This window comes from Rhinolophus ferrumequinum, chromosome 2 (assembly GCF_004115265.2).
Source record: "Rhinolophus ferrumequinum isolate MPI-CBG mRhiFer1 chromosome 2, mRhiFer1_v1.p, whole genome shotgun sequence".
Classification (NCBI taxonomy): Eukaryota; Metazoa; Chordata; class Mammalia; order Chiroptera; family Rhinolophidae; genus Rhinolophus; species Rhinolophus ferrumequinum.
This window is the reverse complement of record NC_046285.1, coordinates 30,595,904-30,713,268: the sequence shown is the minus strand read 5'-3', so window position 1 is coordinate 30,713,268 and position 117,365 is coordinate 30,595,904. Positions and strand designations below refer to the sequence as shown.

The 117,365-nt window shown below is 37.9% G+C and overlaps 5 protein-coding genes across 8 annotated transcripts in view; 2 read left to right on the top strand and 3 right to left on the bottom strand.

The window, feature by feature from the left end:
• Positions 1–7,664: 7,664 nt before the first annotated feature.
• CEP97 (centrosomal protein 97) lies at positions 7,665–44,494 on the bottom strand. Of its 3 annotated transcripts, none has more exons than XM_033090298.1 (14): positions 44,311–44,494; positions 41,878–42,058; positions 32,019–32,190; positions 30,013–30,155; positions 29,182–29,340; positions 27,660–27,761; positions 26,165–26,278; positions 25,404–25,570; positions 20,289–20,453; positions 19,104–19,237; positions 17,616–18,390; positions 14,216–14,291; positions 12,078–12,755; positions 7,665–11,206 (listed from the first exon to the last, which is right to left on the bottom strand). In XM_033090298.1, exons 3-14 carry the CDS (start codon positions 32,059–32,061, stop codon positions 11,174–11,176), a joined length of 2,589 nt encoding a protein of 862 aa, XP_032946189.1. In that variant the 5' UTR covers positions 32,062–32,190; positions 41,878–42,058; positions 44,311–44,494; the 3' UTR covers positions 7,665–11,173. The 3 variants fall into 3 exon arrangements, with proteins under 3 accessions (XP_032946189.1, XP_032946200.1, XP_032946209.1); XM_033090309.1 differs by having other exon boundaries at positions 7,665–11,203; XM_033090318.1 differs by having other exon boundaries at positions 7,665–12,755.
• Positions 44,495–44,578: 84 nt separating this feature from the next.
• RPL24 (ribosomal protein L24) lies at positions 44,579–49,401 on the top strand. Its single transcript, XM_033091644.1, has 6 exons — positions 44,579–44,684; positions 44,807–44,882; positions 45,461–45,571; positions 47,708–47,844; positions 48,130–48,193; positions 48,607–49,401. The coding sequence occupies exons 1-6, from the start codon at positions 44,680–44,682 to the stop codon at positions 48,685–48,687; spliced, it is 474 nt and encodes a 157-aa protein (XP_032947535.1). The 5' UTR covers positions 44,579–44,679; the 3' UTR covers positions 48,688–49,401.
• Positions 49,402–57,702: 8,301 nt separating this feature from the next.
• ZBTB11 (zinc finger and BTB domain containing 11) lies at positions 57,703–84,759 on the top strand. The gene is given in 13 exon segments (XM_033130678.1): positions 57,703–59,419; positions 59,421–59,562; positions 64,188–64,382; positions 64,385–64,421; positions 65,148–65,368; positions 73,398–74,239; positions 74,480–74,659; positions 77,429–77,674; positions 79,052–79,196; positions 79,906–80,023; positions 83,163–83,321; positions 83,425–83,600; positions 84,131–84,759. Coding segments are annotated over 13 exon segments (3,147 nt in total). The 5' UTR covers positions 57,703–59,251; the 3' UTR covers positions 84,649–84,759.
• Positions 84,760–96,279: 11,520 nt separating this feature from the next.
• Positions 96,280–111,809, bottom strand: PCNP (PEST proteolytic signal containing nuclear protein). 2 transcript variants are annotated; one of them, XR_004424735.1, is made up of 5 exons: positions 111,631–111,809; positions 105,993–106,155; positions 102,793–102,867; positions 99,481–99,536; positions 96,280–98,133 (listed from the first exon to the last, which is right to left on the bottom strand). XR_004424735.1 is itself a non-coding variant. In XM_033124020.1 (5 exons), the coding sequence occupies exons 1-5, from the start codon at positions 111,692–111,694 to the stop codon at positions 98,007–98,009; spliced, it is 537 nt and encodes a 178-aa protein (XP_032979911.1). In that variant the 5' UTR covers positions 111,695–111,809; the 3' UTR covers positions 96,280–98,006. The 2 variants fall into 2 exon arrangements, 1 of the variants encoding a protein (XP_032979911.1); XM_033124020.1 differs by having other exon boundaries at positions 105,993–106,207.
• Positions 111,810–116,964: 5,155 nt separating this feature from the next.
• The window catches only part of TRMT10C (tRNA methyltransferase 10C, mitochondrial RNase P subunit), a 6,619-nt gene continuing 6,218 nt past the window's right edge, over positions 116,965–117,365 (bottom strand). The window contains exon 2 of the mRNA XM_033124001.1: positions 116,965–117,365. This exon is cut by the window's right edge and continues 3,932 nt beyond it. The gene's annotated coding sequence lies outside the window, so the exon portion shown is untranslated.

Below are 117,365 nucleotides of genomic sequence, written 5' to 3'. Positions count from 1 at the left end.
CTGTAGTAAATCTTATACTCTTTGAAGCTATGTAAGTCCTGTAAGTTTATCTAGTACTCTCTGAAGCTATGGAAAGCCTTGAAAATGCTATATAACCCCTTGGCTTTAAGTGTTTGGGGTCCTTGTTAAGTGTTTGGAGTCTCTGCGTCGGGCAGAGACTCGGACACCAGCTGGCTGGAAATAAACCTCGCTGTGTGACTTGCATTATTGTGCGGGTTCTCTGTCTGTCTGAGGGGGACAATTCCGGACCTTAACATTACATATATTTTGCAGTTATTATAGCCACAAACAAGAGAGGCTGGGACCAGAGAGGCATGTCCATCACTACTAGATTCTTAAAAGATCTCTGACTAAACGTCACCACACTCCCAATGCAGAATTACTATAGTACAAAGAATATGCACTTTTGGTTCCTAGCATGCCCAAACATGATCCCTATCTTTGCCTCTTACTAGCAGTGCCATCTTAGGCAAATTAGTTCTCTGAGTTCATTTCCTCAACTGTAAATTAGGGGCAACACTGCCTACCCTTAGGAATAAATGAGATGACAAATGAAAAGTGCCTAGCACGGTGTTCCAGATCTCTTTCTCTTCAATTTCCTATCTCAGGTTGTGACACAGGATAACAAATTTCTAAACATTGCATATATGACAATCTAACTTTGAGAGCTGGGGAAAAAAATGAGAACATAATGTTTGTATGTTATGATATAAAACCAAAGGAACTGGTCATTTCTGACCTGTCTGAAAAAAATGATTTAGAGGATAATGTTACTAAACTTTGTTTCTCTAAGCAAAACAAAACATGGATCTTAAGGTCAGATAAGCAAAAGCAAATTAAACCTATTTCTGATGCAGCTAATTGGGGGATATTCACCAGCAAATCTAGCTCCATCTCTGGTGGCAGAAGCTTAGGGTATTAGCACTCCTGAGCCCATGTTGGTTCCCAATTTAGTTCCTTTGCTTCCTCTGTTGAAACAAGTGACTAAAATTTAGGCCCCAAGAGCCATCAAACCATTGGTCAAAAAAAATGACTGCTGTCACATTAGGTACCAACCACCCTATCCCCAAAACACAATGAAACGTGAGAGGATTTTGCCCTACGGTAGGAGACTAAAAGGAAGAAGTATTTGGTGCCTCTATTATTCTGCTTAGGCTGCCATAATAAAATACCATAGACTAGGTGGCTTAAACAACAGGAATTTATTTTCCTCACAGTTCTGGGTGCTGGAAGCCACTGATAAAGATGCCAGCTGATTTGGTTCCTGGTGAGAGCTTTCTTCCTGGCTTGTAGACAAACACCTTCTCACTGTGTTCTCACATGACAAGAGAGAATAACTCTCTGGTGTCTCTTCCTCCTTTTAAAAGGACACCAATCCCAATCAGATTAGGGCCCCACCCTTATGACCTCATTTAACTTTGCCTCTTGCTGGGAAAAGCAGTCTCCCGAATGCAGTCTTGGCCTGGAGCACTTCCCTACCGAGAGATTAAAGAGTCCTCACAGTTGGTCCTGGGCTTACTGCCTTGGGTGGGAAAATCTTTCCCTGTTTCAGACAGGAAAATCTTTTCCTGTATTCCTTTCTCTGCTTAAGAGACACCAGAGAGCTCTCTCACCACTTCCACCATGTGAGTACACAGTAAGAAGACAGCCATCAGTAAATCAGGAAGCGAACCCTCACCAGACTACTGAATCTGCTGGTGTCTTGATCTTGGATTTCCCAGCTTCCAGAACTATGAGAAATACATTTTTGTTGTGTATAAGCCACCCAGTCTATGGTATTCTGTTACAGCAGTGCAAATGGACTAAGACACACTATAGAGTTAGAACAGTTTTCCAAAGTTACTTTAGGTCATCTCTCTTTTCCGACCCCCTTCAGTGAGTCTATGCCCTACACGTGTAATACAGTTAGATTCATGCATCATAGTCTACATTCCATCCTTAGATCCCCTGACATCCTAGTTGAGATTCTAAAGGTTAAATTTACATAGAGTAAAGCTTCAGTCTTTGTGTACTGTTGTATGGGTTTTGACAAATACATAGGATTGTGTATCCACAACCACAGTACCGCACAGAACAGTTTCACTGCCCTAAAAATTCCCACATGCAGCCCATTCCTCAACTCCTGGCAATTGCTAATCTGTTTTCTCTCTGTTAAGGTCCGGAATTGTCCCCCTCAGACAGACAGAGAACCCGCACAAAAATGCAAGTCACACAGCGAGGTTTATTTCCAGCCAGCTGGGGTCCGAGTCTCTGCCCGACGCAGCGGGTTTTAACAAGGACCCCAAACACTTAAAGCCAAGGGGTTATATAGCATTTTCAAGGCTTCTGAGAGTACTAGATAAACTTACAGGACTTGCATAGCTTCAAAGAGTATAAGATTTACTACAGGACAAGGAGACCAGGAGTATAAGATAAGCTACAGAACTTGCATAACTATAAGGAGTATAAGATAAGCTACAGAACTTCTAGTCTCCATGCTGCAACTGCCCACATCCTGGAATTTTATAATTATGTTGTTTCAGGCTAGGGGCTGTTAACCCTGACCTAAAGATAGCAGTTCTCATGCTAACAGTCTCTTACATCTCCCTATGGTGTGACCTTCTCCAGAATGTCATATAAATGTAATCATACAATGTATACTCCCAAGATTTTGATTATCAGAAAATATGGAAACCATTACTCTTGCTAATTCAGATACTAAGTGAAACAAGCACCAACATCTACTTGATCACCAAATTAGGAGTCAGCTACAATTTAGTACATTTTAAAAGAATATATCCTCTCTGTATGTTAGATTATCTCAGTTTGGAAGACTCTTATTTGAGGTGCAAAGAGATTTTCTTTACCTTCAAAGACAAATAAAAGGGTAAAAGAAATGTTTTTTTATTCTGCTGACTTGCTTTTGTTCCCTTTCCGGAGCATGCGCTTCTATTCCCACTAGTTTGAGTTCTGTTTGTTTCCAACCAGTTTATGACACTTATGTTATTGTAATTATATAATCTAATTATTTGTTATATGAACCTTTGAAATCAAGTGTAGAAAGAGAAAATATTCTTAGAAAACAAAGTTGAGTGCTTTGGAAAGACTCAAAAGTGAACTGCTTAAAAGAGTAAAACAAAAAACGGCTTTTGAGTTAGGTATAGACAAGAAAGTTATCAAGACCACAGAGAGAAATTATAAAAATCTAGAAGTATTCTTCATTCAAATGGTTTTACAGGGCCTTTAAGTTCTCACTCTATTTTAGAGAAACTAAAAATTGAAATGGTGCATTTTTAGGTAGAATTTACACACAAAAGCCACAGAACTCTAGAGCATCTATACTCAAAGAAAACATTGGGGGAAAAAACCACAGTTTTTTTAGGACTTACATTACCTAATTTCAAGACTGAATGTAAAGCTATAGTAATCAAGATAGTGTCGTATTGAGATATGAACAAATAAATCAATAGAACAGAAGAGAATCCAGAAATGGACACATACATATTTGATCAACTGATCTTTGACAAAAGAGTCAGTACAGTTAAGTGGGGAAAGGCCAATCTTTTCAACAACTGGTAATGGACAACTGTACAGTCATATGCAAAAATATACCTCAAACCATATGCAAAAATTAACTCAAAATGGATCGTAATCTTCAATGTAAGAGCTAAAACTATAAAACTTGTAGAAGAAAACATAGGAGAAAATCTTAGTGGCCTTACGTATGGCAAAGATTTCTTAAGTACAACATGAAAAAGCATGAACTATTAAAAAAATATCAATACATTGGACTTCATCAAAATTTAAAACTGTTCCTTTTCAAAAAACATAATTATGAACGTGAAACGGCAACCCACAGACTGGAAAAAATATTTGATACTAGTTAAAGGATTTTATCTAGACAATGTAAAGAACTCTTAGAGCCCAAAATGAGACAAATAGCCCAATTTTTTAAATGGGCAAGTTTTTGAAAAACCTCACCAAACTTAGAGACACTCATTCAAAGAAGATATACAGATGGCAAATAAAGTAAAAATGCTCAAAATAATTAGTCATTAGGGAAATGTAGAGTAAAACCACAATGAAATACTACTACACACCCATCTGAATGGCTGAAAGTAAAAAGATTGACCATACCAAATATTTGGTTAGGCTGTAGAAAAAAATGGAACCATCCTATACTGCTGGTTGGAATGCAAAATGGTACTACCAATTTGGAAAATAAAATTGTTTTGATATATTCTTAAAAAGTTAGACATATCCCTACTCTATGACCCAGCCATTCTACTCCAGGGTATTTACCAAAGAGAAATTAAGTATATGTCTATATAAACTTACACACAAATGTTCATAGCAGGTAATTTCTAATAGCCAAAAACTGGAAACAACACATATATCCAACAACAGATGAATGGATAAATAATTTGAAAGGTAATATCATCAAGATAGCAACATAGGTCATTCCCAACCTCAGTCTGTCTCTAAAGAATACTAACAACTATCCATAGACAAGATAGTATTGTAAAATCCCAGAACCTGGGGGTTATGAGGCTGAAGCAACCTCCTGGACCACAAAGATCAAGAACCACATTAGAAAGGTAAGGGCAGCAGATACACTCTGACAACATCATCCCAACCCCAGGCCCACATAGCACTCCACTGGGAGGGGCTCCCTAGCCTACATTTCTCCAATGGGAAAAGAGAGCCCAAGGTGCATATACAGCTCCCCCAGGAATGCAGGAAGCTTTCTGGGAGGCCAACTCAGGTCTCGCTTCATGGGGATCACCCGAGAATCTTCAGAGCTTGGCCACTGGGAATCAAATGGAGATAGAGTAGAGAGGCACAGCTTAAAATAAGTAGCTCTCAAATGTTGGTAGACTATATTCCTGCCTGTAGTGGCACACAAGGAGAGATCCCAGCCCATAGATCTGCCCATTTGCAGATCTGAGCCAGTGGCCCCATCTGGACAGGGAGCTCAGTTGGCAGTTCTGTCTGATTTGAGTCCCCAGTCTACAGTACTGACTTTGGAGCCCATTTTACCACCCCACCAGAGCAGGGAAGCAAATTCACAGCCCTGCCCAACTACTAAGCATAGCCTCAGGTCCCAACAGTTCAGGAAGCCAGATGAGAGAACCCATGCAGCTCTGGAGCCCAGCCTCCAGTATCTACAAGATTCCAATGGTATTTTTTTATAGAAACAGAAAAAAATATCCAAAAATTCACATGGAACCACAAAAGAACCTGAATATCCAAAACTAAGAAAGAAGAAAAAAGTGGGAGGCATCACACTTCCTGATTTCAGACTGTATTACAAAGCTACAGTAATCAGAACAGCGTGGCACTGACACAATAGACACATAGACCAATGAAACAGAATCAAGAGCCCAGAAATGAATTCATATATATATGGTCAACTAATATTTGATGAAAGCCAAGAATACTCAATAGGGAAAGGACAGTCTCTTCAATGAATGGTGTTGAGAAATTCACACGGCAAAGAATGAACATGGACCCCTAAATTACACCACTCACAAAAATTAACTTGAAATGGATTAGAGACTTCAACATAAGACCTGATACCATAAAATTCCTTGAGAGTTGCTAAGAGAATAGGTCTTATGAGTTTTTAACACACATATAAATTTTTAACTATGTGAGGTGATGAATAATTTTTAACTAACTTTATTGTGGTAAACATTTCACAATACATACAATGTACAAAACCATCACATTGTATCCCTTAAATTTACAAAATGTTTTATGTCAATTACTTCTCAATAAAGCTGGAAAAAAATTAATTAAATTGAAAAAAACAAAAATAAATTTTAGCAAATACATACAAGGAAATACTACTCAGCAGTAAAAAATAATGAACTATCAGATGAATTTCTAAATAATCATGCTAAGTAAAAGAAACCAGACAAAATAGAAGGAGTTATGAAGGAGATGAGGAATTTTTGGGGGATGATAAATATATTCATTATCTTAATTGTTGTGATAGTTTTATGGACAAGTAGAGTCATGTACTGCTTAATGATGGAGATACATTGTGAGAAATGTGTTAGGCAATTGCGTCATTGTGCAAACATAGAGAGCACTTATACAAACCTCGATGGTACAGCCTACTACACACTTAGGCTATATAGTATAACCTATTGCTCCTGGTTTACTAGCCTGTACAGCATGTTACTGTACTGAATACTGTAGGCAATTATAACACAATGGTAATGATTTGTGTATCTAAACAAATCAAAACATAGAAAAGGTATAGTAAAAATATGGCATAAAAGATAAAAAAATGGTACAGCTCTATAGGGCACTTACCATAAATGAGCTTGCCGGCCCGGAAGTTGCTCTGGGTGAGTCAGTAAGTGGTGAGTGAATGTGAAGGCCTAGGACTTGCAGTGCATTACTTATAAACACTGTACACTTAGGCGGCACTAAATTTATAAAACAACACAAGATTAAATCAAACACAAGAGAAAATGATGCAATCAAGAGACACGAAACACGAGATGTATGAGGCTGCTACCAGCATAACATGGCATACTGTTTTATAGCAAACATTTTTTGTAAGTAAAAGAGTATACTCTAAAATAACAATAAAAAGTATAGTAAACACATAAACCAGTAAGAGTCGTTTATTATCAAATAACATGAACTGTACATAACAGTATATGCTATGCTTTTATATGACTGGTAACACAGTAGGTTTACACAAGCATCACCACAAACACGTGAATAATGCCTTTACAACAGTTATGTCACCAGGCAATAAGTTTTCAGCTCTGTTATAACCTTATGGGACCCCTGTTGTATATGCAGTCCATCGTTGACCGAAATGTCATTATGCAGCACATTACTGTGTCAGAATTTATCAAATTGTCCACTTTAAATAAGAGCAGTTAACAGTATGTCAATTATATCTCAACAGTTTTTTTTAAGTTTAAGGTATAGATAGATAGATAGATAGATAGATAGATAGATAGATAGGTAGATAGATAGATAGAATTTTTGTGATTCCCTACTCTAACCAATTTTATTTTTTAACGAACTATATTAGTCTGTTCAGGCTGCCATAACAAAATACCAGGTTGAGTAGCTTAAAGAACAGAAATTTATTTTCTCGTATTTCTGGAAGCTGGAAGTGCAATATCAAAGTGCCAGCATGGTTTCCATGAGAACTCTTCCTGGCTTGCAGATGGCTGCCTTCTCACTGTGTCATCAAATGGCCTGTTCTCTGGATGTGCATGGAGAAAAAAATCTCTTATATCTCTTCCTCATATAGGAACACCAGACATATTGGTTTAGGGCCTTATGACCTCATTTAACCTTAATTATCTCCTTAAAAACCTTATCTCCAAATACAGTCACATTGGGGGTTAGGCCTTCAACATATGAATTTGGCAGGGAATACAATTCCGTCCATAACACCAACCAACTACAGGTCCTAATTGTGCCAAATCCTAGGGCTTTTACTCTACTTACCCACCCCTAACGCTTTCATCACCCACTGTTTCAACAGCATCCAATAGTGTCTTGTCACCTGTGCTCTTTTTGTGGGATAATACCATGTTTCCTTGAAAATAAGACCAAACCGGAAAACAAGCCCTAGCATGATTTTTCAGGATGATCGTAATATAAAATAAGCCCTACTATGTTTCCCTGAAAATAAGACCGGGTCTTATATTAATTTTTGCTGCAAAAGACGCATTAGGGCTTATTTTATATTACGAGCATCCTGAAAAATCATGCTACAGCTTATTTTCCGGTTAGGTATTATTTTCAGGGAAACACGGTATCTGCTCTTTTCTACCCAGAGAATTCCAGTGAGTATCTTGAAAGTAATTAAAATCCAAACCAAATAAAACTAAATTAGCATTCCTTCCACTTCATATCCATTTTCATAAGGCTAGGACTGTTTCATTGTAAATTAATTTATATAACGATACTCAGGACCTTCTCTGGTAGACTTCCATTGGCAGTTTGTTCTGAATTTTAATCACCCTTTAATTACAAGCACAAAGCACAATGAATAACAACCATTACTATTAATCATTATAATAAACAGATAATCACTCAAAGAAAGGTACAAACTTTTTATTTAGAATTAGAGACTCAAATACAAATTAAATAAGTAGAATATAAAATATGAAGCCTTCATAAAACAGACCATAACCAGTAGATTGAATCATCTACTATTTCTACAATAAAATTAAAGGGGAAAAAATCTAAAAATAGCTCAAAATCAAATTACTTTAAACTCTTGTTCTCAACATTAAAATTATTACAAAACACTCAAATTTAATTAGAAAATGAACAAAACTACTGCAGAATGATCCCTGCTAGCTAGTCAGTAAAATCAATTAAGGAATTAAAATTTAGTATGATTTCTATTCATTCATAAATAAAAAGCACCTCATTTTAAAACGACAACTGTTCGTTTCTCTCTAAGCTGTGAGGACTACTTCATTTACTTGACTTTTAATTTTATTAATCTTAACACGTTTGATCAACAAAAGCAGTATCACTAAAAATGTTTAGAATATTCCCTACAGAACCCTTCTGCTTTACTTAATGAATAAGGGGGGGTCATATATTTAAAAGTTAAAACATTACAATGTAAAAAATATCCCTCTAAGGTACCTGGCAAAGTAAAAAATATACATTAAGCAATTAAGTCTCTTTTTTAATTTCTTTTATGAATAGAAAATTGATCAGACTTATTTTATATTTTTCCCTTTTTTACTATGTCTTAATTCTCCAGAAAAAAAAAAGATTTTAAATTATTGTTATAAATTCAATTCTAAGAATTGCAAAAAAAAGTACCAAGGGAGATAGTATAATTTCTTAAGCCAATATTGTTTTTGAAAATACTTATTAAAAAGTGGAACTAGACTTGTCTTAAGCAGATAACAGAAAAATGCACTATTATGGTATTTGTACATTTAAAATAACCCAAAACAAGAGAAAAATCCACACTCAAGAATGGTGCCCATATTATTCAATAATAAAATTATTTGCACGTATACAAACACTTGCTGTGGTTAAACAAACGTTTTCTTAAAACATGCATATTCTGAGGCCTTTTATAATTAAACTTATAAAACCAAGTACATGTATCAACTGTCATGATTGCAGCCTTCTGCACACCAGGAGAGTTTAAAACTATAACATGTGGTGTTCTGTAAAACTGAAGATGAAATATAATCAAATTCAGCATTTCACTAGAAAAATTTATATCTCAGTAACTTGTTATACTTGTCATCAAATAAATGGACTCTAAGATGCAGTTATGCTATTAAATGTTTAGTTTCTACTATTGCTCTTTAAAACCATTTTAATCAAATCACATTTCTTAGAGAACATTCACTCAGGGTTCTGAATGAATTAGTTGTTTTTTACAAGCACTTTTTCCTTGAGTGGTAGAGTTCTAGCTCTTTCTGAAGCTTCTCTTCTCTTTCAAAAACAATGAAAAATCTGCGAGATTTTCTTAATGTCACACTAAATATAAAGAATAATAACTTAAGTTTTCACAGTTTATTTACTACTATCTAAAACAGCAGACAAGATATTTAACTTCACTGTGCCTTAGTTTCATCTTCAAAACAAAGATACTAGAATCTCTAAGGTTCCTTCTAATTCTCACATAGTATGATTCTGTGCTTCTGCAGGAATTCTAATTAATACATTGAGTGATCCATAAATAAAGAGAACTGACAGAAACTAAAATAGCAGAGCTGAACTAAATCTCTCCTGTTAGATGAAACACAAAGACCTTGTTAAAGCTCAACTTCCCAAACCTTACTAGACCCATTCCGTCTTTAGCCACACCAATGAATAGCCCATAGAGTTAAAACCAAGTATCTTAGTTACATAAATTATTTTTAATTACGTTGTAAACCTATTAAAATATATGAAGTCTATGACAGTTTTCCTGCATTCTAATTTACATTATTTTCACTCTATCTACATTCAAGATAATCTATACAGTTAAGGTAAGGAGCTACTTAATATTCTTGCACTTCAAAATACTAGTCAAGTTAAATAGAATGAAGAGTAGAATAGTAATCATTATCATATTCGGCCAATTTTAAAATAAAAGTACTCTGGATACTACTTATAGGCTAGAAAAACAAATCAAAAGTAAAAAAGGAAATCTTACTGACAAATACTTATGTTCAAATGAATTTAGCTGTGTTTTGTTATATCTCAAAAAAAGAGAGGAAGGAAAAGATGTCAGCAGAAACCTAGTTAGGAAATACTGAACCATGACATTTCTGGAGCTTTTATGAGAAATTAATGTACCATGAAGCAGCACTTTTGGTAATAGTGCTGTGCAAGTTGGTTTTTCTTTAACTATGGGTAGCAAATGAGGCACTTAACTGTAAAATAGAAAAATAGGGCATATTTAACAAGAAATTCAAAACCATTCATAAAAGATAATCAGTATTATTCAAAAAGTTAAAAATTCTATTTTTATTTAACATGCATTCAACATTACACATGCGTCACTAGGGAAAATACTTTTGAACAAAAGACTGTTATTCAGTTTATAAGAGACAAAAAATATTTCCTTTTAAGAGGTTCCGGATTTCTGAGAATGAAATCCAAGTCTTCTCAACCTGAATACTACATATTTATAAACCAAGAAAGATATATCTTACCCATACTGGAGAGAAATGTTTCTAATTATCAACAAAGTATTAACATGTGACCCTTGACTTTATTCTTGAAGGATCAGAAGTTTTACAACTTCAAAGAAGGGGACCTACTGACTGTAACTGAATAATAATGGGCATTTAGCACCAAAATTTAGAGAATACTTAAGTATTGCCATAGTTTTAAATAGTAGAACATCCATAAATTTGGGGAAATCAGATATGTGTTGTTCAGTGATATCAGAACATTTTCAAAGATGAAAATATCAAGCTTCCAAAAATTATCCTTCATTTGCAAATACATCTATTTATAACATTCAAACACAATATTATCATTTCTTCCTGGAGTTACAGATATATATTCTTTTTAACAAGATAAGTGAGGTTTATTTGTTCTTAACCACCATTGAATTGTCTTCCAAATGTGGCACTTTTTTCAGAGATTTAGACAGAAAATAGTTCTTTCAAAAAAAAAGGTCATTCATATTCTACCACTCGTATTATTTTAAATGTTCTTCATTATGAGGCTGAGGTCAAAAGTGAAGTAAATGATCATGGACCTTCTGCTGAAATACATAAACAAATATAAAGCAAGAACAGAGAATATGAACATACATTAATTTCTGGCAATATATTGGCACACAAAATGCTTATCTGTGGGGTAAAAAAGAACTAAATGAAAAGATAATAAATGTTTGCTATGACAACACAATATTCTTGTGTTGTCTCTAAATAAGCTTGATTTTAATTATGCATGGAACACTTCGCTTCTTTTTTTAAAACTGATACCTAAACTACACTTTTCCATAAGACAATTTAATCAGCCCTACTGAAAAATCCTATAATCTCACTTTCTCTCCTGATTTGCTTATAAGGTCTTCCTTTATAAGGGAGGAAAAAAGGCTTAAAAATGCATGTCCTTCCTCCAAGGAGGCCAGCAAATTTCAATTCCTCATATTTGCCATTTATATTCACTTAAACAAATTGCATTCCTCACTACACAATTAATTTCCTCACACAGAGAAGAGTCAAAATTCTCGTATTTATATCTTTAAGGTAAATTTTTCTATTTTCTTTAAGATATTCTAGTTTATTTTTGAAAAGCAATGAATACAAAAAAAAAAAGGAACACTGTTGATGCAATTCAGTTGTTAAGAAATAAAGTGCATATAGGTTTCAAAATAAATATAATTTGATACATTACAGCTAAGAAAAAAGCTAACAAAATCAAAAGGAAGATTCGGTTCACTACTTAGAATATGGAAAATATGAGACAGGAATACAAATTCTATATAAATAGTAACAAAACTGGGGGAAATATTCCCATTCCCCTTCAAAAAAAAAAAAGGCAATTGAACATAGTCTTATGAAAAGTTAAGTGGATTTCTGCTTCCCAAGCAACCAGACATGCTACACAGTAATACCAACATGTAATACCTGAAATGTAGAATCACATTCTGACTGCTGCCCTTGAACTTCTACATTTAAGTTACAATTCTCTGGTGTCTGGCAGATTTCATCTTGCAAAGTAGGAGCTATGCCGTGAGCATCATCTATGGAAGCACTGTCAGACAAGGCATCTAACTTCTCAGGGGAACGAGCTATGGGAAGCATACTATCTTCTGTCCCTTCAGCAAAATTTGTCATCTCATCTGCATCTTCTAGCTGTTGAACTGAAGTTAAATACTGTTCAAGCAGACTATTATCCTGCTCATTGTTTGAGGTTTCCTTATTCCATTCATCATGTTCTTTGCTAATATCCCCTCCAGCTGACTTTTGGCCACATTTGACTGTGTCAATGGAATTCCCCATTAAGGAACTTTCACTGCCTTCTGTGGAACTTTTTCCAAAATCCAGAGAGCCCTGCAAACAGTGAACCTGTTCTGTTAGGGAGGAATGAAAACCAGAGTCTGGAAATTCTGGTAAGGATTTTTCCTGAGGAGCTTCATCGGGAGCAATGAACCAATCAGAATCTTGATCAGAAGAGGGCTCCTGACTTTGGGTGAATAATGGCGGCTCAGGTGGCACCAGCGTGCTTGATACAGGAGGAACATGAGAATGCCAGGAACTTAGACGCTGGTCCACTGTCTGTTGCCAAGCTTGGAGAGATCTTACCTATAAACCAAAAGATAGAGTTTTATTATAAAATAAAAATCATGCCTGTTTTACTATTGTCCTTTGAGCTTTTCCTCCAACACACGTCAAGTGGATAAATGGCAGACGGCAGAACTGGAGTTAGAAACAGCCTGACTTCCCTTACCCTTTCCATAGCACCCCCAGCCTAAACCAGGCTGGCACAAGTGGTACACGTCCTTGGTAATAAAAGGCCCTCACCAGAAGAATAGGGAAGGGCCAAAGCAATTCTGCTTCTACTGGAAAAACCACCAGGAGTACAACGGTACCCATCTAGCTGACCAAGATGTCAATGTTCTCGATATACACTGATATCCATGAGTGTATAAGACAGATTAGAGCCTACTCATACAAGTAGATTCTCTAAAATAAAAGTCTCATCTTAGATATCTATTTGGGATAAGAGTTTTAAATATTATCTAACAATATAGTATATACAACTCTAAAATACCTGAAAATAATCCTGAGTTCTTAGTAACATAATCTTTACATTTTTAAAGTACAATTAAAATCATAAAATGTTACTGTAAAATCTGCAACAAGAAAGCAATATAGAGAATTTTTCAGTTTCCCTTTGACAACCCTCCAAAGTAATCACTGATAGAAGTTTGCTATGTATCCTTCCAGACCTTTTATTATGTAGCTTCAAATACACAGGGAGTTTTTAAAATCAAGTGCAACCTTAAGTTCTGCAATATGCTGTTTTTCACTGAACAGTGTTATTGTGGAGATCTTTCCATGTCAGTCCATACTTACTATTCCCTTATTCTTTTTAACTGTTCCATAATATTCCATAGTACTGATATTCTATAATTTATTTAAATACTCCCCCACTATTAGTAATTTTAAAACCTTAAAAATTTTTAAACCTTTAAAACCTTTACTTATTTTTAAATTTTGTAGGAAAATCCTAGTAGAACAAATTCTTTTATAAAAATATTTCCAAGAATTATCAAGAAATATTTCATGGGATACAACAGTAAAACCAGTTGTCTGAACTGTCCCTAAAGTATGTTATTACAAGATTCAAACTCTCTCTCCCAGAAGCCATACATACTTTTTAGGACGTGCATATTATAGCCATCATATACCATTTTAGTCACCCTTCACTCAAATATTCCCAAAAGATAAAACAAGATAAATTGTTTTTTTTATATCTACATATGGGAAAGTAATAACATCCTTCAACTTAGTCACTTTCCTTCCTACTTCTTTATACTTATTTATCTTTCTGATCAAAATTATGAAACTATTTTTCTTCAGATTACATAAAATGTAATAAAGTTCACCGGCGTAGTTCAGAGTTAGTGGCAAAGAGCACAAACTACATCCCTAACCTTGAGAAAGGGCGTTTAGTATGCCTGAGTCCTCTATGATACTCTCAATAAATCTGAAATTGCTCTTTGTTTACACATTAGGTAAATCAGCAGCAGGGGGTTTACCTGGTTCCAGAGGAATCTGACAGCCTCTTCTTGTACAACATTTTTAATACGTTCATCATCTCTTTCTTTTCTTAACCTACAATAATTCAGAATCCATTACTGACACAAGGAAGGGTGCTTTGACTTGCACTTCTTGTTACAACTAATAAACACATGCACTGTAAAAAGATTAATAAACTAATAACAGTCCTTTCTATTTTTAGAATATCTAAGCTGAAACTTTAGTTTTAAACTATCACTCAACAAAGAAGAAGCCAAATGACATGTTACTGAAATTCAGATTATATTGGTTCTACAAAGTATTGCCAGTAGTAATGAAAAATAAAATACTAAATGGCTCTTTATCTAGCCTCAGTTTCCCAGCCAAACACACTAAAGGGGCAGGAGCTGCAGAAAAAAGTGGTTACTGAAAGCCTCCAAAACAGTTAAGGAATAGGATCACAGCTAGAAACACCCTCTTGTGAGACATTAGTAGAACTAATCCCATCAAACTTCATCCCTGTTTGCCCAGCTCCATGACTTACTTCTCCCTGTCAACAGACACACCCCCCAACCAATCCATCACTTCCCTTCGTTCACTAAAGTCCTGCTCTAGGCTCACTGCCGCTCTCTCCATACTTATCACAAACCTCAGGTTCCCTTTACTTGATCATTATCTCCCAGACCATCACCACCACTTTGTTCTGAACCTCAGACCCAATTCCCCACTTTCTCTCGCCCCCCAAGCCCTTCTCCTGTGCCATCTGGGACTCCTGACTTGTAATAAGCAAACTCCCTTATGTATTTAGCCTCTTATGTGAACTTTTCCTTGACCGACTCAGACCTATTTCTGAGGGCACTACTGCCCTCAAGTGGAAGCTATTTGTTTTTGTTTTGTTTTTTTACTCATCCATCAGGGTCAAAAGATTGCCTCTCACTGCTATGTACAAACTATTCTTCACCTTCCTCCTGGAAGAACTCCTGCTATCCTGCTAAATTTCCCCAAACTCTTTTCAAGTACTGACCTCCCATTATCCACCCCCATTCACTGAAGTCTCAGCACCAGTCTTTCTTGCTGCCCCATTCCTGTCGTCATTACTGGAGACCTCAGCATTCACATGGATGCTTTATCTAATAATAATCCACCCATATCACTCAGTCTCATTGTCTCACTCTAGACCCAGTCATATTGACTATACCACTTTCAAAAATGATTTCCAGCACCCACACAAACCCTACCTATCCTCCCAGTTCACCTGCTCTTGCAATAACTTTGCAATCTGGTCTTCATCTAGACCTCCAAACTAATGATCCCTTCCTCCTGTCTTTCCTTTTACCTCGTTTAAATTGCAAGATCCGTCATTATAATCACTGCCTCCCAAATATCTTTGGCTCCCTTGCCCTTCCCTCTATCCCCTACTGGAATATTCACCTGGGAAAAAAAAACATTCCTGGCTGAACCAAATGAACCAAGCCCAAATCAGAAAAGAACAGCTGAGAAATGCTGATGAAAATCATACAACCTGAGCTGTTGTTTTGCACTTTAAGTTTTCCTCACACTGTGCAGCCATCCTCCTCCATTTCCTTATACTCACACATTCACTTTTAAGATGAATACATCTCACCTCACATTTCTTCTTAAACCTCCTTCACCCTCACCCCTCTCTGCATTTTCAAACGTTGATTACACCTTATATATATATTATTGAAGAAGAAGCATCCATCAGACAGAACTTCTCTATCCCCCACCACCACACCCATCACCTAACCTGCTCCTGCTCCAACCTCAGGCCACTCCCTCTACTTGTGCCCTGGATTCTTTCTTCTCTTATCTTCTCAAGAACTTCAACCTGCACCTCTTTGTTTCCTCTCCACCATGTTTTTCCCTCTTTACTAAATCATTTCCATCAACATATAAACATGCTCTACATCTCCCATCTTTAAAAAAGAATTTTCCTTAACTCCAGATTCTCCTCCAGCAACCACCTACTCTCTTCCCTTCCTTACAGCAACACGTCCCAAAAGAGTTGGCTACATTCCATCTTCATTCACTGCTCAACCCATTCCAAACTGCCTTCGTGCCACTCTGCCACTGAAGCTGCTCTCAGGAAGCTCACTGGGCAGGAAAGGGTTAACTCAGCGGGTTGGGGTGTTCAAACCCTATGTGTTCCAAAGACAGAATTGGCCTTGATCAGCTCCTGGGAGATAATCCTTGGAATATCCTGCCTGTGCATGTGGGGCCTTGGGCTGAACCACAGTTTAACTAACGTGATTTCTGGTGAACGACTGTTTTGTTCACCTGGGACCCTGGGCCACACTGTGTCAGTCTGACCTCAGGTGGGGGCTGAGGTCTGAGTGGTGAAGGTCAGTCATACAGGCACTCAATGCCCATGTGACTGACCCCCAATAAACACCTGGATGTCAAGGCTCGAGTGAGCTTCCCCAGCTGGCAGTACTTCACGTGTTGTCACACATGGTGGTTGACATAATCCACCCGTCTGAACCTCTCCACCAGGAGAGGACAACTAGAAGCTTGTGCCTGGTCTCTCCTGGACTCTGCCTGATGCACCTTTTTCTACACTGATTTTAATGTGTATCCTTTCACCATATTAAAACGTAATCATGAACAGAATAGCTTTCCTGAGTTCTCTGAGTCCTTTTAGCAAATCACCAAACCTGAGGATAATCTTGGGGCCCCCAGCATAGCCACCAATAATCTCCAGCTTTTAAATCTAATGTATAGTTCTCTGTTCTCCCTATGGCACCTCTTCTTTCCTGCAACATATCCCTGTTGGAACTGGGACACACCACACTCTCCCAGTTTTCCTACCATTCTGGTTGTCACTTCTCAGTCTCTTTTATTGCCTCCTCCTCTTCCACTTGATAATATTAATAAATATTTCTAGTTGCAGTACTAATACTTGAAATGAATTTTTAAATCCTAATTTTCCTGGGTTCGCAGTCAGTGAAACATGTGAGCCATGGAATTAAGGACTAATTCCTACCATTGCCCCAGAATTTTAGCTCCTTTTAAATCCCTATTTTCTTTAATTCTTATGTCACCTACCGCGTTCTATGTAGACTTTCTCATCTTCTCACTTTTAAATTTATTCAGTTCTCCTACATTTTCTGTACTTTTCTGTGTTGAGGTTTATAGATCCCTATAAGACATGCATTCATTCAATATTTATTGCTACGCTATATCTATGCACCAACTGTTGTGCTACAGCTGGAGGTGCATATGACAGTCTGCCCTCAAGACGCTTTCAGTATACTGTAGGAAACAAGTTAGCCAAGAGTGGCAACATGGTATGAAAAGTGTCCTGGCCACAACAGCAGTGATTCAGTGTTCTGAATAAACTCTTGGAAGCTGACACCCCCAAAGCAACGAAACAGCACCTACACAGGACCTGAGACCCACCTCCTTATTTCCTCAGTCAGGCAGACAACGTGCTCCTGCATTCTGCGCAGCCGGATCTCGGAACGAACGTCTTTAGCTTGAGGGTTGTAGTTCCTGGCATAGAAGCCTCGCCAACAGGCCTGAAGCTTGGTGGCTGCTTCATTCAATTTCTGAAGGGCAACGTTATCTTGTCCCAAAGCAACAGATTTCTGGGTTAAAACCCTGCAGGGAAGTTTCTCTGAAGCCGCTTGAGACATAGATTCTTCACTGTCTGGTGGTGTATGGAAGACGGTGTGTCCAACTGACTCAGGAAAAGATGTAAGACTGTGGGTGTCACCTTTCAAGACAGCACTGGTTACTGCTGGCTCAGGACAAGGGCATAGCCCATCTTTCTCATTTACCTCTGTTCTGACTGCACTTTTTGTCATTGGATCAGAGTTCTCATTGGCAGCCCAGAAAGCTTTCTCCTCTTCCTTACCCAAGTCCTGGTTTTCCTGCCCTTTCACAGATTCATGTGCACCACTGTCATCTTCCAGGCCCAAGTTAATGCCCTGTAGCCTCAACTCAACTGTAGGTGACACTGGAGAGAGTCCTGATACAACTGGCATAAACGTAGACTCTGAAGAGAGAAGACTACAGTTTAACTTGTCCTCATCGGTCTGTATGTCCTCCAGATGCAGGTCATTTCGAGAATATCTTGTCGTATGTACAGAGGCTGGAAGGTTATTCTTAACAGTACATAACTGGTCATCATTCCTGCTTAGCCCAACCCAAGAATTGACTTGGATGACTGGTTCTAGAAGAATCAACAGAGTACCATTTAAAGCACTAAATATCTAAAGAGGTTGTGTTTTTTTCAATTTCAGCTTTATCAAGGTGTAATTGACATATAAGATTGTAAGATATTTAAAGTGTACATTGTTGTGATTTAATATACGTACACATTGTGAAAGGGTTCCCACCATCTAGTAAATTAACAACCCATCACCTCACATGTTTATTTTTAGTGAGTAAAGAGATATTTTTCAGTTATATCTTTTTAATGAAATCTACTCCTTCAAATATAGGAAAATGCAATAAAATGCCTTCAGTGACGCCTCCCACCTAAAACATCAAACCAAAGCATTTGAAAAATAATAAGTTCTGGGGGTGACCGGTTAGGTCAGTTAATTAGAGTGTGGTGCTAATAACACCAAGGTTGCTGGTTCAAATCCCGCATGGGCCACTGTGAGCTGCGCCCTCCTTAAAACAAAAAAACAAAACAAAAGTTCTTCCAATAATCATAAGAATAATTAAAGTATCAGACTAGTAAAGTAGCAATCCTCTGAATTTTTAAAAATTAGAAATAGTTATACACACATACATACATGTATGTATATATATACATACATAAAATATAAGATTCAAATGATCATTTAAGTTAACTAATAAAAAATTATAAAAATATGCACTTTTTCTGTTTTACAATACCCAAAAGATCCAACAACTTGGAGAAAAACAATTTCTTACTGCTTTCCTGGACTATCTGGCAATCCTGAGCAGGGCTTGAATGCTCAGGTGCCAGGGGTGTCCTTGCTTCAGGAAGAGGAAGAGAAGGCAACTCTTCATTTTGGCTTTGGTTCATCAACTGCCTCTGGTGAAACCTAAAATCAGTAACATCTGATGTGATTTAACACAAACCAAAAAAAAGAAAAGCTTTTCTGCTTCCTAGGTTACACTGTCAGAAAGGTAGAAGTATACAAGTTTTCAAAGTAGACACCTTTAATCACCACCAAATTACAAAGTCTCATTTGAATGCACTGGATAGAAAAGGTTAAGAAATTTATTTTTAAGTCATGTAGACACCTTATATGTATCCACTTGCACAAACATTCAAAGGTAGGGTCTCTGATAAAAGAATCAACTACTAAATGCTTCCAGCTATACTTTTTTTTTTTTTAACTCTACTTCATAATATTAGTGTTTAAAAACCCCTAACAAACACCTGCATTAGAAGGACAAATACATTTTTTTTTTATCCCATTCTCCCATACTGTTTGGCTCTCCCCACTCAAGAAATAATTAGCGGGTCGGCCCGGTGGGTCAGACGGTTGGAGCTTCGTGCTCCCAACTCCAAAGGCTGCTGGTTCGATTCCCACATGGGCCAGGGGGCTCTCCACCACAAGGTTGCCAGTTCAATTCCTCGACTCCCGGAAGGGATGGTGGGCAGTGCCCCCTGCAACTAAGATTGAACACGGCACCTTGAGCTGAGTTGCCACTGAGCTCCCAGATGGCTCAGTTGGTTGGAGCACGGGCTCTCAACCACAAGGTTGCCGGTTCAACTCCCACAAGGGATGGTGGGCTGTGCCCCCTGCAACTAACAATGGCAACTGGACCTGGACCTGAGCTGCGCCCTCCACAAAGGACAACAACTTGACATGGAAAAAAGTTCTGGAAGTACACACTGTTCCACAATAAAGTCCTGTTCCCCTTCCAAAAAGAAAAAGAAATGATTAGCGATGCTGCTGCTGTGGAGCACACGGGGCTGCACTGCATGGTGGGTAAGTTCCCCTGCAGGCCTGCTGCAGTGACAAGGGGCCCAAATGCACAGAAAAGTGGGCTGCGGCACTTGCCTCAGCCCTACTAACCCCGAAGGCAAGACTCAGAGGTGTTTCCACTGTGAATTCATCAACTGCTAGAAATAAACGGGCTTACCTCTGCTTGCTCAGAATCTTCTCCAGTTTGGCATCTTCTGCAGTTTGAAGACCCAGTGTGGAAGTGAGAGGACAGACTGTAGCCAGATACTGGACAAGCTGGATGTGCTGTCCAGGCCGGTACGTCCTCCCCTTGCCTTGACTATAGAGCCATTCAGCTTTCAAACTGGAATTGGGGGATACAAAGAAGAGGAGATGGCACCGGGTAGACAAGATACATTTCTAAGCAACAACAATTCCCCTTCTTAATTTACCATTATAGCATCATTGATGTTTCTCATGAATAAAATTCAGTCGAGTTTTAAAAAATCTATCCTTCTAAGTCACTCCCCTTACTCTTACAATGTTTTAAACATTTTTTTTTGTTTTGTTTTTCTTGTTTAAGGGCACTTCCATGGAATTACACTAATGGTTCCAAATAGTTTTAAATTATTTTCAAAGAAGCAATGAGTATCCCCTCCATTTGCTGTCAAATTGAAGCACCTTAATACATCACATGTGATATGTGATAACAGTACTGTAGTTATTTCCTTTAGGAGCCTTTATCTTTTAGAGATATATCCTGAAATATTCACAGATGAAATTATATGGAATCTGAGATTTGCTTCAAAATAATATAGGAGAAGGGGTAAGTGGGTGAAGTTACAGAGGAACAAGAGTTGAAAACTGCTGAAGTTGGATGATGGATTCATGGGAGGTCATTATACTGTTTATTTTTGCATATACGGTTGAATTTTTTTCAACTTAACATGGCATTACCTCAATTATACCGTTCTTAAATCTGCCTCTCAATTTAAAGTTGAGGTTGGATCATATAAGTATACTATGTTTCTCTGTTTTTATACCATTAACATTGGTATAATGCTATGAAGCATTGCAGATAGTTTGGAAATCATTTCCAGTCCACAACCAATTTCTTGGACTTTCATATTAAGGTATCCAAATCATACAAACTGTCCAGTCCAAAACTGTCAAGCCACCCAAAGTGTATTATAGACTGAAAAGAAACTGGTCCTTTTGATAACTGATTAATGAGTCATGGTAGGATAAAATATAACAAGTTTAGTTTGTGATTTGCCAATGTCACAAGAAAAGAAAAACTGTTTTCTAACAATGAGATATGAGATGAGGTACGCCAAGCTGATTAACTGAAATCATGTAACCCCAATCTTAGTCTAACAATAAAAAATTTTATTCTATTTAATAAAAATAACTAGAAGTATTTTTCCATGGGCATATTCTGTGAATTAAATAAAGATCATTCAGAATCTCTATGAAATCTCCTTTAAGTTTCCATAAGTTCTCCTATGAAGCAAATGGCTTGTTCAAAAGCTCTCCCCCAAAAAAGGTACATAAAAAAGGACAATCACCAACCAACTTTAATAGAGCCAGCAAGCAACATTTCAAGGTTATACATGGTTTATAGTTTGGGAGGAAGGAGAAGTGAAAGACGTCAGAGAAGGGTCAGACTTGAATATGCCACAGTTTAAGTGTGTGAGGAAAACCACAAACTGTGAAGCATCAACTACTGTAAAATCTGATTTTCTGCCTTTGCTTTATATTCAAAAACATACCATTACACAAGTTTATTAATTCATAAAATATTCTCCTAGGTAAAAAAAATCTCCCTGCCAATTAAAATACCATTGCTAATTCAAAGAAAAACAACCTTCAAATTCATTCAGCTCTACAATTAATTTCAAATCATTGGAATATGATCCTTCCTTTGAAACTGAAGGAACAGTTTACATAATATAACAGAAGCAACAACTATTAACAAAGAGAATTTAAAACAATCTGCTCTTTCTCCTAAAAGGAAGGAAGGAAGGAAGGAAGGAAGGAAGGAAGGAAGGAAGGAAGGAAGGAAGGAAGGAAGGAAGGAAGGAAGGAAGGAAAGAAGGAAAGAAAGAAAAGAAAGAGCGTATTGGATGAAATGATATCTGGTATTTCCTTTTAAAATACTCTAACAAAAAAGTGGGGGACAGATGAAACAAGATTAGCAAAAGGTTGATAATTGCTGAAGCTGCACAGAGGGGATTTAGGTGTTCATACACACGTTACTCGTTCTACTTCTGTATATATTTTAAATATATTTCAAAAAAGAAACATCTCCAAAGTTCTGCTCCCTAAGTTCTGATCTCTAACTAGGCAACAGAGGTGTAGTTTGTTCCTATAAATAGTAAAACACAGGTCAAAACAAGTTCAGAAGGAACTCCAGATACTGAGGTGCTACACAAAGGTGGTCTTTCTATAAGTTTGCCTCTCTCTGAGAAAGCACTCAGCCAAAGCACCACAGGGGTGGGTGATGGCGCAAATTCCTCTTTTCTGTGATACACACACTCAAGATCTGGATATCTGACGTCATCAAATAAACTGGGATACTTTTCATAAGGGAGAAAAATTTTAATCTGGGTGCTCTTAGCAAACAACAGTTAGGCTGGGTAGATACAAAAACTGGAAATCCTTTCCTATCCTTCAGGGTAATTCCCAGAGTTGACCAGGAAAATGTTTTGAATGCTGCTCAGGCTACCCAGTGATTTTCAAGACAAAAGCTCTCCCTTAGAATTATTCCTCCCTCCTGAACAGATTACTTCCGGAGTTGTTTTAAAACCTGGTGGCATTGTTTAGACTACAGAGTTGTCTCAGACATCAACTGCAGCAGCATTTTTCTCGCTAGACATGGCATCAAAACAATCTAAGTCCCTTAGTTTGAATATAACTATTTACCCGTTCTTTTATTTGGGTTGTTTCCCAAATAGCTCCCAAATGTTTGGAGCTATTATGAATAAGGCTGCTATGAACATGCTTGTAGGTGTCTTTTAGTAGATATAAGCACTCATTTCTGTACGCTATATGCCAGAAGTCAAAAGCGAGGTCATATAGTATTTATTTGTATGTTTAGCGTCGGTAAATACTGCCAGTTTTTCAAAGTGATTGAACCATTTACACTCCTAAACAGGGTATGAGAGTTCTAATTGTTCCACATACTCACCAACACTTGATATTGTCCGTCCTTTAAATTTTAGATACTCCAGTGGGAGCTGGTTGATGTAAAGACTCCATAATAACCAGGAAAAAAAATAACCTTTCTGAATGATCAAAAAAGTCAATACAGTGGCTATCTCTAGTGGGGTGGGGAGTTGTGATGGGAGTGGGGTACAGGAGATCTCTGGACGCTGGTTATGTTCTATGTTCTGTTCTTTTTCTCAGTGGTGATTACATGTGCATTTTTAAATATTATTACACAACATCCGAATTATGTGATACTGTGCGATTTTTTTTTTTAATTTAGGGAGGAAAGAATCTGTCTGAAAAAGGGTTATACTGTGCCACCCTCCCACCTCTTCCTTCCTCCCAGACTTCTTTACTGTAGGGCACCCCACAGAAAGGGAGGCGACCCCAAATGAAAGCCCACTGTTCCCTGCCTCCTGACGTCTCTAACATTAAACACTTACAAAACATGGGGAAAGTGCAAAGAAAATACAAATTCACCTTAAATAGATTAAAACCATTCCCAAAGCATAGAAACATAGCCTTTGCATTATTATTCATCTGGTCAACAAATACTTTATTTTTTAAAACTTGCTTTAGTTTCTACAAAACTCTTCAATCCCTAGTCCCTATCCTCAAGCAATAATGGCAATTATCATGTGTTAAGCACCCAGTGTATGACCAGTACTATGCTATATCCATTATCCTTAATCCTCACAGCATCCTTGAAAGCTAGGTAGTATTACCCACATTTTACAAATGAGAAAACTAAGGCTCAGAAAAGCCAAGGAACTTGCCCAGGCCACACAGCGAATGGGTGGCAGGGAAAGATGTGAAGCCCTCTCTTGTCTCTCCTGACCAAGTCTCATCTCTCTTCCCTGGTCTCTCTTTACACCAAACCCTTATCTCTGCCCATCTCGCAATGCTGCCTCCCACATCTGAAAATGCTGCCAGTGCTACTCCCATAGAAAAATCCAAAAACGTTATTTCTTTCTCTTAAAGAAAGATATAGAGAAGAAAATCCAAGTAAATCCATATTCCAGTTTTAGAACTATCCACAGTTTGAAACAAATAAAAAATGGTTTCTGAATACACAGCAACACTTACTGCAGGAAAAAGGAAAAGCCGCACTTCTTTGTAGACAGACTAACTTGACATGTCCCCCACCCTACACCAGCACCACCACTGTATAGCTGCTGGTGTCAGTCCTCACTGCCCCATGCCCTATTCAGCAACTAGATGAAACAGCAGGGAGAAGGAAAAGGAAAACCCTGCCAGTGATCTACTACTCATCCTCTCATCAGGAAACTCCTCAAGCTACTACGACCAATCTCTCATACAGAAAGACAAAAACGGTGAGGAAGAATGTGTATGTTGAGGTCATAAATACATGTATGTATGCACTGAGAAGAAGAAGTAAAATGATGAGAATAAACTCATCTCAACGTTCCCCATCCCCTCTAACTCCACCCCCCTTGTCCGCATTCTAGTTCCTACCCTCCCAACCCTACAGCTTTGATGCCACTGATCATGCCCCAGCATCCAGAAGACCTCATCATGCAGGGGTCCCAACTCCAAGCCACAGAAACCATCAATGATCTAGAGATGGGGTGTCCCCACTTGTGATTCACAGGTAGGAAAAGGGAAGGACCAATCAGCATGTCTACTACCGGTTCCAAACTGAAACTCTGTTCGCATTTTTCCAGAGTCATTGTCATAAAGCTTAGCTGGGTTCTGCCTTTATACATATGATGAATTACAAGCTTTTGTGGGATTGATCTGAGACCCTACACAGCATCCATAACATGGTTTCTATATAGAAGTCTCCAAGCCCAAACAAGCGGTTAACGTAAGAACTTTTAAAAATCAAATTATTGTATGTTGGACACTAAGATAAATTCACTAGCCCCGACCTCTGGGGCTGATATTTATTTCTTATCCTGTTTTAAGAAATGATAGAAAATCTTAAATGATCAGCACATAGTCTGTTATATGACTGCATTAATGATCTTAATTTCTAAATGTACATTTTAAGAAATATTCAGTTTATTAATCTGTAGTAAGCTAGAAATGGTCTTCGCAGTAACTTTCATGATAAATGTGATGTTAAAGAGGTCATATTCACCTTTCCTTCTGAGAAATCACATATCCATCTAGGACTCTGAGGTTTAAGCACCAGCTGACGATGTACGGACGATAGTCAAACCCTGGAATGGAGGGTGTTGCCATCACACAAGGATTGTTCATGATCGACAATTGTTCCAATTCAGTTAAGGATGCCAAAAAAGAAATCTGAAACAAAGGATATCTTTGTTGAACGAAATGGACTATTCAGTGTCAAGCACAGGGCTTCCGCTGATTACACATCTTGGTATCTTGGGCAATTTGAGAATGTAACAATTTCCCTCTTGTTCTGAAGTGACAAGCAACACTCTTATGCTATCCACTGACTTCTAAAATCCCAACAATATGCTTCTAAAATCCCAATAAAATCCCAAGAATATTTTTCTTGCACAAAATCCCTTAGAAAGTATCAGCACTGTTTCTTAGCAGAGAGAACCCTATTTTGAAAACATAATAGCAGCAAAAGAAAAGTGCACAGTATGCTTTATTAACCCCTTTAATGTAGATGTCCCTCTACCACCAATCACTTCCAAATTGGAATAATTACAACATTACATATGAAATCAAGCCTTAATGACCCAGTGACATAAAGAAAAAGTGGAAAGAAAAATAGTGATCTAAAGCCAAGTGTTTCATCTGGATGGCAGTTTCTTCCATGATGCTCACTGTCTAAACGTGAGCTCACAACTTTTTCTTGTGTTTCTCCTCCTTTCTCACAGCTTTTCAACTTTCTGGATCCCACAGAATGCCCTCATATTTTACCTCATTTAAATCCCGAATTTCATTTTCTGCCAAAGAAAGTATAGCAAGCTTTCTGGGTAGATAAGCAGGTGCCATTCTAAGAGAGGTGATGATGTTTCCATGTAAAAGCAGGGTCTTAAAAGTAAAAACAGAATGAATTACAAATGAAAAAGTTACAAATAAATTGGTCTATTTTGAAAAAAGCAAAATGATATGTATGAAAATAAAGGGATCTATTTTATTATACTTCTCATAGCACATGAATCAAAGATGATTAATGCAAGAAGGGTGGTCTTCTGGTCCAACTCTCTCTTTTCATGTCCACATTCTAAGCCCAAGAATGTTTAAAGACTTGTCTAAGAACACACGCTGTTGTAGTAACTAGCATTTTGTAAGATTTAGTTTATTAAAACTTGAGCAATTTCCAACATACTTGTTCATTTCCTTTTAAAACAACAAAATAGAGGGAGTATTTGAGATTATGCTCCCGGCACAGGTTGTCAGTTTGGCTCGAATAAACTCTCATAAAAATTCTCAAATTCTCATACATACATACATACATAAAACATCAAAATAGAGGGTGAGAAAAGTGAAAGAAACTATTCGTTAAAACAATTGTGTATAAAGCAAATTTTAGAGAGAGAGAGAAAGAGAGAGAGAACAAACAACCCATAATTTGCAACTGTATTCTTTTGGAAACTAAAAGCTTGAGGAAGGTAAAATGTGCTACTTGTAGATGAAGCTGACTCAAATTAAGTCGGCAACAATGAAATATAAACCCAAAACTCTGAACACCCAGGAAAAAAGGTTCAATCATCTTTAGTTCATTTGAATTCTGGTAGTTTCTGGCTAAATCAAATTGTTCAGAATAACTGTTACATTTCCTGCTAAAGATGTGGGGACAGTTGAGTTAGTAATACTTAAGTAGCTTAATGAGTTCATCTGATGCTAATAATATCCAATGAAGTAAAAATATGGAAAAAGCTTATATGTTTATTTGAAGCTGTGATTCCAACTGTAGTTTATTTGATTGCATGATACATTCCCCTCCATAAAACCCACTATGTGCTACAAGTTTACTTTCATTTAAATTAAAGTGAAGTTAATGTTGATAATTTAGTAATACCTATTACTAAAAATACAGCAACCCTGAGTAGCAAAGAAAAAAGGCTCAAGTTCGGGAATGATTCCTTTCAACCTCACTAACATGTTATGTACTTTATAACTAAAGCTGCTAGCATTGCTGGTTGGGCATGAAGGAACTTTCACGGTTGAAGGATGATTAATAAGAATTAACCTTAACTACAATGACCAGTTTTAGTTAAAATAAATCAGTTATACATACCAGAAACAAAAAGTTCCATATTTAACTTCTGGTACTCTACTAAAATTTTTATCATAATGAACACAATCTATTCTTCATATACAGCACGCTGAGTTTAAGCCAATCAGATCCTTTTCTCCTGGTATTTTAGTATAAAATTTCAGAAATGATATAGTCAGAAAACACGCTTACCTTCAGTGATACCAATTTAGATAGATCACCTATCTGGGGTATGTTATTGTCTGACAAATCGAGGTGCTGTAGAGCTGTGCAGCTATTGATCTGTTCCATGGCCTACCACAAGAAAATTATCATGTTAGTTCACGTAAGCAAAATCAAAAAAAGAAACTCTTCCCTAATTCCTCTTAGGTGAGTCTCATGCCTCCTTTCTTTATTATTGGAAGCAGAGGAGCAGGGCTTAGCAAGAAAAAAGAGGAAGCAGTGCTAACAGAATTTGGTAAATTGTTACGTAGTAAGCTTTCACTTTCATTATCCTTTTAAGAGTAGCAGATCATGTCATCCCAGATATTTACAGCTTGAAGAAACCTTAGAGATGACACATGATAGTTGGTATAGTATAGGGTTTACAAATTAAGAGTGGAGACAAACTACCTGGGTTCAAATCCTGGCTCTGCAACTTCCTGGCTGTGTGACCTTAGGCAAGTTACTTAACTTCTCTGTAATTCAGTTTCCTCATCTGTATAGCAGGCATAATAACCATACCTACCTCTAGGCTGTCATGAAATTGAATGAGTTAATACAGTGAATAAGGTGCTTAGAATAGTACCTAGCATAAATTAATTGATCAATAAAAGTCAGCTATTAATATCATTTAATTCATCCTCTCATTTAGCATATTAAAAAATAAGGTACAGAGATATGTATTAACTTAGCCAAAATTAGAGAGCTACTAAGTGGTGGAACCAGGACTAGAATCTAGATCTCCTGACTTTTAAAACAGTATATTCTCCACTATACAATTAAACATTTACTTAAAGCTCAATGCAGCATGACATAGTCTCTCTCCTAACACTAACACTTCATTCTACTATTTGATCTACTATTCCCCCCACTCTTCTGCTTCCCTCCACCCCTCTGGTTCAAGCCATTGTTTCTCAGTCTAGTTGTGTAGGACACAGCTCCCTGACCCATGGTGGTGTTATGAGCCTTGTGCTACATCCCCCCCACCCAGGCAGTCGGCTGCCAGTCATAGATTGGCCACTCACAGCAGCTCATGGCAGCTCTCCACCGGCTGCCTGCCTGTGGGCCACTCACACTAGCCACCGGCTGTTCATGGCAGCCCGCAGCAGCCCGCGGCAGTCCACAGAAGCCCAGCTCCAGGGAGAACTGTTGTTCACAATCTTAGCTGTAGAGGGTGCAGCTCACTAGCCGATGTGGGAATCGAACCTGCCACCTCAGCAGTGTTAGGAGCACAGCACTCCAACCACCTGAGCCACCCGGCCGGCCCTGATCTACTTTTCTAAGCATAATATAGATTCTTTGTTCACATTTAAATGAACATTTTACTGCAGTATGTGTTTCAAAATGAGATTTTTTTTTAAGTTTATGTTAAACTATCCCTACAGAGTGGGAGTGGGTACTTTTACTTTTTATTCTACTTATTTCTATACTGCTTGAATTTCTTTTTTACAGTGAATACTTTTGTAAATTAAAAAAAGAAAACCTAATTCCTAAAAAGAAAAAAATACTTCACCTTGAGATTATTTCCTGCCAAATTCAGCCACTCCAAATGTACTAGTTCCTTTAGGCCTTCCACATAGCCAATGCTATTATGAGGCAAATTTAACACCCGGAGTTGGGTTAGTTTGGCCACACCCATCATCCGCACCAGCCGATTATTAGCTACTGACAACTGTGGAAAGGAAACATATCATTATTCTTAGGACTCAAATATATATATATCACTTTCACATTAGGGTGTTTAAAAAGATTTGTTTATATGGCCAAACATTCCTAAATATATAAATCCAATTTGTACTTTTCACATACATTGTCTAAATATTCTACAGAGTAACTATAAGTTTGCTGTTGCTGTTGTTGTTATTCCCAAGCAATGGAAAATACACATAACGCTGAGCAATAAGACTTCCTCCAACTACCACAGAGAACACATTTTAATACAGCAACTACTCGAGAATGTAACCTCCACAAGAATGGGGTCCTTGTGCTGTCTCAGTCAAAATCTAGAACAGTGCCAGACACATGTGAGGGGCCAAGTAAACATTTGTTGAGTGAATGAACTCTGGTGAGGTACAAAGTTATCTAACACAGTATTTTGCCAATATGAAATGTTCTATTTTTTTAACAAATGCTTCTTTTTCTAGTCTAAATGTAACACATATCTGTTCATCTTCAGAAGAAACTGTCAGGTAAAATTTTAAGGCAACATTTACTACTTTCCAGGCCTGCAGAGTTACTTTTTGTTAGGTTATGTTTTTTTTGTTAGGTTATTATATTGTTTTATTATATACAATAATAAACTGGTCCTATATAACTATTTCCCCAGATAGTAATTAATACCCACCTGTATTAATCGTCTGCATTTCTCAAGATTTTCCAATTTAATAATTTGATTTTTATCCAGAATCAAAGTATGAATATCAGCTTCACAGGGTAAATTTGGACTTAATTTCTGTAGCCCCTGCCCTGACCAATTGACCACTGATCCTTGAAAGGAGAAGGAAAAATGTTAAAAAAAAAAAAGAAAGAAAGAAAGAAAGAAAGAAAGAAAAACACAAATACAACAGCTAAACATAGGGATGGAATTATACTCATAAAATCTCTATAGACTTAGAGTTAGAAAACATGAAAGCATAATAAATATTAAGATTTAAAAACTAAAGCAATCAAGTTCTAAATGACCACACATTGAAATTGTTCACTTTTTCTCAGAAATACCAATTACATCGAGACTTGTGATATTCTATTCAAGTTTCTATGATGTAATATTTTGTAATTCTTCACATTTAAATAAGAACTATTAGTTCCACATTTGGTTCCTACGTAATGATAGTATTTTTTTAAGTGAAACTAATCTTTTAACAGGGATCAACCTCCTTACAATCTAATTACCAGTAGATCCTAAAGTGCGCAGACTGTTTTGAAAAGCAAAGTATAGCTCGGTTAATTTATCTACAAAATGCGAGTAATACACTTCATTCACTAAATTGATGTGGAGGTGAAAAGAGAAACCATATGAACAGCACTCAACCCCATCCCTGGCACAGGGCACTCAATAAAGTAATTTAGTATAAGAGATGTTCAAATCCTGGCTCCCTCAACCATTGTGTTATCTTGGGCAAATTATTGATCTCTTTGGGGCTCACTTTTCTACTCTGTAAAATGGGGGTGATAATACATGGCTTATAATGTTCTACAGAAAAAAATGAGATGTAAAAGAAAATAAAAGCATTCAGAACATCATCTGGCTTATATAAAAAGTGCTCTGTAAATGTTAACTGCTACCATTGTCAGTAAAGTACCTTCCTTGGTGGGCTGAGGAAGTGGAGCTTAAGAAAAGGAGATACCAGAGGGTGGCGGGTATCTCCAGAGAAACTGCCAATTTCAAATTTATACCCAGATTAAAATTATGCAAGAAATAATTATTTGAGATTGCTGTCCTGAAGGGTTTCAACGTGTTTTCCATTGTCTAAAGGCTTCTAGCATTTGCGAGGGGTCATGGGATTCTCTGAGAATTTGGTGAAAACTGTCCCAGGAAAACGCACAGACTTTGCACATTCCAAGGGGTCGACTGACCTCTCAGAACCGTCGACCTCCTTCCCTCCCCGCAAGAATATAATGAGCCCCAGATCTAAGCCGTGAAGACAGGCCTGGACCCTCAGCCCTGCCCGCGACCCAGACGCCTGCTGCCGAGCCTCAGAGCTGTAACCAAAACAAAGGAGCTCGGCCCACACCTGGCGGCTCCCCGCCACAGAAGCACACAAGCCCCGCGCTCCGCTGGGCAGCGACCAAACCCGATCCCAGGACCCTGTCTGCAGAATGTGGCGTGGAGAACTAGGGGCTCTGGATCACCCCCCGATTTTACCACTGCCACTGGACACTTCCAAGAAAGGGTTAACGTCATTCTAGGGAGCTGTGTTTGACAGAGGATTTCTTGAATGTTCTAGGAACCGAGTGGAAATGGAAACACGTAAAGCTAAAGGAGACTATCCTGCAATTTTCACTTTGGCACCCAGAACTCAAAGTAAACATCCTAGAAAGATCACCGCAGTCCAAAACCCACCACCCAGGTAGCCTCAGGAGCGCGGGAGCTGGTTGCGCTCGACCACGCGAAGGCCCCTGGGGGCTGTAGTCCCCCGGCAGGCCATCACCGCAACGCCGGAGAGCTAGGAAGATCCCGGGGACTACAACTCCCAGAGGGCAGAGCGACTCCGCGACGCCCACAGATCCCCATCAAAAAAACTGGTCCAGAACTGCACCTCTAATCCCAGGCTTATTCTCTCCAGAAGCAACTATTTAATTCAGTTCCATGGAGTAAACCTTGGGACTCTGGGGTGGGAATCGACTTACCTTCTCCAGGAGGCAAAGCCGCGTCGACGCGCGCCGCGGCCATACTTCCCGCTTGCTAATACCAAGCAACCGTCCTCCAGCGATTCTGTGGAGCTTGTATTCGGGAGGAGGAAGCCGGAAACTACAGTTCCCAGGATGCACGGGACCCAGAGGCCCAATTGGCTGCCTACGCCTAATGATGTAAAACCCGGTTTAGAATCTGAGCTGCCCTGAGTTTAGGAACCCTGGTCAACTCCCTTATTTGACAGATGAGCAAGCTATATTGTTAGATGACCATTTCACTCCCTTTTGTAGGTGTTTGCGAAATTTGACACTTTTAAGTAAACTATCGGGGTGATTATAAGATCACTACTACTTAATGCAGATTGAATTTGAGAGCTCATTGTTAGAAGTCTATGGGGTCTGTTGACAATTCTGAATAAGTTGAAAGTTTTCAACTCTATGAATGGTTTGGGCTATCTTGTTCAGATAATCAACACGGACACATTCTATTTGAAAAGTTAATTAAAGCATGCTGGGATAGGAGCTTTTATACAGCATTTTTAAATGGTTGTTCTTCAATATTCAACAGAACTTTAGACCTGAGAGTATATTTGATTAAATATGAACCTAGAATTCTTCCAGGGAGTACACAAAAGAAGTTTACTATATCGTCTCCAAACTAAAGAATTACACTGTGTAAATGGAGGAGAGTAGGCTCGCACTTTTGATACAATTATTGCATGCTAACTAGTGTGATTGTAACTACGAACTCAGTAAGATTTCAGGGAATGGAGGAAAAAATGGAAGCTACAATCTTCACAGAGACTTGAAGGAGGAAGTAAAATGGAGCTAGGGCTTAAAAGATGGGTAAACTAAACAGTACAGAAGTACCGTGTTTTTCCGAAAATAAGACCTACCCCAAAAATAAGCCCCAGTTAAGATCGTCAGCCAGACAGACGCATTTAGTACGTTATGACAATGTTCCAGAAGAAGATGACATGACTGTATTTGAATAAATGTAGATTGTTGTACATGAAAAAACAAGACATCCCATAAAAATAAGCCCAAATGGAGCAAAAATTAATATAAGACCCGGTCTTATTTTCAGGGAAATACGGTAGGTGAAAAGACATTAGCACAGGCTGCAGGTGAGGGCAGGTGATAATAAAGCTGTGCTCACAGGAAGAGAGAAACTAACCTGATAGCACCAAAGAATGTACAAAAGGGATTTCCAATTTCTACTACCCATTTCTCTATTCCCTTTGCAACCTTTATTCTGAACTTTCCTCTTTCTGAAACAGCAATATCCAAAATCTCTGATAATTTCTGTTTGGGAAAATCCAGTAACTCATACTTCTAGATTTACAGGCTCTTGGTTCTGTGAGCATTCTCTCCTTCCTGGATTCTTCTATTTCTCTGACTACACCTGCTTACCTTTTTTTTTTTTTTTTTAACTCGATTTCCCACTGTTTTTGTCTAGAGAAAAATTTCCTAGTTCTGAAGAGGGAATTAAGACTAAGAATTTTTTTTCTTCTATCAAAGTAACGCCTGACCTAAAAAGCACAGCTCTTACTATATAGGTGTAAGAACAAAGCAAGCCTGAATACTGCCTCCTACTAACCTTTGTGCCCTGGAATTGCTGGTGAGGATTAAAGAGAGTCTGTAGCGCAGTGAGGGAGGAAGGGTGACAGTTCTATGCAATTTAACAGGGTAACGACGTGGGTAGGGAATCCTGGAAGCCAAGAGGGCATTTGAGGAGCACAGGTTCCTACAAGTTCACAGCAATAACAGAACCAGAGTTTTGCCTGGTTCATCTGACCTGGGATCCTGAGGAAAAGGCCAAAGGATTTCTTTTACAGGGTTAACTAAGTAGGGTCATGGCTCTCAAAGGAAGTGGCCAGCTGTTCCTGGCCAGATGTCCCATATGCCCAAGTGAACCAGCAACCCTTTAAATCACACCACAGAAACTCTTTTCTGCTTCACATACATTGCACTTTTACATCTAAAATCAAATCGCTACACTTAACTATAACTAAACTGCCTCACCTTGTATATATGTTAAACCCTGCAAGCTCCGATCAATTTGGAGGACTCTAATAACCAACACTATGAATCTCTCAATAAGGTAGCATTTTTCTGGCATGCACACGCCCCACAGAAAGACTGTCCTTCCTATCAGCACAGTATACCTGATCTCTGCAACAGCTGATAGCCCTGACTTAGGTCCCCCGTCTCTAATTCATCTGCCCACTGCTACTGGCATGAGCTAAGTAAAACAACACCTTTTATCGTTGTTAATCCCCTCCTCAAAAACATCCCTCTTGCAATTAAGCTTTCAAGGGCCACCATAATCTGGCCTCACCTTACTTCCCACCATTCATTTTACTAGTTTTCACTTGGTGTTTTTGAGTGAGGGATTGACAAAATGAAATGTGTTTTAGAAAGGTTAAGCTGCTCATATAACAAGGATGAATTGAAAAATTCAATAGTGGCAGGAAGGAGACTATTGTAATAGTGGATGGTAACCTTTAACAGAGCAGTTTCAGGAAAGTATTATATACAAGTTTAGATAACAGGAAGTTAAGAGACTAGGTAGAAAGGAAACTTGAACAGCATTTGTGGAGAGTTCAATTTATCTTGACAAAACAAAGGTTTTCTAATTAAGATGAGAACTTATATTTGAAAGAAGTAAATATAATAACAACTTTGAAATTTTAAAGTTTTAAAACTAAGAGTTATTAATATAAAGACAGTCAAGATTTTGAAATGGTGCCAGTTGTTTTTTACAATAAAAAATCTGTATGTGAAGGCTGCACAAAATCTTTATGTGAAGGCATAAAATTAAACATTTTCTTCTCTGGTTACTATTCATTAGCAGACTCTTATGGTCCTGCTCCCTTATCTATGACATATAACATGGAAGAAGAGACTGCCACTATGAAATATCTATTCATGGGTTATCTAGAAGCCCCATAAAAGTATTAACTTTCCTCATTTTATGTATTATTATTTAACAGGTGTTACACAATAATAAAAACCAAACAGCGCAAAATATTTCATGTGTTTTGTCTGTGCACTTGTCTAGAAAAGGGGCTGCAGTTCTTTCAGATTACCGAAGTGGTCTGGAAATCAAAAAGAGGTTTAGAACCAAAGTTAAATAATTTCAATAATAAAATTCTACCATAATATTTGGACAAAGAAGCTAACTATTATGCCTTATTATTAGAAGGAGGTTCTAGCTGGGCTTCTGTGCAGGGGTTAGTGCTGAATGAATTGGAAGCTCTCTCAGGGACAGGAAAACGAAATAGGTTTGGGGACCAGTGAACGATTGTCTCTACCACCGGTCTAAAAGTAAACTGTTAGCCCAGCATTCTCCAAAGCAATGAGATTTCAGGAAGGTGGACAGAACAGTTTTAAGGCATCAATCCTAAATACCACGCAATGTCAGGGCCAAAATAATGAATATGGAAGGGTTAGCCCTCTCAAGATGAGATAATAACATTTTTATTTTATTTTCCCCCATATATTAGCGAATATCTGAGAAAAAGAAGAGGTCGAAGTAAAACAAAATTTTAAAAATAAAGCCACTGTGAGATATTTTTCAGGCGCCTTTATCTGATTAAATGGGAAGAAGTTGTCTTTTGTTGAAGAAATTTTTATTTTATTTCATTATCTCTATTGAGGTGTTTCTTAAAAGCAGTGAAACCTATAAAAGTGATTTCTCATATTCCCAATTGAAAATCAAGTGAATGTTTAAAGAAACAGTTCTAACTTTATACTTGGAAAACTGAGTGCTTAAAAGCTCAGAAAGTTCATTTATAAGAGTGATAGTTTTACTCTCCACCCCCACCCCACATTCTTGATTCATTTTTTTAAATGAGGAGTGTGCTGGTTAATTTTATGTGTCAACTTGGCTGGGCTCCATTGCCCAGATGTATGATCAAACATTATTTTGGATGTTTCTGTTAAGGTGTTTTTGGATAAGATTTACATTTAAATTGGTATACTTTGAGTAAAGCAGATTGTCCTTCATAATGTGGATTGGCCTCATGCAATCACCTGAAGACCCGAATAGAACAAAAGACTGACCTCCCCAAAACATGGAGTTCTGTGGCAGACAGGTTTGGGACTTGAACTGCAACACTGGCTCCTTGCTGGGTTTCCAACCTGCCAGCATCCTGCAGATTTTGAACTTACCAGCCTCCATAATCTTATGAGCCAATTCTTTAAAATCTACACACACACACACACACACACACACACACACACATCCTATTGATTCTGTTTCTCTGGAGAATCCTGAAAGTTTGGGAAGAAGAGGGATAATCAACTTCCAAGTAGCTTTTAAATGCTGAAGACTTCATTCTGTAATTGTATGTGATGGTCTGACTCATTTGGGGCTCTATTAACATCAGTTAGAGATATGAAAAATTTGCTCAATACTGAAGAGAAGTTCTCTCTGTGAGAAGAAGGAAAACTCAAAGTATAGATGAATCACTTGCCTCTCAAATAAGGCATACACCAGTGTAGCTGATATAAGTGATCTAACTATAGTAATTATTGGGATAGTGCTGCTACACAATTGCTTGTGCATAGAATGTCAGACAAGTTTTCAAACTTTAATGCTAGCAATAATCTCCAAAGGAGTCTAAATGTGTCTTTAGACGTTCCTTTGTCCTTCAAGATATATTTTTCATTTTAAAATAATGTAGCATGTATCCATTTATTTTTTTAAATACATTATTGTAAAAATCTTGGAAAATACTGGCAAGCAAAGAGTAAAAATAAAAATTTTACATAACCCCCCTACCCAGAGACAGTCACTGTTAACATGTTGTGTGTTTCCTTTCAATCTTTTTTATTGAGCTTCGACTCCAACCCAGCTTTATTTTATTTTTTTTTAAATACATTTTATTGCGGGATAGTGTGTTTCTCTAGGGCCTATCAGCTATAAGTCATTGTCCTTCAGTCTAGTTGTGGAGGGCTCAGCACAGCTCCAAATCCAGTTGCCGTTTTCAATCTTTAGTTGCAGGGGGCACAGCGCACCATCGCATGGGGGTAACTGAACTGGCAACCTTGTTAAGAGCTCACGCTATAACCAACTGAGCCATCCGGCTGCCCCTCTGGAAGCTCAGCAGCAGCTAGTTGTTTTCAATCTAGTTGTGGAGGGCATAGCTTACTGGTCCATGTGGGAATCAAACTAGCAACCCTGTTGTTCAGAGCTCGTGCTCTAACCAACTGAGCCACCCAGCTGCCCTCCTTTCAATCTTTTAATAATGGGAGTATATCTAGACTCCCTGCCTCCACATATTTTTTTAAAACAAAAATGGATATATATATACCGTACATAGATTTGGTCCTGCTATTTTCAAGTAATATGTTTTGAAAATTTCCCTGTGCCCTATTTCTGGTTGTCTCAAAACCCTTTAAAATTTTTTAATTTTTTTTTTTTTTTTTAGATTTTTTTATTAGGGATGGGGAACAGGATTTTATTGGGGAACAGTGTGTACTTCCAGGCCTTTGTTCCAAGTCAAGTTATTGTCCTTTCAATCTTAGTTATGGAGGGTGCCGTTCAGCCTCAAGTTGTTGTCCTTTCAGTCTTAGTTCTGGAGGGCGCAGCTCAGGTCCACATCCAGCTGCCCTTGCTAGTTGCAGGGGGTGCAGCCCGCCATCCCTTGCGGGAGTCGAACCAGCAACCTTGTGATTGAGAGGACGTGCTCCAACCAACGGAGCCATCTGCGAGGCAGCTCAGCTCAAGGGCCATGTTCAATCTTAGTTGCAGGGGGAGGAGCCCACCATTCCTTGTGGGAGTCCAGGAATCATACCGGCAACCTTGTGGTTGAGAGCCCACTGGCCCATGTGGGAATTGAACCAGCAGCTTTCGGAGTTAGGAACATGGAGCTCTAACTGCCTGAGCCACCGGGCCGGCCCCTTTTAAAATTTTTCACCTTTTTTTCCTTTCCCGTTAAGAAAGGATAATATCAAACAGAAATATATAAAGTATATCGATACGCTGAGGAATGCAAATTTGTGTTAACGTTTTCTTTTCTGAAATTATACTTTCAAAACTTTGAAATCACTAAGATTTTCATATTTAACTGCAACACAAATCTATAGTACAGAAGAAAATAGGAATAACAATGTCTTTAAACTAAAATATATTACAAATTCCCTTCCATGCCCTCAAATGAAATAATAAACTCAAAAGGCTACTTTACATAGATATTCTCTAGCAGGGGTTGGTAAACTGTGGCCTAACATTATTTGATGCACAAGTTAAAACCAAAAGCAAGATCTCCATTCTCACACAAATTTGCAGTAGTTATATTTTTCAAGCTCAAACTACAGTTTTAGCAGTTTTTTACAGACTTCAATGCAAATACAACGGAAATTTTCATATTTGAAGACCCATTTAACTGTGCAATTGAGGAGCTTTCACTTAACTTTAAATTGGAAATGATTAATCTGACATGCTAAAAGGAAAATATTAAAAGAATAATCTAATATAATTGTATAATTGCCTTCCAAGAGATTAATATGCTCAATTTAAATCACATGCCCTTGGATTGACATCAGTATTGGGCAGTGTTTATCTGGGTGAAAAGACATTTTTCAAAGATTAAATTTGGAACATATCATTATAGATCAGGATTAACAGATGAACATCTGTGGTTGATTTTGATGGTAGGGAATAACTTTGAACCCTAATTAAGAGAAATGTTATCCTCCACCTCCCCAAAAAAGAATTTCATTCTTCTATTTTAGTAGACCTGCTTTACAAAAACTTATACTCAATTGTTTTAAGTTTCATTAATGAAAATTTGGAAATTGTTTTTTTCTTGTTATATAAACACCTATATAATAATATCCTCAATTTTGCCTCTTGGCCTACAAAGACCAAAATATTTACTATTTGCAGACCTCTGTTGTAGAGGAAGGAAAATCTGAGTAAGAAGTTAGCTAGTAGAAAGGAAGAAATATTTCCAGACAAAGAAGACAGCTTGGACATATGAGTGAGAACCAACAGAGTATGTGAAAAATAGTAAAATTATTATATACCAAATAATATATCATGCTTTGTTCTTGCCTTTTTGAGCCAATCAGTAATACCATTTTATTCCAGAAGATGGCTCCCTTTATTATCCCAAAATTTTATTATGAAAAAATTTCCTACAAAAAATTTGAAAGAATTTTATAGTGACCACTCACAAACTCATCACTTTGATTCTCTTATCAACATTTTATTATGCTTGTTTCATCACATATGTATCCCTCCACCCATCTTATTTTTTGATGTATCAGTATACCTCCTCCTATATAATTAAGCATATATTTCATTAGTTGGTGCTCACTCAATATTTACTTACAATTTCCTTTATTAAAATAAAATTGACATACAATAAAATCCTCAAATTTAAACAAACATTTCCTGAGTTTTGACAAACTGTGTATTAACTCTAAACCCATAAATATATAGAACATTACCATTAACACAGAAAGTTCTCTTATATCCCTTCCCATTCAATCCTTCCCCTCCCACGCAGAAGCAACCACTGGTCTGGAGTAAAGTTGCTTTAAACATTCTGGGATAAAGTTTATTTTTGCTTTAAAAATTTTTTTTTATTAAAAAATAATACAGGTGGGCGGCCAGTGGCTTAGTTGGTTAGAGCACAGTGCTCATAACACCAAGGTCACCAGTTTGATTCCCACATGGGCCAGTGAGCTTCGCCCTCCACAACTAGATTGAAAAACGAAAAAAAAACGACGACTTGACTTGGAACTGATGGGTCCTGGAAAAAACACATTGTTCTCCAATATAAAAATAAAAATAATTTAAAAATATAATAATACAGGTGGTACGTACTCTTCCTATTTTACAGGAATGAATTGTGAGACTTAAATCTTTTCAATCCAAAGCAATTGTTTGAAACTTTTTATCATGGAAAAGTAATTAAAAGCGTATGTAACAATACAGAGATTATTTTAATGAACCCTCCTACCCAACACCCAGCTTCAGCTATTATTCACTCCTGGTCAATCTATTTTTAATCCATGCCCTTACCTACTGGACCCTCCCTCACATTACTCTAAGGCAAATCCCAGCCATCATGCTATTTCATCTGTAAATATTTAGTATATATCTGGAGATAAAAACTTTTTAAATCAAACATAATCACAGTACAATTACAACACTTAAAGTATATGTTAATATTAAAACTCCAGTCAGTATTTAAATTACCCCATGGTCTGTCCAGCTTGTTTGTTCAAATTGAGCCTCAAGTGAGATTCATATGTTTTAATTGGTTGAGGAGGCTCTTAAATTTCTTTTAATCTATAGGCAGAGCCATCTTCAAGTTGTGCAACTGGTGTATTCACGAAGGGCCCGCGCTCAGGAGCATCCCATACTTGGGGTTTAATGCTCTGCAGTTATTGTCTTGAAAGTCTTAATAATTTTGTCTTTGAATTTGTGTTTTGTTAAGTGTAGTACAGTGGGATAATAGAGCATGTGCCCTGAGCATTGGAGACTCAGCTCACATGTCGGCTTACTTCCTGGAACCTCCTCACTTTCTAGGGATGGGTCCTGGAGAGTCGCTGGTTCTACAGTCTGCTGATGCCAGCCTCCGCCTCTCCGTGCCCTCTCTCTAAATCTGGCAGCACCACTGTGCATTCCACAAGTGGCTTGATGCCCATTCCCATCAGGTCTCCAGGTACATAGCACATCCCAGGGTACTGCCAGTTTGCAGTGGGTTGGCAGGAGGACGGTGGAAGGAGATGGCTGGCTATACTTCCCCATCTTTATTAGGGCACAGCATGTTGGTCCAGCTACTCGAAGGAGGGGAACCCTAGAGCTGGTGTGTCTTGCGTGTTTCAGTACACACATCAAGTCCCAGAGCAGATCCCTGAGCACCTATGAGGGCCTGCACAGGCCCTTGCAAATGTCCTCACCTGAGGGAGCATGACGTCAAATAGCAAATGAAAAAAAAAAAACCATGAAAGGTCAAGAGACATATTGCAGAAGAAAGGAAGTAGCTTAACATTTTAATACCTTTAACAGCATCATTTTCCCGCTCTTTGTAAAAAGGACCCCACACTTTCATTTTATACGGAGCCCTGAAAATTATTTATGCAGCTAGTCCTGTCCATAGGTTCTTCTTCTCTCTCTCTCTCTCTCTCTCTCTCTCTCTCTCTCTCTCTCTCTCTCAATCTCTCTCTCCCCCTCCTTACAATTTACATGTTATTGAAGAAATTAAGTCACCCTGTAGATGCCAACTGCATCCCAGTGGAGTCATTTCACATGTCTGTCTGGCCCCTATATTTCATAAATTGGTACTTACATATGACGACTTGATTAGAATTTTGTTATGTATTTTCTTTTAATTATTTTTTATTTCTCAATTGCAGTTGGCATACAATATTATATTAGTTTTAGGTACAGCATAGTGGTTAGACATTTATATAACTTAGGAAGTGATCCCCGCATTAGTACCCACCTGGCACCATACATAGATATTACAATATTATTGACTATATTCCCTATGCTATACTTTACATCCCCATGATTATTTTGTAACTATCAGTTTGTACTACTCAATCCCTTCACCTTTTTCACCCAGCCCCCCCTAGATATTTTTAAAGAATACTTTATAATTTTTAAGAATACTTCGTAATTTTTAATGCTGTATAATTTTTAAACCTGGTAATTTTCTAACCCAGTTACTAGACATTGCTTTCAAAGCCATCCCTGAAGTCAATGCCTGAGAGTCTTAGGATTGATCAGCCTGCTGGGAATTATGGTGGTATATTCTAAAAGAGGCAAGATCCTTCCTACACCTAAGAAGAGAATGTTATTGGAAGAAAACACTCAGAATGCACTTACTTGTTTTCTAGGGGTGGTAAACACAGAGATGTACTTTCCAGATCCTTCTGCGAGCAAGGGCTTGCTGCCCAACAAAGGGCATCGTGGTCAGCTGCATCCTCCAGCTGTCAGCAGGGTCTGGCTCAGCTGCTGAGAACCACCTAACAGGTCGTGACTCTCCGGAGCAACCCACATCTGGTGACTAAGCAAAGTGGGGTTATAAAGAGGGTTGATCATTTGGCCCAACATGGGATACTCTGGCAGGCAATAATTGTTCCAGAGCTCCTGGCAGGGCTGACTGATGTTTAGTTGGTCCTGCAATGTATTTAACTTTTCCTGCCTAATACTGCTTTCTCTTCTCCCCCTTCTTTCACAAAGCCTGAGCCCTCAAGGTGCGGTGTTCAACCTTAGTTGCAGGGGGCGCTGCCCACCATCCCTTGCGGGAGTCAAGGAGTTGAACCAGCAACCTTGTGGTTGAGAGCCCACTGGCCCATGTGGGAATCGAACTGGCAGCCTTCGGAGTCAGGAGCATGGAGCTCCAACCGCCTGAGCCACCGAGCCGGCCCACTCTTATCTGTCGTTTTACAAATGACACCACTATTCACTAAGTCCTGATCTTGACAATTTCCTTACCTCCTGTATTTTCTATTGCTATGTTAATAAGCGATTCCCAAATCATAGTAGTTTAAAACAATAAACATTTATGATCTCACAGTTTCTATGGGTTAGGAATTCAAGAGGGTTTATCTAGGTGGAAATTGGAAGAGTAAGGAACATGTTCTGCCCCCAGAGCTTCTGGAGGGAGCACAGACACTTTGATTCTAGTCCAGTGACAATGATTTCAGACTTCTGGCCTCCAGCATTGAAAGAAAATGCATTTCCGATGTTTTAAGCTACAAAGTTTGTGCTAATTTGGTATAGCAACTATGGGAAATTAATACAGAAGGTGGAGTATGTATAAAAGGTGAAGAAGCAGTGAAGAGAAGAATGGTCTGTTCTCAGGAGGTATATAGAGTTGAGAAGAGCTCCAACTTTAGTTCCAAATTGCTCCATAAATAAATAAGATAATGGAGTACAGCTGAGCCTTTTGTCTATAAAAGAGAATGTGAGGATAAAGTCAGCAAAAATTTATGGATGGTGTTGGAAACTTGTGCTTTACTACACAACGTAAAATGTTTTTAGGAGTTTCTTTATAATTTCTTATTCTAAGAGTGTTTGAGCACAATTTCATTTATGATACACACAATGTTACAAAGGACCATGAAATACTACCTCAAGAATGCCCAACACGAAAGAAGAGTTAAAAGGCTAAAATCCTTAAGACCCAGTTTCCCACTTTAACTATACCGAGCCAGTCAAGCCAAACACAATTTTGAAGGCCAATAAAGCAAAATCTTTCTAAAATGCTTGGAAAGAGTCTATAAATTCTGGGGTTCTGTGGAGCAAACAGAACCAAATTCCTGCAGGTAAATCTTGGCTCCACCCTCTACTTACATCCAGCCGACTCAGAGCTTATAGTAACCAGGACTATTCAGAAAACAAAAAATTATTTTAATGATCAAACATTTGTTTAATCAGCAGTGATTTAAAACAAAGAGTTGGATGAATGTCAGAGTTGAATAAGTTCATCGAGCCATGTAAGGCTGAAGCATTTATCTGCCCATAGTCTATGTAGACAGTATCTTTCTGAAGTACACCAGGTATTCTCAACAGCTGATCACATTTGGTCAGGCTGTCAAATTTCTCCTCTTTGCTTTGCTTTTCAATTCCACCTAGATCTCTGTTAACTCATTCTTAAGACTGGTTCCAGCATAATTGTACAGCTTTCTTAACTTTAATGAGCCACCTTATTGGATTTTCCAAATCTCTTCAACTACCTCCTTACAGAAATTTTATAGGGTAAGGCTGCTTATATAGATAGCATAAATCAATCATATTTCTGTTTCCTAGGATTGACTCTTGCCACTCCCCATTCATCATATGCTGAAGTTTATCTAGCATTACAGAAGGTTAGAGAGATTAAGGCGTTGACCTTCGGGTGGGTCTGATCAGAACTCTCTTTTCCAGGCCTCCAGGCAAGGGCTTTGCCCTTCTTTGTGCAACCACTGGCCCCTGAGCTCCAATAGGAAACAGCCCCGCAGCCTAGCTCTTCCCCTACCGCAGTCGTCGTTCTGCGGTACTAAGGCGCTTACAGCGCTTACGTAACAGGGATTTTGTAAATTGAATGAACCAGTGTATGTAAATGCTTTAGCATTAGTCCTGGCACAGAGAAAGCACTCAATGAATGTTAATTATAATGAATGTAACGCGCCATCACGCACGACTCGATTTGCACGGCTTGGGAAACAGTTCAGATGTCTTTTTTTTTGCAAATGGTGAAACTATTAAAATTCAATGTTTTTGATTGAGGAAATGGGCGAACACGGAGGGCAAAAATGTGATTTTAAGTTTTACCTGAGGGGTATTCGTCTGTGGGTCACTCAACTGTAAGAGGGAGAATTCACATTCCTGCAGCAGGATGATGGCTTTAGGACATTTGACTGTAGGAGAGAGCGACTCCGAAACCAAGCGCCTGCCTCCCTGGGTGACTGTCACTTCCCTCTCACCCCGCAGAGCTTCCGCCGCCTCTTGCAGAATTCCTCCGCAAGAAAGTGGCCGCAGCTAAAACCTAGATAAGTCGCCTGGTAGTTGTGACGTCATCACCAAGCGCCCGGGTTAGAAAAGGGAATTGGGGGCGGAGATTGGCTCCCCAAGGCCTTAGAAGGCCTCTACCCATGATCCTCTCCTCTTCACCATCTTTCCTTCTTTCCGGCAGCCGTAGCCATGAAGTAAGCGGGAGCCCGGCATCCTAATCCGCTTCCATCTTCGGGCAGAACCCCTCTCGGGCGTCCTGGGTATGGCTTCTCATCGTAGACAACCCCTCCTAATGGGCGTTCGCTTTTCGTTACAGGGTCGAGCTGTGCAGTTTCAGTGGGTACAAGATCTACCCCGGACACGGGAGGCGCTACGCCAGGACCGACGGGAAGGTGAAAGGCCGCGTCGGCTAAACGCGTTTTCTACTTTTAAGAGGAAAGACGGGTCTAATTTGGTCTAGGCGGTGTCATTTAACACATCGTTTCGTGGTCCCTGAAAGGCTTGCTTTGGGGACCCTGTGTGTAGTGGTTGTAAGGATCAGAAACCTCTAAGTGAGCCATTCTTGATCTTTGATCTAGTGTGAGTCAGGTCGAAAATTAGTAGGAGTTTGTGTAACTAATGTCCCGGAGTGAGGGAAATGGGCCACCGAGGTATCTGGGCACCCACCAGGTCCTCTTGGAATCCCGGAAGGAACAGGAACTAGCTGCCTCCCAGAATTTGACCCTCCCCTGCGACATGAGTTTAGCTCTGTCTGTTCTTGAGAAAAGACAGGACCAAATGCAAAGATCTTGGAGGTGCTACACAGTTAACTGCCAGTTGTGTGACACAAACTATTGGGTCTCTGGGCCTCGATTTTGTAAAAAGCACAGGATAAAACTGGAATATTAATTAGCTAAGGATTTCAAGCTCAGCCTTTTCTATTTTGTATAGTTGAGTAGGTAACTTATATATTTTGAACTTGTCACAACAGGTTTTCCAATTTCTTAATGCAAAATGTGAGTCGGCATTCCTTTCCAAGAGGAATCCTCGACAGATAAACTGGACTGTTCTCTATAGAAGAAAGCACAAAAAAGGACAGTCGGTAAGTAAAATGCACTTTGATGTGGGGCTCTCTCTTAATTTGTTTAAATGCTGACCTTCAGTTGCTGCTCTGTAAAATTGTAACTAAATGAGAGGGTATGTGAATGTGCTCCTAAACTGCAAAGCTTCAGTGAAGTGAAAATGATTGATATTAACAGTGCCTCCTTATACATCTTATTAGGCTTACGGTAAATACCAAGTTGAAATTTGAAAGTGTCCCTTTGTCCAAGTCAGATAAATTAACATAAAGCTCACTTGGGTTACAGGGCACCATGGAAGTGTTTAAGGTGTTACAGTGGGTGGAAACTAAGTAGTTATGGGAACTTGGTTTTGATTATTATGTGTATCGGATTAGTCCTAACACAGATAATCGGTAGAATCTTCCAGCATACTAGTACTCAAGAAGACTGGGTTTGTTTTTGAAGTGCTCTTTTTACTTGACAGAAATTTACGACAAAAAGTTAAGTGCTAAGGCAATAGGGTTAGTATCCAGGAGGCTTGCTGAAGTGTTTAGACTCATGGGTGAAAGACATTACTAGGTATTGTGGGCGTTCAGAGGAAGGAGAAATTTATTTCTAAACTAATTTAAAAGTGGGTTTGACACATCCAATAGGATAGCCATTATCAAAAAAGGGAAATTACAAATGTTGGTGAGGACGTGGAGAAATTGGAACCCTTGTGCATTGTAGCGTTTTAAGATGGTACAGGCACTGTGGAAAAGAGGTTAGCAGTTTCTGAGAAAGTTAAACAGAATTATTGTATGACCCAGCAATTCCATTTCTAAGTACATAACCTAAGAGAATTTTAAGCAGGAACTTACACAGATAATTTGTACACTGATGTTCGTAACACTATTATTCACAATCACCAAAAGGTGGAAACAATCCAAGTGTCCCATCAGTGGAAGAGTGGATAAGAAAATGTGGTATATAAATGGAATGTTTTTCAGTTTTAAAAAGCTGACAGCCAGACAGCTAGCATGGATGAACCTTTTAGATACTAAGTGAAATAAGCCAGACACAAAAGAGCAAACATTGTATGATTCCACTTTTATGAAGTACCTAAAGCAGGCAAATTCATAAGACAAAAAGAGATTACCGGGGTGAGGTGAGGGAAGAAGGAATGGGGAGCTATTATTTAATGGATGCAGAGTTTGGGATGTTGAAAATGTTCTGGAGATGGATAGTGGTGGTGGTTGCACATAATTGTGGGTGTGTTCAATGCCATTGAATTATAAACTTAAAAATGCTTTAAATGGGCTAGTTAATGTTACGTATATTTTACCACGATAAAAAATATTTTAAAAATGGATTTGAGAGAAGGAAAAATATAAACAAGTAAAAGGAGCATTTTAGTTAACCACAAATGTGCCCTATTTTCTCTATATAGTCTGTTTAAAATTTTAAAGATATTTGGCATTATCCCTGCTTTAGAAAACAGTTCTTCACATACATTTTAATTTTTCTTGGACTAAGCAGTGTGCTGCAAGGTCTTTTTTCTCAGAAGCACTGTAGTGTAGGTTTCCAGTATAAAATCTGCAGCAAATGGTTGGATTGTACTGTCTTGATTCCCTGACGCTTGGTGGCTTTCCTGTCACCAGCGTAGAAAATACGTGATTTTCTAACTTGACTATTTCTACCAGTGATCATACTTTGAGTAAAAACAAAACAAGTGAGTTGAGGTTTGATCTTTTTTTCCCAAAAGTAACTTCTTTAAATGGTCTTACTAAAATCACTTTTAAAGTACTAGCCAATTAACTTCCTCAGAGTTTAACTTTCTGTCTCTTTAAAGTAGTAAAAAATGGCCAGGATTTACAATAGATGGCTTAACCAATCCATAATACAAAGGCCAAGAGAGGGTTCCCCTGTCCCCATATGTGATGATTTAGCTATAGCAGGAAGAGGGTTTTCACCTGACAGTGCTGGTACCCTGACTTCCACCCTCCAGAACATGAGAAATAAATGTCCATTGTTTGTATGCTTCTCAGTCTGGTATTTTGTTACAGCAGCGCAAATGGACTAGGACAAATATTAATCGTAAAAGACTTCACATCCCCTGCCTTAAAAACTTACTCATTTCTCCCCCAAATTCATGAAGCAAGGTTCATAAGTGTGCTCCCTATTTTTTTGTTTTGTAGGAAGAAATTCAAAAGAAAAGAACCCGCCGAGCAGTCAAATTCCAGAGGGCCATCACTGGTGCGTCTCTTGCTGATATAATGGCCAAGAGAAATCAGAAACCTGAAGTTAGGAAGGCTCAGCGAGAACAAGCTATCAGGTGAGGGAGCCTTCATTGTCAGCATTATTTAGGTTTAATATCAAGTTTATGACATAGTCTAAATGATTTGAAATTTCTATATGCAGTTAAAACTATGCAATTTCTATGTTATGCTGACTTGGTGGTTAATGACATTTGGTGACAAACCCTTTGGATTTATCCTAAAAATTGGAGATGGGAAAGGAATATGATAATTCCATTTTTCCAAACACTCTAGCTCCTTGTTAATAAGCTGTACCCTTAAGGAGTAAAGTGCTTTACCTTAAGTTATTTTTAATCCTACAGGGCTGCCAAGGAAGCAAAAAAGGCTAAGCAAGCATCTAAAAAGACAGCAATGGCTGCTGCTAAGGTAATTGTGGGATTGTCTTGGATTTCATATTTAGAACAACAGGAAAGGGGTTTTTTTAAATCCAAATTGTGGTAAATGAAAGTTTCAAGTTTTTAAAGAATTTGGTGCAGGGCTCTAATGGAAATAATGTTCATAGCTGGTTTCTGGGTGTTTTGTTTCTTAAAGTTTATTTTGAAATAATTTGTTGTCTCCTTAGCTCATCCAGTCTATGACAGTATCTTTGTCTTTCATTTATATTTCATAGAAAGGTGGACTTTTAACTTTGGGGGAGGGTTCTTAAGAGTAATATTGGGAATGCCATTAAATAGGAAAGCAATCTAGGGTACATGCAGAATTTGGACATACGGGAGGGTAATCGGTTAAAGAAGAAAGTTGCATGGGAAAATACCACATAATGTGTTATCTTTTTACAGGCTCCCACAAAGGCAGCACCTAAGCAAAAGATTGTGAAGCCTGTGAAGGTTTCTGCTCCCCGAGTTGGTGGAAAACGCTAAGTTGGCAGATGAAAATGTTAAATAAAGATCTGACTATAACTAGATTGTGGCAGAATTTTGTAAAAGAGTTCCTTTCTCTGGAGTAAGACCTCCCTAATGTAAGCCTCTTAGTTGGAGAGATGTTAAGCAAAATGATGTCAACAAGCTCTGTATGGTTAAATGCAAGCTTTGCTTATCTGAGATGTAAGGGCATGTTACACAGACTACACTGTCTTAACTTTTTGGTTATAGCTGTAAGTACTAGGGTGCCATGTAGATTTAGTCTAGGTTGATTGCTAAAGAGGCACTTTTCCCTATAACTTGTGTCCGCAGAAAGTAAACCTTTTTAATGAATTATTTTCTTAAGTTATCCTTTTCCTTCAGTAGACACATTTATATTATATTGGATTTGCCTTTGTTCGCTGGTATCTCAATCTCTTATTAGCTAATAGCTGAGTTATAAGTGCTTAAAACTATCAGCTATATTAATCTGCTCTTGATTTCAGATTAAGTTGACGTGAAGAGCACAACTTCTTGAGTAGAATGTACTTAAAAATTCCCAAAGCAGTTTGTTGAACTTGGCGTTTGGCAGCGCTGTAGTTGAAATTGTAAACATGTCTGAGTCGCCTGCTGATGTTCAAGAGGCATATATATATATAATGTGATACGGAAAATAGTAGTCATAATTTGTTAAAAATAGGCTTGGCTTCTACAGAAAGTAGGTCATTGCTACATGCAAGGATACAACAGCGAACAAGCCACATCCTCTTGAGAAACATGCTTTTTCACATACAGGAATACTAGGTGAAGGCAAAACAGACATCAACTCTTCCTCCCACCTCTGTTCTATCCAAGGTGATGAAATTGATTATTCTTTATAGTGCTTGTTAAATTCAGGCATTGTTTTAGGTGTTGATAGTAACAAATCAATGAAACAGACCCTTTGGGGAAACTTAAGTTAAACAGATGTGTAAAATCAACATAGATATGCAAGACGTATTGATTAGTTTTTGCTTAGACTTATTACGATTTTGCTTGAAAAAATCATCATTGTGGTAATGTTTTCTTTATGAAAATACGGGGGGCCGCCTGATGGCTCAGTTGGTTAGAGCGTGAGCTCTGAAAAACAAGGTTGCTGGTTCGATTCCCACATGGGCCAGTGGGCTGCACCCCCCCCCTTACCACCTCCTGCAACTAGATTGAAGGACAACGACTTGGAGCTGATGGACCCTGGAGAAACACACTGTTTCCCCCAAAAAAAGAAATGAAAATAAGATTATTTGTGAACAAGGAAAGGTTAAAACCAATCAAAATACCCACTGTGAGTACAGAGCTACAGGTTCCACTTTTTGGAGACAATAAAAATGTCCCCTTAAAGCACTGCTTTTCTGGTCTAACTGTCTTAATAAAGTAGAACTGCCAGTTCTGATTACCCTTAAATTCTGGGGAGCCTGCAGCCCAGAAAGAGCTAGAAGAAACCTATCCCAGATAGTCCCACTGACATCTGTGGAGACGGAGGCTCCCCCCGTTCCTGTGGCTTGTCCAGGATCCCTCAGGTAATCCCATTGCTCTGCTGTTTGTTCAGCATAAAAAAAAGGGAAGAAATCACAAAGGCAAAGATAGATTCAACTTCAAAAAACGGTAGTTGCTATATGCCAAAAAATTTTACACAAAATTAAAAGGCATATTACAAACTCAGGGCAACTATCACAATGTTAATTGCCTTATATATGAAGAACTCAAAAATGTTTAATAAGATTTTGTCCCAATAAAAGCCAAGAATATAAATTGATAATTCACAGGAGAAATCGAAATAAATGTCCATTAAATGTAAAATTTTAACTGATAAAAAATGGGATATCAACATTCGATTAGCAAAAAAATTACTTTTAATTACCACTACTGATGAAAGTTTATTTTGATGTTTTACATCTTTTGGGATCCTGGTCTACACTTCCATTTTATACTATATTACTGTGTTTCCCTGAAAATAAGACCTAGCCGGACAATCAGCTCTAATGTGTCTTTTGGAGCAAAAATTAATATAAGACCTGGCTATAAGACCTTATATATTTACTATAGGTCTTAGAGTAAAATAGTATATTAGATTGGGTTTTTATATTAATTTTTGCTCCAAAAGACGCATTAGAGCTGATTGTCCAGCTAGGTCTTATTTTCGGGGAAACGGTAACTATTTTGTCCTCATTAAGTTTTCCAGGAACGTCATTTTAATGGCTGCGTCATATCTGACCCGTGAAGAGGTGGTATTGACCCAGCAATCCCTTGTTGATATTTTGTTTGTACCATTTCCACCACTGCACATAGCATTGTCCTGAACTTCATGAATGTGGATTTTTTCTGTATTTTGGATGGTTTCTTTAGATTTCCAGAAGTTTAATGACTGAATTAATGAGCATAAAAAATAGGTTTTCTGAACGTTTCCAAATTATAATACTGTTTTCAGGAAAGACGCAACGGCACCATCCCCACCAGCCTTTCTCATTGCTATGCTGGCAACATCAGACGTTCTTTTTTTCATAATTTCAAAAACTTAATTACTTTTTGAATAGAGGATGCATGACCCACACAGGTTACAAACTGCAGACTGTTCCAAAGGGTTAAGTGGTGAAAAGTCAGTGTCCCCAGCACCAGTTCCCTCCCCAGAGAGAGTGTAACTCTTCCTGTGACCTGGTCACTTTGGCTTGTATATTTGACCAGCCCTTACAGGGACTTTGCTTGCTTTTTCTTTTTTTTCTTTTTTTCTTTTTTTTTTTGGGGGGGGGTGCCCAGGGAGGTTTATTTTAATCTTTCAACAACATTTATAGGAGCTTTCTCTTTTTATTGTGGTAAAAGACAACATAAAATTTGCTATCTTAACCATTGTTAAGTGCACAGTTCAGTGGCATTACGAGCATTCACATTGTTGTGCAACCATCTCCATCCATCACCAGGACTTGGCCCCCTTCCCAAACTGAAACTCTCCCCATTAAACAACTTCCACCCCAGCCCCTGGCATGCAACCCAGCCTTTGCTTTCTTTCCTGGGAATTTAACTCTAGGGACCTCATGTGAAGGGACTCACAGTATTGGTCCTGCTGTATTCTTTTCAATGCCTCGTTGTTTTCCGTGTTTATTTCTGTCTTTACCCAGGAGAACCTATGGGATCGATTCCTGGGGGTGGGGCCTCTGAAGAGCAGGTCCTCACCACTGGGCCCTGGTGACTGCCCTAGGGGGGTGTGCTAACAGCTCCTCCCTAACAGTGAGGGTGCCTGCTGGTGGGGGGAGTAAAGTGGGGGGGACCTTGACCTTGCACCATTTTTTCAGGTCTCCAGCAGCCTCAACTGCCCATATCTAGAGGCTGCTGCCCTCTGGCCCTGGCCAGCAGCCCCCTCCCAACCTGTTTCTCTTGCAGACTGAACCCCTAGAAGCAGACAATCATTTTGGAGGTTCTGTCTGGGTGCCTCAAGTATTGGAAGTTGCTGACCATGGAGGTGGCTGCCTATGTATAGGACGGCTGGCTCTGCCTATGGGCCGACAACCTCTTCCCAGGGAAGGTTTCTGCCCCAGCTGGTCCAGTTAGGATCACCCCCATCCCCACCTCCCTGTGTCCCTGCAGACCTGGCCTACCACCCTTGCCTGCTGAATGTGGCGCAGACATGCAGCAGCAGCAAGCTGTACAGCAGCATAGACCTGGCAGCAGAGGCACCCGGCATATGCAGAATGCCTGCTGCTGGCCTTTCAGCAGCACTTCTTCCTGGAGGGCTTTCACAGCCCTCAGCCTACTCAGTCCTCTCAGTTGCCCACCTGTGGGTGGACCAGGCTCCACCTTACAGATGTGGAAACACTCCAGGCACACTGAAGGCCAGGCTCCAGGGGACAGCTCTTGGGGCCTGTTGCCCCATACAGAGCCTGCAGCCTCCCAGGTACAGGATTTTGTGGGAATTCTAGGGTATTGGTGAATTTTCATACCCAATTTAGCACTATGCCTTTGCCCATTATATCACCTAGTTAAGAGGGACATACATGGGACTGCGGAGCCAAACAATGGGCTGTCTTTGAGAAAGTAAAAATACTGGTGAAACAGATTAGGTCTCTTGAGATCTCACAGGCGGGGTTGCCATTTGAGTCAGATGTTTCAGTAACCCCAGAAGGTGTGGGGTGGACATTCTGGTAAAAATAGCAAATGAACAAATACCCCTTGGCTTCTGGCCTGAGCTATACAAGGGGGCAGAGATCAGATACACCTTAATAGAGCAGCTAGTTACAGTAAGAATGTCCCTCCCCATCAAGGGTATACGGACAAAGGCCAATATTAAATTGGCCACCTAGCATTGTCTCACAAGACCCACTTCAACTATTGCCCAAACCTGTCCTTCACAGAAATGGCATGCATATTTGCAGCAGCACAGTCCTCTTTCCACAAGTCCCTTGAGCAATGAGTTACATGCCATTCTGGGGGCAATGTATTACAGGATCCTTTCAGCCCCTGTTATAGAACCCTCACAAGAGATGCCCTCGTCAATGAAAGAAGGAACAGCTCTCGTCCCTAAACGGCAGGGTATTTTTAAAGCACAGCTATGTGCCTTATTGCAATCCTCCACCTTACATAGGTGGGTGAAGGTCATTGCTGAGGCAGTTAGGAAACTAAACTCAGCTGATGCCAGCATGGGGTTGGCTCCTTACCAATGCTTGGGAACTGCTACATGGGACGTTCCACTGACCATGTCTGTTAGAAAGCTACAGCATGGGGCCTTAATGCCAGCAGTGATAAAGGGCCAACATCCACTACTAGTCAGAGCTCGAGACAGCAAATCTGGGGAGGGTACATTGGAATGGGGGTTGGACTGGCAACAAACTTCTCCTAGGTTGGATAGGATACTTCTTGCCAGAGGGCAAAAAATGTCCTGGCCAGATAAAGTGGTCCCCGTTGATCCTGCTAGAGTCTGAGCATAGACACTCTATGTATGAGTACAATAACAAAAATCAATACTATAGAGCACTGTAATTGGCTGTTTAGCATGGTCTTTGCCACCCCGCTCCAATTGCAAGTAATCCCAGCACCCTCGCTCCTTGGGCAATGTGGCTGGTATGCATCGCCTGCTCAGAATCCATAGGCTGCATACATTTTGACTAATAAGGATGAAACTACAGCTGTTGTCATGATTGCAGAGAACCCCACCACCATCACCAAATGCCTACTAAACGTGTTCTTATTTTCCTTAGTTTACTCTTCCTGGGAACCATTACTGGAATGCCAGGGAATGCCTTCCTTTTCTGGACTGCAACTTCAGCAGAAATACACAACCAATTTGACTGCTGAGTCTGCAGATTGCTGCCCATGTTCAGCACAGAAGGGATACCTCGGACAGTGCTCCCACTCAATATCTCTGACGGAATAATGGATGGGACTGACAACCTGTGAGAACCTGGGAAGTTTGTTTTGACTCCCAGGACCAGGCTACCGGTCCCTCCTTGAATTTTCAATTTACTACAAAGTCTGGTTAGCCATCACACTAACTCCTCTATGATCCCCATTTTATCACATTTGGGATGGCTTAGGATGGGTATGTGCTGAACATGGAAGAATGGCTGTGTTTGCTCCGTTTTATATAGAGAGAACTAAGCATACCACACTTGGGCATAGACACGAGGTAGCTCCCACACACTACTTGTCAAATAACACAAGGTTTCAGACACTGATTGGACAGTAAGAAAGAACAAATCCATAAAGGCAGGTTCCCTTCTGGCCCCTAAAGAATGTATCTGGATATGAGGCACAATTTATGGCCGTATCTCCCTTCAGGATGGGCTGGCCATTGTATATTAGGCTTCCCTACCTTACCAAGGAAAATTTATCAGACTTTACCAGAAACCCTCCCCACCACCAAAAAAAAAAACTTACCAGATCGAAAGTCGCAGTGGACTCAAAGTCTATCTTGGCAGAAATGGCCTGTTTCCATTTTCTCATATTAGTTTCCATGCTCATGTTAGTACCAAACCAGAAATTCAAGCCTTAGCTAAGTTCATACTAGCAACTGCCTGAAATGATGCTAGACATAATCTAGCTGAACCAAAAAACTGCCCAAATGAGAAAAGTGGTTTTGTGAAACAGAATGGCTTTGGACATTCTCACTGCAGCACTTGGTGGGATGGACCTGTGCACTCATTAAACAAGAATGTTATATTCCTTCTTATGAATCTAACATTACTGACCTTTTATCCCATGTGAAAAGTGCTGAAGATAAGGTTGATCAGATTTTCTTCGTAGGCTTGCTTCTCTCCCTAGGAAATTATTTGGCTATTTGGGGGATCTTCTTATGCCTAAAAGGCGTACTCTTCTCTTGCTGCTTGTATTGCTGTTGTGGTATAAGTATGCAGGCCACCTCCCAATATCATACATTTGGTGCATAAATACTGAATAGTCTACATTAAAATAGTCCCACTTCTGCCGATACTACAGAAAAAAAGGAGTTAAACCCATAATAATGTGTCTTCAAGAAGTCAAAATGAACATTTAATTTGTTGTGTAATAATTTCCCATGATAGGAATAATAGAAATCACGAGATTAAGCATGAGCAGTAAAGATGTGAGTGAAGATGACATTTTGCTGGGACACTACCTCCACCCCAGGAGGTGACCTGCATTCCAGCCCAGCTCCTCTTCTGTGCCGTCCTGGGGTGGCATGTGCGGGGATGCTCACCCCTGTTCAGGCAAAAGCCTCCAGGAACCCCTGAACCTCTGTAGGACAACTCCGGTGCATGGACCCCAGCCCGCCAATGCCCCTGCTGGGCACAGTACCTGTCCTTAGCCTGGAGGAGCTCAGCCAGGGACCTCTGTGCTCAGGGCCTGGACTTCTCCATCTCTTACTCGCAGTCTCCCACCTCAACTCATGGTGTGTCCAGGGAGACCTGGTCCTGTTCAAGGCACAGAATCTTATCCAGAGAAGTCCCCAGATGAAAAAGGCTCCCCAAGTGACATGGCACCAGGACATCAGGCTGAAGTTGGTCCCAGAGCAGAGGTCTTCAGGCTGGGGCACTATCTGGGAGCCAGAACATGGCTGGGACCAAGGCTATTACCAGGAGGTGATGGGGCATTTGTGAAGCCACTCTTCTCACTCCCTGCACCTTCTGCGCTCATATTTTTGGTGAACGCTTTGGTGATTGGGGCGAATGCGAACTGGTATGAAGTATTTTTCCTCAACCAGGTAGCAGCCTCTTCCATGCACCTCACCTGACGGCCACAGGCAGATGTACCCCCTAGGGAATGTCGAGGGACACCTTGGGGCTGGGTTCTCGGTGTGCATGTGACTGGGGTACTGCAGGTGGGGGAGCGGGAGTTGTAGGCTGCCCTCTGTGGAACAGGAAGTCCAACGGGGAGATCGTGGTCTTAAGACACCTAGGTGAAGCAGGGCACAGGAAGCAGACTGATGTTGGGCGGTTACCTTTGACTATGTGGGGAGTCCACTGAGAGTTTGCAAGAAGGTGGGCAGGGATCCAGGGCACTCTCATTGTTAGTCAGCGGCTCCCCTCTGTGGAACGGGAAGTTCAAGGTGGAGATCATAGATTTGGGGTCTGGCAGCGGTCCAAGTTTGAGCAGCGGCCTAGTGGTAGCCCACTAGTGGTAGCCCACGGCTGCGCTCTGCGTAGTGTGGCTTTGGAGGCAGGGCCTGGGTTGGAGGTCTTAGGGCCCGGTGGACGTCAGAGGGATCTGCCCACCTGGGAGGAGCGGGGTTGAGATGCCAGAAGCCTGGGCCTGGGCCTACCCTGCTGGCGCCTCAGTGACTCGGCCGAATTGGGGAGTCAGGGAGAACCAGGCCAACACGGCAGCCGGACGCGGTTGCAAAAAGCGCAGGGTTCGGGAACGCAGATCCAATGCACCCGAGGGGCGGGAAGGTGGGCACCAAGTCGAAGGTTTAGTTCAGGGTGTGGGCTAGGGGTCCAAGACAGGGCCAGTGGGCGACAAGCGTGCCATCGCCGGGGGCGCAGGACGAGGCCAAGAACAGAACCTACAGCGGGAGCGCCCATCTCTTTGTTCAATGTGGCCTCGGACCTGCGTCCGGCTTTTATAGCCAGGCCGCTCTTCACACCGCCTTCTCCTGACGTCACCTCGCATCCCCCCACACTCACCAGGAGGCTCTTTCCCTGGCGCTCCTGAGCCACCATCCCTTCGCCCTTTTCTATACCCTTCCCCATCTCTGTTCTCACAGGACAGAGAGTTTAACTTTTCCCCGGAAAACAATTGGACCATCTGTAAAACATTTTATTAAAACATCTGCTCTCTATTGGCCCAAAGGTACAAAGGAGAATCCAAGTACTGGTGAGCTTCTCAGTGCTTTAACAGGTTGTGTTTTGGCAGAAACTGAATTGGGTATAGGGGGATTTCTTTCACTTTTCTTTGCTATTGCACAACTTGTTTACTTACAATTTTATTTTATTTTATTTTATTTTATTTTATTTTATTTTTTTAAATTCCTTTTTATTATATGAACATCCAATTACAGCATCTTTATTAAAGCTTTACATTTTAGGTCTTGTGCATTCATTTATGTTAATTACTAGATGCTTTTTTTTATTGCTTTTTTTTTTTTTTGATTTTATTGGGGAAGGGGAACAGCACTTTATTGGAGAACAGTGTGTACTTCCAGGACTTTTTTTTCCAAGTCAAGTTGTTGTTCTTTCAGTCTTAGTTATGGAGGGCGGAGCTCAGCTCCAGGTCCAGTTGCCGTTGCCAGTTGCAGGGGGCGCAGCCCATCATCCCTTGCAGGAGTCGAGGAATCGAACTGGATGCGCTCCAACCAACTGCTCCAACCAACTGAGCCATTCGGGAGCTCAGCAGCAGCTCAGCTCTAGGTGCTGTGTTCAATCTTAGTTGCAGGGGGCGCTGCCCACCATCCCTTGCGGGACTCGAGGAATTGAACTGGCAACCTTGTGGTTGAGAGCCCACTGGCCCATGTGGGAATTGAACCGGCAGCCTTCGGAGTTAGGAGCATGGAGCTCTAACTGCCTGAGCTACCGGGCCAGCCCCTACAATTTTATTTTAATCTTACCTTTTATACTGACTTTTAAAGGACATGATTTCATAGCAGAGGAGTGGTAGTGCTGGCACAGCACACACACAGGCCTTGGAAGGTGGGTTTGGATATCTACCCACGGCGGGAGGGTGTATCTCCACTTCTAATTCCTTCTCCCTCCCCAATCTGTAGTCTCAGTCTGTGGATTGAGTGACCCGAAGTAAATCCCAGGACTGGCAGTTCTGTCTTTCCTCTGGGCCTGGGAGCTCACCTACCTACAGACAGAATCTTTCAAGGATGTTGCCTCAGGTATCCGGGTCATCTATAAACTTCTGCAACCCCCACCTCAAGTACCATGGAGACAGTGCATCCTGTTGTGTGAAGCCACTGCATTCACCTTTCTGCCCTTCACCTATGTCCACAAAGGTCAAGGAGCCTCACCCATCAACTGCAGATTCCAGGGTTGGTCTGGAGCCTGCAGGACCCAGCAAAGCAACACCAGTGCCTTAGGAAGGTGTCGGCCTGTGGCTCTTGTCTGCAATGCAGGTCCAACCCAGAGACCGGTAAGCAAGACCACTGCTTTGGACTACAAGTTAAAAAATCCTACACTGAACGTTGGAAAATGCTGTTCAAGGCTCCTAGGCCTTTTGTGCATTCAGTATACGTTGGGTGTAATATGGAGAAAATTTCCCCAAATGTGTATTAAAAATATGTAAATGAGCTATAAAAATAGTGCTATTCTCTCCCCACTCCTTGCCAACATGATTGCCTTCATATGTAGAAAACTGTCACCATATAAACGGATCATTCCAGAAAAACCCCGACTATTCATGGTAGTTTGGAGCCAGTGGTTTTAAGTTTGGAAATTAACAGCTCCTATCATCGAGAGACTTAGATTTTTATAACATTAACTGGAAGCTACATTTCCGTGTGAATGGGGTTTTCCTTCGTCTTGTGTCCATAGGCTAACATCATACTTGGAACCTTAAAACCTGATGCTGTTAGATTGTCGGTGTCTCAGAAGGTAGATGGGTGGGGTGGTGGGGGCACTGACTCCTTCAATCTTGGGGTACCTCGGACGGGATAACATTGGTCCACCTGCTCCTACACGTGCTCAGAGCATGGGAAAGAAGGGCAAAAATAAAACGGGAGACTGCCAGGACTTAAGATGTCTGATCAAAACCACTTCGATCTCCCAGGAAGGGCCTACCCACTTCCAAGATGTCCTCCCGCAGCCCTGACGACACTCGGTCGGCTTCATCAAACCGGGAAAGCCCCAGTGCTCCAATCAGGGCTCAGTTCCCTCACCCACTGCCCTTCATTTGCGTCACTTCCGGTGGTGCAGCAGCCCATTTTGTCAGTCGCCAGTGGATCCGCGCGCTGGAGAAGTGCAGTTCCCCCTGGATAGTAACTCGTCAGTTCTCCCTTCGCGCTGCGGGCGCCGTCGAAGAGCACTCACCACAGACATAGCACGTTCCTCCCCTATAGTGTAGCTGCTGCTGTTACATCCGCCTGGAGCTAGTGCGTTGTCTTCCTCTCCCGCTGACAGGCGCCCTCAGGGAGCTGCCGTCAGCGATGTCAAGCGAGGAAAGCTACCGGGCCATCCTGCGCTACCTGACGAACGAGTGCGAGCCGTACGCGCCGGGCACCGAGGGCAATGTCAAGCGTAAAATCCGCAAGGCGGCCGCCTGCTATGTGGTGCGCGACGGGACCTTGTACTACCAGCGGCGGCAGCGGCACCGCAAAGACCTTCGCGGAGCTGGAAGTGGTGCTGCAGCCCGAGCGGCGCTGGGGGCTCATCGAGGCGGCGCACCTGGGCCCCGGCGGCACTCACCACACCCAGCATCAGACCTGGCACGACTTGTCCAAGACGTACTGGTGGCGAGGTAAGATCTCGCCCGCGGCGACGAGGCGAGCTGGCGGCTTGTTGCCCGGGCAAGGCCCGCTGTCGGAGGCGGGCCTGTTAGCAGAGCCGCGAGTGTGAGGGTCCCTCACCCTGCTTCCCGGACGCCCCTCGCCGACCCAGTCTATGCTGGGCGTTGCAGCAAGCTGCCAGGCGGAGCCGAGAGTGTGAGGGACACGAAAGGAGCCGCACTTCCCACAGGAAGGAGGCCGGGGAAGCTGGGGGGCGGGCCCTGACCCGGGGTGGGGCGAAGGGGGGGCTTCCCCGGGGGCTGGGCCAGCCTTGGGGAGGGGCCGGGGTGCGCGAGCGGAGCCAGGTTTCTCCTCCTTCAGCCACCTGAGGCGGTAGCCTCCTTCCCTTAGGGGAAGCTTCTTGGCGGCGGGCGGCGTTTAGCGGACTGATTGTTTTGCGGTTTAAAATCCCGTTTGTTGCTGAAGGTTTGGGGGAGTGACCGTCGGCCAAAGCCCGGGCTCCTAGCTCCAGTGCGTTCCGCTAGGGTTTAGGCCAGCGGGTTTCCCTGGACCCCTTTACTCGTATTCCTCAAGTTGGGCTGTTGCGGCGTAAATAAGGAATAATGCAATTATGTGCAGAAGTGATTTGGAGTACTGAAAACAATCATCTCGAACCTCGTTTTTAGGGCAAGAATTCAATGTAAAGAATAGCAGATACTTTTAGTTCTGAATGTTTTCATAGTCTTCCCGTGAATACTGTGAAGAGCGGTTTGGAAACTGCGAGGCACTATATGTACCTGGAAACCAATACGGTTACTGTGATTGTTACAGTCATGAAGTATAGGTCTAAAGTGTTTGACTCCTTGGCAACCAGGAGTGCAAGGGCCCTAGCAGTCACGGAACAGGGAATAGTCATTGTATCCAACACGGAAGGGAGGAAAGTTCTTTAACTGTAGCAAATTGTTTAACTTTGCAGATAGATCTCTAGAGCAGTGGCTCTCAACCCGGGACGATTTTGCCTCCCAGGGGACATCTGGCTATGTCTGGAGACAGTTTTGGTTGTCATACCTGGTGGTGGTTGAGGGGTTGTTTTGACAGCTAGTTGGGTAGAGATCAGGGGTGCTCCTAAACATTATACAATGCACAGGACAGGACAGCCCCCACCCCCCACACGAATCACCTGGCCCAAAATGTCAACACTGTTGAGGCTGACAAACCCTGCTGTAGAGTGAAAACTGTTCCTCAAGTTGTTTTATTACAGGACTACTCACTAAGGTCATTTATTTTCCTTTGTTCTGACTCTTTACTGAGTAAAGAATCTTTTAATGGCAATTTGGTGTTTTATGTGGACTTTTTTTTTTTTGGTACCAGAGGGGTTGACCAGTGAGCATTATTTAACAAACACGTAGTAGTTACTGTGTGTCAGACACTGTTCAAAGTGTTTATAAATATTAATATTTAAACCAGGTAATGACACACAGGTACAGAGAGAGGTTTGGAGCCATGGTCAAAAAGCTAGTTACAGGATTCAGACTTTGCTGCATAATTAATTTCAGCCCCTTGCAGTAATTTCCGCCTCTTAGAATAGTAAATTAACTATGTTTATACATTGATGTCTTAACCTGAGTCAGATTCTTTCAGTTTAATCAGCTCTGGGTAAATTAAGAAGGTCAGGTTTCTGACACTGTAAAGCTAGATTTAAAATGATTCCATCAAAACACTAACACTCAAGTTAAAGGACTTATAAAACATAACAAGATGACTTTTGAGACTTTGATCGACTATCATACAATAACAGCATTTTTTCCTGCAGTATTTATTTATAATTTTTCATTCTTGTTCAAATGCTTCTGTGTAATTTCTCCAATACCATTTGAACTCAACCAGTTAATAGTTTCAAAACCTCTGCTGTATTCAGAATATGCTAAATTGTGTAGAATAATGTTTACAAATACAACCAAAGTTAATTAGAAAAAACTGTCCCTTGTCTCCTTTGTTTATTTTGGACATGGAAATTTCCATAGCATCACTTCTTAGTCTCAAAGTATGTTTCTTACTTAGACATATACTTCTGTATATTCTCTTAGATATTTCTTCTCCCACTCACCCATTTACTTTTTTTTAAAATTGTGGTAAGATATGGTAAAATTGTGGTAAGGTATACACACACACACACATATATATATATATAATATTATATTTATACACACACACATATATTTATAGACACACACATATATATATAATAAAATTTACCATTTTAACCATTTTAAGTGTACAGTTCAGTGGTATTAATTATATCCACATTGTTGTGTAACCAAAATAACTATTCAGAAATCTTCAAAAATTTTTCATCATCCCACCCATTTACTCTTATTTTGTTTACAAATAGAATGAACATCTTTTCATTTTTTACAAAGAGAATTAACATCTTTTCCATTTACCCTTAATTGTATGTAAAATATATATTCCTCCAGCCTTTTTATTACCTATTCACTATACCTCATACAGGTATAGACATGTTATTGACTTTAACATTTTTGGATACTAGAATATAGCCTCTATTGCTCTCTAAATCTATGTAAATGCCTTTTTTAATGAAAATTATATTAACCCTAACCCACTATTTACTAAATTATGTTCTGCTAAAAAATGGTGTTCTCTGAACAAACAAATTTGGCAAATTTCTTGGTAAACAGTTTTACTGTAGAACTCAGAGCTTTTAATATAATATCCATTTTGTGTATCTAAAATGAGACTATAATTTCTGAATTTATTAGTCCAGTGTATACTTTTTTAGTAAGTATGGGACATAACACCAATTTGAGAAATACTGCTTGAATACTCTAGAAAGGTCGAAAGCAAGAAACTTGGTATATTTTGACATCTTGAAACTGTTTTCAGTAATTTACTATATATCTCTATATCATTTTAGCTAATTAACGAGCCTTTTTATTTACATTTTACTTGGGGATTGTAGGGGGAGAAGTTTCTGCCATAGGGATGGACAAGTGAAGCATAATAAGTAGCATAATATGCTGAAAATAACATGGCTTCTGGAGGCTCAGCTATGCAATAATTTACTAGATGTGACTTTGGACAAGTTACTTATCTCGCAGCGCTTAATTCTCCTCACCTGTAGAATGGGAATTATTTGGTTCTACCTTATAAGGAATATTGGATGTGTGTGTGTGTGTGTGTGTGTGTGAGTGTGTACCGTAAATCCTCACTTAACGTTGTTGATAGATTCTGTGACTTTAAGCAAAATGACATATAACAAAACCAGTTTTACCATAGGCTAATTGATATAAACAAGAGTTAAGTTCCCACCGTGTCCAATCAACGTTATAACAAACCAATGTTGAACAAACAATGTTATGTGAGGACCTGCTGTGTATAAAAAGGGTCACTCCTTGCTCCCTACCATCCATACCAACATGCTCAACATGCTGAGCTGGAAGTTGAAATTCAGAATAGGGTTTTGTGAGTAGCTTGTGTGTAATCAACTTTTGTTAAATGTGTATTCTGCAATTTCATGTAAACCTAAAATCTCGTAGCTTTCAAAAACTAGAGATTTGGGCCGGCCCGGTGGCTGAGGCATTTGGAGCTCTGTGCTCCTAACTCCAAAGGCTGCCGGTTCGATTCCCACATGGGCCAGTGGGCTCTCACCCACAAGGTTGCCAGTTCAACTCCTTGACTCCCGCAAGGGATGGTGGGCTCTGCCCCCTGCAACTAAGGTTGAACACAGCACCTTGAGCTGAGCTGCCTCCCGGATGGCTCAGTTGGTTGGAGCGCGGGCTCTCAACCACAAGGTTGCCAGTTCGATTCCTCGAGTCCTGCAAGGGGTGGTGGGCTACACCCCCTACAACTAGCAACGGCAACTGGATCTGGAGCTGAGCTGCGCCCTCCACAACTAAGGCTGAAGGGACAACAGCTTGACTTGGGAAAACGTCCTGGAAGTACACACTGTTCCCCAATAAAGTCCTGTTCCCCTTCCCCAATAAAAATCTTAAAAAAAAAAAACAAAAACAAGAGATTTATTTTATATTGTTGTTGTCCTGTTCAGGTTGTAGATTGGCTCTCCTTGTCTTTTTTCATCTGCACTTCAGGCCAAAGGACAGCATCCATCTGGAACATTTGTTCTTTGAGATCAGAGAACTGATGGGAAACAGTGCCTGGTAAAGCTACTAATGAGACAAGGCACACATCATATCCATTGACCAAAGCAAATTGCATGGTCAAGCCTGATGTTGGTAGGGTGGAGAGGTATTAGCTTCATCCACATTATTATTACTGTTTATAAAGGTGAAAAACAGTTGAATATTAGCAGTTTCCTATAGTTCTTATTGCATGAATGAGTCGCAACTCATGTGGAAATGGGTGGTGCTACATAGTCATTTTATATGGTGGGGAAGTGAATAACGTTTTACCATAGCATGGAAACAACTATACTTTATATAACCTTATATCACTGAAAAAATGTATCGTAGATTCTAAAGAACTCACACTAGGTACTTTATGGGGCATATGTGTGTCTGCACATACACAGTAGGACGTGCATTAGTGTACACTGATTAAATAACAGTATAATACATTCTTCAGTTTTCAAATGAGAGCTGTATTAAATTTGACTTGTTAATTTTTATTTTTATTGTAGGTATATTAAAGCAAGTCAAAGATTACATTAAACAGTGTAGCAAATGCCAGGAGAAACTAGATCGCTCCCGTCCAATATCAGATACTTCAGAAATGTTAGAAGAATTGGGATTAGACCTTGAATCTGGAGAAGAAAGTAATGAATCAGAGGATGACCTGAGCAATTTTACTTCACCTCCAACTACAGCCTCCAAGCCTGCAAAAAGAAGCCAGTATCTAAACATGAACTTGTATTGTAAGTGGAACTTTCCATTTAGCTTTAACCTATGTAACTAGTGTATTAGTATTTGTAGTCTTTTAAAATTTTTTTAAACCACTGAAACTGCTTGACTATTGGCACTGACACTGAAGATTTAAGCAGGTCTGTGTCTAAAGTAATGCACTATATTATACACAGTAAAAGTATGGTAATATATATTTTTTTTAAGGTTTGAAATGTGCTTTTATTTTCAAACTCAGGCATGTGACTAAAAGTATGCTAATATGCATCTTCATGAATCATAAATATTCCTGTTGTTGCTTCTCTTCAGAATGTAATGTTGATTTGTTGTTAATCACTCCTCCTCTTTTTTTTTTTTTTAATGGTATATTGATATAGGTAGAATCCATTTCTAGAAGCAGTCTCTGGGTCATGCGGCAAGGTAAAATTAAGCTGGCTAGGTCTTTGTTTTTCTGCCTGTATTAGTTTCATACATCCTTAGATTTCTGACTAGTAAGAAGAGGAAGCAAGTGAGATCCAGGTTTTCACTGAACATAGAAGAAAATAGTGAGAACATTGGTCTTTTCATTTGAATACATAGGTAATAAAGAAAGACTAGCAGGCTATTTCTTCACATTAATTAGTGGTGTCTTGTACAAGCAAATAATGTATCTTGTCTTAAATTCTCTTAAGGGTGGAAATACAGTTGATATATAATACAACTCTTGGGTCTCAAACTATTTTGATAGGTTGACACCAAAGAGTGGTGATGAAACGTTCTTCGCCAAAACATTGTCAGGCTGTCTTAAAACAGCTGAATGAACAGAGACTCTCCAACCAGTTCTGTGATGTTACTTTGTTAATTGAAGGAGAAGAGTACAAAGCTCATAAATCTGTTTTGTCAGCTAACAGTGAATATTTTCGAGATCTTTTTATTGAGAAAGGAGCTGTTTCCAGTCATGAGGCAGTGGTGGATCTTTCTGGTAAGAACTTTCTAATACTCTTGCTTTTTGTTTATAAGTACAAACTGGAAGAGGGTTATGTGTATGTTTCTTACAAATTCAGGATTTATACTAAAGTGGGAGAAGCCCACTTAGCAGATTTATCTGAACTGAAAAGATTCTTCCTTTTGTCAAGGTTACCAAGGTAGATTTATGGAAAAGGCTGTCATTTCCTATCCTTGCCTCTAAGGTGACAATTGTAGCAGTAGAAGAATATCTGGGATTTACACTGTTAAAAACAGTTTGAGGGCCACCGTTGGCTCAGTTGGTTTAGAGCGCAGTGCTCATAACACCCAGGTCGCCGGTTCCATTCCCACATGGGCCAGTGAGCAGCGCCCTCCACAACTAGATTGAAAACGATGACTTGACTTGGAGCTGATGGGTCAGGGAGAAACACACTGTTCTCCATTAAAAATTAAAAGAAAAAAAAAGTAGTTTGAGAGAAATCCATAACTGCATCAGTTTTATTACACTAAGAGCTTATGTTATTTAAAAATTGACTGCTTATATCTTATATTGTGGAACATGTAATTATAGAGCAATTCTGTAGGTCGGGTTTTCATTTTTTAAGAGTAATTAATAGAATTCATTAGGTTCAGTAATCAAACTGCCCGTGTACAATAGAGTAATCAGAATTCCAGGTGTGGGCTTTTTTTTTGGTTACTTTGGTTTTATATTTATTGTGAATGAATAATTTGACCTTTTTTTGGCTCCACTTGGCTAGAACTTATAAAAGGGCTTAGGAGTCAAAAAACGAAAATTTAGGAAGAATTAAAATAGCTAACTTTATCCATTTTCTCATAATATTAATTTGCTGTGACTCTTGGATTACTGACATCATTGTGTAAAATGTCATTTCCTCTTTCTGAAACAAAAAAGTGATTTTATCCATGTATTTAAATACTTAACCTAGTTAATCACTGATCCTTTTCTACCTTATATTTTTAAAGCTTACCTCTTCTGGGAAGACAAATACATATTTTTCCTTCGCAATAGCTATGTGTTTAATTACTAAAAAATATTTATTAAGCATCCACTGTGTGCAAGGAACTAGCCTAGGCTCTGGGAATACAATGGTGAGCTAAAAACTTACGGAGCATAGAGTTATATTAAATTCTAGATTAGTGGTTTGCTTTTTCTGGGTTTGGTGACTCAGAGGAGAAAATATGCCTTACACTGGGCCATCTGAATAGTAAAACTCATCACAGGTATAATCTTTTGATATCTTCGCTTTGGATTTTTTCCCTGTCTTATGCATCTGAAACAGAAAGAAGTGTATGCTCTTTTCCAGTTTCTTAGCAACTTACAGCAAATGAAATGTCTGCCCCAAATAACTGCAGTACAGCATCCTAATATTAAAATCTAATTCATTCTTCATTCCAAATGCTTATTTTATTATTATTCAGCAGATATGTAAGGCAATAGCAGGTAAAGTAGACATTATTAAAAAATTTTGCTTGCTTTAAATATTAAGTGGATAAAGAGTGTTTATAAAATATGTGTACAGTATAAAAAAGTATAAGATGTACATGTTTTTTAATTACCTAGTTTAATGTAGTTGAATTCACCTGTGTTTTTCTATATGTTGTTTGCATTTAAAAAAAAATTCTTTCCTACTAAGTCATAAAGATATTTTCATACGTTGTCTTAAAATTTTCATAGTTTTTCTTTCACACTTAATTTTTAATCTATTTGGAATTTATTTTTGTTGGTGTGAGATAGGTGTTTGATATTTTTTTTCCTCTGTTTTAATCATCATTTGTCTCAGAATCATTTAGTGAAAACTCTGTCCTCTCCCCATCCATAGACCATGTAAATTCTCTTACAAAAGAAATTTCCATGTGTTTGGTACTGATTCTAGGCTTTGTTCCAGTCTATTAGTTGTCTCTTTCTACACTCTTGTCACTTGGCCTTAATTACCTTAGCTTCCTAATAATAAGGAAAGTCTCCCACCTTTATTATTCAGGTGGGTGTTGTTAGTTATTCATAATCACTTGCTATTCCATATAAACTGTAAAAGCATCTCAACTTCCACAAAAAGAAAATAATATATTTTGATAGAGATTACATTGAATTAATAAAGTTTTAGAGATTTATCCAATAAAGGTCTCACATATCTTTTGTTAGATTATTCCAAGGTACTGTATACTTTTTGATACTATTTAATTTTTTTTCTTAAAATTAATATAATTTCTGATTTATTTTTTGTCTATATTGATTTTATATACAGTAATACTACTAAATTCATTAGTTGTCCAGAAATTTATTGATAGATTCTTTGAGATTTTTCACATCAAAGATATTATTTACTAATAGTAATAATTTTGTTTCTACCTTTGTAGTCCTTATATTTTCAACTTTCTTCTGCTTTACAATGCTGTCCAGGACCTTAAAAAAGAAAATCATTTTAGCAATTGAATAGAAATGATGGATGACAGAGGGTTCACTTACCTGATTTCCATTTGTAAAGGTGTTTTTTATTTTTAACCATGAATTGTGTTACTCGGTAAATGTTTTAATGTATAATCCTTTATCCCCTTTATCATTAAGGAAATTTCCTCTGAAATGGGTGCTGACTTCTCACATACTTGTCCATCTTTATTTTTCCCATTCTGTTAATATGGGAAATTATGCTTATTTTCTAATGTTAAACCAATTTTTCATTCCTGAAATAAATTCAGTTTAGTCATGATGTATCACCTTTTGTATAAATTGCTGTTTGGTTTGCTAATATAAGTTTAAAACATTTGTATTTATCTTCATGAATAATTTTCCTTTTTCACACTGTTGTGAACTTTGGGAGAAGACTTTTAACTGCTAATTTGACAAGTTTAATGGTTAGGGAAGTACTGTATTTTCCCATGTATAATGTGTACTTTCTTGCCCAAATTTGTGAGGGGAAAAATAAGGGTGTGCATTAGACATGGGTAGTCCTAGTTCTGTATCTATATAAATGTTTTTAATTCTTTTATTTATGCTTATGAGTTAAAAGTGTAACTCTGGGAATCAATAACGATATCTGTATGCAAAACAATACCGATCATCGGTTTTGTTGAACTTAATGATGAACTTGCAATAACAAAGAGTGCTTGGCCTTCTACATATGCTATATATAGTAAATTTGTTATCGGTACATGAAATTTCTTGTACTTTGTATCTATTCTTGTGTTTTGTAATTATTTGTTACATAAAATTTCTTGTACCATATAAAAAATAAATGCTAAAATTCCTTTATAATACAAAAACAATTACCTAAATGTAAACAAATAAAAATTTGAATTAAAAAATTAAAAGATTTTTTTCTCTGAAAGTATGGGCCAAAAATGTGGTTGCGCATTATACACGGGAGTGCATTATATCTGGCAAAATACGGTATTCAAGTTTTCTGTTTCATCTTGAGTAATTTATAGAAAGTTATATTTTTGCCAGAGTTTGTCTATTTCATCTAAATTTTCAAATTTATTGACAAAATTTTTCATATTCTCTTCTAAATGTCTCCAGTGACTTTAGATATATCTCTTTCATTCTTTGATATTGGTTATTTATGCCTTTTCTCTCATTTAAAAATTTTTCTTACTGAAGGTTTACTAACTATTTTTCAATCCTACTAAAGCAGGAGTTGGCCAGCTACAGTTTGCAGGCCATATCTGGCCCACTGCCTGTTTGTGTAAATAAAGTTCCATTGGGAGACAGCCACATCCATTCATTTACATGTTGTCTATGGCTGCTTTTGAGCTTACAAGGGCAGAATTCAATAGTTGCTGCATAAACCCGTGACCCACAAAGCTTAAAATATTTGCTTATCTGGCTCTTTACAGAAAAAACTTTCCTAACTACTAAGCCAAAGCATAATTTTTTTTATTTTTTTCAATTGGGGAATACTGGGGAACAGTGTGTTTCTCCCTGACCCATCAGCTCCAAGTCAAGTCATTGTTTTCAATCTAGTTGTGGAGGGCGCAGCTCACTGGCCCATGTGGGAATCAAACCGGTGACCTGGGTGTTATGAGCACTGTACTCTAATCAACTGAGCCAACCGGCTGCCCCAAAGCATAATTTTTAAAATGTTAAAAACCTGACTTTATGCAAATATAGTCCAAAATTTTTATGTAATTAATGGAGGAAATCAGTAAGATGTTAAAACTGCTTCTAATAGAATTTTCAAGAAAAGAATTGCTGTCAGCCCAAGGAATGTTGAAATGAATTTACTGAGAGTTGAAGAACTGGTTACCACACAGGAAAATAAACTAAATTGAAGGGTTATCTTTCCTATCCTGATAGACATAGCTTCTCAGTTTCTCACAATTCATTTACATTTGCTGTCACTTTTCTCTAAGTTAATTTTTATAGAGTTGTAGTCAGTCAATGGTGCATGCTCAGGACTGCTCTTAAAGAACACCCAATAATCCTTGTTGCATATTTTTCTTTGGCTAATTTTTCTTGACACTCCTTTCAAAGAACAGCAGTTGTTTTCTTTTATTGATTTCTGCTATTTGTTTTCTTCTTTATTTGAGCATGTTCTCTGTCTCTCTTTTTTGTTGTTGTTAAGTGTATGATGTTTACTTAGCCCATTAACTCCCAACCTTTCTTATTTTCTAGTTGAAGCATTCAGCGCTAGAAATTTGCCCTTAATTCTGCAGATTTGTTGACACTTGCTTTAAACCTTACATGTGGTCTGTTTTTATAAGTTTAATTTTGCTTAAATAGGACATCAGTTTTTTCAGTTGGATGCAATTTCAGTATATTGTGAATTAGATCAAGCCTGTTGTTAATTCTTTAGTGATTATTTTGTATGCTTGATCTGTCAGTGACTGACAGGCACTTTAGAATATTAACTAGTGTGATTCATTTGTCTGTTTCTTACGGAGTTTTTTCAATTGTTGTTTCATGTATCTTGTGGCCATGTTATTACATGCATATAAACTTAGAATTATGGCTTGATAGTGAAATATCCTTTTATTATTATGTAGTGATCCTCTTTATCTTTAGTGATGCTTTTCACTCTTAAAGTCTATGTTGGATGCTATTGTAAATGATATTTTCTATTTTAGCTATTGTAAATATGTTTTAGCTATGTAAACTATTTTTGTTATTATTGCCTAGGATATCTTTCCTCCATCTCTTATTTTCAACCTTTTTATATTTTTATGTTTTAGATGTCTCTTTAAACATCACATTTCTGGATTTTGTTCTTAATCCGGTATGAGGATATTTGACTTTAAACTGTCTTGTATGGAAATTGAGATTGTTGTTGAGAAAAACTCTCAGCCAATATCTCTCTTCAAAAATTGTCTCTGTCTCTTTCTCTGTCTTCTACCTTTCTGAAACTCCAATTAGGCAGACATTCTCACTTTATATTGTCTCTCTTAATCTCTCTTTCATATTTTGTTCGTTTCTTTGTAGATTATTCTGGAAAATTCTAGTTCACTCTTTAGCTGCATCTAATTTTCTGTTAAATTCATTTATTGAGCTTTTAATTCCAATTTATGTTTCCATTTTTAGAGGTTCTATTTAGTTCTTTTTCAGATGTCTCTTTTAGGGAGCTTCTTTTTATGATCTTTTGCTCTACTTGTATGCCACCCTTTATTTTCTATATCTGATCATAGCAATATTTAAAATCTTTGCTGGTTTGACTTATGCTCTTTGTTTCTGCTAGCTCTTGTTCATGGTGCCTTTTTTCTTTGTGATTTTTTTTTTTTTAATCTGTATACACTGAATTCATATTCTTTAGAACTTTGTGGGAAATCTTTGAGTCTGGGTTGAAGGTGTTTTCCGTAGAGGAAACATTTGCTTCTTTAGATACTGTGGGCGTTAGCAGTCTGGGACCACTTTAAGTTCTCATCTTGAGTGTTTTATGACTACCAAAGTGTTATGTATATTATTACCATAATTAAAAAAAAAAGCAACCCACCAAAGTAAGCCTGGCTGTGGTCTTGACTACTCGAGGAAGATTTCTCTACTGGTTCCACTCAGTGTTGGAGCACTGGGTAAATTTAAAATAATATTTTAAAATATTTTCATCTAGCATTTTCTTTAAGTATGTGGTTCCTTCAGGGCACCCCAGTCTGCCACACTGCTGGATGTGCAAGTGCCTGTCATATATATATATTTTAATCTATAACCACTGTCCATTTAAAATTTTTAAATTTTCATAAAAAACACATAACATAAAATTTACCCTCTTGCTGACTTTTAAGTGTACAGTTCAGTAATATTAACTTTTTCCCATTGTTGTGTAACAGAGCTCTGAAACTTTATCATCTTGCAAAATTATCCATTTCATTCTGATTAAAATGTTTTACAGTGTGTGTATATGTGTACACTTGTATGCAAAAAGGCTAGGGGTGAAAACAAAATACCAAAATTATCGTTTGGCAGTAAGATTATGAGTGATTTTTTTTTATTTTCTTATTTTGTGTTTATAGTATTTTATAGTAAACATGACTTGTACCTTTGAAAAAGTGGTCTTACATATGCAAAACGTTATTTGGAACAGTGTTAATTCTTTCACGGTAAAATTTTCTTATGATTTCATACTTAGAAATTTAAAAAGGTACTAGTAAAAGACCAAAATACACTATTTTATTGGTATGTGTTTTTTTTTTTAAGAAATATTTTTATTTACCTCAAGCTTATTTAACTTGGTCTCATAATTTATAGCAGGATTAATCTGGCTTCAGTCTATTTAATTATCAGCTTTCCTAAGAATGGCTGAATTAACCATGATGATAATGTGGATGTGTAGTTCCCTCAGTTTTCAACCTAACTCCTAATGTATCTCACAGTTTAAGGCTTCCTTGCATATTTGTCCATCCCATCTGCCTATGTAAAAGGACCACATTTTACCTTGAGTCAAAACTGAAAAACACAGCAAATGTGAATTTTTAGTATATATGCTGCTGAAGTGAGCACAGGAAATGTGAATTTTTAAAAGGTTGCTTTGGCTCTCTATATTTTAACAAAAGATCTCTAAGATAAATTATTACATATGAAAAACAAGGCACAGAACAGTATATATATAGTAAAACTTACTGGAAGAAGAATAAGAATATTTGCTTGACTGTATAAAGAAACTCTGGAAAGCTATATAAATTCTTAATTGTACTGGTTATGGAGATGGAATTGGACATATCACCGTGTAATTTTCTGATTTTTAAATTATGTGAATATTAAAAATGGCTTTTGAAAGTAAAGTACTGAGAACTTAGAAAAGAAATAAACTGATCTTATTTTCTCACATAAAATAGGAATGTAATACCTGAAATAAGAATGTATAGTAATTATTTCATTCCTTAAACCAGGGATAGGCAAACTGTAGCCCAAAGGGCAATCCTTGTTTCCCTCATTTTTTGTAAATAAAGTTATATTGGAACACAGACACACCCATTTGTGTATTACCTGTGGCTACCCTTTCTAGCTACAATGACAGAGTTGAGTAGTTGCAACAGACACATATGGCCTCTACTCTTAATTATCTGATTCCTTATAGAAAAATTTTGCTGATTTCCCTGCCTTTGACCTTGTTTTTAAATTTTTAGTAGTAGAACCCTTTGTTTCCAATCAATTTTTATTTGGACTTCTATTATTAAAACATATAGCTATGCTTACTGAAGTAAGATTAGGGGACAGGTTGGTTGAACCCTGCCTACTCACCTGCGTCCCTCTCTTTTTTTACCCTCCATTCTCCAGCAGCTGTTTCTTGAGGGGAATTTGAGGAACCCCCGGGGTTCTAAGGAGTACAGTTTGAAAATGACTGCCTTACAACAACTCTTTGAGGTAGTAAGTCTGATATTATTTTCTATTTTAGGTATTCAGGGACTCAGCTCATAGAAGTGAGTTAGTCAAGGTTTAATAAGCAACCAGAACACAAAACAAATCCAGGGTGTTTAATTTGCAGAATAAATGGTCGTATTTGCCTTTATATTCTATTTTATATTATAATCGTATATTAATTGTTCTTATAAGGTGTTTTAGTGGTGATTTGACTTTTTGTCCCCTGTCTTGTTTCGTATAGGTTTCTGTAAGGCAAGCTTCCTTCCTTTACTGGAATTTGCCTATACTTCTGTGCTAAGTTTTGACTTTTGTAGCATGGCTGATGTAGCCATCTTGGCTCGGCATCTTTTCATGTCAGAAGTTTTAGAAATCTGTGAAAGTGTACATAAACTAATGGAAGAGAAGCAGCTAACAGTGTATAAGAAGGGTGAAGTACAAACAGTTGCATCTACTCAGGACTTACCAGAACAAAATGGAGGTACAGCACCTCCTGTGGTTAGCAATGAAGGAACCACAACAACTTTATCTGCTGAACTTGGGGATTGTGAAATTGTTCTGCTGGTGAATGGAGACTTGCCAGAAGCTGGGCAGAATCGAGAGCTAGGACAACAGCCTGAGCCCCAGGTTTCTTCAGAGGCTAAAGCCACTCTGTCACCTCCACCTGTAGGCTGTATAACTGATTCCCAACCTGAAATGGAGTCTGTTGATTTAGTAACAAAAAACAACCAGACAGAGCTAGAAGCTTTAAACAGCAGAGAAGATAGCACAGTTTCTAATATTTATCCTAAACTTTCAAAAGAGAATGTAACTAGTAGCTCTCCAGAAAACAGTGAGATGGGAAATGATACATCAACTGAGGATGTCTGTGATGAAGACATTCCAGAGCATAGGCAGAACCTTGGCCCATCTTTGAACGATCAGGAAAATCTGGTTGCAAAGGCAGACCTGGGCCCTGATGATGATACTTACAGAAGCAGGCTTCGACAGCGTTCTATTGATGAAGGGGGATATATCCGACTACACAAAGGAATGGAGAAAAAGCTACAGAAACGGAAAGCCATTCCCAAGTCAGCAGTTCAACAGGTATGATGAAGAGTTGACTTTTGTAGTTTTAGCTTTAAGTTGGAAACATTCTATTGATAAACTCATACGTATAGTGAAAATTATTTTGGGGTTAAGGGGAGGGGATAAATGCAGGAAAGCAACTTAATATTTTAAATACCAGTAAGATAATGTGAATTTGCAATATTTATAACATGACTCATGACTTAAAAATCAAAATAATTATATTTACTTAGATTGTGTTTTCTATCCATTACTTAGGTGGCCCAGAAATTAGTTCAAAGAGGGAAAAAGATGAAACAGCCAAAAAGGGATGCTAAAGAGAATACTGAAGAAGAAGCATCTCATAAATGTGGGGAATGTGGAATGGTTTTTCAGAGAAGATATACCCTTATAATGCACACACTGAAACATGAAAGAGCTAGAGATTACAAATGTCCAGTAAGTATCCAGAAAGCTAATTGAAGATGGCTCTAACTTCAGGATACGTAGAATGCAACTTACTGCTTCATTATTAGCCTACCATTTGTATTCTCGTTCTGTCTCTCTGCCTCCCTTATGTTGCTATAAGAGTCATCTTGTGATTTGTACGTGTTATTTCCTTGACAGAAAATATTTAATTGAATATTTTTAAAATGATAATTTTACTGTTGTCTTACTGGGGTATCAGTACTTCCTGATAATTTTACTGTTAATTTTACTGTTGTCTTACTGGGGTATCAGTACTTCCTGATACCCCAGTAAGACAACAGTAAAATTATCATTTTTAAAATATAAGCTTATAGAAAGGAAAAGAGAACAGGAGGGGAGACCTTAGCAACTAAATTCTGGACTCTGATAAATAGATGTAATAACTGATTCAGCAGATTTAAAAGGGCTCAGTGCTAGGCTTTCACTGTGCTAGGGAAAAGTTAAGAATCAATCGAAATTGTATTGCAAAACTACCAAACAGCTCAGAAATTAGTATTACTAACTACTTTGAAAGTAGAAGTGCATCTGTTTGTTAAAAGTCTTTTTAAGAAGCAACTAAGTCCCGACCACCCCTCTCTCAGACAAAGATCCATTTTCTACTTTCCAGAAAAGGTAAAACCGTAACTGCTCTGGAGAACACTGTATAAAGAGAGGTTGAATGTACTGTTCCCAATACAGGGCAAAGTAAAACCTTACATACTGAATATTGAAAATATTTAAGTTCTCTTCCCCTAATCAAGGCTCAGAATGTTAGAGCCAGGCCTTTAATGTGAAAGCAAAAAGATTTCTCAGAGGTGGGAAATCTGAATCCCATAAACAAAAGACCTAAAGATACAGCTGACTAAATCCTGTGGTTGACAACCCACTCCCCCACTTACACAGACATTCCAATCAAGTTTTTAAACATCTTATTCTGAAATATGAAAAGACATCAGGGATAATCAGGCTCATGATAAATATTTCGAGAAAAACATCTTTGAGGAATCCAAGACTATGCAAAGGGAAAAAACTTGAAAAAAACCCAAACCACAAAGTGAGTTATATCAGAGATAAATGAAAATGTTACATCAAAGAAACAATAATCAGGTACTATATTTTAAAAAGGGTACATTAAGAGAACAGAAGAGCTTTTTAGGAATAAAATAGATAATAAATATAAAAATCTCAGAAAAATTGGGAAATAGAATTCACTGAATCTCTCAGAAAAAGCAAAAAGACAAGTTAGAAAGTGGGTGTGAAAGAAATTTAGAGGGTTGGTCTAAGATGTTTAATATCCACGTAATTACAAACAGAACATGGAGAGAAGGAAATCATTTATACAATAAAGAAAAATTTCAGAACTTAAGACTATAAGTTTCCTTGTTATAAGGGCACGTTGAATGCCCCAACCATGAATGCTTAGGAAATAAATCTGTCAAGATGTATTATGAAATTTCAGAATATATGGACAAAGAGAAAATCTTATAAATTGCAAGAGAGAAAAAAGATGGTCAGTCTCATAGGCTAACGGTTAGAATGGCTTTAGGCTTTTCAGTAACAACAGTGGGAGCTAAAAGACAAAGTCACTGTGCCTTTAAAATTCTAAAGAGAAATAATGTCTCACTTGGAGTCTGTAGCCAGTCAAACTGTCATTTATTTGTGATGGTAGAATAAGAACCTTTCCAGACATGCAAGGTCTGGAAATTTTTACTTCCCAAACTCCCTTTCTCAGGAAGCTATTGGCAGAGGTGTTCCACTAAAATGAGCAACACATGGGAAACTTGGGGTCCAATTCTACAGAGTCCAAGTGTAGGAAACAACTAGGTTGGAACTGGACATAATGCTTTGATAGAGATCTCTGGTAAAGTGATGTGTTTAAATCTCCTTTCAGTGGACAACCAAGGGAAGGGTTTGGTGATGAATTAGAAGTAAATACTAAGAGAAGTAAGCAAAAAAGAAAACAGAAAGAAAGGAAAGGGAATTATAGTGTACTATATTGTTCAGCTGTAATAACATTTACATCATCCAAATAACGTCAACACTGAAATTGATCAATTGAAATTATGATATAACATGATATTGAGAAAGTAAGGTAATGGGAAGGATTTTACATATGTGTAGGGAGTGTGGGGTAAAGGAGAGCGTCATCTTCCATTATTCCTGTGACTTAGAGTTACAAAGAGAAGCATCATGAGAGTCAAAAAAAACCTGAAGAGGAAGTGGACCAAGAGATGAGTTTTATTTATTTTTTAAAAAATAAGTTTTTTAGATGATGAGCATATATAACTGATTTCATGAATTCCCAACAACTATAGTATAAAATCCAAAGACCATCACAGTTTCATTTTCTTACTTTTCCCATCCCCTATTTTTGCTCCACCTAACAGCTATTATTAGTAGTCCTATAATGACAGCATTCTTCTGTCTTTGTGTCTGTCCTACAGTTCCTTCAAGACAGACCTAGCTCCTCGATGAGGCCGACCTTATTGCTCAGATTACTGCCTCTTCTTAAATAGTTCACCTTTTGTACATATAAGTCTGGTTTCTGTGGTTAGATTATAAACCTCTTCAGAGTAGGGGTCTGGGTTTTACCCTTTCGTCTTTATAATCTGATACCTAACATACTGTCTTTTACATAGTATGTGTGTTTATTGATTTACATAATTGTAACACATGGGACGTTGAAATATGAGTAGTGTTTCACTTAACATTTATAATGGAATTACATTTAGACAGAATTTTGTTTACTTTTTCTTTCAGTTGTGTAAAAAACAGTTTCAGTACAGTGCCTCCTTGCGAGCACACCTAATTCGACATACCAGAAAAGTTGCGCCCACCTCATCCGCTTCCAATTCCACATCTGCTGAGGCATCAGGAACACCGGCTGAGAAGGGCAGAACCAAACGAGAATTTATATGTTCCATATGTGGAAGGACGTTACCTAAATTATATTCTCTTCGAATACATATGTTAAAGCACACTGGTGTAAAGCCACATGCATGCCAGGTAAAGCCATACATTTATTTTGTTATTATAAAGAAGATTGGAACTTAACTGGTGATGAGACTGGTTGATTCTGGAGTCACCCTCACTCTTATAAAATGTCACAGGGAATTCTGTGCCTTTTTTACTTTGTTGCCTAGGTGAAGGGTGATTCCCAATTACATTCTTTAATTTGCTGTTTAATTTGTTATAATTTAAAATGAATCTATTTAGAATGTTTGTGGGGTGGCCGGTTAGCTCAGTTGGTTAGAATGTGGTGCTGATAACACTAAGGTTGCCGGTTGGATCCCCGCATGGGCCACTGTGAGCTGCACCCTCCTTAAAAAAAATAAAAAGGAATGTTTGTGAAACTTATTAGGATTCAGAGGATGTAGTGGGTGAGGATAACCAGTTCACCATCCCAGTTATCCTGTAACCTTCAGCAGGACCAACCTGAACTCGAAAGGAACGCAGGGTTTAAACAAACCTTTGCAAAAATCCCCCCTAAGCTATGTATCCAACTCTAGAGCTGAGGACTGAGGTTAACTAAAAATGCCAAAATATGACTCCTGGGTAAACAATAGCCAACTCTGGGCTATTCTCTCTCTCTCTTGTTTTTTTTTGTTTTGTTTTAGCTTTTACATGCCAATAGGATATAAGAGAATAGAATAGATCTTCATGTACCCTTCATCCGGATTCAGTAGTTATCAACACGTGGTCACTTGTGTTCTGTGTATTACTGTCACTTACTGCCCTACTTCCACCTCCTCTCAGTCATTTTGAAGCCAAATCCTAAGCATTATTTTATTCATTTATTTAAAAACTAAGTATTTAATTGGGCCTCTGGTCTTCTAGTGTAGCACTACTTAAAATGTGTGGACTATGAAAGTACAGAAATAGAGAAGGAGCATTTAGAAACGATCATGGCAATTTGAAGTTGTTGTGACATTTCTATTGTGTTTAACAAAAATCTCTTCCCAGTGGATTGGAGAAAGAGAAAAAAAACAACTGGTCTTCATCACAGAGTGTGAGAAGCACTGTTCTAGTTGGTGTAAAAGAAAATCAGTGTATTTTCTTAATGAAGCTCCCATGTCACTATTAATATATAAAGTATAGTGTTTGTCAGTCTCACAAGGATAGCATGAGGTTCTTTTGTACTTCTTTGAACTCTGCCAGTGGTCACATGGGTGTAAGAAAAACAGGCAGTATTTGTTCAGTACTGAATCAGAAGATGATCAGCCAGCTAATATCCTTGGCATTTGTTTCAACTTTCACTTTGTTATTGTTTATAATTTAAGTTTTTTATTTAAAATGGCGTATTGGTTTCTCTGTCTGCATTCTCCAGAAACGGCTTCTATCTCTTTTTCTGTTTTACTGGTTTAAACACCTGTGCTGTCTTAGGTCTGTGGAAAGACTTTCATCTACAAGCATGGTCTAAAATTACACCAGAGTCTCCATCAGTCACAAAAGCAGTTCCAGTGTGAACTATGTGTTAAGTCATTTGTTACCAAACGGAGTCTTCAAGAACATATGAGTATTCACACAGGTAATGAGAATTATATATTGACAGTTACATATTATATACTTTTAATTTACTATTGATTATGCTGTGATTATTTCAGAAATTACATTGCTATACTAATGGCTATTGTGTATAGTTTTTTATTAATGAGGGTAAAGTTAAAAGGTGTTCTTAAGTCTAATTTTAGAGCTTTTCTTTGTATAAAAATATTCATTGTTTCCCTCAGTATAGAAAAATGAATACTGAGTATTAAATCATAATTCAGATCAAGGCACCTAAAGAAATGGTCATGTTTTTAAAAAGTTAAGCTATGGGAAGCTGTAACTGTCAGCATGATATGTGGCTTATAATTTCATTAGAATTTTTATTTTACACATACTTATTTTCAAATGCTTAAAAGCAGTTATGTGGAAATGGCTGATAAAGGGTAGATATCTGCTCTAGAACTTGTATTCAGCCCTGCTCTAGAACTTGTATTCAACTCTGTACTATTATAATCCAGATGATTATGAAAGCATATCATATTTTTTAGACAGTAGTAGCCTTGCTAGCACTATAGTTGAAAGGAAAAAAACAGGATTTTGACCTGTTTTATTGTTATTCTTAGAAGGTGGCTGCCAAATGTTATAGATTCTGTGTCCCCTTGATAAAATAACTTCTGAAATGTGACATAAAATATTCTATTGTAAGAGCACTTGATTGTTGGATTTGTGACATGGTTTTATTTTTACAGGGGAGTCCAAATACCATTGCTCAGTTTGTGGAAAGTCTTTTCACAGGGGCTCTGGACTCAGTAAACACCTAAAGAAACACCAGCCAAAGCCTGAGGTTCGAGGCTATCATTGTACTCAGTAAGTATTTAATATGTGAACCATTCAATTAATTTCCTTTTGTTCTTACTTGGTTTATTTCAAAGTTGATTTTAAAAGAAAATATTTGAGTTGACTATAGTTGATAACACTGTGTAGTATAATTGAAATTTGCCAAGATAGTTGAACTTAAATGTACACGCACATCTGAGGTGATGGGTGTTAATTAACTGGATGGAAGGAATCCTTTCACAGTGTGTGCACACATCACATCAGGATGTACACTTCAAGTATCTCAGAATTTTATTTGTCAGTTATACCTCAATAAAGCTGGGAAAACAGAAAATATTTGAAGATGTTAAACTGTTATTTGTTTACTTTTTATTATAATCACTTTTTTGCCTACATATTGCTAGTTATGATTTTTTTTCCCACCTTCTTCCACCTCTTCCCCCCACACCTCCCCCTCCGGATCAAGCTGTTGTTTCTCAGTCTGGTTGTGTAGGACACAGCTCCCTGGCCCATGCTGGTATTGCGAGCCTTATGCTCCCCCCTCCCTCCAAGGCAGTCGGTCACCGGTCATTGGTCAGCTGCTCACAGCAGCTCACGGCAGCTCTGGCCGGCCGCTCACGCTGGCTGCTGGACACTCACGGTAGCCCACGGCAGCTCACTGCAGCCTGCAGCAGCTCACAGCAGCCCAGCTCCAGGGGGGAGCCATCGTTCACATGCTGTAGAGGGCGCAGCTCACTGGCCCATGTGGGAATCGAACTGGCGGCCTTGGCATTAAGAGCACAGCGCTCCTACCACCTGAGCCACCAGGCTGGCCCCTATGTATGATTTTTTAAAGTTTTATTTAGATATAAGTCACATACCATACAAATCACTCACTTAAAAAGATTTAAAGAGGACTGGCCTGGTGGCTCAGGTGGTTAGAGCTCTGTGCTCCTAACTCCAAAGGCTGCCAGTTCGCTTCCCACATGGGCCAGTGGGCTCTCAACCACAAGGTTGCCAGTTCAGTTCCTCGAGTCCTGCAAGGGATGGTGGGCTCCGCCCTCTGCAACTAAGATTGAACAGGGCATCTTGAGCTGAGCTGCCGCTGAGCTCCCGGATGGCTCAGTTGGTTGGAGCGCGTCCTCTCAACCACAAAGTTGCCAGTTGGACTCCCGCAATGGATGGTGGGCTGTGCCCCCTGCAACTAGAAAAACGGCAACTAGACCTGGAGCTGAGCTGCGCCCTCCACAACTAAGACTGAAAGGACAACAACTTGAAGCTGAACGGCACCCTCCACAACTAAGAGTGAAAGGACAAGAACTTGACTTGGAAAAAAGGCCTGGAAGTGCACACTGTTCCCCAATAAAGTCCTGTTCCCCTTCCCCAATAAGATCTTAAAAAAAAAAAAAAAAAAGTGATTTAAAGAGATTCTTCAACTGTGGGACCTGGGGGTGAGCACTGTGGGAAAGAATGGCTCCTGGGGCCAGCCAGACTTTCTTTCTAGGCAGTTTCTCTGAAGTGCTGGGCCTCCTGCTAGTTTCTCCTTTCTTCAGACTTCTTTTTTTTCTCCCTCTTTTCATTTTCCAAAGCCTCCTGAAGTCTCTTTTATAATTGAGGTAAAATTCACACAACATAAAATTCATCATTTTAAAGTGTACAATTCAGTGGCCTTTAGTACATTCACAGTGTTGTGCAAGCTTCAGCACTGTCTAATTCCAGAAAGCTTTCAGTACTCAGCCAGGCAGTTTACAGCTCCGCTTTGGCTTTCTCTTCCTATATGTACAGTCAGCCAGAGGTGAGAGCTTGGGGCCTCTTCAGGTCTTTTCTGAGCATGTGCCCAGCCCTAGGTAAGGGTGTGGACTTCTATAATTCCTAGGAATATGTAAGAGTTTTTCAAAGCCCTTATTCCGCAAAGCATTCTTCCCAATCTTTTGGGTTGTATATTGTTTGTATCAAACTATTATTCCTTGCCCTAGGTGGCAGTGGCTAATACATTTGCCTTTAAAGGTTTTCAACAAACTCTTCCTTTCCTCCAATCCTCAGCATGGGGGAGTTAGGCGAAATAAAGACAAGTCCTTTGAAGGGATCGATCCTTCAGGGAGTCACCAGATAGGTCAAAACACACAACCACAGTTCTTTGAGAATAAGTCCCATCGCGGGAATACAGCCTGTCTCCTCAGTGCAGGGGATGGGGCCAGAGTAAGTTCAAATGCCACAAAGCTCTCTTACCGAGATTCAACTATTTGTTTCTTGAATGTGTTTGCCTGGTCACTTTAAACTATTAATTAGTTTCCAGAGTTTCAATAAAATTGATTCTGACAGTTTTTGCCAATTTGTCCACTACTTTTGGGGAGGGATGGGATTTAGGAATTCCTTACTTTTACATATTGGCTGATGTCACCCTACTCAGTATTATTTTAAAATACCAAAATATTTTTAGTTGTAAGAGAAGGAAAATCTAACCCTATACTGGCTTGAATGAAAGGTAAAATCGAGGACTCTGGTTTCATGTTAACTGGATGTATTAGGTTGGTGCAAAAGTAACTGCAGTTTAAAAGGTTAAAAATAATTGCAAAAAACGAAATTACTTTTGCACCAATCTAATAGATTCATTAGCATTTGGTGTTTCTGAGGCTCCATCTGGACATGTCAGGGGCAAAGGTTTCAGCCTCATATTCCCTCAACCCCCAAGTTGTCGAGCTGCTTTTCTGGTATTTCCTATAAAAGCCCTGAGGTTTACTCCCATTGGATCTGATTAAGTCACATGGTCATCCCTGAATCAATCACTCGGGCCAAAGGAATGCTGTGCTCTGGTTGACTTAGGCCTCAGTCAGTTGCTCCATCCTTATGGTCAAGGGGGAGGCCTCCTACCAATACGTGGACAGAGAATAGGAGGTGGCAAAAAAGGGGACCAGATGGGGTTGAGGTGGAGACAAAAAGTAAATGTCCTCTGTAGTAACGTTTGGGAGCTCCACATGATTTTTTCTAAAATGTTTCTACTGTCTGGAGCTGAAAGAACTTAACACCCCGCAGCCTTATCGCAAGATTGGGATACTAGTGAAGTCTCTTAATTTAAATTGGGGTCATCTTGTGGAGTTCTAGAAACCCTAGAATATACTGAATTCTTGGAAAATTGTTTTAAAAGAATAATAAGATGATCCAGTTGGGTGATTGAATTTTATTATTGCAGATGTGAAAAAAGTTTCTTTGAAGCTAGAGATCTTCGCCAGCACATGAACAAACATCTTGGTGTGAAGCCATTCCAGTGCCAGTTTTGTGATAAATGCTATAGTTGGAAGAAAGATTGGTATTCCCATGTGAAGTCTCATTCTGTCACTGAGCCTTACAGGTGGGTCACTTGGAGGAGGATCTGAACTTAACTGAGATACATATGTACTTGGATTAGTTCTTATGGATACTGATGCTTTTAGGTTTTTTTCTCCTTATTTTAGGTGTAATATATGTGGCAAAGAATTTTATGAAAAAGCCTTGTTCAGAAGGCATGTGAAGAAAGCTACCCATGGGAAAAAAGGAAGAGCAAAGCAAAACCTGGAACGGGTGTGTGAACGATGCGGAAGAAAATTCACTCAGCTGAGAGAGTATAGGAGACACATGAATAACCATGAAGGTAACGAGAGTTAATAATATATAACATATATTATAGACAGACAGAACAAAAGCCAATCCAGTGGTGATTCTCCCTTTGCCAGCCCTCTTGCCTGTTACCTCACCTTCCTTGATAAGAGGTTTATTCCGTATCGTGGAAGATTTTTTCAAGTGATAGAGGTGATCTTGCACCTCAGTACCTGATTTGTGAGCTTATATTCTCTTATCAACATTTTTATGGATTACTTGGAGCCTCTGTTTCCTTATCCTACAATTATAGGATTACTGTGAAGGTTAAGTGAGACTGTGCATGGAAACTAGAATTTTCTCTCAGTAACCTTTATTCATGGGCACATCTTTCGGGAGATTATACTACAGAATCTGGTTTATTCTAAGGCAAATCATAGGTCCTAAATAAAGGATTGCCATATTCAAGATAGAAAGGCTTATGGGCTACTGTACTTAAAGAAAAACATTATTTATCAGGCCACTTTAATATATTTTGGTACTTGCACCTCACCACACACACATCTTTTCTCCTTTTTTTAATAGGAGTTAAGCCATTTGAGTGCTTAACATGTGGAGTAGCTTGGGCTGATGCCCGATCCCTAAAACGCCATGTCAGAACACATACCGGCGAGCGGCCCTATGTCTGTCCTGTATGTAGCGAAGCCTACATAGATGCTCGAACGCTCCGTAAACATATGACAAAATTCCACAGAGATTATGTGCCTTGCAAAATTATGCTGGAAAAAGATACCCTTCAGTTTCATAACCAAGGAACTCAAGTGGAGCATGCTGTGAGCATCTTAACAGCAGACATGCAGGAACCCGAAAACAGTGGTCCTCAAGAACTTGAGACTGTGGTAGTGACAGGAGAAACTATGGAAGCTCTCGAAGCCGTTGCAGCTACTGAAGAGTATCCATCTGTATCTACTCTTTCTGACCAAAGCATCATGCAAGTGGTTAATTATGTGTTGGCACAGCAGCAAGGACAGAAGCTCTCTGAGGTTGCAGAAGCTATTCAGACTGTTGAAGTAGAGGTGGCACATATTTCGGAAGCAGAATGAATATAGTAATGGAGATTGAAAAAGTGCCATCTCGTATACTGAACTCACAGAACATTTGTTTACAGTACTATGTGACTCTCTGCTGGGAGTTTGTATGTCAAGACTCTGGGCTGTTTGTTTCCACAAAATGTGGAAACAAATGTGATGTTTCCACATTTCTGAATAGTTTGTCTGGGTTCTGTAGAAAAGTCCATTTACTTTAAAAAAATTGAAAGCAAATCTATTTGATAGCAGTGGTTTATCATGGTATACTTTTTATGAATTAATGTTTGTAAAGGACTGTACCAAATGAAAAACTGTATATTTTCATTTGCATTTTGACCTTATTATATACTTTGAGCTTAAAAGGCTGCACCAACTTTTCTTCTTTTTTATTCTCAAAATATAGAAGTTTTGTGATTTCATTTCCATTTATGGATTTAAAAAATTCTAATATAAAGCATTTTAGTAGGATGCGTAGGTATATTACATTTTTTAAATGCTTCAAATCTGTGATTCTTGACTTACTATTTATTTTAAGCCCTTATAAGTCAGGGATTCTTTATTTAAAGCACTTAATGTTGTAATCAAGTTTGCACAGTATACTTACCTATAGGGGGAACCCTTAAATGAATATCTGATTTTTAAAATGCCATTAAAATGCATGTAATGCATATTAAAGCCTTACTGTACTATCTCTTCAAGGCAAGTCAATTGACCATGAGCAAAGAACCCTGTTATTTAGCACTGTGGATGGGAAATTCCTCCTTCATAACATAGGACAACACATGGGAGGGAAAAAGAATCTCATTCTTTTACTGAAGAATGAACAAGTTAAAGCCAGGTTTGGTATGTTTGCAGTTCTTGTATCATGTTTAATTGTTCAATTTTGTTGAAAAACCTCAGTTTAGAAATAGGATAACAGTATAGATATCTACAGCAGTCCTGTGGATACCATATAATTGTCAAGTAATTTCAGAACATTGAGAAGTCTTCATTTCAGCCCTCATTATAGTATACTAAAGAAATTAATTGATTATGGTCTACCAAATTGTTGAAAGTAAATTATTTTTAAAATTTACCTGAGAATTACATTAATTTGTGTGTCTGATTTTTAAATTCCCACCTCTAAGCTATCCAACTTTCTGATTGTCAAAATAACCATGGGGAGATGCCATATTTCTCTCCTCTGGAAAACTACCACACAAGCTATAATTGTTAAAATTAAACTTTTAAGTATTAAAAGCAAATGTAAGGTGTAAACTTAAGATATAAGCAAATCAAATGTAAATCATTCCTAAAGCACAAGAAAAGAATGTGCCTTGATGTATATATATATTATTGAGATACGCGTGCTTATTCCACTTTACTTTAAAAATGGCTTAATAGATAAAGAATAAATGTGATGCCATGCATGCATTACACCTGCACATGTAATATTTGCATTTGCAAATTTCCCATTTCAATAGCTGTTTGGCTGACTTTCAATTTTAAGTGAATTGACATAGTCTGTACCTTTATAATGGCTATTTGTTTATTGTATCTTTCAGTTAGTGAAAATGTATTTCATCCTGACTAAAATTTGGAATTGTGTCTTTTATGTTTCATCCTCACCATTGTTATTAGATTTAGTTAATTGTATAAGACCATTAATGTATGGCATAAATATGTAAATAAAAGATGTTGAATCTTGTTTAAAAGCATAAGCTTTGGAGTTGAGCTTGTTACTGTTTTCAATTCATATATGTTATTTGATACGTTATTAAGTTATTCCGGTTTTAAAGGGAAGGGGAATTGAACACATTAAAAAATAACCTTTGTGGGGACACGTATTAAAACTTCTTACTCTTAAACAAGTTATTCCGGTTTTAAAGGGAAGGGGAATTGAACACATTAAAAAATAACCTTTGTGGGGACACGTATTAAAACTTCTTACTCTTAAACATAATCTGTGAAATTTAAAGTAGTGCAATTAACTGCCAACATTGGATAATTTAAATGTGTAGAATTACATACAAATAGAAACAAGTGTTAAGTTTCCAAAAATTCAGTTTTATATTACCATAGGGGAAATGTCTATATTTAATTTATGACAATTCCTTTTTAGAAACACGCATTGTTTTGTTGTCAGATGACTTTCTCCAAACTGTGGGTATCTCCTGGTTAAATTTACTTGTTACTATTACTGCTACTAAGCAATCTGAGTCATTGCTGTTAGTCACTGAAATGCATGTATTATCGAGAGAAATGAATTAACTAATCCTCTAACATGGGTTTTAATTTGTCTTATTAAAAGCCAGTGGCTTTTTACAGAATTTCACAAGATTACCTGCTGAATTTGGAGCTAATCCAAACTTTCAATGTCTTTTTTTTTTTTTTTTTAATGGCATTGATGTAAACTATTTGTGCATGATGCTTCCTGCTCAATGATTCTTTTTCAAACCTGTAATCTCCTTGGAGGTTCCTAAACAAGGGTTTCACATCTGTTTGGAACATACACAGTAAAAGCCTTTGGCTCCCCTGATCCTATACATTTATCAGTTACAGTTTGTAGAGGCTTGTCGGGCAAAGATGCATAGACAACTTATTTTTTAATCACTTAAAATATACTATGCTTATTTTATAGTCTATTATCTGAAGTTTTGAAGTTCAATACTGCTATTTATTGGATTATTCCTCAAGAGTTTTGTAATTTTAGAGTATGAGCTCATCTCTAATAGGGTCTTATCTTTGGGAATCCTGTGCCACCCACCTAGGTCAAGGATGGATCCTTCTAGGTTAGTTGTGTTTGCTTGTTTACTGCAAGCGTACCAATGACCACATACTGTTTTTATATTAATTTCTCACACTATAGTTCCCCAGACCAACAACTATAAATTTGAACTTTAGACCGGTGTGAGGGCAAGCCCATTGGTCTAATCTTCAAGGGAGGCCTTTTGCCCACCTACAGCCCAACCTGGAACCCCAGGGCTACTCCGGTTTCAACTCAGTTTCCTCTTATTTGGGGACCCTAGGACAATCCTTTTCTTAGTAGTATGATTTTCAAAAGAGTGTGATGTATCTTATCAAGCAGAGATTTTCAGGTATTTTAGTCTCTCCCAAATTCTAGAAACCAAATAGTGTTTCTTTAAATATTTTTCCCCTCTGGTTACTCTTTATTTCAGAAAGTTTTATTTCTACCTTTAATACACCCTTCATTCTCCTGATCTGTTTTTCCCTTTCTGATAACCTTCTGGGAGTTTCTCAACCTGATCTTTAACTGTTTTTATTCAATTATCTATTAAATTCTTCATATTAAAAATTACATTTCTTATACTAGCATTTCTACTTGGTTCTTCATAGGTGCTTATTCCTGCTTCCCTTTTCCATTCATTTTTCCTTTTCTTGCTGATTGGATTTATTTTGATCATTTTCAATTCCTACTGTGTCTGTTCTGTGTGCTCTGCTAAAAAATTATTTCAGTAAATATACTGTAACTTTACTATTCTACCATTGATAAATATTTGGGTTATTTTATTTGGGGGGGGTTATGAAAAATGCTGCAAGGACCGTTTTTATCCTCTTAGTATATATGGGCATACATTTCTGTTGGATATATGGGTAAGAGTGGAATTTTAGTCTTATTGCTTAATTTTAGCCATTCTGAGACGTCTGTGCTTAATATCCCATGTGGTTTTAATTTTCATTTCCTAGATGATTAATAAAGCTGAACACCATATTGTTTGATCACACCTCATAATTTCTTCTTTGACACATTTTACTTTAGAAGAGTACTTATTGCTCTATTTCTAAACATAGAATTTTTGGGTTATGATTTTGTTATTGATTCCTAATGGAATTCCACTGTGATCAGAAAGATATTTTGTGTATCTTCTTTTCTATCCTATGAAATTTGCTGAGGGTTGTTTTATGGACAAGCACATGGTCAATTTTTGTAAATGTTTCATGAGAACTTAAAAATATTCTGCAGTTATGAGAGCATTGTTTTAACGTGTCAATTAGATCAAATCATTTTGTTCAAATATTCTGTACCCTTACAAATTTTTTCTTTTTTTAGTCTTGCTCTGACTTGTCACTAAGAGTAATTTGTTAAACTCTCCCTGTATGAATGTGGATTTGCCTATTTTTCCTATTCTGGCAATTTTTGCTTTATATATCTTGAAGCTGTTACGAGGTGCATATAACAGAATTCTGTCTTCCTGGTAAGTTGAAACTTTTATCATTATGAAAGGATAAAATGAAGTGACCTTGGGGTAATGTTCCTGGCTTCATCTGCTTTGACTGAAAATAGCTACATCAGCTTTTTTGGTATTCATGTGGTACATTTTACCATCCTTATGCTTCCAACCTGTCCATATTCTTATTATTTAAGGTTTATCTCTTATATACAGAATATTGTTTTTTTTTAAAAATCCAGGTTGCCAATCTTTGTCTTTTCATAGGAATGTTTAGTCCAATTAAAAAATATAATTGACATATTTACATATAAATCGGTCATTTTACTGTTTGCTTTTTTTTGTCCTGCCTGTCATACCTTCCTTTCTTATGCCTTTTTAAACATTCCATTCCCATTAGCTTGCTATATTCTTTTAACTATTATTTTAGTAGTTAGCTTAGCTATCACATTAAAGTCCTTAGCACAATTCTATTTTATGGGCATACACTATGAGCTGTAGAGCCATGTAAGTTCAGATACATATTAACCCCATTCAACAGATGTGGAAATAGACAAAAGAAGCGGAAGTTTGTCAACTCCCATACCAATGGCACTTATCATTATACAGTCAGGCTTGATGACGCCATTCCCTCAAATATCCTACTTCCCCTTGCAAACCCTCTATGGATTTTCAGCCATCAATCATCTCCAACTTACCTAAATTATGGTGGGAGGTTTTTTTTAAACTTTAAAGGTTACCCTGTATATGTCAACTTTTTTTGGCTGGGGGAGCGGGGCTTATTAGCATTTACCATTCTTCCAGGTACCTAGGTCCACACCCCATCATCTGGGATGCTTCCATTTCTTCCATTAATTCAGCCACTGAATTTCTTAGCAATGCTTTTGACTTGTTACTTCTATTCCATTACTGCTAATCACTGTTAACATATAAACTCATGTATGCAGCATGCTACCAATGTCAGTTTCTCAGCAGCCATGCTTGCCCTACTTTCTTTTCTCTTACACACATTACTTCCATATTAATATTTGAAACTGAGCTTCATCTTGGAAGTCCCCAGTTTTCTCACGGCTCTGTGTATATAGCAAACAAACCACAACAGGAATGGAAGTAACTTTGTATGTGACAACAGGTGGCTGCTATCATAATTCTCCATTTCAGCATGGTGGCACTCCACAGTGCCCCGTATTTTAAGAGCTAGCGTGGAAGAGTAGCTGTTTCATAAGGTACTTACAAGAGAAAGGCCTGGTAAAAGTCATACATATGATTCCTAATTTTCTTCCTTGGAGCATTACATTTTCTTCCTTGGAACATTACATAGACAATGCCTATCGCAGAATTCAAATAGGATAAAATGAAAAGAAACACTTTTTTAGAATCAGGTGGGCAAGTGACATTTACTTCTTCAAGTGGCCCTTTGAAAATATAACTACAATCTTGTTTGGGGAAATTTGCTGTATATACCGATTATTGTCCACACACAGCATTACAATAGTATTAATATTATATAGTATTTGGGGGGGGTATATCAAACTGAGTATTATGTTTATGGTGGAGGTACCTTGTGAATCAGTCAAACCACTGCTCACACCTTGATTTTTTTAAAAAATAAAACTTTATTTTTTTTAAAGAGCAGCTTTAGGTTCATAGCAAAACTGAGTGGAAAAGTACAGAGTTCCTTCCCATATACCCCATGTCCCCATACATATACCTTTTCATTCTCAATTGCATCTTCTGTTAATTTGCTTTAATCATCTGCAAATATTTTAACATCTAATTAGTACTTGCATTCTTTCAGTTACTTTCTTTGCATCATTTAAGTGTTCTGCTGCTCGTTTTGATCTCTTTTCCCTTAGGTTATAATAGATTATATATTCTCTACATATGTATTATATAGAAACTTAATTTTCAGTTATGATTACATGGGTAAATTAATAGTTTCCATTGACCTATTTAAGTTTCACATCAACTAGGATTTAGTTACGGAATTCTAAAAGCAGGAATAAAATAACTCCAGGTGTATGACTAGCATGAGATTAGGACAATGCTAGATTTTGAGTGAAATTCATTTGCAGTGTATTTGGATGACTTACCAGTGAGACAGATATACAAAGTTCAGGTAATTGTTCTTGCAGTAAAGTTATAGTGGTCATTTTTGATATTTACATAGTACACAACAGTTTTTATATTTTCTAAATATTAAGCAATGTGAATTCAATGGATACTGTAGACATAATGCTCCCAAAGAGGACTCTTAAAAAAAAAACATATTTAAGATAATAGTACATGATATAAAAAAGTGCACAGGTATGAATAAAAGTTCTATGTCCATGTGCAATAATTAAGTGGATGTCTATTGTGATGAGGCTCAAGGCTGGTGGTCTGAGAAAATTCTCACATATCTGAAGCCCTCGCATGACAGCTACCCTTACTCACCTTATTTAGAGATACCTCTACTCCCCACCCATTTCTCCAGTTATCAATGTAGGATCGGTTAGGAAATTGGGAAAGTATAGTAAAAGGAAAGAAAGTAAAAACTGAAAACAGTAACTACTGCTAACCAACAATGGATTCCTGTGGGGTGGGAGAAGGGCCATGTATCACCAGGGATATTTCATGCAGAAGTTGAATCAAGGGATTTCCAAAATTTGTCTTCGCTGTGATGGGCAGCTTGGTGTGCTGCTCTACCATGAAGCATCCACAACCTTCTCCTCAAAGATCTGAATTTCGTACTCTGGGCTCCTCTAAGATTGTCTTTCTTTGCTCACTTACTCCCTGGGCCCTAAGGCTGGTAGTTTCTTCCTGCAGTTGCTACTTCTGCTACAGCTGAGAGTTTTCAGGTTAACAATTCTTTTATTAAAAGGCTTCCTTCATTGATTCAATGCTGAAAAAGCCTTTGACAAAATTTAACACCCATTCCTGATAAAAGCACTTAATAGGAATTGGTGGATATTTTTAACACGACAAAATGTCGTGTTACCTTAGTCCTAAAGCCAGCATCTTATTTAATGGTAAAACACTGGAGACATTTCCACTGAGAATAAGAGTAAGGCAAGGATGCCCATTATTTCTACTACTATTCAATATTGTACCAGAGATACTAGCAATGCAATTAGGAAGAAAAATGAATTAGAGGCACAAAAATTGGTAAGGAAGTAAAACCATCTCTGGTTGCAGCTGATATGATGATACACCCGGAAAATCTTAGAGAATCAATGATAAAATGCAAAAATGAAAGAATTCAAGAAGATATCAAGATACAGAATTAACACACAGAAATTAATTGCCTTCATAGCCTAAAATAACAAGCACACAATGATAAAGAAAACCGCATTTCAATAGCAACAAAGATTACATACTTTAGAAATAAGCTTAACAAGAAATATGCAAAAGCATTTTGAGAAAAATTTAAAAACACTCCTGAAAAAAGCTAAACCATATTGCTCTCAATAAGGATGGCTTCATATCATAAAGATACCACAACTAAAATTAGATCCTTATCTCACAAATGCACAAGAATTTACTCCAAATGGATCAGGAATCCCATTAAATTTTAAAATGTACTAGTTTTGTGCTAGAAAAACACATGGGAAAATTCATGTTAGGTTGGTGCAAAATTGTGGATTTTGCAATTATTTTTAACCTTTTAAACTGAAATTACTTTTTAAAATTTTTTTTCCCATTTCTAGTCATTGCTTTTAACGGTAATACTTTTTTTTTTAAATTTTTTATTAGGGGACTGTGTTTCTCTAGGGTCCATTAGCTGCAAGTCGTTGTCCTTCAATCTAGTTGTGGAGGGCGCAGCTCAGCTCCAAGTCCAGTTGTGTCGTTTTCAATCCTTAGTTGCAGGGGGCATAGCCCACCATCCCATGCGGGAATTGAACCAGCAACTTTGTTGTTGAGAGCTCGCATTCTAACCAACTGAGCCATCTGGCCGCCCTAAACCACAATTACTTTCGCACCAACTTAACATCAAATCTAGAGTGAGTAAAAGATTAACAAAGTTTACTACATAAAAAATTCAACCTCACTCATAGCTAGAGGTACAAATGAAACTACTCTGAAATATCAATTTTTTTAACCTATCAGATTTCACAAAAATTAAAAAGCATGACAAACACATCCTGTTGGCAAGACTGTGAAAAAACAGAGGCACTCTCATACATTCCTTGTGGGAAAATAAGCTGCTACAATCCTTTGGAGGAAAATTTGGCAATATCTAACAAAAGTGTACATGTACTTATATTTTGACCCAAAAATTCTACTTCTGGGAATTTACCTTAAGATACATCCCAACAATATGAAAATACACATGCACAAGGTTATTAAATTATAGCACTGTAATGGCAAAATATTGGAAATGACCTAATGACCTAAATGCCCATATACAGAAGAGTAATTGCATAGACAATAATATATTCACACAGTGGAGTACTATGTAGCTGTTAATTTTTTCTTTTTTTGTAAAAGATCTCCATGAACTGGTAGTTTCTAGGGTATACTGCAAAGTGAAAAACAGAAAGTGTAAAAGTAATTATAATATGCTTTCACTAAAAAAGGGGGAAATAATAAACATCCATCTATTCATTAATTCAAGAAGAAACAGAAAGGATAAATCAGAAACCATATAGATTAGCTATAGGTAATCAGGATAGAAATGACAGAAGAACGAGACAGAAATGATAGGGAGGAGAGACACTTTATTATATAAGACACGGTCGTATAGTAAAATAAGACCGGGTCTTGTATCAATTTTTGCTCCAAAATATTCATTTGAGCTGATTGTCCAGCTAAGTCTTATTTTCGGGGAAACATGGTATGCTAATGTTTCACATACAAAGAAAAAATTAAGAAATGGGCATTCATTATGAAATACAAATTAATTCCATTACAAATGAGTAACAACTGTACTGAAAGGGGGTGCAGAGAAAAGAAGGGGGTGTTATATAAAGTTAATCTATATAACTTTGTAAAACAGTATTTTGATTATATAGTAAGACTAAAAAGAAATGGAACTATACACAAATACTGCACTGATTAGTAGTTTGTTTTACATAGGGAAATATATGGATTTTTCAGTAATTCTGAAAACTGTATTCTAGAAAAAGTTTAGTGAACATATTATGGATAGTCAAAGTCAGATTTTTTACTATTGGACAGGAGTTACAAATACAGAAAGGAGGAAGAGTAGAATAAATTCTGTGGTATTGGTCTGGTATTGGATGTATCAATATGGAGTCATGGAGATACACACATATACGAGGTCAGACAATTAAGTTCAGGAACTCATCCTAGAAAAACTGCTCCATACCTCATTGCTGAATATCACTACTGTCACCCTTGAAGTACTCCCCTTGGGAAGCTATGCACCAACGCCAGCACCTAGTCCACCCTTAAAGCAATTTTGGAACTTTTTTCCTGGAATGGCCATCAGAGCTTTCATCGTATTACCCTTGATGTCCCGAATGTCATCAAAATGTCTTCCTTTCAGTATTTCCTTTATCTTTGGATGAAGAAAGAAGTCATTGGGGGCCAGATCAGGTGAGTAGGGAGGGTGTTCCAATAGTGTTGTTTGCAAGAGCCATGAATTGTTGGCAAAAAGTTCAGGCTGTCTTTTTCACGAGGCCTTTTCAGCACTTCCAACTAGTCAACTTGGTTAACTCTTTGTCCAGTTGGTACAAATTCATAATGAATAATCCCTCTGACATCAAAAAAGGTTAGCAACATCGTTGCATCAAATTCGCGAACTTAATTGTCAGACCTATAGATCTAGAAACATAGATGTACACATATATACATTTTCTAGCTCTGGCAAGCAGGCTAGAAGCAGTACCATCTTAGTTACCAATGACTACGCTAGTGCCGATTTTGATTTCTGAATACCATTCTCTAGTAAAAAGAACCATGAATGCTTAGGGAAATCACTGATTTCAGAACTGGAGTAGAGAAAATACAAGATGAGTCCAGTACATCTTCTAGTATCAGAAATTAAGGAAATATCAGGCGGCCAGATGGCTCAGATGGTTTGAGCACGAGCTCTTAACAGGGTTGCCAGTTCGATTCCCACAAGGGAGCAGTGAGCTGTGCCCTCCACAACTAGATTGAAGGACAACGACTTGGAGCTGATGGGCCCTGACAAAACATAGTCCCCCAATTAAAAAAAAAGTTTTTTTTTTTAAATTAAGGAAATATTTTTTCAAAGAATGGGGACATGTCAAAAAGACATGAGGTCAACTGGAAGGAGTCTGCTTGGGCAAATCTGAAACATTTTGAGTAACAAAATAAATAAATGGTAGTAATGGGTTGAAACCTATAGAGTAACTTAAGAACATTTGGGCCCGTTATCAATAATTGAATAAAGAATGGGGAAGAAAACTTCCTCATAGTAGAATTTCAACTACTAAAAGTAGAATGATAGAAACAGAAAGTCAAAGTCATCATTTGGCAAGCAGTACACTAAGAATCATTGGGGGTAGGGCATAAATGCCTGACAATTAGTGGGCACAAGTATGATCAGAAATAGGGTATTTACATGGTCCCAAGAATTTCCCCACAAGATACTTATTAACTACAAACCCCAAATTAAGAGATCTTTTACAAATAACTGGCCTATGCTATTCCAAAAGTCTAAGGTCAGAAAAGACAAACACCGAAGTGTCCTAGATTAAAGGAGTTAAAGAGAGATGACAACTAAACATTGTGTGATAATGAAGTGGATCTTCAACTAGGAAGCATTAGTGGAGCAAATGGTGAAATCTGAATAAGGTCTGTAGAACAATAGTACAATAGATAAAAATACTGTAATAATGTTAATTCCCTGATTTTGACAATTGTCCCATGGTTATATAAGATGTTAACATTTGGAGAACACGAAAATACTTTATATTTTCATAATGTTTTGTAAGTCTGAAATTTTTTCAAAATGAAGTTAAAAAAATTAAAAAGTATCTTCACTTGACCAGAAGAGAACTTTAACAATCCCTTTACAGTATGTCAAGCTAATCTTGATCGTTAAAGAAAAAACACTTGAAACTTACAGCCTTCATTTGTAATTGGTCAAACTAGGTAAGAATCATAATTCTAAAATGTAACTCAATCTTTTTGTTTACTAAGACCGGACTCATTGGGCAGCAGCATTATAAACATTAAGAAGCTATACAGAACTAATGAATGATAGACACTAGTGAGAGAATACCTTCGCCCACCTAGTTTTCAAAGATATGCCTGGATCTTCTGAGGCACAGAACCGGGACTACACTTTGGCAGTGAAGGAGGAGGACGAAGCTATAGAACTGAGTGCTAAGTTAGGTAGACTCCAATAAATAATAATTTAACATCTCCCATTACTTTGGCCAACAATCTGGGCAAGAGCAACAATCGTAACATTTGTCTCTTCTTTGTTAAAAAAAAAACAAAACAAAACCAAAACAACAACAACAACAAAAAATACAGAAAACAAAAAACCCCAGCAACAATGAAGTGGAATAGAAAATAAGAACACTATTGAGTTTGACAAATTTATTGGTTATTTTAGTAAAGACATTCATCTCAGTCGTTTCTCTCTCCCATCTTGACCTTATGTTAGTATTTCATTTGAGTCAAGAAAAGAGTATGTAGGAGAGGGATGTTATTTCAACATAAACAGTAAAATGGACAAAAATGAAAAGTTTGCCTACATTAAAGCAAGTTAAGTTCATGTATCTTGATATAATTAAATCATGTAAGTAAGAACTAATAGTTCGATGCACATTTCCATTGTTTTACTTGGGGCTTACGCTAACTGTAAGTGCATGTGAACAAGTATTAGGAATATATACAGGCTGCTTCTCTGGAGTTATTACCCATTAAAAGAGCTGAATTATTACCTAGTTACCACCATTAAGACAGTCTGAAGCTGCCCACAAATATAACATAGTAGTTTTCAAGGAAATGATTATACTGCATTTTTCTTTTATCTATGACTGTGCCTTTAAAGATGTGTTTAACTGTCACATTAAAAAAGAATTCATATACAATACAAAAATACAAAACAAAAAAAAACCCCTACAACACACAGCTCTAACAAAGTGGTTGAAGATTCCATAAAATGTTTAAAGATGCATTTTCTTTCCTTCTATTTTCAGTACCTAAAATGTGCTTTTGAGAGGCCACTGTTAATATGTATACACCGAAGCCATATTATTGTACTAAATAAGAATTCCTACAGTAAGTTCAAATCAAATTGGATTTCACAAGTTAGTAACTTAAAAGTTTTGACAAAGTTACAGAAAGTGCATCTTTCTCATTTTCCATCTTCACACAACGCTGACTTTTTTGGTGTTTATCTTTTAAAAATAAAACAGCCCAATATTTAAGCACTATGTACATTTAAAATTTTTGGTGGTGGTTTGTATTTTAAAAGAAACAGCTTCCTTATGACTTGCCTCAAGATCTGGTGGAAATGCTTAAGGAACTAGCTATAACAAAAACCAAGAGAAGCACATTCAAAATACTGATTTACTTTGGTAGCAAATAGTTGTTCTTTGAAGACTAATGAAGGTAGACAAGACCCGTTAAGGTGAAGTGGCCTATTTCAAATACTCAACAGTTTACATAAAATTTTTAAGTTTTTTTTAAAGAGCTAAGCATCTGTATCCACTGATAGCAATGCAGTATCTAATTTATGACTTGAAACAAAACAAATGCCCAGTAGGAAAAAAAGCAATATTGTAACTTTATCTAATTTACTTTCAGTCAATAGTCTAGTAACATTTTCTTCCCAATACAATACTCCCTTCTCTATAAGGCTGTTCCTGGGAGCCAGAAAGTTTAGGTTAATGAGGAAGTTAAGTTAGAGAGTAATTGCTTGCAGTTTAAACAGACAATAACTTTTTGCTTCCCTCTTAATGTGCTAATAGTTGTCTAAAAAAATATGCAATTCTTAAAAAGGTACCATTTCTGATTTTTTTTTTAATTATCTGTAACCTTTGGAAACTAATCACATGAAACTACAAAATTAGCAAATGTCTTGAAATCTGTATATAAAACATAAATTACCTCTAATTTCAAACTCTCATTTATTAGTGTACCACTCAATCTTTTAAAAAAAAAAAAAAAAAAAAAAAAAAAGGCGGCTCCAAAGATAGTCTTATATCATTCTTTAAAAAGGAAACTGTTCCTTTTAACTTTACACCCACTCCACACCCCAATTTCAAAACACATCATTTAATTGTCTTGGTCATGGACATTTCCAAGATGAGATTTTATATTCCGCTCCCATAGCTTCTGGTTATCAGAAAACCCATGTTTTCCTTTATTGAAGGAGTTTGGTCCTGCTGATGTTGGTGTATCCCTGTGTTAAAAGAAAAGAAATTTATTTAAAATGTTATATAAAGTCTTTTGGGCCACGTTTTTAACTCAATCAAAACACATTTGTTTAGCACAGGCTGAACATCAGAAGCCCCTACAAAGCTTTTTTAAAACATACTCTCCACAGACCCAGTCCTAAAATTTCAGATTCAGTAGGCCTGAGGAGGGGCCAGGTAAATCTGTAGTTTTAACAAACACTTAAGGTGATTCTGATACACAGCTAAGGGTAGCAACCATTATAGTTTTTAAAACCGTTATTTGCAACCCATTAATAAGGTCATGAAATCAATATGATGGCTTACCATAAACATTTATAAAAAAATGAAATAGAAGAAAAACATGAAGATGCATCAGACATAGAAAAGATTCAGGTCCTTTCATGAACTGTTTCAATTTTACATGTTTATTTACATGTATATGGGGTGTTGAGATTGTGTTACAATGTCAGATGTATTCCTTAGTTAGATCTCATAAGAAAGGCAGGTGCTGGGCACTAAGTCCCACTGAGACTGTTCCCATTGGAATCCTGTACCAAAAATCTCAAGACTGATGCTTGTTTATGGACTTAGCAATTAGTTCTTTGGGAGCTGAAACATTTGGTAGAAATGGGGACATTAACAGGGATTGGTTTGAAGCTGAACTTTCTTACTAGCCTTTAAGTTATCCATTTATGCATAAAGACAGGAAACTGAACAGCATATTAATTTAAAATTATTTCCATGACAATAGAAACAATGAAGGAAAATGAAAATATTTTGTCTTACTTTGGTAAGTAAAATTTGGCATCTAAGTTACCAAAGAAAAAAGGACATTTTTAATCAAGATTAAGTGTGGGACTATAATAAATGAAATGAGTGAAAACCATTTCTTTTCATATCAGAAAAAAATTTAAATTTAAATCTTAAATCAGAAACATTTCTCATAGCTATATTTCTTATTTGAAAAAAATATACAGATTACATGTATCTGAAAAGAAATAGCCTTAAGTTATTATTTTCTTAAGATACTCATTTTCTCTTACCGAGAGAGAAAATAAGATCATTGATAATTCACAAAACAAAACTATTTGCCCAAATACATAAGAAAAGCCGGAACACTAAAAGATTATGTGCAATTTATTCTTGCTCTTAATTCACTAACATTTTCCACAATATTCATGAAAAAAATTTTTTTTTAATTAAAGTTTATTGGGCTGACAATTGCTAGTAAAGTTACATAGACTTCAGGTATACAATTCTGTAATACATCATCTATAAATCATGTTGTGTGTTCACCACTCAGAGTCAGTTCTCCTTCCATTACCATATATTTGAAAGAAAATTTATAATACCTTCCAATATTCTTCATTCTCATCTTTGCTTCTGGAGGCATTTCCTCTGGTTCACTCTGGAGAAAAAAAAGTAAATAGAGATAACTGCATATAGATTAAATTCACTTAATTACTAATATGCTAAATTTTGTATCTAAGCCTTTTAACATTTTCAATACTATAAATTTTAGTAAGAGGAGAAAATTATCTTAACCACATTTTAAAAAGAAATACACATCTTCTGGTGTGCGGATTTTACATCTTAAAAATTTGGTAAAGACTTGATATTCTAGAACTAAAACCATTTGTTTATTATGTGCTACACATTGTGTTAAATGTTTTAATATGTACAACTTTAAAACCCTAATAATCCTACAAGGTGAGTATAATTACCATCATTCCCTGCTATTTTTCCCTACTTATACCTGTTGAAAAGATATGTTTCAAGTCAAGTTTCTTTTAGATATGTTTTTCTGCACAAATGCTGCTGCTGAGCTAAATATTCTTTTTTAAAAGGGTGTCCTTAAGATCCCGCTTAAAGGGTTTCTACTGGTCAAATATGGGAGAACTTGAACATTACAGCCTGTTAAAAACAGTAAGAATCCATAAGCCTACACTTATAAAACTAAGGAAAAGCTCTTCTTTACTGTAAGAGATAATAAACATAAAAGAGATGAAAGAATTAGAAAAATCATCATTTGGCAAACATTATAATTGATTCTGGCAAGAATCACGAATGGATGTTAACACTTGTGACTAAATGTTTAAGAAATTATAGTTTTCACATATTCTCAAATCGTATCCCCAAGATAAATTTTCATTAGAAAAGGTAAAACAGTAATTTGACAGCAGAGAAATCTAGCAGACATCACTTTAACCAAATGATCAAAGTTAACACTGCCAGTAATGGGACATATTGACAACATGTACTTCCTGATATGATGCACACTGAAAACTTGGAATCACTTCTGTGGTATTCCTGCCAGAAGGAATGTGAATCTAATCATGAGGAAACATCAGACAAATTCAAGCTGAGGGACATTATATAAAATAATTGGCCTGAACGCTTCAAAATGTTAATGCCATGAAATACACAGAAAGACCCAAGAATTGCCAAATTAAAGGAGTCTAAATAAAAGAAATATAACTGGAAAATATTTTTTAAATTTCAAAATTAATTAAATTGATTTGTCCAATATGTTTCAGGCTCAGGTTACTTAGCTATGTTCTACAGAGAAAGGGAGACTCAGATGAAGGTTTTAAATGCATGTGTTCTTTTATCTAAGACACAAGTTTATCTTTCATTATCATTACCATCTCACAGCAGTGTTGTGTGAACCTGTTCAAAATTTCTTTAAAAAAATAATTAGGGAAAACAGTAAGGGATGATGCAAACAACAGAGGACTAAAAACCACAAGACCTAAGTTTTAGTTCAACACTGTGTGCATTAGCAGATACTTATGCATACTTTACTTAATTTCTCTATTTCCAAAATAGAAATAACTGTTATCATATGATTCACTGGGATATGTGGAGAGTAAAATAAAGTTACGTGAAAATATATCCAAATTGTTAGTTATTCAAAGTAAGCCATTACTGTTATGTAGATGCTTAATTTGTCTACTTTTACACATGCTGTTCCCTTCTTCCTATATTGTCCTTCCCTCTTATAATCTGTACATAGCAAAGTGCTTACCAATGTTAGAGATGGCTTTAGAGATGGCAGAGAATATTAAACATTATTTAAGTTAGTACTTTTTAAGTTTTCTTGGGGAGGCGGGCCAATGAAATACTCTTTTGCCTCAACAAATACTCTTTTTCCTCAACAAATTCTTAGTGGGGTTCCCAAATATCACAGATAAAAGACTCGCTAAGTGAAACGGGCAGGAGACCAGAGCCCTGCTTGTTAGGCATCACCTACCCGCACAGTAACTCCTGAGACATTCCCATAGAACCCCAGAACTCTCTGAAAAATAGTTTAAAGTCCTGTGCTCTGAATTGAGCTTTCATTTTACAGTTTAAAAACTAAGGCTCTACAAAGGTAGTGATTTATTCACAGGCTTTCTACTGGTTAATAACTGGGCAGGAAAAAACTCTAGATCTACCGACTGCCAGTCCATGGTCTTTCCATGCTGCTCCATCTATTAGCCAGCCTCTCATCCTTCCGTCAATTTCCACATCACTTCATCTCTTCAGGTACTGGGGATTTTTTATTTTGTACTATTTTATGTATAAATCTCTGCCTTACTAGGCTGAGTTTCTAGAGGAATATGTCTGATTTATGTTTGTAATCCCACTGTGCCTAGCATACAGAAAGCACTAAAATGTGTAGAATGAGTAAATGTCCAAAGCAGAATACAGTGATAATCACAGTAATTCTTTACCTACTGATCTGGGCTCCAATCATTCCACATTCATCGGTGCCCAAATCTCTTCTACAAATATCTCCAGTCCAGTCAAATGCAGGAGCTTAGTATTTACCACTTATGATTTGAAAACTGATGTCTTAATTTACAAAAGTATTCCTTGGTTTGTCAAAACCCTGCCTAACTCATGTTTCTTCTCTTATATATTCTTTCCAGTCACTCCCGCTCCACAGTGTTTGTGCTCTTCTGAATGTGTAATTCTTATCTAGATTCCTTATGGCAGCAATTTCTCATGTACCCTGTAACAATTATTACACAATGGGGTCACATCTAAACGGGGGTTAGGTTCTAAAGTCAGAGACTAAAGAAAAAAATCGGTGAAAATCATACTTAAAATTCTGTATGTCATTCATAAGCATGGTAAGAGAGGGACACTGTGAAAAGCATGAGGGAGCTAGGACTGCCCAAGAGAACAGCAGATAAGGACCTCACGCTTACTCTGGAATATGTGCTTATTGAGTAAAACTTCTAGCAGAATCACCTGCATTGTTTAATTGTTATTCCTCACGGGGCTGAAGGGAGGAGGCACTAGAGCTGCCGTTTCAAGTTCAATGCATGTAATAATGTCTCATCACAAAGACTTCAACTATAAAATTAAAGGCGGCAGTATTGAATTTTTCTTTTTTTGGATACTTCGTACTTCCTAGTACAGACTTAATTATTATTCATAACAAGCATTTGCTGATCTGATTCTTAAGTTCTTTGCCCCCAGAGTCAATACATTTTAAATAATCCTACAACCAAATAAAATACAGTAATATCCAGATTTTGCAGGTGTCACAAAAAGAACTATTCAAAGTTGCAAAGGAAATTTACTAGCACCATTAATACAACCTGCAATTGACAGTAATATCTTCCTGAAAGAACTGGTTAAAGTAAAATAAGTAAGACTAGTTGTCAACTTACATCTTCATCTTCATTAAAAGCTGCTGCTACTGAAAGGGTTTTTGGAGCAAGAGTTGGAACAGTTTCTTTAGGCTTCTGAAGAAAAAACATATTAAAGAGTATCACATAAGGTTTACACAGCCTTGTTTAATGATATAAATAACTTCTCTTCAAAGATTCAACTTTATGTTTTCATAGAAACAATAGTAAGGAACTCAGAACAAACTGGACAAATTCATTCTTTTTGAAAACATGGGTTATCAATGGGTATGTTTTACTATATTGTCCATTTATTTTCATTCTGTAAAAAATATTCTACTTAGGACCTCCAATTTAGTATCATTTAGCTAAGGGGTACCTGGTACAGGTAAGAGAAAATGATTAATAATAATTTCCCACAGTAACATTCAAAATAAGTACAGTGTGCCTTGGGAACATAAAAGACAAAGACTCATCTCTCTCTCTCTCTCTCCCCCCTCTACTGGCTAGCTTTTTGCCCTTTGGCCTATAAACATGCTTCATCCATAGCATCTCTTTGCTCTAACCTAAGTTTTTGAAGTAAATTGTCTTCATTATCTCCAATCTTCTCATCACCCATTCAGCCTTCAATGCACTGCAATCTGGCTTCCTCCCTTACACTTTCCATTATTCCTCACTCACCTAGAATCAAGTGACCTTTTGTAGGGTTACTAATGACTAGTGTGTGGTATTTGACTCTGTATCAGCTCCTCTTTGAAAACACCTGTACCTTGGCTTCTGTGACACTGCTTTTTATCGGCTATTCTCCTGATTCTCTGACCTTTTATTCTCTTTCCCCTCCCTAAATGACAGATACTCAAGAGTCTATACTTAGTGACCTTTCCTTCTCTATACTTCCCTGGCCAACTTCATTCATTCCCAAAGTTTTAACTACCAAAATCCTATGTCTACCTCCAAATAGGATGTCATCTGCCCACTGTACAGTGGACAGCTCCACTTAGAGCTCCCATGGGTATGTTAGTTTCACAGTGTTTGTAAGTTCCCAAGCTAGAAAATCTTTCCCTCAATTTGCACATTTTATTGTAAGGTTCTGATTAAATTTGCATTAAATACTTAAATTTTCCTCTGCCTCCCAATCATACCACCACAATACCAACACCAAGCCACTTAGCACTACTTGCCTGAACTACTGTTAGAAACACCATCTACCCACCTTCTGTTTTTCCCCCTCTAATCCTCTGTACTGAGTGATCTATACAGAGTGATGTTTCTAAAATGCAAATTTGTTTAAGGGTCAAGCTTTCTTATAATGTTCCATGGCTCTGCTAGAACCTAAAGAATAAAGCCAAACTATAATACAGAATACAAGCCCTTTATGATTTGGTCCGATGGTCTCATTTTGGGGGCTTTCTATCCTACATTTGCCTTCCAAACACTTTCCAACTACAATTTCCTTAATGTACTGGGTGTGTTCATATCTAAGCTGTCTTTCCATGAAATTCCTTTTATCTGAGACGCCCTTTTGCCTCCTGCCTACACTTAAGGCCAATTCAAACATCACCTTCTCAGTGAAATCTTCTCTGATCTGCCCAAACAAAATTAACCATTTCTTCTTCTCTAATATACAAAATACTTTTTATAAACAATGTTTGCTTTTGAAGGAATAAAAAATGTTAACTTGGAGATTATGCATAGTGATTCTAGAAACACCCTTTAATTTTTTAAAGAAGTCATGTATTCGATGTAGATATACATAAGACCAAGTACGTATTTGTTGGTTGATCAACTATCTTTCCATATCGTATAATCAAAAGCAACAATTTCAACTATTTTTTATACCCAACATGGAAATCCCCCAAGGAAATAGTTTATATGATAGTTTATTTTACGAAAACAGGTTTTAGTTTTCCGAAGACTAAAAGTTTTACTGAGTAGACTTTTTCAAACACATCCCACCCATCTAATATGATGAACAGTAACAAAATCATGTCAATGATTTAGAAAATGTAGGTGTTTGGATATCTGACTCAGGGGGTATATTGAACCAAAATGTATTATCAAGGGGAACATCTGTATGAGAAGTGTACATGAGAATACATGTCTAATGACTATCCATAAAAGGTAAGTATTTATGCAGTTAGGTCTATGCAACTTTTTAAAAAACCCAGGTAAAACAAAAAGGATCAGTTCAAGTTCAAATAGGGAGAGTAATCATAAATAATAAAGTCACAAGATGAACGTCTTTTGTTCAGACTGAGTTTAAACAAAAAAAAGAAAGAAAAAGGCAAAACAGCATAGGGTGGGAGTTGGAGTTCTGAGGAATGGTAGCTATTTTAAAACTGGAAGTGTAGCTCAACCTCTAGGTGGAATCTGATTCGTATCTTATTTGTAACATCTTTGAATGAACATCTAATGCAGAAAAAAGCTGTATGCGTCTGGCAACACAGCATTAATTTCCACAGAATAGACACGAATAACTCAAAAGCAATTTTAGGATTTTTTTTCTCCTTACACAAGAATGTAACTATTTTCCAAAGCCAACAGCAATACACTATAAGTAACTTAAAGAAAAGATCTATTTGGTTGAACCATGTAAAAGTGGCTCTTTTACTGGTCAGAAAGAATCAAAATTTTAAACCTCATCAGCTTCAATCCAATATTTCAAATACTTTCCAGACACACTCCATGGTTCCTAAGTATTAATTCAAGGTTTACACACTAAAACAAGGGATCAAAAGTTCATCTGAAAAGTACTGTTACAGGATATCAGTGTCCACTTGTTGCTCAAAAATAGGGTAATCAGGAAGCTCTTCTTATCAAGCAATACCTTATTAATATTACTCTTCTAAGATAAAATAACTGATAGCTAGAGATTATTTTTAACAGTACTAGAATTAAAAGGTAAGAAAAATCAGCTGAAATTCTTTCTGAAAATAATTTTCAGAGGTTTTGCTCAGCTTAGAAAAATTCTAAGCTATTACTTTATAAATAATATCATCCCTATAATCGTTGTTCCTTCTCATATTCTAAACCTTTTAAAAAAATAACTTTATTGAGATGTAATTCATCCAGATCTTTCTTGAACACAGAGCTAGAAACTCCTTAAACACTTATATATATTAATATAAGTTAACACACCCATCTACCCTTTTATACTTAATTTACCTAACCCAGTTAAAGCCGGTTTCCAAAACAAATTCTTAAGACCCATTACAAAAAGCATGTATAAAATAACAACTCACACTTGATCCAAGTTTGATGGATATGGCTGAGGTTTTCTTTGTCGTCTGACTACCTATGGCAAATCCAAACTTGGAGATCTTTGTAGGCTTTGTTGGGAAGTCTGCAGCTTCTTCTTCAGCTGATCGCTTCTCAGCGCTGCGACTGGAACTTTCCCCTCCATTACTGGAAGAAACAGTCTTAGTTTTCACAGGTTTTTCTGCTTCTTCTTCAGGTCCTGGTGAAGTCGAAACAACTTACCAAGATGAGCTATTTTTACTGAGCAGATTGATGGGAGCAGCAACCTCAAAAAGCATCGTTATAAGGAAGATACCTCTGCAGTTGTCACCTACTGACCCAACAGTCTCTTCCACTGTTTGTTAGAGTATACAGCAGGAACTGAGATTGTGTGGCAGTAGAAGAGGCTCCCATGAATTAACTAGCATAAAATACAGAGCAATTTAAAATTATAAACATAGAGTTCACAAAAAGCAAAGGCCCTTCAACTAAACACTATTATGTAAATTGTACAATAGTTATTTGTGAGATTTTGGTTTTTAAATTAAGGTCTATAAATTCTTCTACACAAACTAGATTGTGAGCAATTAGTCACATCATAGGGATAATACATTTGACTAATAAATTCTAATATCCCTCAATAATGTACTATAGTTATACAAAGCACCTAGTAAATGAACAACCCATTACCTGACTACAATGTTAATAAAGTCTGGAGTAATTTTCTTGAGTGATGTGTTCCTCGTGATGTGTTTCTCGTGTACATCTCACACAATCTTTACTTGTAAAGGAAGTTCAAGGAAGATTTCAAAGTCACCACCTTTTGAGTAATTTAATTCTACTTTGAAAGCTTGGTTACCACCTGTTTTAAGCTATTCTTAAGAGCCTTTAACAATCATACTTAGGTTTATAGATTATTTTTTCTCATGAAAGAAAGATGAGCTAAGTGTAATTTGAAACAGAAAAAGGCATATACACACACACGCACGCACGCGCACACACACACACATATAAAAGTTTGGAATGAAAGATGTCTTTCAGTAATTTTGTTCATGTTTGTATTAATCAATGATGAAATTAGGTCACATCTTGAATATCTTAGGTCTGTTATACAAGAAGGCTATTTAAGAATATACTGGGAGTTAAGACGGAAGGCTATTATTAAAATTTTTATTTTCTTTCCCCGTTTTACCAATTCACCCTATTGAAAGTATTCTGCTACACTGGATAGTTTATTTATGGAGAAAGAGAATATGCTCTAAGGGATGGTCCTCACGATAGCTAAGAAAACAGGACAAAATCTAGAATGGGGGGGAAAAGGGAGAAATTAAACAGAAATAGACTGACAAGTAATGGATTAAAAAACCGGAAGCTATAGATCTCAATCTATATAGTTTTGGAATTATAGGGTCTCTAGTTAATAAGCACTTTGAAGAGAACATTGGATGTCGTTTAGAGGAAAAATAAAAGGAACTCTTTATTCCTTTGGACAAAGGGTAAGAGTTGTAATGACAATGTAGGGGAAGAATTAAGCAGGGTTAGTTAGGTTTTGGGAATTTCTCCAGGAGGTGCCATTCACTTATTTAGATATGAAATTACAAAGCCACCTGAAGAATGAAAGATTGCTATCAAAGGTAGAAATACAGAACTCAATTTAGAATTTCTTTTAAAAAAGGTATTATGCAAAGTTTGTTCTATGTTTATAACTAAAATCATTTATGCTAAATTTTATTCTGCTTTCTACTTATAGCTTTAATTTACAGTAACACCTAAACAGTGATAAATTCTTGGTTACTGAAACCCAGCTAAAATTGAAAACTCTGTATTGGAACACACAGAAACCCAGAAAAACATCAAAACAAATAGCATAAAAAACTATTAGTCCTGACTGTAGTATAACTGCTCTTTGAACTGGGACCCACGGACTATATAATTAGTCAAGATTTCCAGTTCTTTTAAAATCTATCTTTACTTAATTCTAGGTTTCCTTTTACCCAGAAAAAATAATTTTGACATGAAGAATCTAGGAAAATTAAAGCACAAGTAAGAAAAGTGAAAACATAATTCTTACTATAATAACATTAAATGTGACAATTAGCTGAACTAGTTAGTATGTGCCAACACATGGAACACAATGGTATCTGTCCAACTTCATGATGCTGTAAGGAAGATTTCTATAAAGACTGCTCTAGAAAAAGGTAGCATGAAAAGGGGAGCTGGGAAAACTACTCTACTATTAATTAAGTACTCAACTGGCAGCAAACTCAATTTTATTCACATCTGCGTTCTTGTCATCTGAAGAGGCAAGCTATTAAGACCACCCATACCTCAGGTGCACACTGAAGACTAAACATACTATATCTACTAGGTCATTTCTACACGACTGATTTCAGATCCAGCAATTTATTTCTGGATATAGTAAATAACTGGCCTTGCTCACTCTCAAAAAGTTTTTTTTTTTCTTGTAAGCAACTGTAAATACTCAATAGCTTTAGAAAACATCTACTCTTCAATGAAAAGGTGTGGGAAAAGGAGTGAAGGAAGATAGGTCCACTAGTATTAGTACTCATTACTTAGCGTGGATTGATTTGTTATTTTCTCATTATGTAATCCTTTTCTAACAATTATGCAGAAGATACACAAAACATTTAGGAAATAAAGCAAATGAAATAATGAAGATGGGAAAATAGGACAGCCAAATCTATGTTATCAGTGTGATTGTTATTGTAATTTCTACAATTCTATATATAGCTCATTAGAAAATTATTTCAAACTAACGTGAGCTTTGAAATATACCATTAAATATCAACATCAATTCTTAAGTCCATTAAGTGCTTTCCTTTAAACACAACATGTACTACTTTAATATTTGGGGCTTTTAATAAAACCTCTGTTTTCAATTTATTTAATGAGATGCTTTGTATTTTGGGCTGTGGAAAACAAAATTTTTGATGACCATAGATTAGTAAGATGAAAATTTTTAGCAATGTAATTTATATTTTAAAGGATGAATAAACATGCTTAGTTTTTTTAAAAATAAGAAAATCACAAATCAATTTATAACAAAACATGGATAGTTATATGAAATTACTATTTTATCTATGAATATTTTAATATAAGGAATTTTATCTAGTTTGTATTTGATCTGAGCAAACAAAATGTGTAGCTTACTTAATGTGAAATCAAATTACACATGGTACAAACATTTCTCCCCCCAATGAATAGCTGAGGAAAGGAGGACCTTGGAGCACAAAGGTACCTTACTTCGAAAAATATTATCTAATAAGAAAATTTAAGTGTCCCCTTCATGACCCATTTGCATGCATATTGATAGATTCTTCATCTGAAAAAAGGACACACAGCTACCCCTCTAACAGGACTGGTGTGCAGCTTAAACGAGAATATCTTTAAGACCGTCCTAGTGTCTGCCATAAATGTCAATTTCATTAAAGTAGATCTTAGATAACCGAAAATACCCTGAAATGACCCTGATTATGATTTGAATAGCTCTTCTCTAAAATTTCTATTTATTTCAAGGAATAACAAAAATTTAGCCAAAGGGAGAGAAAAAAAAAATCTACCTACGGCCTCACCCTTAGCATTATCTCTTCACTTTAAGGTGACAGCAGGTGGTTCAAGTACATACCTTCTCTTGTTGACATAAATTTATGTTAACTATGGAAGTAATCGCATTAAAAAATTCTTCCAACTTTCTGGATTGTTCAATAGGAATTAAAAAAATCAGAATTCTCTAGGTAAGTCCCTAAGACAAACTTCATAGCGTTTCAAAATAGTGTAGCAATAAGCACTGTATTGTTTTAACTATCATTCCTTTGTACAATCTCATTAAAAATATCTGATATTGAAAAATGGTTTATATGCAACAGAACTATTTTTTTGTAAAGGCACACCCCAGGCAAATTATTAAAGGATATTACTTATTGTAAGTGACCATCGTAGTTTTTAATACCACTTAGCAAAGATAATTTTATACCATGTCCCCATACAAAACTATGCTAAAATAAAAACATGAATATTCATACTACAGAGTTAATTACCCCTAACTGAATGAGTGGTAGATAAATTATACAATGGAATTATGCTGATACTTAAGGTTCATTTTGGCAGCATGTTAAATGCATCTCCTACACTCTCATTCAAGGCAGTTAAAAAAAGCCAGTCTAAAAGTTAAAAGACAGTCGAAAGGCCAGATAAGATTCTTTAGGCTATAGATTTTTGTTTTTCCTCAACTACTCCTTTTTAATGTACTTTTACTTGATAATTTCCATGACAATTAATTTTTGGAGGATATCTGAGGTGGTAGTACTAGATAGTTTAAACTGTTGTTTCGTAAACTGTTTTACTAGTAAAAAAAAAATGGGGGAGAGTGAGGAGGGAGGAGTGTTTTGGCTTAACTAACAGCACTGCACAAGTTATTTAATGAGCAAATTCTGGGTCCAAAGTAACTGAACATTACACTTCTCAATTTTTGTTCTCAAGGCAATTCACATTAAACTTCATGTTAGTAGGTCCTAACAGTTGCCTTTATATGCTATTAATGTTCTCTATTTTCTCATGTTAATACTTTCATGGGTGGTGAACACACAATGTGAGATATCGATAATGTATTACAAAATTGTACACCTGAAATCTATATAACTTTACTAACAATTGTCATCCCAATAAACTTAATTAAAAAAAATACTTTCAGAAACAAGAACTTGAGGGAGTTAGAATAGAGAATAATACTTAAAACGTTCTAAAGATATTATGATCAGCTCGCACGTGTTATTTGCCTTGTTACGACAAAGGGCGGGCTGGAGATATTACCTGCATTTCCCTAACGCACAAGATCCAAATAACAAAACATGGGGTGTAGGGGATAGAATCAAGATAACTGTAACCTGAGTTTACGTCGTAACAATATACAGGAAGAGTCATACTAGCCTATTTAGCCACCTAAATATCTGGCATGCAGATAGCAGGCAACAGCCTACCTCAGAAAAGGCAGACACTTCGAAAAACGGCAACCATAACCTATCCCTAGACCCCGCGGCTTAAAGCAGCCGGCAGAAAAAAGTATTCCTCTTTTCCTCCATCGCCTCGACCCATCGAGTTACAGGGTCAGTGTTCGGCTTTAAAATAAAGGAAAGAGCAAAGGCCGGGGTAGTCCACCTCGTCAGAGAAAAGAAAGCAGCAAATGAACCCCTAAGTGTAACTGAGAGGCCCGCACCGTCGGAAACTCGGCCTGCGGCCACTGCTCGGTTACTCCCACTGTGTGTACGCGTTTTGTGTGATGTGCGTCTCCAGTGTGGCGGTAGCGGTTCCTGCATCGCCGCTCCTGGTCCCACACCGAGTTCGATCCCCCTTTTTGGTGCCCATCTCCCTTCTCCTCGTAACCATGGCCTCCGCTGGGGGCAGGAGGTGACGAACAGTGGCCGACTATCCCCCGGCAAGGAGGCGATGTGGGCCCAGATCCCAGCGGGCCGCACCGGGCGTGCCCCGGGCTCGTCTGGGCCCAGCACCTGGCCGGTGAGCGCCAGATCCGCCCATTCTCGCCCCACCCTACGCCCCCCACCCCGGGGAGCTCAAAGAAAGGCCCAGAGCATCCCGCTCAACCCGCGACGCTGGGGTTGTGTTCACCTCCGGCGGCTCCAACTCGCTGCGGCTTCTCAGGCTTCTCCTCTCCCGCCTTTCCGTCCGCCATTTTCCCCGCCGCGGCCTCCCTGCAGCCACGCCAAGGACGTCACGGTCCCGCCCAGTAACCACTAAGTTGCGGAGCCGGCCGGCGAGGTGCCAGCCTAGAGCGGCCCCGGAGAGTCAAAAGTGGCCTTTCGGAAACGGAAGTGAATGTGACATCAACGAGCCACCGCCGAAGGCGGGACGGGGAAGGCAGGGCGGTTTTTATGAGGACTAGTTAGGTGCTTTTACTGGATGGAGGTCAGTTAGATTTTCATGGTCTAGTGGCGGATCCAGACAAGTGAGGGGAGGTGGGATCATCACCTTTTAAACGGTGGAATCGTGTAAGGTTTTCTGCAGACGGGGGTGTGGTTGCCGCTGAAGCTAGCCGGCTCTTTCATTTTGGTCTTGCTGGATCGCTTGTGCCTACTCAAAACAGAACAACACAAAAAAAACTGTAGGCCTGTATTCTTTATCCCAATTAAGAGAGAAATTAGCGTTTATAGAGCGCCCTCTTGTGTCAGACTTTATTTCGTTTAATTCCCCACCATAGTCCAATACGGAATTGTCTTCTTTTAATTAACGTTGAGGCCAAAGAATGATTTGTCCAAGATCACGTAGCCAAGTGGTAAAACTTTTTTTCTAAAAGCCGCAATTTCTGTATCAAGTTAGAAGAAGTTATTTTATTAAGTGAAGACTTCAGTAATTTCTGCCTTCCTTAGAAATCTTTAGTGGATTCCCAGGGTTTGCAGAATGAAGTCCAAGAGTTATATTGGGACCCAGCCTAACTTTTCAGCCTCATCTTCCCTTTTTCTCTATATTTATACTTCTCTCTTGCCACACAGGGTTGATTCCTTGCCTAGGGAACTGGAATTTCTGGGTTTGCCTTACAACATACAGTGAGTATTACAGAAATTGGTCTTTGGAGTCAGAACTTGGGTTTGAATGCCCTGATCTACCCTTTACTGGCTGTGTAAATCTTGAGGCTTTCTTAACTGTCTACAGACCTATGTTTCCTTCTCTATAAAATAGAAATAATAATAGTACCTCCTCAAGGGCAGTCATGGGGGTTAAATGAGATAATTTCTATATACCATTCTTTGGTTACTTTGTATTTCCCTCGGTATGTGTTTTAAAAAACTTGTGTGCCTAGATGGCTCAAAAGTTTTTTGACAACAAAGACTTTTTTTCACCCCCAAACGGAGACCGTTTAAAGATTTTTTTTTCCTTCACTGCACTTTGTACTGTGCATTTCATATATTAAAGATGGATGGATGACTCCTCTGGGCCCAACTCTGGAGAATGGAGAAAGAATCAAAATATACTTCCCATGACAAGCAGGGGGGTTTGATGGTGATGCGTTGATTTGATGATTTGAAGTCCCTGTTGTACCATTTATGACAGGGTATGTAAAAATGTGCCCAGCAAAGTATTTTACATAGAGCAGGTAATTAATTCATGTTTGTTTTATTTTTCCCAGATGTGATCTTCACAAATTACTTAATCACTGAGACTCTCACTTTTATCATTTATTAAAGAGACATACACAGATTTTTATGTGAAATTATGTATGTATTTACTTACAGATGTCTGTATTTTTAAATGAGGAAAATTAAGTTCAGAGAGGGTCACATATAGCTATCTAGGAGAGATTTAGTTCCATATACCACAATGTAGAGAAATTAAGGATGGAAGATAATAATCCACTCACCTGTCAGTTCCATGAAGTCACATCTTACCATTGTTTCCCCAGGATCTAGATTATACCAGTTTCTCCCCCCCCTTTCTTCCGCCGCCCCCCCCCCCCCCCCCCCCCCCCCGCCTCACTCTGGTTCAAGCCGTTGTTTCTCAGTCTAGTTGTGTAGGACACAGCTTGCTGGCCCATGTTGATATTAAGAGCCATGAGCTACCCCCAGCTGAGGCAGTGGGTCGTCAGTCAGCTGCTCACAGCAGCTCATGGCCGCTCTCACTGGCATCCGGCCACTCACGATGGCTGCCGGCCACTCACGCTGGCTGCCAGCTGATCCTGGCAGCACACCGTAGCCCACGGCAGCCCCTGGCAGCACTTAGCAACAAACAGCAGCTCACGGCAGACCAGCTCCAGGCAGCCCAGCTCTAGGGAGAGCCGTTGTTCACAATGTTAGCTGTGGAGGGTGCAGCTCACTGGCCCACGTGGGAATCGAACTGGCAACCTCAGTGTTAGAAGCACAGCGCTCCAGCCACCTGAGCCATCAGGCTGGCCAGTTATACCAGTTTCAATAAATACTGAAGAAATTAATGCAAGTTTCAGTAACCCCCAACAAATGGGTTGGGGAATAAAAAGGCAGTATACTGCAAGGCAAAGAGCAGTAGCATTCCATTAGACAACTGAATTTAAATTCTAACTCTGCCATTTGCTAATCCTGTGTGTTTGAACTGATAAAGCAATCTTACTGGTCATGTTTTAACTATAAAAATGTAACAATACAGTGTTCCTGAGAGGATTAAGTGAGATAGTACAGGTAAAATTTGTAATATAGAGCTTGGTTCATGTCCGTGGTTGCTTGATGGTAGCTATTGTTTGTAATCTCTAAAGAGCTATTCTAGTAATGGTTTAAACAGCTGGAAATGGCAGGCAATATGGACAGTTATTTTAATTTGAATGTGTAATTTGTGAGGTGACAGCTGTAATAGCCAACATTTATTCATGCTTACTATATGCCAAGCATAGTTTGCAAGTTTAACATGAAATCAAGAACAATTAAATCATCACAGCCTTATGAATTAAGTGCTACTATTACTCTCATTTTTATGAAAGAGGAAACTGGGACACTGAAAAGGTAAGAGGTGGAGCTGAACTTGGAATTCAGGCAGAGAGCTACAAACTCAGAGAGGAAAAGTAACCATAGTTTCACTAACCTTGAATAGGTTCTTTATAATCCTTTTATATTTCCCTGTACCATTCTCAAATTTTATTGTACACCAGAACCACTTGAAAGACCTTTTAAAACAGAGTTAAAACTCTGGTGCCACAGACAGTTTTTGATTTAGTAGACTCAGTAGATAGAAGCCCCCAAACTTGCATTTCTAATTAGTTCCCAAAGGATGTTGATGTTCTGCTTTGGGGACCACACTTTGAGAACCACCAGGCCTAATTCATTCACTTTCCTGGACTATTTCACACTTTCTCTGCTATCCAAGAATGTCCAGTATATCCTCACCCTCAGCTGATGACTTTGCTTCTTATTTTCACTGAGAAAATAGTAGGAATCAAAACAGAACTTCTGTATATTCCCACCATAATCTATAGTGTGGTACCTGCATTTGTACTTACACTTTCTGTTTTCTGTTACTACACAATCATCACTCCTCTCCACTATTTCATCAGATTTGCACCCCTACTACTGGATCATTCCCAACAGCATACATACATGGTTTTATATCTTCCATTTTTACAAAATAAATAATAACAAACAGAAAAGACTCTTCTCTTGATCTCATATCTCTCTCTAGCTCTTCATTCATTACTTTTTCCCTTCATATAGAAACTCTTTGAAAGGACTGTTATACTCACTGTCTCCAATATCTCTGGTATTTGGTAACTACTCTGTTAACCACCTGGTTTAACCCACAATTATCTTTTACCTTTGTTATTACAACAGCCTCCTAACTGGTTCCTGTCTTATAATCTAGCCTCCAAAGCAGCCAAAGTAATCCTTTTAAAAGGAATCCGATTCATTCACTCCATAAAATTTTAAGTGCTTGTTATGTGCCAGGCACGTACCAAGCCTTGGGGACACAGCCATGAATAAGACCAAAAAAAATCCCTGCCCTCATGGAGTTTACAATCTAGTTATCCTATTAAATCATCAGGAACATGTCACTTTGCTCAAGACCATCTGATCTTCCCATCTCATTCAGAATAAAAACCAAAGTCCTTACAATGGTCTAAGAGGCTTACATGACAGACCTCTAACTACCACTCTGACCTCATCTTCAGCTCTTTTCCTACTGGGCATCAGTCACAATAACATCTTGTACTTTGAACCCTCTCTCAGGGACTTTGCTTTCGTTTGTCCCTTTACTTGGAACTTCCTTCCCTCATACCTCCATAGCTCGCTCGCTCTTCAGGTCCCTGTTCAAATATCAATCTCATCAGTCTTCGTGCAAATTAGAAAAGAAGTGCTCTCTTATTGAATTCATTTTTTTTTTAAGCTTATAATTCAAAGGCAGATAGTGCCTTTGTATGAAGAAAATGGTGCTTTTTCCTTCTAGCCTACATGGCCCTGTGCCGCAGTACATGGCTTGGAGAGGGTAGGACGGGTGCTCTTATGCAGTCTACAACCTGTGTAGAATGCATTCTCCAACCACCTTTTATGAAATAGTAATGTCTCTTTATTCCAGCATTCCCCTTTCTCTCTTAACCTTCATATCATTTATTACTATATAACATTTTACATATTTGTCGTCTCTCTGCCGAGAATTTAATATCCATGAAGCCTGAGAATATTTTGTTCACTGCTGTATCCCCCAAAATTAGAACACTTCTGGGCACCTACTAGGTTCTCAATAAATATTTGCTGAATGAATGAATGAGCCCAGGTGGAAGATAAGCTGCTAGAGTGGGAAAAATAAAACAGTTGCTGTGACATGGCAATCAAGAAGTATTTTAAGGAGGGAAACATTCAGTAGATATGCCATGGAAATGGCCACTGAATCTGGCTGGAAACAATATGTAAGCACAAAACAGATACCAATGTTATCAAGCAGTACCCTAGAGCTGCACTGTTCAATGGCAGCCACTAGCTACGTGGAACTAATAAGCACTGTAAATGTGGTTAGTGCAACTGAACTGAACTTTTAATGTTATTTAATTTAAAAAACTGAAGCAATTAGCTTTTGTAAACACAACTCTGTTTTGGTAGGACTGCATTTTACTTTAACCATTGAAAATTTAGTATTCATATTAAGATGTGATGTAACCACTAAAACACCAGATTCAGGAGGCTTAGTATGAAAAACTGAACATGAATGTAAAATTTCATTAGATTTTATACTGCCAACATAAGAACATCCAAACCTATAGAGAATTTTCATAAAAATTTATTTGAGCCAAACGAAGATACACCTGGAAGCAAGATCTCAACAAACTGAGAAAAGTGCTTCTGGAGAATGACAGTTTGTAGTTTCTTTTATGCATTTGAAATTAAGGAGGTTACATGAAAGTGGGAGAAAGCAAGGTGGGTATTGGATTATAGGGTAGTTAACAAGATTATGTGCTCCCTTAAGGGTGATTACTTTGAAAAAGAGGCATTTCAAAGGTGTGTTAACCTAGATGCACAGATACAATGGACAGGGCTTGCTTAAGGCAAAGATAAGCCTTTCATCAAAGAACTTATATACCTGGATCATGATTACCCACCATGACTGGCCCAGTTAGGAATTTATGATCAGATCACCGACCCTGTGAGTTTCCTTTCCCTAGAACCTCTCCTTCATCCACAATTACTGATTACAAATTGAAATAATAGTATGGGCATATGAGTAAGCAAAAGATATTAAGATTAATTTTACCTGTTCCTTTATTTTTAATGTGGCTACTGGGAATTTTAAAAGTACGTATGTGGCTTGAATTATATATCTATGTAACAGTAGTGGTGTAGAGGAAATGCAAACAGTGCATTCTAAATACTTGCTTGAAGAATCTGGCTTAGATATAA

What these genes read in the sequence shown, in the direction of transcription:
- RPL24 (XM_033091644.1), top strand. An exon ending in ACGCCAGGACCGACGGGAAG is followed by an intron (nt 44,883 to 45,460) that starts GTGAAAGGCCGC and finishes TTGTCACAACAG; the next exon opens with GTTTTCCAATTTCTTAATGC. An exon ending in CAGCGAGAACAAGCTATCAG is followed by an intron (nt 47,845 to 48,129) that starts GTGAGGGAGCCT and finishes TTAATCCTACAG; the next exon opens with GGCTGCCAAGGAAGCAAAAA.
- PCNP (XM_033124020.1), bottom strand. Translation starts at nt 111,694, where the DNA reads ATGGCGGACGGAAAGGCGGGAGAGGAGAAGCCTGAGAAGCCGCAGCGA. An exon ending in GCGAGTTGGAGCCGCCGGAG is followed by an intron (nt 106,208 to 111,630) that starts GTGAACACAACC and finishes CGACTTCACCAG; the next exon opens with GACCTGAAGAAGAAGCAGAA. An exon ending in AGAATGAAGAATATTGGAAG is followed by an intron (nt 98,134 to 99,480) that starts GTATTATAAATT and finishes CTTTTAACACAG; the next exon opens with GGATACACCAACATCAGCAG.
- CEP97 (XM_033090298.1), bottom strand. Translation starts at nt 32,061, where the DNA reads ATGGCCGCGGCGCGCGTCGACGCGGCTTTGCCTCCTGGAGAAG. An exon ending in AATGCAGACGATTAATACAG is followed by an intron (nt 29,341 to 30,012) that starts GTGGGTATTAAT and finishes TCCTTTCCACAG; the next exon opens with TTGTCAGTAGCTAATAATCG. An exon ending in CTGACTGAGGAAATAAGGAG is followed by an intron (nt 14,292 to 17,615) that starts GTGGGTCTCAGG and finishes GAATTATTGTAG; the next exon opens with GTTAAGAAAAGAAAGAGATG.